This window comes from Sesamum indicum, linkage group LG13 (genome assembly GCF_026168435.1).
Source record: "Sesamum indicum cultivar Baizhima isolate 11 linkage group LG13, ASM2616843v1, whole genome shotgun sequence".
Classification (NCBI taxonomy): Eukaryota; Viridiplantae; Streptophyta; class Magnoliopsida; order Lamiales; family Pedaliaceae; genus Sesamum; species Sesamum indicum.
The window spans coordinates 8,682,566-8,793,609 of record NC_142669.1 but is presented as its reverse complement, the minus strand read 5'-3'; the positions used below and the strand labels follow the sequence as shown (position 1 = coordinate 8,793,609).

Below are 111,044 nucleotides of genomic sequence, written 5' to 3'. Positions count from 1 at the left end.
AGTATCGAATAATTTGACTTATGTTCCAATCCTGATTGTAACATGGGAATCATATTTAGGTTCTTTGAAATGATGAAAATTGTGTTAGGTATCATTTAAATAGTCAAATAACTTCAAGATCTGCTCCTAATAATCCTTTTGACAGTTATGATTGTTTGATCAAATCAAGGATTAACAGTTCATGACACATCTTGAAGAGAAGTTAGGTTTTTTTGGTTGTGTTCCATACCTGCTCCCTTCACTTTGTTTCGATCTTATTGATTTAGATATTGGCTACCGGATTTCTTTTCCTTGAGGTTTAGGATCGTCTCACTTGGGAATAACTATTTGGTGAAAAATAATTTGAATAAAACAAACTAAGCATATTTTATATTATATTAATTTGGTGAAAAAAAGATCAATAGTTTTATTTTTAGTATTTTCTTGCCTAAATACTGAATTTATTAGAGAACAAGAAAAATAAATAACCCATTTGGTTTTATTTTTAAATTTTATATTTTCATCTTTTACAATAAAATCGTGGGTTCTAATATTTTCAATATGCGGATTATTACTTTTTCTGATAAAAAATGTATGGTATCTAATTAATAATCAAAATTTATAATGTAACAAAACTTCCTCAAAAAAAGAAAAATATTACTAATTCTTTTCTCTTTTTTTCGCAAAAAAATCAAATAAAACATTAAATTCAACATAAAAAAAAATAAAAGAATACTATACGTTTAAGTAATGGTTAATTGCATGATACGTTTTAACGGTCTTATTTTGCTTTAAGCCAGCATAGTCGGCTTTTGGTTTTTAGCGCTTTTAATACGTTTTCACTTTTTGCAATCGTAGTCGACTTTTGGTTTGTAACGGTCTTATTTCGCTTTTAGCCAGCATAGTCAACTTTTGATTTTTAGTTGTCTTAATTTGCTTTTATTTTTTGCCATTATAGTCGACTTTTGGTTTTTAGCGCTTTTAATACGTTTTCACTTTTTGCAATCGCAGTCGACTTTTGGTTTTTAACGATCTTATTCCGCTTTTAGCCAGCATAGTCGACTTTTGGTTTTTAGCTGTCTTAATTTGCTTTTATTTTTTGTCATCATAGTCGACTTTTGGTTTTTAGCGCTTTTAATACATTTTCACTTTTTGCAATCGTAGTCGACTTTTAGTTTTTAACTGTCTTATTCTGCTTTTAGCCAACATAGTCGACTTTTGGTTTTTACCTATCTTAAATTGCTTTTACTTTTTGGCATCATAGTCGACTTTTGGTTTTTAGCGCTTTTAATACATTTTCACTTTTTGCAATCGTAATCGACTTTTGGTTTTTAACAGTCTTATTCCGCTTTTAGCCAGCATAGTCGATTTTTAGTTTTTACCTATCTTAATTTGCTTTTACTTTTTACGATCGTAGTCGATTTTTTGATTTTTTTATTGTCTTTATTCCCTTTTTAGCAACCGTAGTTTGTTTTTTGAATTTTTAGCAGTTTTAAGCCGTCTTTCCTTTTTGAGCTATCAAAGCCTGTTCTTGCCTTTTTAGGCTATTTCACGCCTCTGTGGTCGTATTGTTTTTCTTTCGCTTGTAGAATATGCACGTCGCTTTCTTTCTCTGTCGATGATATAAGATTACGCCTCTATTCATTTTCTAAGTAGAGAGATTGTTGAATGCCCAATTCTTGATCTCTACTATGTGATCAGCGTCACTTCCAGTTACAATGAGTGTCGTATTTAAGAGCCCATGGCCATGCGTCTCTTCATCATTCTTCGATTGAGTTCCCACAGACGGTCGTAATTATTTACATTCAAAGAAGAATTATTTCTAATAACATTGTACCTTGTACGTTTTTCTTTTACATTTCGTACTTTCTTCTCAGCACCTTGCAATATCACACTTCACATCTCGTACATTTCTCTCTTGATGTACCTCGTATTCGTATTATTAAGACACACCTCGAACTCATCCTCAGCTTCAGAGCTTGAACAATAAAGCTCGCAAATATTGGTTATAACTCTCGTATTGCTAATGTATTATTAGGGTCATAGGAAGAGTTACTTTCTCATCAATTAATAAGGTCGATGCCTCACAACTAAAATTTGGAAGATTAAGTCCATGTGTCAATTCTATAGCGTGGTTGAATTGAAAATATAATATATTAAATTAGATTTAAATTTAATTTATTAATGATGTAATAAAAACACAAAATATTAAGGGAAAAAGAGAAAATAGTTCTGGTGCATTCTGGTAAAAGCAGCACTCTTCTACTGAACTTGTAGGCCCCCCAATTGGAATCAAGAAGCAGAAGCTATTCTGGGGAAGCAGTAGAAGCCAAAAAATTGAACCGCCAAACACAGTTTTATTGCGCAATAAATACGACCAAAAATGGATGCCCATTTCCCCTTATCTGACTAATTTCCGAGTCAGCAGCCCACAGTTAAGTTGTTTCCAGCCCTCCGCACCTGGTTTTCTACCTTTTTTCCTCTTATATGTCACTTATATTTATCTGAGTTTGTGACGTCGAATCGATTTAAATACGAATTCATTTATAACAGTAGATGAATAACTTGATTATAAAAATCGAGTTTGATCCTTCACTCTAATGATGCTTTCGTAATAGATTCATCAGTTGGGTAGTAGTTGCCGCTCAAATCGAATATTTAATAATAGCGAGAGTTGTATAATAAGTGCTTGCAACAATATTTGTTTTTGTGGAAATATAAGTTGTACTGAAAGTGGTACGTTAAGCACTAAAAAAAGTTAGAGAAAAATGCAAGCAACCTCCTTGTAATGTCGCAAATGAGCAAATTACCCCCTTATGAAAAAATAAATAGCGATTTACCTTCCTGTATTTTTTAAAGTACAACAATTTACTCTCCTATGATTTTTAAAATGAAGCTATTTACCTCCCTGTACAAGGAGGTAAATTGCTCCATTTTAAAAAGACATGAGGATAAATTGCTATATCTTTTTCATAGGGAGGTAATGTGTTCATTTTTAATATCACATGCGGATAAATTGCTATTCACCCAAAAAAGTTATGCGTGAAAGAAGTTGAAGTTAAATTTTTTGAAAAACTTAATATTTATAATTCAATCAATAAATTGTAGAAATTCGTGAAAAAATTGCTTATTGGTTTTAACTTAATCAACTTAATTTAAGCAGTTTAATAGGAGAATATGTATAATAAATACAATACCATTTTCAGATATAAACACCCCCATAGGAGGACTGTTGTGCTAGTGATGCTGCTTAGTAAGTTTGTACTCACATAAACTGTGAGTCGTTAGCTCACAGATAATATCATCATCATATGTTAATCAAATGATGCATGCCCGTCGTATAAATGGTAAGAGTTCAATGCTCGTTAATGATAGAGCTACATTCGAGCTACCCTTTAGTTATAAAATTACCAAATTGCCCGTCTTCCGAAGTCCTCCCGTACTCATGAGTTCGAGTTTCATGAGTACTTGTATCACTTTATTAATTTATTATAATTTATTTTGTTATTCTTAATTATATTGTTGTATTGGTCGACAAATTACAAGATATTTGCATATAAGGGCCACCTAAGATCATCAACTGGGAACCAATAATATATTGTTGTAAACATCAAGAATCGTCGAACCCCTTAACCCTAAATTGGAATTTTTATTTCAAAACTTGTTATGACTTTTATTATAATTTAATATATATAGATAATGTGTATAAAGATTGTATAATTTACTTAATTTAATAAAAGAATTAGGGTAAATTGCATTTAGCTTTCATGAAATTTGTTATAATTATAAATATCTCCTCATTATTTGAAAAATAATCAATAATCCTATGGTTTCAACCGTTGTCTAACAATTAGCCCAACCTGTTAGTCTTAGTTAGGTTTTCATTCATTTTTTGTGGTGAATTAATCAAAATGTCTTTATGAACTATGAATTGTTGTAATTCTGTTTATTTTTTAAAAAAATTAAAAGTTTTTTATAGACTAAATGAATAATTTATTTTTTAAATACAGTAAATACAAAGATAATAATTTCAAACCCTCTATCCAAGAATTATATAATCTCTTCAAACGTTATTGAGTATTTATAATTTTTTAAAACAATAAAAAGATATTCATACTTACATCTTAAGAAAACTCATTACAATTTATCTAATATAGAGCAGAATTTGAAATAGAAAATTCAATTTGATCCAGACTTGTTGTGTTAGTAGCTAAAATTGGTATTTGTTTTGGGATAACATTCTAACTCGGACCCGACTCAACTGGACAACAAGCGTAGAATAGATGCATGCAACAGCACGTGTGTGGTAGCTCTTGACCTCCCACCCAACTTTAATGCTCCTCTCTTCCCATCTTCTCCCTCTTCCTATAAATGCTCCTCCTGCTACTCCATAGTTTCAAGCACTCCCTCTCATCAGAATATTTCACAATCACCATCACAACTCTGCGCACACAATCCCTGTGAAAATGTTGAACAGTTGCCAAGTAATGAAGAGGTGGTTCTACACCACTGTGCACTGTGTATGCAGACAACTGACCGGTTCTCAATCTGGGGTAGCCGTCTGGGTGCTGAAGAAATTTGCTGTGGCTCTTCTCACCTGCATTTTTGCTTTAGGTTTGTTTCTTTCTGGCCGTATTATATTCAGCGTGTTGCATTCCTTCTTCTTCTTTTCTGGGTTTTGGTTTTCTTCTCCGTGCACGTAGAGGAATATGTTCGTCGGTCGTTTCTTGGTGGGTAAGGCTCGGCATGCGTACCACCTGCTTGATGAAGTGCCAAGTCCCTGTTATCTATTCAATTTAGAGTCGGAATTTCACATCTTGATCAATCTTTTCTGATGCGAGAGAAGATCCATCTAATGTGCTAATTTGTTGCTTTGATTGGAAACTGTGTTGCGTTTTTTTTTAGTTATGTTTGTTGGGATTTCTTTTTATGTAGGTGGGGCTGCAATAGGCGCAGTTACTGGAGCAATCAAAGGGCAGACTACAGAGACTGGTTTTGTTCGTGGGTTCGGCGTTGGGGCAGTGGCTGGGGCCGTCACAGGCGTCCAATTGATGGAGCTCATGGCAAATGGGGAGCCATTTTCCAAGGTGATCACATGTGTGTGTGTGTGTGTGTGTTTGCATGCAATTAAACTAGCTAGCATCCCACATTAATACCATGCCTCTATAAGGATTGTTAACACCACCGTATTCTGCATTATGTCGATATTTATGTAGGTGCAGCATTCTATATCTTGCATTAATGTCCACCCCAGATGGAGACTAGAGATATGGAGAATCTAGACCCTTCAAGCTTGGATCTTTTTTTATTGAGATTGAAACCGAACACGAGTGAGCTCGAGTCGTTTGATATTCTTGATGCACACATTTGCCATCTTTTGACTAATAAATTGAGTTCGGACTGAAGTTCAGATCTTGTCAAATAAAAAAACATATCCCAGATTGATACATTACGATTGATAGATCAAGCTCAAAATATCAGCCTAATAAAGATTGTAGGGGCTCCACAAGGATATGCTGGCCATGAAAACCACTTATGAGTTACAAGCCATACTGGTCTTTGTTATTTGACATACTACACCATTTAATGCACTGAGGATGGAGGGTTTCACATTATTTCACATCCGAAAGAGGATTCATTCACTTGCATTGATTGCCTGTTTATATTTCCTTTTCAAAGCAACGCATAATCTCTTACACTGCATGAGAATGAGGTGCTTCATCCATTAGATGGATCGGCATTCTTGAAATAACTAGTAATGTGTACATTGGTGTTTCACTGAGAGAAAGATAAATCTATACATTCTACCCCGACATCTTTTATGGTCTGAAACAAGGGTTTCTTTTTTCAGGTAGCTTTGATATGTAGTCTGCTAAACGGGAAGATATTCATGGAATGGGTGAGTCCTGCGGTGCTAAAAGCTTATCAGTGGCAGGTATATATTTAAATGGTTATAAGTTCCTCTATCTTATTGAGCAGTTGAACTTTATGTATCTGAAATAATCAACACTTACAGGTTAGCACTACGGAGACGAGCTTGAGGGAAATGTCCGACATTTTTGAGGTCACTACAGTGAGGGGATTATCTCAAGATACAATTGAAGAGTTGCCGGTATATCAGTTCTGGAATGCTCAGAATAATGCATCATGCTCAGAAGCTACTTGCGCAATTTGCTTACAGGTAAGATCACACGAAGAACGAGTTTCAAGACATTTAAGTAAACTTGTCAGAAAAATTATCTATATGCCCCAAAATAAGTGCTGCGGTACATAGTTATTTACAAATTTTGTCTTTGTTTTTCTCTCATGCTAGGATTTGGAGGATGGGGAATCAGCAAGGTTGCTGCCAAGTTGTAAGCATTTCTTCCACCTTCATTGCATAGATCAATGGCTTACCAGACAAGGAAACTGCCCAATATGCAGAAAAGATGTCTGATAGGAGTTGGAGACGACTGATGAATTTGAACAAATCCCAGTCCTAAAAAGATATGAAGAGAGGAGAAATTAAGGAACCGAAAGAAAAGCAGAGGAAATGCCGCAACCGTCTCTGATATGGATTAAAAATATCTTTGTAATAGCCCCAAGTCTCAGTGCTATATATCTATATTGTACAGGTGAAACTTTGCAAAATCTACATGATGTCCATAGAGAAAGGGGACCTCTCTTCTGTAAGATGTCATCTGTATGCGTATAAAAATTTCCGTTTGAATTCGTGCGTGTTTTTGAGTGTCTTCAGTGTTCATGGCAAGATAGAGTTTGATTAGTTAGTTGAACAGACGATAATTGCGGGGAAAAAGTCAGAAATCTATGTCGAATTCATCACCCGGACAATGCACAGATAGAGAGGATAACCTTTGAAAAAGCATTTCAGTGGTGAGCATAGCACCGTACATGAAGCACCAAGCTCCAGTTCTGTTGGAAGCTCACAGTGTTCGTGTTCGTGTTCATGCTCATGACCATGAATACATTGCATGGACATTGTTTGTCGGAACTAGAATTGTCGGCACATTTATGCTCAAAATTCAAGAATACTACAGTTCCGGAAAAGCCCATTTGAAAATAAAACCAAACGGGGTAAACTTTCGTCTTTACTGTTCCAATGTCTTTGTCGGGTTTACAATCTTAACGAGAGGAGAGGAGAAGGGAAAACATTGTAGATCACACAACATTAACGACATATACAGTATCTCTTGCATCCTCAAAATATATTTGGACAAGGTCGATTTGCCAACCGACCAAAATGAAGAATACAATCATTAGATGAAGAAGCAAAGTTGTCCGAAATCGGAACCACCACCAAATATTACTAATATTCCATCAGCCAAGTAGTACCCTTCATCGATTCGGTAACCTAAACTACAGCAAGTGCCCACAAACAAGATGCACCCCACATATGTCCTAGCTCTTTGAGTGCCAAAAAAGACATAAAAAATACATTTTAAGTAGGACTGTCAATGAATAGAATCTTGTACTTTCCGAGTTAAAAGAAAAAAAACGACCCATGCACAAACCCAGGCTTAAACCCATTAGAAAATACAAATATCTGGTTGGATTTAGATTTGATTTCTACCGATTAATATCCATGGGGCATATGCACCCAATTTTGATCTAACGAAAATGCATCTACTTTTTCTCAAAATTTGATTGGATTATTATCAATCTATCTATTTAAATTTCCACGAATATGTTTAAAAAGCTGTAAGATTATTTATCATGTAATTTTTTGATGATGTATATATTTTAATCGATAAATAATTGAATTATATAAATATATTATTTATGTTAGCTATGTTTTTCAACATCCTGATAGTCAATAACATTTAGTTGAAATGATAAAATTCAAGCTAAAGTTAACATTCAATTCCCTTGTCAGTCAATATTTGGGTTTAATATTTCATATTATATTATCTTTTAAATAATACATAATATCGCATTGTATTTTTAAAAGTTAGCTAAATCACCGTCTCGTATTTTAAAAATAAACAAAAAAAATTCCCATCTGTTGTTTCTAACACACTTGCGCTTCGCTGTTAATTAAAACTAACGGCATTAGTTTTTCATCAAAAGTCCATCATGCCCTTGTCCATTGTATATTATTTTTTATTTTTATGATCGTTGATTTTTTTTTTATTGCATAACAATAGTAGAATTTAATTAATACATCTCAACCATTAAATTTAAATTATAATGGGTTAAGATTTAATCGATTTTGATTTGTATTATATCTGTAATTATAAAATATAAAATATTATGTACAAAAACTAGTAAAATTAATCCCACTCCCCTACCCACCACCCCAGCTACCAAACCCCTCTCCCTTCCACCGTCGCCCACCCCACGCCCCCCTCGCGCTTCCCACTGCGGAGGGGGGCAACGGTGGCGTCGGGCTCTAACCTGGGCAACCTATACATGGTGGTCGCCCGACCTAGGCGAGTCGCCGCAGGGGTCTCCCAAATTTGGGTGACCGTGGCAACAGTCGCCTAAGGGGGACTTTGGGAGACGACGATGCGACCGTTGCCATCGCCCAAATTATTTTTTTAATAAATTTTAAAATTAAGAAAAAGTAAAATTTTAAAATGACAAGAAAAATTGATTTAAAAATTTAAAAATAATAAAAAAGGTATTAAATAATTATTATAATTACATATAATAGCAATTTATAATTTAAATTAGTTATAATAAATAATTTATTAAAATATATTTAAATTAAATGTTTATTTAACTTAATTAATAAAGTATTATTGTTATTGTTCATTAATATTAACATTTGATATGATATTTAAAGTTTAAAAAATGAACTTAGTATACTATTTTTGCATTGTAATCTAAATTTGTTTTTTGGTTAAAATTATAAATTCATAAAAAATATATATTTTTGTATTTTAATATTTAAATAAATATATTTAAAAATAAAATTATTTACTTTTTAGGAGGAATGAAAATGCAAAAGAAAAATCAATTAAAATAAACACATTTGATTACGGTAATTTTAACATAATTTAGTCAATTTATAGCAAAAAAACTATCAAAATTTGCAAAAAAAAGTCATGCCCGTTTGACTCACCCACAAGTGCACTTCACCTTCCGTTAACTTCTTATGGAAGGGGGACTTTGCGTATAGAGGTTTTTTTGCCTATTTTTAAAATAAAGAAATTTTTAATTGACATTTAAAAATATAGGGAGTAATATGCAAACTATATTTATTGATAAAATTAAAAATTAAAAGATATAATTTGAAACGCAACTTTCTATTTTGATATTTTAAGTATAAAGAATATATCTATATTGCTTCACTTTAGTGATTTTACATAAACAATTTTGTCTTAAACATATTTTATAACTTGATTTTAATTTAGAATCTGTATAATCTTTCTTTAATTACATCATCATGAATAAAATATCAAATATTATCTAATCATACTAAAAATGATAAAAAAAAAAATAAAAACAAAAACAAAAAGAGTAACTCGATTCCAGCCCAACTCGACCCGAAAAAATAGGTCTAGAACAGTGGCCTTGGGTCCAGAGCCCTATTGGGTTATCATATGTGTTGAATACTCATCAGGTTTGAGTATCAATCACTTATTAGATCTCCTTTGAATTTGAATATGCTGATACAATTGAATTATTGACGGCCCTAATTTTGAGTGCCAACTTATGTTCTAACAAAACACATACATCAACAAAAAACATATATTAAGAACACTCAAAATATACATACATCTTCATTCTTTCCCTCCCTATCAGAATAGTAATTTTTCAAATCAAATAAGAGTCGATCTTCCTAACTGTGTATACACCATAATTTGAGATATATCTGAATCACAGCTCATTATAGGACTCTTAAATGATTTGAATTGAGTTACAGACTTCATGGTTCAAATTCAGCTTAAATTACTATAAAGCTTAAAATTCAAATATTGTTAGACTCGTTACTGATCTAATCGAGCATAAACTTCAATTGAATAAAATATGAATCGAGCTCTAATAATTTGTATGTTCAAATATATTTTATTATTTTTGCATTAATGAAATCGAGCTCGAATCGAACTTGAATACTTATTGTACAACAATTTTTGTTTTAAATTTAATAAATCAAATTCAAATAAATTTCTATGATTGATTGCAAATTAACTATCCAATAATTTGATCAAGTTTATTTCACTCACATACAAACATAACAGGAAATTCTCATAACAGACGACTACAATAGTCGCTGCACTGAGTTTGGGAACATTCGTACTTATCAAGAACAGGGAGCAGGAAACAACTATGCGATCATTGCAAGAGTTCAGGACAACATATAACAGAGACATTTGCTTAGCTAAATAGATATCAAACATATTATTGAAAGAAAAAGTACAACTGCAGTTCACCAAATACCCCATGAAATCATCAAGGGCCTGACTGAAAACTCAATCCCAGAAAGAAAAACACAAGACAAGAACCCTTCTTTTTCTTTTCCACAAGGATCACACACAGAGACAGTAGGCTTCTTCAGACACCACACTTATGTATCCAAAACAAAAAACCAAAACAACATCAACAATCTGTTTGCAGTCCTAGAAACCATGAATCTTGATCTGATCCTTCTTCACAATACCGGCACTGATGAGGAACTGAGAGACGTTCTTGCGCTGATCACCTTGCAGCTGAATGACCTTGCCGAGCTCTTTGTCCTGGACAACGGTGCCGTTGCAGCAGAACTCTTTCTTGAGATCTTTGAGAATCTTTTCGTAGCTGAATTCCTTCCTCAGCCCCTGGACAGTCGTTAAGCTCTTCTTCCCATTCCTCTGCTGTATGCGTATATGCACATATTCCTTAGCGCCAGGGGCGCCCGAGTCCTTGGCCTCAGCAAAGGGATCAAAAGCACTTGGAATTTGGAGGTCTACCTCAACCATCAAACTTGCTGGACAGGAACTCTGTCTCACACACAGATTCTAACACGCTTGTTATTTAGTCCCAACAGCTGCATCAAAAAAACATCGTAATTCTTAGGCCAGCATAAGACGGAACAAACATTGAAAACTTGACTACAAGAATGGAAGTTTGATTTCAGACAGCACTTTTGTCAGCTCGATTAACACGAAATACTATCAGAAAAGGAAAGTATTGATCAATATCCTGTACGGTCCGATCTCATAAAGAAACCACCTAATTAACCGAATCCCATCCCGAATTTCCTGTTGATAATCTGTGAAATTTTCAATTACCCACAATCAAGAACACGATGATCAAACACTTCACAACCACTATATCCAAGCAAGACTTTGAATCAAGAGCCCACCAACCCAAAATCAAAGCCTGATCTCAAACGAATCCAATACACAAAAACCCCAGATCAATAACTTCAACATCGCATCAAACTACCAACGGAACAGACTGACAACACAAATTCAGAAAAACAGAGGAAACAAGGAGGAGACATACCTGGCTGACAAACACTTTCAAGAAATCTGACTTGAGAAGGGACAGGTCCGGATGGGGTCAATTTATAGAGACAGAGAAGTTGGTTGTCTTGTTTTCTTAGCCACACAAATTATAGTTAAACAAAGGCTTAAGCTTTATCTTCTGTACGGTTAATTTAGGCCCTCCAATCTTAGCCGATAGTTAGGAGAATTACGGGAGTAGATCGTAAGGGGGATTGCATCCGTCCAGGGAGTTGATATCGTTCGCGTAGATTCAACGCACTGGGACTAAGAAGCTTAATCGGGCAAGGCAACATGTGTTTCGGTGGGTCCCAGTTTCCGAGGTGCCCAGAACAATCCAGACGGATCGGGACAGTCTTCTCTGCTTGAACAGGTGCGCGCATTCCGCGCTGACTCCTGAGATTGAAAGTCTTTCACGCGCTGTCCGGGTTACGCGTTATGTGATTGGATGATGTCCTGCGTGTGGGTGACAGAGCTATTGCAACCAGCATGGGCGGATTTGTTTTTCTTTCCTAACAGAAAACAAACTTACATATTAATATATTAGGGTTAATTACAACTATTATACTTTTTTTTAAACTATTGAAATTATATTTATATCTCTTCTAAAACAAAATTACGTGATGCCCTTTGTTAGCTTTTGAATAAAAAATATTGATGTTAATCTAAAAAAATTGTATGAATTTTTAATTTTATCTTTCATTCGGTATGAAATAGGTTGATTTATTGCTTTAGAGCTTGTCTATAAGACAAGACCACCGACCTGCCTATTCTAACCAGAGAAAGGAATAGAATAATATTATCATGTATATTTTTGTACTTAAAATATAATATTATGTAAGGACCGAGGTAGCATCATTATATATTCTTTTTGTACACGTACAAAATTATTACTAAAATATATAAAATAAAGAGAAAATTAAAATTTTATATAATTATTTTGCAATAGTTTGTGTATATCAAAATTCCTAGCAAATTCTATCATTCATCTAGTTCATGTTTGTGTATATGAAGTTCCCTAGCAAAATCTCCCACACTCTGCTACGCGAGAACAGGCCACCCGGGGTCACCTTTGCTTGCTTCAGCAGTAACCTACTAACCCTCCATGATACATCTTCCGGAAGAGTAGTACATTGGGAGCGGCATTCCCTTTAAAATATGGGAAAATTACTCTCATCAAAAGTGAAAATCATCCAACTTCAGTATTATTCTACATATGATTAGAAAATACATTCAACATTTTAAAACTTATTTCTATCTAACAAACAATCATTCCGTTGGTCAAAATTTATTAAATTTAATAATATTAACAATTACTTAAATAAAAATTAACTAACAAAATAACTTATTTGTTAACAAAAACAAATCTCTTTATATTAAATGCAATACCCAAACCACATAAAATCTACAAGCAACGACATGAACCCTTAGAAAAGAAAAATGTAATTATTCTTTAAAATAATTATCAAAGTCGTGTAATATTTCAAGAACTTACTGCTACGCCAAACACCATATCAAACATTCCCACCATTCGTTAACATTGATAACCCCGCATCGGCATACGCTATTTGACACCGTTGCTACACTAACAACATACATCTTTCCTCTTACGTGCGCGCCGGCAGAAATATGACGATAATCAAGTCTTGCCATCTCAATGCTCAGACAATAGCATGAATTATTCATAAAAAGGAGCACACAACGCCCAAGGGGATGGAGTTCTGGAGTACGTATATGAATATTCTGGTTCCACTTGACAAAAACTACAGTTACATTGAAACTTTCACTTACAATGGACAAACGTCCATAATAACAGAGAACTTTCATGGAGAAACATTGCACATTGCTACCTGTTCCACAATGAGAAGCTTCATTTTCCTGCATTACCCTACAAGGAAACATGTATCACCATATGGGAGATGTCTGCAAGATCACAAAGCAGAGTTCCACGAAAAGCCAATCATTCATTGCTAGATTCACTGTTTGGTTAAGTTCCGAATGACGTATTGAAGGATGCCTCCATGGTCGAAGTATGCCAGTTCAACCTGCATAAGCAGGTAAAAAGAAATTGTAAGCAATCATCCAACAGATTGTGAGATAGCCCAAATCACACCTTGTTCCGAGTTCCTCTTTGCATCCAGCTGGACATGACCACTCACCTAATGGAATATAATTAACTACACATTTGATTGGCGGTCATTAAATCTTACTCTCCACCTCTTACTGAAAACTTCAGGACACATACAAAGACAAGGGCTTATGCAGAGACAGGGTGACTAGTGCGTACCTCTGTGTCAAAACGCAGGGTACATGTAAAAGATTTGCCATTGTCTGTTGTCACGGTAATATCCTGGCCAGGCCTTATATCGCTTATTTTTGTTGGCAGGTCTATCGTGTAGCGCTCATGACCTGTCAGACCAAGTGTGTCTGCATCCTCACCAGGCTTGAAGCAAAGTGGAATAATACCCATTCCTACCAAGTTACTCCGGTGAATCCTCTCGAAACTTTTGGCAATCACTGCTTTTACACCCTGATGTGATAAAACAATAGATTGGGTAGAATATAGTTGACCTCTTGCCACTGATAACATAGTGAACTGGCCGTGCAACAGGTTGCAAAATACCACTAACCTGTAGCATTGGTCCCTTGGCAGCCCAATCTCGAGAACTACCACTTCCATATTCTGCTCCAGCCAGAACAATAGTATCCTGCCCAGCTGACTTGTATCTCTGAAAAACATTGGCCCAGTCATCAGATAGACGCTATTAGAGAATCATAAGCTACTCTACATCTGTTGTTTTCCTCTCTTCTTTTTCCTTTTATGTTTTAAAAAAAAAGTTTCCTGGTACAAGTAAACTCCAATTTCCAGCAAACTACACAGATAAATTATTGTTTGTTCCCAGTGTGTGCCTGTTGGCATGTTTGAGAATGAGAGTAAACTGGTAAATCACCAATGCTTACCATTGCAGCATCATACACATAAAGTTTCTCCCCTGTCGGAATGTGAATGGTCTTTGGGCCCACTTCTCCATTTAATAGTTTGTTAACTATTCGAATATTGGCAAAGGTTCCCCTAGCCATCACCTCATCATTGCCACGACGGCTGCCATAAGAATTAAAATCCTTCCTGTCAACCCCACGCTCCATCAAGTACTTTGCAGCAGGGCTATCCTTGTGGATGCTTCCAGCCGGAGAGATGTGATCTGTCGTGATGCTATCTCCAAACAAGAGCAAGCAATAAGCATCCTTCACACCACGGGGACCAGGTGGATCCATAGTCATGCCACTGAAATATGGAGGCTTGTGGATGTATGTCGACTTTGGGTCCCATGCATAAAGACTTGATGATGGTAGCGATAACTGATTCCAGAATGTATTGCCCTTTGTGATGGCTTCATAAGTGCTCTTAAACATTTCAGGAAGCACACTAGATTGAACAACCTATGCAAGCAATTTTTATATTTTAAAAAAAAAAAACAAGATGATAAAATCCATTTGTGCCATAAGAGGGAGTACCCACAGTTCATTGTTGTACAAATCAAGGAAACCAAAACTACCTCTGCAATCTCTTCACTGGTAGGCCAGATATCCTTGAAATAAACATGTTTTCCATCTTTCCCAGTGCCAAGGGGTTCTTTCTCAAAATCAATGTCAACCTGGAAAGTTTATACCACAGGAAGATTGCAATTACTACAGTACGCGGGAGCTTGAAATTATCAACTAACTAAAAGATTACTTTCAATACGAAATAAATCGCAAAATTCTGTGTTATAGAGTCAATTTCAGAAAATATAATTGCATCAACTATATCAGAATAGATGGCAACTGCGAGCTTAAAAAACCTCTGACCGTTAATCAACCTAGCCCCCTCACTCCTACGCTTCCCTCTCCACTAAAAAAGGCACATACCAACCCCCTTTACTGTAAATTGAGCTTGATACTAGACCAGCACATATGCTGCTGACTCATGAACCTTATGGAAAGACAGACCAGCAAAAATTTTCAGCACTCTCATCATTCAAATACAATAGTTATGACCACCACCAAAGAGTCAGTTAAAATAAGAGATACATAGAGCACTACAAAATCTAAGCCCTACCGTGCCAGCTAGTGCATATGCCACAACCAATGGAGGTGAAGCAAGATAGTTTGCTCTGGTCAGAGGATGAACACGTCCTTCAAAGTTCCTATTTCCAGAAAGTACAGCAGCAGCAATGAGGTCTGCAAAACAAAACCACAGTAATGACCAAGGAGCTATTAAAATTTTTGCTAAAATGACACCAATTCCAAAATAACCAAAATTTCTATGTACAAACGGAGTTCCAAAGCAATTTAAATACTATGCACATGAGAGGTATGGTTTAAGGTTTCACAAACTACGACTTGTAACATCGGATGCTTCTTTTTCGAGTACATGAGCCGGACTTCTGAACAATGAACATAATAACATTTCTCTTCAGCCAGCCAAAATGCCAACATTTACGGAACTCCTTCAAAGGCTGGCTTCGAATACAATAAAAACATTGGCATATGGTCATTTCCTACCAGAATTAATGCATATAAAACCGCAGGACAACTTACTCTCAGGAACTATGCCCAATACACCAACCTGAACATTGAGCTACCTACTTCCATATCAGACAGCAGAAAGCTTTATCCTGCTATACTACAAACCATCATCACAACTCCAAGTTCTTCAGAAGGATACAAAGTTCAACAGAATCCAGTTTACTTGGACTAATATGACGCAGGTAATGAGAAAGATAACCAAAGAGCAGACTAAAATATTCTAATAGACTACCTTCACACACCAAAATACATGAAGAACATACCATTGTCAGCTATAGCAGAAGCAACTGATTCTTCAAGATCTCCGGAATTACCAATACAAGTTGTGCAACCATAGCCAACAATATGAAAGCCTTGCTGGTTCAAGTACTTTTGCAGTCCACTGCAAGAGGTCATAAAACAACTTCACTGCCTGAACCATGGCAGTATCACCTCGGGGAAAGGGTTACATAAGGTCCTAAAATGAGATTCAAGGACCAAATTTATACAGTACCTCTGGAGCAAATATTTTGTTACAACACCAGAACCTGGGGCAAGACTAGTTTTTACCCAGGGTTTCACCTGCCCAATAATCATCATCAGACCACATGTGAAGAGCAACTAAGCTGTAAATGTGAATCTTATGGTAAGAGTGGAAATCAAAGTGGAAATACCACTTCCGAGCTGAGTGTAAAATTTTAAACAAATTTGGAAGAGAACCTACATATGACATGCAAACAGATCCTGAAAAAGCTAATACAAACCTCTAAACCCAACTCACACGCTTTCTTTGCAACAAGACCAGCTCCAAGCATCACACTTGGGTTTGATGTGTTTGTGCAACTTGTGATTGCTGCTATAACAACACTCCCGTGCTTAAGTTCTGCAGGCTGCCCATGGAATGAAAACTTCACAACTTTGTCCTGTTCTTCTTTTGGTACAGCAAAACCCTGCAAAAATTAAAACCAAGAGGTTCCAATTAATTCTAAAAAAGATTATGATCAAAAGTACAAAGACAGACATAAAACAATAGAAAAAAATCTTTTTATAGAACTTCAAAAATCAAGTAAAATATATATCAAATAAAGTTGCTTGTTGCAGTAAAAAATGTATCTTCGGATCAGGCATTTTATTTTTCCTCAGGCTCGAACTGACAGAAGTTCAGCTTGTTCAAGCGCACATCAAAAGAACTTTTCATCTTACCTTGAAGCCAACTTTACTGTCCAGAGAAGAATGCCAATCAGCCTTCATATCTCTCAGAGGAACCCGATCATGAGGCCTAATGTCACAAAGTAAGAACTCATTGATGCAAAAGAATACAATTATTATAAAAAGAAACTTGATGATTCATCTTTAAGATTGAATGATCCAGCACGCCACACATTTCAACAACAATACCTTTTAGGTCCTGAAACACAGGGTTCAACATCACCAAGATCCAGCTCCAAATAAGATGAATATACTCTCTCTTGTTGAGGCTGCACCACGACGTCATTTAAGCTGGCTCATATCTATGCCATTTAAGTTCATTTGTTGGTATCTAGAACAAAGTGATAAGTTGCAAGGATTTACCTCGTTGTAATCTACAAACATATTGTTTGCACGTAAATACGCCTCGATCATTGCTACCTAGCATATTGTGAAGCAACAAATTTGACACCTCATACAAATATCAGGTTACGCTCCTAACAGCAAATAATATACAAGAGAATGCAGCTAACCGTCTCGTCGCTTCTTCCAGTCAATTTCAGGTATTGTAGTGTGACATGATCCACGGGGAAGAACCCCATGGTTGCTCCATACTCAGGAGACATATTTGCAATAGTTGCTCTATCAGCCAATGATAGCTGACCCATGCCTTCACCTACATATATTAAGAATAGTATAGATATATCTGCTAAGGGCAACATAAGATAAACATAAATAACTCTTCAAACATAACGAGGAGTGAGGTACCATAAAACTCAACAAACTTTCCCACGACACCATGCTTTCTGAGCATTTGGGTCACAGTTAGTACCAAATCAGTTGCAGTGACTCCATCGCGTAATTTGCCAGACAACTTAAAACCAACAACACCAGGAAGAACCATGCTCATTGGCTGCAAATTTGCAGGAGAAAGAATTAATTGACATTGGAAAATATCGGTATAACTGACAACATAAATATAAACTCAACTCTCCAAATCCAGACTGCAGGACTAACCCTTAAATAGAAATAAACAAAAAAGACTACACAAGAGATGCCAACCCAAGTATATAAAGAGGCACAAGATGTCAGAACAGAAAGGCAGCTTAGATAACAACACACAAATAACCAAGCATAAAGGTGGCATGTGAAGGCATCCATTACAGATGACTAGCTTAATCTTTGTCAAGTCCTTTTTTGGAGACATAAAAACATTGTGCAAGACTGGGCAATAGAAAATTTAGAAAGCAAGAAGGGCACGAGTACCTGACCAAGCATTGCTGCCTCTGCTTCAATCCCTCCAACTCCCCATCCAGCAACACCCAATCCATCAATCATGGTTGTATGGGAGTCAGTTCCAACAACACTATCAGGGTACAAAATGCCCTCGGTATTGAAAACAACCCGTCCAAGATATTCCAGATTCACCTGGTATTAATGCATTTCATGGATGTCAAAATCTATTGGATAGATGCATCCGTGGAGTGTCTCACTATTCATGGATACATACCAAGAAATCAAGTTATTTACACCTTGCAAATCACATAGCTATAAAGGTTAAACTTATACCTGATGGACAATACCAGAACCAGGAGGAACGACAAGCATATTGCGGAAGGCCGTGGATCCCCATTTAAGAAAAGCAAACCTCTCCTTGTTTCTCTTGAATTCAAGGTCCATGTTAGCCTGCACGGCATTTTCTGATCTGGCCACGTCAACTTGTACAGAGTGGTCGATGACAAGGTCCACAGGAACCTAGATACAACATTATGATAACACAAGCAAAATCAACATTAGAATGCAACAAACATAAGGAACTGCATCAGCTTATGCCAGATATCTTTAACTAAAATAAAACTTTGAAGTAGATCACAATGTATCTTTACCAGACGCTTAACATAATCTGGCTTATGATTTCTAAAACTATGCAAAACTGTGCTCTAAACATAATCTGATAAAATGTTTGCTAGTGACTAATGAACAGAGGACAGCAGTAATACCAATGGATTAATCTTGTCTGGATCACTGTCAAGATCCTTAATTGCTTCCCGCATAGAAGCAAGGTCAACCACTGCTGGAACTCCAGTAAAATCCTACAAAGTTCAAATATAAAAACAAAAAGAAAGAAGTTTCTTTACAGGAGGCTGCTGTAAGAATATTAACAATATTCCTTATCCAGCACCTAGCTCATCCCTCTCACCTGTAACAGAACGCGAGCTGGCTTAAACGGTATCTCAACTTGCTTAGGAGCAGAATTTTCCCAGTCAATGATCTTTTCCACATCCTCTTTTGTGACCTGGAAATTATCACAGTTTCGTATAGCTGATTCTAGAAGTATCCTGATCGAATATGGAAGCTTGTCTGCAGCATGGAAATTAAATATAAGGAAAATGAAAAGTCCATGTAAGAGAGAAGTGATTAGTACAATAAAACAGTAATTATATTTCTCTCAAGCTTCAAATGCAAATGCTGCATTCAAACCAGAAAAAACTGCCAGAGAAAAGATAATTCATAAATTAAGTCCATACCAATTCTAGGATCATTCAGAGCAGGAAGGCTATAAAATTTTCCAAATTCACCTCCTCCAGGCTTGGAAAGACCAGTTAAAATTTCCTTGAAAGGATGCTCCGAGGCTGCAAAGTTTAAACTGTTCTTATATAATTATGGAAAAATGAATTACACAAGGAAGCAGGACATCATACTGTAAAATTCAACAGTGAGTGTTTGAACATAGAGTGCGGATAGACAAGACGTGATTATAACATAACTAGGAAAAATAAGTAATCGTCAATCCAACAATTTGATTTTAAAGCTTGCATGTCGATATCTGGACAAACAAAAGCAATGATAACTCACCCAGCAAATACGTTAGTATATTTCCTCAAATGATCATTTGCCAGATTCTCAAAAAAAAAAAAAAAACACCATCAAGACCAAATAAAAACGACGGCCAGGATAACAGTCACATCAAAATGACAAACCAAGAATCACATGTCCGCCATCTATGCAGAGCATAAATAACTCGTTGAGCAACTCCCGAAGAGTGCCAAAATCAAACTTCAAAGTACACTAAATGAACAAAGAATATTCACACTTTCCATCCAGAACATCAAAAAATCCACAACACAAACGATAATATCCGCCAAAAACAGAAAACACACTCGACGCCAAAACGACCAAACACGATCATACCCATAGTAGCAATCTTCCTCTCGAACCGTTCGAGAACAGGAGAAGCGCTCCTTATCTGAGCTCTAACCCTAACCGGCGATCGCCAGTCAACACCGTAACTCCACCGCGGAGCCGAACACCGAAACGCCGGGGAGAGGCACACCGATCGGCAGCTGCCGCTACACGTACGCGGAGACGCGCGACAGGGAGAGGAAAACGAACGGGTAACCGAAGAAGAGAGAGTGGAAGCGAAGCGCACTCTGCAAGCTCTGAGAACGGAGGACGAGGTCGACGATGAAGAGCAGCAGGAGGGAAAATACATGACGGTGTAGAGATAAACTTGAATGAATGTCGTCGGCAGAAACAAAACCCTAGGCCTCGTAGCTTCTATAGACGTGTATGCATAAATGGATGAGTACGAGCGTCACTGTGACCGACTGTTGAATGGGTTTTTGGCAGCTAGCTAGCTCGGCTGGTGAGGGGCTTCTTGTTGGAGCCTGGAGCCGGAGGTGATCAATCATGAACTCAGTCACCAAGACATCGTTAACAGAGTTGCTTATTCATAATTACATTATAATTCTGATTAGTCTCAATCCGCCAGATTAAGGCCCCATAATATCCTTTGGCAGCATCATCTTACAAGAATTTGGCAGAACCAATGTGGGCATGCTAGAAACCTCCACAACATCTTTTTAATAAAAAAATAGGAATGATTTCACTGATTCTACTCATATTTGATTTCTTTGTGTATTTATATTTACAAAATAGATTTATTCGTCAATTAAAATTTACGAAACTTAAAATATTGATAGTTAAATAAAAATTAATATTTATTCCGATTGAGTTGTCATTTTAAATAAATATTTTGTAATCAAATTATTTTTATAAGGTGAAGATGTAACTTAACGCATGCATTAACGCGCGTAAAGATGTATAAAAGTAAATTAATTAAAGAATATTTGTCTGACCTGCGATAAATCAGTAATAAGTCAATCGAAGGCAAAATATTGATTTTCATTCAGTATTTTTGGCTAACATCAGCAAATTTCATGCATTTTGATTTAACGAATAAATTTACTTGTTAGTCAGAAACAAATATAAAAAATATTAAATATAATTTCCTACACAGATGATTTACATATAATTACATTAAATATCGTAAAGAAAATGGTACAATAAACTCTAAAAAGATTAAATAGCTTTCGACTTCGACCATTATCATAAATTAAAAATTAGTTATTAATACAGTGGGACTCAAATTGGTAAAAGACGAAGTTGGCCAACTCACTTATTGTGTCATTTATTGACATGGACACAACTTCAGTTACTTAGAACGTCTCACCTCTATTTATGTTGTACATGGAAATGGTATCTTTTTATTCGAATAAAAAATCACAAGACAGTGTTTGGCTAAAGTTATAAGCTTTTCGAAATATTTTATAAGATATTTCAAAAATTTATGAATTTTATAAAATTATTTGATATTTCTTTTAAAGAATTTCTATAATTTCAAAATAAGATGTTTAGATTTCTATAAACTCTTTAAATAAAATTAAGAGGATGTTTGCTATAATTTATAAATTTTTCAAAACATCTTATAAATGTTTGAGAATTTATAATTTTTTTTAAATTGTTTGGAATTTTTTTCTTTTCTGAAAAGCTTATAAAATTCTAAAATAAGGTGATTTAGATATTATAAGCTCTTTAGTCTTAACATTCAATAGACGAAAATATACTAATAAGTTTATTAGTATTTCATTTACTCTTTATATAAATAACATTTTTTTCCCCTCGAAGCAAAATTATCTATTTATTGGATTTTAAATTATATTAATTTGATAATATTTTAATCATTATTACAGTATAAAAAACTTATTATGCCAAATATGAAAATATTTTATAAACTCTAACATCCTATTGCTCAAACACTTTAAAAGCTTATTTTGAAAATAAAATTCATTTAAACTCTTAAAACATTTTATAAAATATAAGTGTTTATAAAATGTTCTAAATAAGCTTAGTCAAACACCCTCTAAATTCAACCCATCTTTTCTCTACAATATTCTTTAAACTACAATAGACAAAAATACTTTTATAATTTTGTTAGTATTTCACTTTTTACTATTTATATAATTAAAGTAAATTACAACGACCTCGCCTAAAATTTAACATAATTATGAATATCCCCTCGTTATTTAAAAAATTACTAATACTCTCATAATTTTAACGATGGTCTAACAATTAGCTCAATCTGTTAGATTTCCATCAATTTTTTATGGTAAACTAGCTAAAATACCCTTATGGACTAAAAAATTATAATTTTATTTATTTTTTATTTTTTTCTTGAACTAAGTGAATAATTTTTTTATAAATTTTAAAATTTTTTCATTCACTCTGTTCAATTTCTTATAAGTTTTAAATATTTTTCTACAAAATAAAAAAATACAATAAAATATTTTTATTTTTTTAAATAATGAGAAGGTATTCGTAATATTGACAAAACCTCATGAAGGTTATTGTGGTTTACCCTATATAATTAATATTTTCGCACTGAAATTAAAATATATGTTCATATGATTTGAAACCTTTTCATAGTTTTCTCCTCCCATTATTACTATCAGTGCAGTACATACATTGCCTAAATAGATAAATAACACTCCAAAACTTTTCCTTTTGGTTATTACAAGTACTTGAGCCTCCCACAATATTTTAGTAGGTAACAGACTAGCATACAAGGATTGACGTATCCAATTTGCTGAATGTTCAGAAACAGAACAAAGTTCTTGAACACAGAAAATTTGGAAATGACTCTTGTTGCTGAAGGAATCGTTCGAGAAGGACGTAATGGTTGTGAAAATCAAGAGTTGCCAACAAATGGTGTCTGCGAGTATTTACTGCTGATCGTCGGTTATGTTGGTGGCTGCCATGTCCCAGGTCTGAAGGTTTCACCAGAACCAGTTGGCTCCGAAGACCTGAATAACAAAGTTGTACAATTAAGCACAACACAACTATCCATCAATTGTATTTTTGCATATGAAAACTAAAACTAAAAAACACTATTTATACACTTTCACTGGTTATGGATTGGGGCGATCAAGTCTTTAAACAATAGAATTTGTGTAAAGTTAGCAACCTATACACAAGTTCGAGATGAGGAAAACACAGAACTTACTCTGGCTGTTTTCTGATGTACTCCGGGACTTCTTTTGGTTTCTGGGATTCTTTGGAGTTCTTATCACTACATTTAAAATAGATAAATTGGTATCGTTATCAGTGCATGTATTCCAAGTTTTAGTTTAACTTAGGTAGCGTCATTAGGTAGGACATGCTAACCTTGGTACATCCTTTGAGTCAGTTGCTTCCTCAATTTTATTACCTACGGAAACAAAATAAGTAAAACCCCCATTGAACACAAGAAGTAAAAACCCCATTGAACACAAGAATGACAGTACACATGCTGCAGAAAATTACAGAATCACCCATTTTACACTTAAGAAACTGCATGATCATGTTGTTCCTGAGAAATTCATAAATCTCAAGTAAATACTGAAATACCTAATCATGATATCCATGAAAAAGTTCATGCTCAGTAAATTGGAGTATTAAGCTAAGACTGCAATCTAAGATAAAAACGGCCAAAGTAGCAGCTGTACACGTAACAATAAAAATTGGCACCATATTGTCTGAAATATCTGTAATTCTGAAAGAAAGAAAACAACCAACCAAATATAGAAACCATTTGGTACCTTCTGAATCAGTAGGAAACTGTCGAATGAAACTTTTCAAGTCAGGGCCAGCAGCTTTACCTATTAATATATCTCATTAATAGAAGTAGTTTTTCCGTATTTTTGTCAAAATAAACGCAGGAGGACCAACTCACCAATGCTTGTGGCTTTGCCTTCTTTGGCTTTCCGTTCTTCCTCTTCCTTCTTGAGCACTGGTACGATAAAAGAAATTGATTGAGAGCTTCTTTCCAAGAGCCAACAATTGATCAACAGCAATTAAATGAAGAGATATAATCACCACTGTCTTGCGGTAAATCCTCAGTAATAATGGTACTGGACTAACAACTCCATTCTAATGTGCCATTTCCAAGTAAAAAGAATAAATAATCTAAGATGATCAAAATTCAGAGTAGATAGCATGCAAATGTTGTGCAGTCCCATGACTTTACTATGATACAGAAAATAAAAGGACAAAGAAAAGAAGGTGCACTGTGCATTAAGGGCAAATTATCAAAAGGCACTGAAAGTGCAAGGAATGTCTATGAAGCATTCATAACCATTTGATGGTTCATCTTAAAAGCTTTTATACTACTAACTTCATTAACCTTCAAATACCAGATATAGTTCTTCATCAAGCATCCGATTAGGAAGCATTCAATCAAAAGAATAATAACCAAAGTCAAACACATGAATACTAGGTACTCACGAGCAACATTCAGTTTAACACGTTCTCTCCTTGCCTCTAGCTCAGCCATTTCCTGAAAAACAAATCAACAATATAAGATTTCTCTTTTCCAGAATCCATACTTGCAACAAGAAGAAAGTTTCAAGAACTCTATGTCCATATGTGCACGAGAAACACAGTAGAACTATTCCACTTATGATAATTTAATTAACAATATAACTTAAAAACAGCTTAAATTCTGCCCTCCTCTCTGTAAGTGTTAGAAAGAGGGCCAGCAGTTTCTTATCTTGTACTCCTGATTTTTCAATGTTTAATTCGCAAATTAAAGCCCATGGAGGAATTAATATAGAACATGAAAAGCATGGTAAAGAGTACAGACAAGTGAATGATCAAGGCACTTACAAAAAAAGCACCCTTTTCGATATGTAGGAAGTCGAGCAATTTACTAGGGAAGACCACAGACTTCTAGAAGAAATAAAGAGAGAAAGTCCGTATTACCTCTGGAGTCGGAGCTTTCTTGCGCTGTCCATTCAGCCAACATATCCATTCAACTACAACAAAACTATTGAAGCATAAATGATTTACTCATTACCAAGAACGGAATAAAGCCAATCTAAAAGGCCAATCTATCTTCATCAAATAAATTTATGCACAATGATGTCCTGTTTGGTAAATGGAAAACATGTTTGAACACATATGGAAGCTTAAAGCACCAATTCATTTGGTTCCCACAACTTAAACGAAATGATGGGGGGAAATGTAAGCATGCTGAAATACCAATAATTATATCAAACTAGAGTAGGGGAACTGCAGTAACAGGGAAACAGTAGACAGTCCGCTTACTCAAATGAGTAAAATTAGAGAATGTGGAACACACCAGGAACCGACGTGGGATCCTGCTCTCCTTTAAATACTACCCACCTCTTCTCCTTCACTGGTAAATAAACACACGAAACATATCACAAGCCCGATATGGAAAAGAAGACAACATCCAAGGAATGCACAGAATCCCAATTGATACGGGCAAAGAAACTACTGTAAAGAGCAAGAATGAGGAAAAGAATAAATAAAAAAAAAAACCAAAAAACTGAATTGCACCACAGCTGATTGCAAAATAACAAAAATCAACCCCCCCCCCCCCCCCGAGCTACTCGAGGCACAACGAACTCCCAAACTTCTTCGATATTTAACCAGTTACAAAGAAGAACAGTATCACTGAAAAAACCCACACGCATGCAGAACCTAAAAGCATCCAATTTCTTTTGTAAAAAAAATGCTAATATGTCGATATCAACTGAATATACACATATCTAGATCCAAAACACTGAGCAAAAAGCGAAAGAGAGGCCAGCACTCACTGACACCGTCGATTTCCTCAGTTCTTGCGAAGTACCGGTTGCCAGTTTTATCCATTCCAACCAACGTTCTACTGCTGAACAGCCCTGAGAACCTCGCCCACAGCCTCGACATTACACCTTTTCTCAGTTCTGAATCTTCGGCAGCTGAACAGATCAATGAATACCCAAAAGGGGTGTCGTTAATGATCAATTAATTCAAACAGAACAGCCAATGGAATTCGTATTTACTAATCAGCGTCCGTTGAGCTGATGATCGCCCGACAATCGGATTATCACTTCCTAGATAAAATGCGAAGTAATCAATCTTGATTGATACTAGGGCAATACGATTGTCCGAAGACTGAAGCTACTAAAAAAATTTCCTCCATTTTTCCGTTTGAGGGTTCAAGCATTGGAATTCCAGGGGCAAATTGGAGAACAAAAATGGCGACCGATATACGGGCCGGGTTCGGTGAAGCTATTTTTAGATATGAAGCCCATAAATTGAGCCCACAAATATATTGGGTAGTGGTGACAGGCCACTACCTCACCTCCCATTGGACCATTCCCATTTACATGGCCCAAATTCCATAGAGTAAAGGATCAAAAGTGCAAACTATCCATAAAATAAGAGATCAAAAGTACAATTTTTTTATCTTATGGACCAAAATGCAATTTCGACTAAATAAACATAGGTTGTTGAAGCCTCGGTTTTCTAGGCCGAGCACTCTTTTCTTTCAACCTCATGCGCGCTCCCACTCTCCGGCGACGGTACCGTCCATTTTCAAGCAGTGGGAGAGAAATATTGTCGCCGGAAGAAAAGCCCGAGGATTACGAAGTCACAGTTTGTTCTTGTTCTTCTTCAATGGCTTTTTCTTCACTTCACCGATCAAAACTCCCCTTAAACCCGCTGAGCCAAGAATTCTCGTTTTTTCCTTTTCCCTGATTTGAAACCCTTCTCGGCTTCGTCACTTGCAGACATTTAATAGAGCTGAAGAGAAGTTGGGGAAAGATATATATAGCATGTCTTGTTTCAATTTGCTGACAGGGATGATCTCAAAGCCTCCTGTAAACGACTTTGGTGCTATTTCTTTCCAATCTCAGCTAAACCCGTTTCCAATTCTTGATTCTTTACGCTCTTCGAGGTCTCGTCTTTCTAAGTTTTCAACACTCCCCTCGATCCGAAATGGGCTCCGGGAACTTCGGGGGAGAATTGAAACGGTGAGGAACACGCAAAAGATCACCGAGGCAATGAAACTAGTGGCAGCGGCTAAGGTGCGGAGAGCCCAGGAAGCAGTCATTAACGGCAGGCCCTTTGCTGAGACGCTTGTGGAAGTCTTGTTTGATATCAATGAACAGTGTCAATTGGAAGATGTGGAAGTTCCTTTAACAGCCATTAGGCCGGTCAAGAGAGTTGCTCTTGTGGTTATCACTGGTGACAGAGGGCTTTGTGGGGGATTCAACAATGCAATATTGAAGAAGGCCGAAGCCCGGATTGCGGCATTGAAGAGTCTTGGATTGGACTGTACTTTGATTAGCGTTGGAAAAAAGGGCAATGCGTATTTTCAGAGAAGGGCGAATGTGAATGTGGATAGGTTTGTAGAAGGGGATAGTTTTCCTACATCGAAAGAAGCTCAAGTGATTGCTGATGATGTGTTTTCACTGTTCTTGACTGAGGAGGTTGATAAGGTCGAGCTTTTGTATACCAAGTTTGTGTCTTTGATTAAGTCGGATCCCGTGATTCATACTTTGCTTCCATTATCTGCAAAAGGGGAAGCTTGCGATGTGAATGGGGAGAGTGTAGATGCTAGCGAAGATGAGTTCTTTAGATTGACTACTAAAGAAGGGAAGTTGACTGTTGAGAGGGATCATATAATGGGCAGGAAAAAGGCGAATTTGGTTCTTAATTATCAGTTTGAGCAGGACCCTGCACACATTCTTGATGCCTTGATGCCACTTTATTTGAATAGCCAGATTTTGAGGGCGTTGCAGGAGTCGTATGCGAGTGAACTAGCAGCTAGGATGAACGCAATGAGTAATGCGACAGAGAATGCGGTGGAGCTGAGTAGGTCGCTTTCAATTGCTTATAACCGTGAAAGGCAGGCAAAGATCACAGGTGAAATATTAGAGATTGTTGCAGGAGCAGAGGCCCTTAGGTAATATCGTTAATATTTTTCCTAATTCATTCAACAATCCCATTAGGAGAATTGTGCCAGTGAAGGGTTTTCGTTTAGATTCGTTTTGTATCTCCTCTATTCATGTGTCTTTTTATAATGCTCGACCATGTGGTAGTGCACTTTCTACTTTATTGATTGTTTCTGAAGCTGTAACTCTCCACTACTTATACCCAAGTATCTATGGCTGGTTTTGAATCTGATTTTGAAGAGAACTTGTTGTATTAACGACCAATTAACTGTCAGGGGGGGGGGGGGGGAAGATGTAGGTTGCCTTGCACCTGTTACAATACCTGATTACATTTTATTCCTCAAGTTTGTGAAGCAAGGAATGGAATGGCATACAACAATGTGATTCAGAACTAGATTCTCATGGTCGGTCCGCAACCCCTGGATGCCGAAAGCGCACTTGGGGTGATCTTGTAGTTCCTACGGGGTGGAGATGATGGGGTCGGTCCATGGATTTTCCTTCTTTTTCTTTTACCGCATTTCGCTCAGAGGATTGAAGGGAGATAGTGCATCAAGCTGTTCGCAAGGGCCAACTTGATCCTCTTCCCCAGGGATCTTAGATGAGAGATCCTGGGAGAGCCGCCGACTCCAACTACCGTCCATATATGATTCATATTAGATCTGATCAGCTGCTCATCCTACCTTCTTTACGTTCTTGACAGCTCATCTTTGTCTCAGTAGAGTTACCTTCTCTCACAGTGGATGCAACCAGATTCAATGAATGCCCTCCTACCACACCTGTATGATTTCATTTTTCCAGGATTTAATCACTAGTAAAATTCATTCATTTATCACAACCCATCACTACTTTTTTTCAGAAATTAACTTGAAATTCATCATAATTTTCCAAGAATTCAATCACAACTTTTTCCCACTCAAGAATTCAATAAAATCCCTCAAACGTGCCCACCATGATTTCATTAAATTATAGTCATTGCTCAAATCATTTGACGAATATTCTTCTATTGTCCTTAAAGTCCAAGAGTATGGATGCCCCCATAATTAAACAAATCAGTTTTATATATCCTAATAGCTTTTTTATTCATAAAAATCACATTCGTGGACTTTGGTGGGGCTGCATTATTCGCTTGATTGATAATGTAAGATCTGATTGTATTTTTTATTTAAATTCTTTTGCTGAGTAAATAGTTAGGAGATATTTGGCTAAATTTATTTAAAAGATATTATAACTCCATCTATCTTATAAGATGTTCTTAGAGTTTATAAGATGCTATATTTTATTTTAAAAATAAATTCATGAAGTGTTTTGACTAAATAAGATTATAGAGCCTATAAGATGTTAGTAGTGACAAATTTATAATTAATTTGAAAGAATTTATTAAGATTTTATAAATAAATTGACAACTTCTTACTTTTATTTAAAAAGTTTATAAGGACCTAAATTTTTCAACAATTTTCCCCCACGTGATATGATAAAAAGAAAAAAAAGGAAAGCTCCCCGCGACAAAAAAAAAAAAAGAATAGCAAAATACCCCGTATTTTAAAAAATGAAGCAAAACATTCCTTGTCTAAACTATTGATAGTGGGATAATTTGCTTTAATCTTCAGAACACATGAAGTAATTTGTTTTTTTTTTTCCACAGTATTTTCTTTTTTTACTTATTTATGATATCACAAAGAGGCAAATTGCATTTAACCCTTTTAGATCTTATAAGATATTTTTCTAATAAATTTATCAAATACTTTATAATATTTTATAAATTTATATAAAATATTTTAAAAAGCTTATAATCTCACCCAAACACCCTTATATTAGTGACGTAAAACAATCAACATCTTTAATATTTTTATTGGATAAATAAACAATGTCAAATTTGGTTGAAAAGAAAAAAACAAAATCAACACGTCGTCAAAAGTAAATAAAACCAAGAAAGCACACTGGCCCATCCCACCTTCATTTTAAATCCTATGTGTTTTATTCTCTTACCTTAAACCAAGAAACTGATTCTTTCATAACTGCATACTTTGCGGATATTCCTCAGAAGATCTGTCTGAAAAACACTCGAAAAAGGTGAATTCCTGTTTGTTTCTCTTTCATATTATGTATTATTCTGTCTGTAAAACGCATGATTAATTAGCGGAATCCATCAGTTTTCATATATCCTGACAGGGAACACGAACATGGAGAATAAATACAGTTTGTATAGACAGGGAAGCAGCGCCCGGACATCCATTATTGGAAACGAGGAAGAACTCCAGGAGGAAGATGTCTGGGGATCATCAGTTTCCAGGGAAACAAAGAATTCTGATTCCAGGCCCGTCAAGAGTTCATCGTTTAAGGAGCCCTTTTTGATTCCGAAACGCCTCCAGACAGTAGCCAGAATGATACCAAAATCCCACAGACACCATCCCAACTCCCAAGAACCTAAGATTGTTCATCACTCAGCCCCTCTGAACATACCTGACTGGTCAAAAATCTATGGAACAACCTCAAAAACCACTTCCAAGAACGATGACGGCTTTCCAGGGAGTGGCTGGGAAAGAGATGAGGATGACAAAGACGTAGATGGAGAAGACGGGAACGTGATTCCCCCGCACGAATGGATTGCCAGGAATCGGATTTCCTCGTTCTCTATGTGTGAGGGTGTTGGGAGGACACTGAAAGGAAGGGACTTAAGCCGGGTGAGAAACGCTGTCTTGACAAAAACAGGCTTTCTTGAATCAAATTCCAGCCATCAATAGCAGTTAGCAGTGAAAATAATGTCAGTTTGATTAATGCTTTTGTATATAGTCTGAAATATTGGGTGTCTCCGTGCAATTAGTCATGGTGATGATAACCTTTTTTGCTTGTAGAGCCTTTGTTCTCTATGGAATTGTTATTTATATTTTGAAGGAAATTTTCTTTCATTGACGTGTCAAATGACTCATCATGGTGGGTCCGTGTCTAATTGTCCTTACATGGCGTAGAACCCGCATCATCCATGTTGTCATATGTGTATGCGTAATGTGGCTAATGACACGTATTCGTACAAACATGGAAGATGATGCAAGCTAACTCATTGTTGCCGGTCTGACTTGGACCTCACTTATAATGGTGATTAATTTTTGGTCATGACTTGTCGGATCACTCCTTAGGATAAATTTGCATTTTGTGCTTGTGGGCCTGTTAATTTACCAAAACTTTCAACGTCATTTTTTGTAATTGACGTGTGTTCTGTACCAACAAACTCATCTATAAATATATGTGACAAATGACTGATCATAACGATAGTCCTACATGTTTCGTCGAGTGGATATTGGTTCATTTATCTATTGATGTACTCATCATGGTGATCCCACGTCTTGTGCTTGCACGGCCAACAACTCATCAACAAATAACATATCATTGCCCTTATGCGATGTGTTCTTTTATGTAGTTGCATACCCACTAATGTTGCAAATTACAAAGAAAATAGAATACATGTCTCTACCCATTTCCGTTGACTCATCAAATCAATATCACATGGCATGGCTTTTCTATTAATGCATCATTCTTACTGCGTAACGTATAACTCATTATGGTGACCCCATAATTTTTACTTGCAAAGTTGATGATTTATGTTTCTATTCGCTTTGTTCTTGTATATAACGTACTAACTTAACTCATCTCAATATATTTATAGTTAGTAAAATTATCCTACACTCCTCGTCAGTTTAGTTCCACGCTCCACACGTACATGGTCATATGTTGACTCATCATGTCGGCCCCATGTGACTTTTTCTCCAATCTTACATGTCCATCAATGTTGCAGCTGACTCATCATGCCAACCTACGCGTTACTTGGCTCATGCCATCCCATTTGTTCCTCCAGTGTTTCATCATGTAGTACTACTTGTGCTGACATTTAGTCAACACGGCGTACAACTCAGCGAGTGTCCTGCTTTAGCAATGCCGTGGACGAACTTGTGGTGTCTGACTCAGCTGTGATCCTTCTTGGCGTCTGATAAGGCTCTGATGAAGACCGTTACATCAGATCGACGGCGACGGATACTTGCAGTGGATTCGAGTCGATGACGAGTGATTTACTGATTAGCCCCTGTTTCCATCTTATATTCCACTCCAGAAAATATTAAACATTTAAAGATTAAAAAAAAAATATGAACAGAGAACTGAGTCTGTCTTCACACTTATGGAAGTCGCAATTGACTTCGGGAAACAAATCATTGAAGAAATTTCCTGTCTTTTTTTTGTTCTTTTCTGATCCCTCTACTTCAATCTTCTTGCTCACGGGAAAGAGAGAGAGAGAGAGAGGGGTGGTGCTGTGTGGACAAACACACATCTACCTGTTGCAGTATTGGGTTCCGTTGCGTTCTTGAATTTGGGTTGTTTTGCAATTCAAATTGGTGGTTGCCAAGTGAGACATTTAGAGCTGCTGACTCTTTTTCTTCATCTGATTAGCTGGGTTTTGGGTACTTGAGATGAACTTGTGTTTACATTGTATGTAATTAAGGGATTAGAGTGAAGAAGGTCAGAATGTCGTGGAAGAACAGAGGAACGGAGTCAACTTCGAGGCATTCTGTTTCAAGAAAACTCACCATTTTCCTCTGTGTTGGATGCTTTTTTGCTGGGATGCTGTTCACCGACAGGTTTTATTTTGATTTCTGTACTAATTTTACTTCTGTTTAATGCGACTTGATCGATTAAGCTGTGTTTGTTTATCAATACAGATTTTAGCTGTAGCTCTGTTCCGGGTTCAGTAGAACTGGTTATTCTTGATATTTCTGTCTATGATATTAACTTTATAGGGGCCGGTTAGGCGATGATGGCTTTCAGCTTTATTGGATTGATGTGGAATCCATTTATAGAGTACGAGATCACTTTAGAGTGTCAAATGAGCTGCGTGCTGCGTGTGATAACTCACCGTTTGCTAGGGGCAAAAACATGGGATTATGGTAATGCAATTGAAATTCATTGAGTAGTTCCATCCTCTCGGGGCTGTTTCGGGTGCAAATCCAAAATTATGGAAACAAACTTTCTTTTATCACTAACTTCGGACCAAATATTGATATAGTAGGACCGATTTCATAATGTACGGGTTGCCAAAGATTTCGGGATCCAAGTACCAATTATCATTGAGGTAATGAAATAGCTCTGTAATCTTAAACTTGGACCTCTGTGTGAAATCTTTAATTATGGTTGCTTGTAATCTCCAGAATGTGAGGAAAGCCAGCTGACACCCTAACTTTTACAGTTCAACTAGTTTTGGGCTCTTGTCAAGCTGTATATTGGATTGTCCATGTCCAGAAGTTAGAATTTTAAGTCAACTGTGGTATTTTGGCAACCCATTGGATGTGCATTTGTCACAGTTTTACTTATTGGACCAACTTTTAGTTAGAGTCCAAATGTGCAGGACAGAGGGGCTGCCTATCTGGCGACATTACACTCGCGTTTAGCTTATTTTGATCCCACTACTCACTTTTAAAAGAGCTAATAACAAGATTTTTTTTCTTGTTCATAACCCCACCAGAACATGGATAGAATGTTCTCCTCGCAAGTTTGCTCCACATGTTCCATCTGCATAATAAAGTTTACATGTGTGTTTCTCATAAATTTGAATTTATTGTTGACAGAATGTGGGCAGTGCCAGAAGCAAAAGACATATCACAGACGACAGGGGTGGCAAACGATAAGCTTAAGTTAGATTCAGATAATTGGGATCGAAAAGTTGTGAGTCTAGCATTATCACACTTAGTGTTATTCTAAGGGGAAGATATCACTTAAATGTTATTCTGTAAGCAGATGTATCGAGTATCTTTACTATATATGCAAAATACTTATTTATAGGTTAACAAAGTCAATTTTCATTTTCTCTGAAGGATGCACGAGGTCAGGCCAAGGATGTATTAGGGGAAGTTTCAAAGACACATCATGCTATACAGTAAGCGCTCCAAGTCCTAGGATGATAGTTTTTCTTATGTTCATTGTTGGCATAAGTTGCAAAAGTCATGGTCACGTGCAATGTACAGGACCCTGGATAAAACAATTTCGAACTTGGAGATGGAATTAGCTGCAGCAAGAGCAGTACAGGATTCCTTAGTTGGTGGTTCCCCCGTATCCCAAAACCTAAAGATGCCTGAATTGGCCAAGAAAAGGAAATACTTGATGGTAGTGGGCATTAACACTGCTTTTAGCAGTCGGAAGAGAAGAGACTCGGTGCGTGCTACTTGGATGTTACAAGGTGTTTAATAATTACATATTTTTCTTTATATTTCTTCTTTTTTCTGTGTGTGTCTCCCAGATCTATTTATTATTTTGAATTGATTAAGTTATTCCTATTCATTGGGCAACTCAGGTGATAAGCGCAAAAAGCTTGAGGAAGAAAAGGGCATCATAATCCGATTTGTCATTGGTCACAGGTGGGAAACAAATGTCTAGGACTGTTGCTGATGTCAGGGAGTGTTTAGTGACTGTCATCTTTTCCCAATGAAACAGATCTGTAATTGCCCCATTTGCACAAATAATTATTAGTGTTTCTTTATTTTCAGTAAGTATTTCGATGCAATTTATCCTTCATATAGTTATTAAAATGTCCTTAGTTTCTCATTTAGTTTAATAAGTGTTATTAAACTGCATGTATGCTTAATTTGGGGCAAAGTGATTGTTGAAGCATAGTTAAACCCTCAGACCTCATGAAAGAGCTTTTTAAGAAAGTCCAAACTTTAGACTCAACAGTTTATGCTTGCCATTAAAACTTACTTAGCAGTCATTCTCACTCAACAGTCTAATATGTTGCTTTCCTTTTTATTTGATCCTCTGATCACCAGTACGACATCAGGTGGTATTCTTGATAGAGCCATCGAAGCAGAAGATAAGAAACATGGAGACTTTTTGAGACTGGTAAGCCTTCTAATTCTCTTAGTTTCAATTTCTTCAAGTTTCATAAAAAAAACAGCTCATATCAGACCCACTATCTCATATATGAAACTTACACACATGACAAACAGCAATTTAAGGTACAAAGCCATTATCCTTGCTTACTAGTCCATTGTGTTCAGGAACATGTCGAGGGTTACCTTGAACTATCTGCCAAGACAAAGACCTTTTTTATCACTGCTGTTACACTCTGGGATGCTGATTTCTATGTGAAAGTTGATGATGATGTACACGTAAACATAGGTAAACAGCAGATGTAATTCTCTGCTAACTTTGACCGATTATATGCGTACATTCTTGCATGTGTTCCACTTGGGTAGCCATTGGGCTGTGATCTGGTCAGGCCTGTCATGTCCATCAGGAAGGTATAGGGTATTCTGCGTGTATGGGTATTATAACCCGTTAGTAGGCCTAGTTCAGGATATTTATGATGATTGTCTGTCAATACATAGAATGATGGATATAGGAGAAACATCAAACGTCAAAGACAAACCAATAAGTTATGACACAGAAAAACATTTCTTATTCTGTTGTTGCGTTATTGGAGAGTGTATGTATTTCCGGTAATGGAAAACACCCGTTTGGATCATTTTCCCCCATGTTTGATGACTTTCCATTTTATTGCTTGAAGAACATACTTATATAATCAGATGGAAGAACCTGCTTTTTCTTTTATTCCTTAAGAATCCTTGTGTACTGAACTAGCTCCCATCCTGCTGTAAAATTTACAAGGTTGGAGTGGGGTTTGAAGACTTCAGAACTACAAAGCCCCTGGTCAAGTTAAATCAGAGATGATTTTATATGCTTGTTATTTCTTCTTATTATTCTTCCGATAACAACGAGGAAAGGAGGGGTGGCGGGGTGAGGATAAAACTGATACTAACTGCTTGTAAAGTTGTAGTGTAATACATTCTAATCAGTGTTGTCACCTTATGATGTTTTGAGCACAATTTGCAGCGACACTGGGAGGGACTCTAGCTAGGCATCGGTTGAAACCAAGGGTGTATATTGGATGCATGAAATCTGGTCCTGTCCTGGCTCAAAAGTAAGCAAGAGCCTGGGGAAGCTTGTCTTGGTGCATTTTGGGATAAGGCATCTATACCTTCTGTTTCTCTATAAGTTCCTATTATATCATCTGGCATTTTACTGACAGGGGAGTGAGATATCATGAGCCTGAGTATTGGAAATTTGGTGAGCAAGGAAACAAGTATTTCCGGCATGCTACAGGGCAAATATATGCTATCTCTAAGGACTTGGCTACTTATATATCAATAAACCAGTGAGTAATTTCCTTAGCTTGATTCTTGTTCCCTTCACAGGGTTCAACCAATCAGAATTGTAACATAAATTTCATTTTGGCAGGCACATACTGCACAAGTATGCTAATGAGGATGTCTCGCTGGGATCTTGGTTCATTGGATTGGATGTAGAGCACATAGATGACAGAAGACTATGTTGTGGAACAACTGGTAAGATTTTAGAAACTGCACCCATCTGTTTGCAAAGTCCCACCCGAACCCTGGTCTAGGTAACCTGGTAACCTCCCTCCCTCACTGAAAATAAATAACAAGTAACGGAAGCTTTTCAGGTTAGGGCTTTATGAGATATGGGAGTCGAAAACATGATTTAAGTAGAGTAACAAGAATAGTGAAGTAGAATCGGTCTTAGAAACATTTTTTCTGCCAGCAAAAATATTTTGAAGGCTGAAAGATGTACAAGTTAGCAGGTTGACCCCCATGATCAAATTTTCTGACTCGTGACAGGTCAACTTTTAAGTATTTTCTTGTTTCGAGCTCTAGGAAAGTAACCCTGACTGCAGCTGTTTACCATAACGGAAAAATGTTTGTGAAGACTGCAGAAAATAACGTATAAGTTTCTTAATTATGTTTGATGCAATCGCAGATTGTGAGTGGAAGGCTCAGGCGGGCAACATGTGCGTTGCGTCCTTTGACTGGAGCTGCAGTGGAATTTGTAATTCTGCAGATAGGATAAAGGAGGTGCACCGACGATGTGGGGAAGGTGAGGATTCTCTGTGGGCTGCCGATTTCTGACCATGCTCTAAAATCAGCGGAGCTACACCTACAAAGGTAAATGTCAAAATCCTCCACGGATACCTGCTCTCTAAACACGGCATTATCGTATTTGTCCTATCTCAGGACAATGTTTGTTAGTATATAAGTTACGAAACTATGTTCTTATATAGTATATGTACAATATATACATATATATATATACACACCTGTATTATATAGAGATGAGAGAGAGAGAGGCTGCAAGAGAAATCTCCGAGGGGATAGATGACTCTAGCAACTTTAGTTCAGAATTACCAATTAGGAACAAATGTAACAAGTGTTGCTGGATCATTAAACAGACTTAGTAGAACTGGTAATAAGTGTTATATTATTCAGCAAGTATTTCCTGCCTTTTCGCTTTTCAACGTGAAGTAGTATTTTGCCTGCAGCACTTTTAGCTCATATACTAGTAATCCGCTGCACACTCTATAAGTATATACATTTTTAAAATATCAAATCAATTAAGAAAGACATCAAAGAAGTGCTCTCCCTTAAAAAATAATATAAATACAATTGATAATAAGGGCACACTTAATGTATGTATAAAAATTAAATACGTATTTCGTAAAAAATAATTTAAAATACATAATCGAAGATCGAATTCCTTCTTGCGAACAACTTTTTCTCAAACTCGTGCTAACTCCCAACAGCTAACTAATAGATGTGTCCAACGGCAACCATAGCCGCCCAGGACGGGCATCGAGGACAAGAAGACGTGCATGGGAATCGAGTTTATGTCCTGCAAAATTGTAGTTGATAAAGGTTTTCAACAATATTTGTTTCCTATTATCTAAAGTGTTTTGAACTTGGAAAAGAGTCCAACTTTTCCTTCATAAAATGTTTTTCAACTTTGTCTAGAGACGGTGCTGAGGGCTTTAAGCATTTTGGTCCTCCCCAACCCCACACTCCCCTTTTTGGTTTTAATGATTTTTCACCAACCCTATTGCATAATTACTTATCCAAAATTCACTCATTTCAGTGAGTTATGTGGCAGCTGTTCATCAAAATTCAAACCCTTGTTTTGGTTTTCCTCCCACAAAAAGTTGAAAAACCAGTACTTATCAGAAACCCCACTATCACAATTCACCAATTATCCCAATCCCAACCACTTCTTCCACTACATTTTAACCTATTTTGCTCCATTTTATATACAACTTTCCTGTTCCTCCCACCTCCACCAATTCCTTCTTCTTCTTCGGATTTCGTCATACCCGCGAGATGGGATTCCTCGATGCTGATGTTCCCCGCCTCAAAATTTTGGATTTCTCCATCAGATTGCTTCTCGTTCCTTTCAATCTTGTTGCCATATGGATTGCTGTCAACAACCGCGAGAATAACATTGATTATGGCGAGTTGGAGTTTGCCGATTTCATAGGTCTCAAGTAAGCAACAGTTACTATTTCTTTTTCTTTTTTTTTTCTTTGGAGTTAGAATTAGTCTGAATTTTTTAATTATGAAGTGGTTTTTCATTTTTCACTGTATGATATATATTTTAAGAATTAGAAATAGTATGAATTTTATACATGTGATGCGTAATATCACTTTACAACGAAAAATTTGAAATATACTCGAATTGTTTTATATATATTACATGATGACTGTTTGTCAGGTACATGGTTTGCATCAGTGCCGTATCCGCAGGATATGCTCTGTTTGCTGCTGTGAGTTCATGGATCAGATGCTTAGTGACTAGAGCATGGATTTTCTTCGTCGCTGATCAGGTTTGATTTTGTTTTCCCTTTGATATAAGTAAGGAAAATCACGGATTCATTACCCACATGGGAAACAAAATTTGAAAAATAAAAAGAGGGAAAAACTTGAAATTATATGATTTTTTTTTTTTTTAATTTTGGTACGACCTAAATGCAGCATAATTTATGAGGGCTGTTTGGTTGAAGCAATTATTCTCTGAACCAAGACCAATGGAAGACTTGTTGAATTTATGGTTGGCGGGTCATTAAACCCAAGAAGCTCCCTGTTTGTTGGAAGCATTTAATATCTTTGCAGTGCAATCGGATGGATGGGGGGAGGAAAATGAGAAATAACTTGAAATATGCGTTTGGAAATTAGACTATGTTTACTTGGCCTTAGAGTTTAAGATTAGAAACATGGATAATAATTGCAATAATTTCTCTCTCTCTCTCTCTCTCTCTATATATATATATATATATATTACATGAAATATTTTCTTGCATATATAGGCGGCGAGTCGGCGACGTTGATTTTGTATCAAGTAAATACATGATGAAATAAATACAAAATTGCAAGAACTTATATGTCCCTTAAGCAACAATTGCTCTTCCATTGTTATCCTCTGATAACTAGAATGAATTAGCTCTTGAACCAGGTACTGGCATACTTAATGGTGACATCAGTAGCTACACTAGTGGAGTTTCTTTACTTGGCCTACAATGGGGACCAAGTGGTTTCATGGAGCCAAGCTTGTGCTTCTTATGGGAAGTTCTGCAGTAGACTGAAAATAGCTGTGTCTCTGCATGTAATTGGAGTTTGTTGTTTCTTGGTATTGGCTGTAATATCTGCTTTCAGGGTGTTTAGGAGGTATGACCCTCCTTTTGTTTCTTCTAAAGAGGGTGAACAAGCTGCTGCAACCTGAGTTTTCATGCCCTTTTTTAATTGGGATCACATGCTGTTTGTTTCTTCATTCTTGAATCTTACACCATCATCTACTTTCTTTTTTTCTTTGAAAAATTTTGTATAAAGGAACCCTTACCTAGACTAAGAGGATGTTTGGATCTTATAAGATATTTCAAAGTTTATAAGGTGTTGCAATTTGTTTGGTAAAAGAAGGTTAAAAATTAGGTAAGTTACAACGAGTTCTCTTGAAGTTTTGTATAATTAAGAATGCCCTTTTTTTATTTGAAAAATTACAAGTACTTTTCCATGCTTGATGAAATTATGTAATTTTTGGATGGAGGTTTGGAATTGTCAACTTGGTCCTTACTTTTTTTTAAACAAAATTAAAAAATAAAAATATTGTAAAAATATTTCACTTAGTCTATAAAAAAAATCATAAAATTTTAGAAAATAAATAAATTTATAATTCTTAGTTCACAAGAGCATTTTTATTAGTTTGCTATATAAAATAGATGGAAATTTAATGGAGATCAATATATTGAGCATTTTTATTGGTAATGTTTACAAACAATGATGGAATATTTATAATTAGGGTTGAAGGCAATTTTCATCTCCTGACTATAGGCCATTTTCGTTTTAATCCCGTAAGTTTCTAGAGTTTCAATTTGGTCCCGTAAAATCGAAAAATTCTCAATTTCAGTCCAAATTTGGTTGGAAAAATGCGTGGGTCGCTGGAAAAAGTCACATGCGATGCATGTGATTTTTTAAATTGGGGGCTCGATCGTGATTGACTGGAGAAGTTGATGTGGCGCCCAAATGAAAATTAAAAAAAAAAAAAAACTGAGTGACATGGATTTTAATTCCACATCAGCTGCTGACTTGGTGGTTCTCCGCCTGAAATCCGCTGTCATACGGCGGAGAATCGAGCGCGCGATAGTCGGCAAAGGCGGAGGACGACTTTTGTCGAATCTTTTCACAGAGGTGACCAAAATCGATGGGACTGGTCTCAAAAGATTCGCCAGAACGAGAGGCGTTCAACGGTAGTCTTCCGAGCCGGTGGTTCGTTCAGACGAAGGAGAAAACGCCAGCGGAAGGTGCAGTCGCGGCGGACGACGACCGAGATCTTCAAAACGATGGATCTTTGCACCTAGTTGATGAAAATGGATGAGACTAGTCCCATTAGAACCGCAGTGAGGAGACGAATCCAATGGTACCAATCTGCGATCGTGGGTCGTCCTGTCGCCGGCAAATCGACGGGAATTGTCTTCGGCGGTCAATTTCAAAGCCCAGTCGCTGTCGTGGTCGGATCTCAAAATTGGTTGAGGGATTTTGTTCTCCTTGCTATGGGGAATCGAATGGTATATATGGTGGCCAGAAATTCCAAGTAACGGCATCGAAATTGAAGAGAGAAGGTGGCGGCGACTGGCGGGCGATTTTGCGACTTTGATTTCCCGTCTGTTTGTGCTTCTTTTCTTTTTAAATTCAAGTCAGCAGCTGACGTGGATTAAAAATCCACGTCAGTCAGTTTTTTTTTAATTTCCATTTGGGCGCCACGCATGCGCCACATCTGCGCCACATCAACTTCTCCAGCCAATCACGATTGAGCCCCTAATTTAAAAAGTCACATGCATCGCATGAGACTTTTTCCGGCGACCCACGCATTTTTCCGATCAAATTTGGATTGAAATTGAGAATTTTTCAGTTTTACGGGACCAAATTGAAACCCTAGAAACTTACGGGATTAAAACGAAAATGGCCTATAGTTAGGGGACGAAAATTGCCTTTAACCCTTATAATTATACAAAACATCATGATAGCTCGTTGTAATTTATTTTGAAAAATAAGACATTCAAAACTCATAAGATCCTTTTAAAAAAGTACAAACTTTTTAATTTATTTTGAGAATCTTACCAAATTTATTTTATCTAAATAATTTAATATTCTTTTTAAAAAAAATAAATTTAACATCTTATAAAATTTATAAATTAGTTTAACCAATACCCGCAGAGTCGATCCGAAGGTGGTAAGCTTTATTTGAGACTTGAAGTTAGATATGAAATTAAATTCAAGTGAACCCTGATGGACTGGTAGGAGTTGGGCTCCGATTGAATCTCATGTATTTTACGTTTAATTATATTTAAATCTCATGTGAGATTATATATATTTTTTTAAAAAAAATTAAAATTATCCTTACATTCTTTTTAAAAATTCATAATTCAAAAATAATCCCCATTTATTAGAATTTGGATGAAAAATGCTAAAGTCAGCCAAAAAAATGCATAAATTTTTAGTTTTATCGCTTATCTAACATTTTCAATTTTTCATGAAATAATTTTGTATCTATGTACGAAAAATGTAATGATGTCAACCTCACTTCATGTGTAAGTATATATATTATATTTATCTTTTTGTAAATATAAAAATATATATAAGAGTGTTAAATCAGGAGCAAAATTAAAAAATCTATGTAATTTTTTTTTTCTTTATGTCTGTATTTTCGTTCAAATCCTGATGTAAACACTTTTAATATTACATTAATATCCCTCAAAGGTTATTTATAGTTTTACTAAAAAATGAAGGAACGTATCTATCGTATTAGGGATATTTATAATGCCTTATTATGAGATTTGATGTAATTACACGTAAACTCCTATGTGGACTGGGGACTTTCACCTAATACCACTGACCTTTATTTCTGTCTAACAAAAAAATTCATATATTAGTTAAAATTTATCAAATTTATTTATATTAGTAAAAGAAAATACATGTCTATCGTTATATATATTCACTCTTATAAGGGTAGTATGATAAACAAAAAAAAAAAAAAATTATTTGACATGCAATAAATTAATAATAAACCAATTGAAAGTAAATATAAATTTTTATTAATTTTTTTGTTAATATAATCAAATGCATATATATTTGTTAGATAGAATTAGAAATATCAAATGTAATTATTTAAATTATAAAACATTTACCTATAATTACAATAGTTTTAAAAAAATTAGATGAAATTATGAAAGAATTTGATAAAGAATTAGGAATATTTATATAATTAGATATGACTGGGCATGGGGGGGGGGGGGGGTGAAGAGTTGCTTATTCCTTAGTGAAAGGATAATATAGAAAAGAGAGAAGCACAAAGTTCCATTACAGCTCTACATTTCAACCTCTTTCAGCTAGCCGCAAGGGTTCCACTCTCCTCTTTTCCGCTTGTTGTTTTCGGGTTTCATCCAAATCCCCCTGATTAGAGCAGTAATATCTCGTTTCTGAGGCAACAAACCGAACCTAATTGTTGATCTTTTCCTTCCCCCCCACCCCTTAATCTCGCAGGTAGGCAAATCGATCACTCGGCCGGACACCATGGCAAAAAGCTCCTTCAAGTTGGAACATCCCCTAGGTATAATCCGTTGTCCGATCGCTTGTCGACCCTAATTCTCCTACCCAGTTTTGGTGGCGTTGAGTTGATTGGCTGAATTTATGTTATGGATTTTAAATTTTGCTGTATCTTCTATGTAGTATGATTGCTCAGTTTCTTGTCTGTCTGGACTTGCGTGATCCGGGTTCAGAAGATCTTTTTCTTTTTCTCGTGCGTATGTGATTGATCGGATCTGATAGTTGATTGGTAACCGAAATTGGATTATGTGTTGAAGTAACGAGAATCGACTCTCACTTGGTCTGTTGTTTTGCCTGTCATGTTTTGTAAAGGAATAGAAATTACCTCTCGGTAATCTGTTCTTTTCACCGTATGTATAGTTATATTGCTGAATGTACACAAGGTTTTATTGTGGTTAAGTTATAATGTTTGCTTACTTCTCTGCTGTTACGTTTGTTGCTTGTGAACTGTTCAAATTAGGCCTTAAAAATTAGAATTTATTTGCTGTTATGGGAGGGGGGGCAGGGATTTAGTTCAAGTCATGTGTATTTTAATTCACTGCTTTCGGTATTGATTGAGTTTGCACCTAATAAATGCTGGAACTGTTTGGTTATCTGTTATGCTTGTTAGTACTTGCAAGAAAGATTGTTGTTGATTGTTGATGAATTCGTCAAGAATTAATGATAAAGAAGTTTGTGCTCTTGAAATTGATGTTGCTTTTTTCTCTAAGGTTGTTCTGTTTCAAGGTCATATAAGTTGCAATTCTTTCATGTTTTGGGTAACGTTATGTACTATTTTAAACATGTTGCAGAGAGGCGACAGGCTGAAGCTGCTCGTATAAGGGAGAAATATCCTGACAGAATTCCGGTATTTAAGAACTCGATTTGCATTTATATGAACTTCTACGTTTTGAATTCTTGATTCTGCACCTTTTCACAAATTTTAGCAATATATACTTCTCCTGCAATGTAGGTTATTGTGGAGAAGGCTGAAAGAAGTGACATCCCTGACATTGACAAGAAAAAGTTAGTTGCTCTTTATCATCTTCCTACACATGGTCTTTCATACGGTCTAGTTGGACTTGTATACTTTGTGTAGTTTTAGGTTTGCCTGAGAAAATATTTAAGCTTTGCATTGGTTTTAGTTTAAGCACATTGACCACATGCATATTCAAAATTTTCCACTACATGTTGAAATTTTGCATACTAAAAACCCTGAAGTGGTGCTAGCAACAGGAGATAGTTGCAGCAAAGTGTTCAATTGCATAAACATTATTTGTGTCCCACCTTCACTAGGGGAGGAAAGGAAACAATCTTTTGTTTCTGGTGACAAAAACAGAATCAGCTTTTATTGCTAATTGATTACAGCCTAATTGATGCTTGAATTTTAAAAATGCAGATATCTAGTTCCTGCTGATTTGACTGTTGGGCAATTTGTTTATGTTGTCCGAAAAAGAATTAAACTCAGTGCAGAGAAAGCCATATTTATCTTTGTCAAGAACATTCTCCCCCCCACTGGTAAGAAGAAAGTTTTAAGGTGTTGATAGGGTATGGACACACGTTCTTAAATTTGTCGTTCATTTGTTTAACTGTCTCTTATGTATTACTCCAGCTGCAATGATGTCTGCTATCTATGATGAAAACAAAGATGAGGACGGCTTCCTATACATGACATACAGTGGCGAGAATACTTTTGGATCATTCTGAAATGGGGTCCAGCCGAGCTATGTATATAGTCTAAGAACTTGTAAATTCTATTTCATTATCATCTCGAGTTATCTTTCCGAAAAGATTGTATATCCCAGATTGTATTAACTTCTTCAGAATTGGTATATTTTAATACCATGGTGCCTTGTAAGTAAATCTTCTCCAATTTCCTTTGATGAGTTCCATAAAGTAGTTACCTCGCTAGTTGAAAAAGTGTCAATTGGCTATAATTTGTTGCATTTCTACACATCTTCTAGATTAACTCTGTTATTTCTCATATGGAGATAAGGAGAAGTGTGAGACCCAAAAAATTCAGCAAACAGTGGTTAAGTGATCGGGAAGTGCACAATCCCGATCTGAACCATCTTAACAAAAACCATCGCCTACAGCGATGCGGTTATAAAGTAACTAGAATCACAGTACCAGTAAACGAGGCAAAAAGGTGGATGGAGGATATAGAAATACTTGTTCACATCTTCAGATCTTCTGTAATCTTTGGTGTTGAAGATACTTTCTAGATGTTCATGAATCAATTTGTTACCTACTGATGATGAAGCACTTGCTAGTTGTGAAGCACAATACTCAACATTTATATGCCGCAAAGAGAATGATTTGTGACAAGTTGAAAATTATCAACAGTAGATTTGGTATAGACCAAATGCAATACAATACAATGTAAATTAAGAACAACAAGAAATAAGAACGATCGGCCTCTGCTATTTCTCCCTTTCTTAACTTCAGGAGCTATATTTCATATTTTAGTAGTATTACCAAAAATTTCTAATTGTACATAACTCCAGGTGGAAATACGATCTTTACCACCAATGCTACAATACAGTAACTTATAGTAGACTCTCATTTGTAAAAATGCTGCTTTTGTTGAATCATAGGTGGGCGCAAGTCAAGCTGTTCAGGGAGGTTCAGTTAAAGTCTGCAATAGTCATTAGTGATTGTGATGTTGATGACATGTGGAGACCTAGGCCCATGTCGTACTCGTTAGAAGCTTCTACGTCATGGATTGCATTGCAATTGTTGTACCATTCTAGTGTATGGATGGTGGTAGGGAAGAACTCAAGCAGACTGGATAACTCGTCAGGCATGTTCATGTGGTCTTGCTCGTGCTCTTGTTTTAGCACTTCACCTAAATAGTTTAACATTGTAGTATGTTATTGATGAGGCGTTATTCATGTCCGACAATGACATCAAGAACTTACAAAAAGAGCATGGACTTTTTCAGAGGACTAACCTGTATGGCTGCAGCCTGATTCACCGTTCCAATTCTTGGATTCTGTTAAGTGAGTCTTTGTGCTTGGCTCAACAACTGAGTCAACTCTGTTTGTTGATAGAGTCTGATCATGTGAATGTCCTCCTGGCCATAGGTTCTCTACCAACAAGCTGTCTAACAAGCTATGTTCTCGAGAAGGCTGTTGCTCCCAGGTTTCACCTGATTTGTGTTCCATCTTCATGTCACCTTCATAAAATCCACCAGCGGAAGAAGTTTGGACAGAGTATTGTCCGCTCGGGAGACATTCATGTTGAAAACCAACCGTAAACCTGGAATCTACCAGGTTGGCTGCACAGTGTTGATGCAGTAACAAAGTTGATTCAGAAAGCTTTGATGTTCCTCCCAAATTTCCACCCCCAGAGGTTTGGAGAGAGAATTGTCCACCCCCTGGAGATTCTTGTTCCACCAGATAGCTGGAATCTAGCAGATTGGCTGCTTGGTGTTGATGCAGTAGCAGACTTGATCCACAAAGTCTCAATGATTCGGCTGAATTTCCTTTGCTTGAGGCTTGGAGAGAGAATTGTTCACCTCCCAGAGATTCTTGTTCCATCATTGACTTACTATCCAGATAGCTGGAATCTTGCACATTGGCTGTAGGGTATTGATGCATCAATAAGTTTGACTGACAAAGCATCGATGTTGCTGGCAAATTACCGCCCATCAAACCGGCTTCCGTAAATTTTTTCCCCAGGCCATCAGAAAATTCTCGTCCTAAGCTATCAGAAAAGCATCCACCTTCTTCGTGGTGCAGATAGCTTCTGCTGTCATTACCAGGTTCTACTAGAGTAGTTGCAGTACTTTGGCTATAAACTGGAGTAAATGCATCTATGAGATGCACATGTACTCCCTTCAAGAAACTATCCGGTGAAACAGTTGAGCTTTGACTGAATAAGCCTTCTGTGATAGAGCATTCTTCCAAACGTTGACCAGCAGGGAGTTGAAAATGACATGGTTTATTACACCACGAATCTGAATTTGGAGCACTGACAGCGTTTTGGTTATTAGGATGATCAAAAAAGGCTATTGAGTGCCTTTGCTCCTGGGAAGTTGCGGAGCTTTCTCTCTTGAAGATTTCACTGAGTAAGTCTTCTCTCTGCAACCTTTCGTCCATCAAAATTTTTGTTTCTGCATTTTCACTTTGTGTTACTTGTTCCAGGTCTGTGCTTTCTTGTGTACGTTTTCCACTCTCCGAATTACCCGTTTTTTGGAGTTTGCACAATCTGTTTTCTTCCATGTCGCTGGTAATCTGTAAAGTTGCCGTTTCTGAGACGCCAATCATGTCGCAGCTTCTGGTTCTTTTCAGTGTCTCGTTTGTCCTCGAGTTGTTGGTTGGTTCACTCACCCTCAATATTTCTTCAATGAAACTTTGTGTTTTTGAACTTGTTCGTGATAAGCAATCTTTTATCGTTCTCTGGCTTGAATTTCCGTCTAGGAGAACTGCTTTCATTCCTCTGCCATATAAATCAGTTGTTTCTTGGTCTTCACCGAAGAACTGTTCTTTTCTTGAACTCTCCTTGATCAAAGTTGTCTTGTTTGGATTTGTTCTTTCCTTCAACTTATTTTTCAGGAACCTTACCCTTGCTTCAGCCTCCCTGAGTTCATCCATGATCTCCAAATGGCTATCAGATTCCACTTCATGTGTGGAACTATTCATTTCTGGCATTGCTGGTTGATAAAATTGGATCGAAGGGGGCATATTTGTGACATCAAGAGATGAATTCAGAGGAATGGAACGATTGGCATCAAGTGACATTGGTTGAATTGTAGGCAAATCCTGGCTGCAAGATGATGGCTTCAATTGTGGGGCTGAAACTGGAGCTGTCGAATCTGGGATTGATGAGTGCAACTGGAAACCAGATTCTGAATGTATGGGGATCGACAAACGCAGTTTGAGTGGCGAAAGAGGAGGCGTAGGCGGTTTCAACTGGAATGCAGACAATGAAGCCACCGGGGCATCAGTTGTTTGCGTGCTCATATGCACGGAGTACGATGCTGGACCTCCAGCCGACAATTTCAGCTTCAGGAGCGACCTTGGAGACTCCGCAGGCGATGACCATGGGATTTGCAGAGACGGATCTGAAGGTAGAAATGGTGATGCATTCACAACTGAGTGTGTTGAACCAGATACATTATCCGTTGGAGGCAACTGATTCGTGGCTCTTGAGAACCGCCTCAGGCAGCTATCTGGGGAGGAAAGAATCGGAGGTTTCCTAAGCGGTGTGAATGTATTGGAACTGCTACCATCTTGCCACAACAAAGGGCCTTGAACATGAGGCGCCGTATCAGTCAGCTGACTATGTTGTTGCGGAGAAATGAGCAAGTTCTGAGTTTGAGAAGTTGGAGTATTAGGCAGCAGAGGTGTCTGATCAGTCAACTGACTCGCAGGACTCTGTTTGTGGGGCGACGCGAGGCTACCGGGTGGGACGAATTGGGGTAATTGTGGTGTGGGGTTGAGACTCTGAGGTGAATGGACGATGGAGGATGAATTAGTTGGATGAGATGAAGTGTTGAGTAGATTAGGCTGAAATTCAGGGGAGTGAATATTGGAGGTGGAGGGGAGTGTATGGTTGGGATAATTTGTGGGAATATTGGGGAAATAATCTTCGTTGGCGTTGGCGTTGGCGTTGGCGTTGGCTTGGTCGGCGTTGAGGTTTTTGTTGGAGACATGTGTATGGCTTTGCTGCTGCTGCTGTTGTTCTTCTTGCGCAGTTGGGTAGATTGGAAGGTGGTGTTTCTGGCATTTCTTGGCTCTCTTGTGCCAGAAATTCTTGATCTCATTGTCTGATCTCCCAGGTAGCTGCATTAACATGTTAACACCAAATTCAGACATTCTTGCCAACATATACATGACAATATTACACAAAACTTTTGGATTGGAATAAAATTTATTTTATCACTACTATTTTTACAAGTAATTATAACACTTAGGCACGTTCTAAATCAAAAGGGTAGACGTATATATAATTTATACATGCACACTAATACTACAACATACTGTGTGTGCATACACAATATAAATCATTAACAAGATCATCAAATCCTTTGTCAACTACTACATACGAGGATGTTTTATTACTTCTGTTTACTCTTGTCAAAAGAATTAATCTTTACTGTATTCATTATACACAAATTCACCCTTCCAAACAGCGACGGACAAAGAACAATCCGTCGCAAGAACCCATGAAATGCATAGATACCTTGGAGGCAATGCGAGACCAGCTGTTGCCATATTTGGAATGCAAATCAAGAATCAAGTTCTCCTCCTCCAGCGTGAAAGGGTATTTCTTCAGGTTCGGTCTCAAATAGTTCAACCACCGTAGCCTGCAATTCTTGGCGGGCCTAGCCAGGCCCGAAAACTTCTCGATCGCCACCCAATTCCTGACCCCATACTCATCCACCGCCCGTTTAAGTTTCTCGTCCTCCTCCTTGCTCCACGCCCCTTTCTTGTACACCACCGGCCCCGCCTCCATCTCCACCTCCGCCTTCTCGCTGCCGGTTGTTGTTGGTGGTTCTATCGACTCTACCCTATGGGCATGATCTCCCCCTTCCCGGCTCTCCATCCCAGACGTGCATGGCGTCAGGGGATGACAATCTACTGCCATTCAATCCAATCTCTCTATGGAAAACGATGGAATTGAATGGAATAAGAATTCAAAAGCCGGTTTTACTACATATCTACGCACGTACTACCCCTTCTTCTCTGTGTTTTTTCCTTTCTCCTGTACTCAGATATACAAACAATCTGTCCGAAGCTAATGAATGTGTTTCAAATGATGTTATTACAAAACCTGCCCTAATTTCCCAGAAGTTTGTCCAATTCGAACAAAAACCCAAGAAACTGATCATAAATTCCTTGGCGGGCGAACAGGCGATTGTTTGATGAATGAATACAACCATCAAAATTTTAACCTGGGATTCCAATTACCTGCAGAGAGAGCGGTAGAAAAAAGGCTTTCAAGGTCAAAAATTGGTTGAGAGGGGAGAGAGGAAAGAGAAGTGGGGTAGAAGAGAAAGGTGTAGAACGTGGGGTTTATATTGTGGTCAAACAACACAGTTTTCGGCAGGTTCAGGTTACAAAAAAATTTGATAAAATCAGTGCTTCTGATTGAGCTTTGGGGGGGTTTAATGATTATAAACAAATATGTGTTAATTGAATTAAGTTCTATGTTATGGTACAGCTGGTGATGAACGCGTACGTACGTATGCGTGCATGGAATGATTCCAAAATGGACGTTGGAGAAATGACATAGTTTCACCACTGTTAGGGGTGGCACTGATGATTCCCCATGCAAAATGGGTGGGCGCACCACATGATTTCTTGTGTTTTTTTGTAGGGTCTACTGCTTTTCACCAACATTCTTTTTTATTCATTTATTAATTAGGTTGAATGGTCAGATACTTTTCAAGAATTTTATATTTGTTTTTACTTTATTTGAATTCTTTAGTAGCATTGAGAATAAGTATTTTTCTAATCAATGAAGGGGGGAAGTATGTAAAAGATAAATTGGCGAAAAATAATATTTGTCTTAATTTGTAATAATCTTAGATCATATTGACATGGAATGCAGTAGATTGGTGTCTCGTGACGTAAGATATTATTTACCTTAACTTCAAGAGTCTCATAGTTTTGCCTTAAAATAGTATCTGGCTACGGATCGAAAACCTCAGGATTTGTAAGTCATTCAAATTTTTTGTCTGCAATTGACGTGGAATATGATATCGCTTTCCGCCTTTTCCAAAAGCCCATTGCTCCAAGAAGACTGTAAGCCAGGGAATCCCAATGGCTGGAGGCCTACTCTCATGCTTCAGCCTAGCTCCCTCCATCCTACCTGAAAGCTTGATTCTGAGTTCTCTAGTTGAAGGCCTTGCAAGCCTGCCTGAAAGTCCAAGTAGATACCATATGCCGAAAGGCCTTTACGGCACAAGTGAGGTTATTAAGCCCAATTGAGAGGGCAGTTGAAATTACTAGCCTGAAGGCCCACCCGAAAGCCTGTTAGGTCCACCCAGAGCCAGCAACAGTTACCTACATGGAGGCCCATCAAACCTAATTTGAAAGCCCATCTGAAAGTTGATAGATGATACTAACCTTGAAACTCCAAAGCTTTATCCACATCAAACAACCAACCATTTCGGAGAAGATCCAAAGAGATTAGTTCCTAAAAATCAACAAGTGCTTATGGAAAATCTAGAGATAAGGTTCAAAGAATCTCAATTGTATCAGCTAGCTCAATCACCTAACATAAAATTGTGGAATTTGGAGATACCATCATATCCCAACCTCCTTTATAAATAGGCAATGCATTCATTCCTAAGCATCACTACGCTTTCTTTTCTTTTCCTTTTTTTTTTTTTTTTACAGACGAACATAAAACAGTTGATTATATGCACCTTACTACATTCAAGTTCATTGTTTTCTAGACACTTCATAAGTTTACTTCTTACATAATTGTTGTGCTTTCATTCAGATTCTCAAACTGATTCAAATATCAAATTGCTAATCCTTGTCTGCAGATACTCCCCCATTCATTCTAACATCAGTATTTTTTATCCAAAAAATCATAACAAAAGAAGGAAGGGGATGAACAGTGAATTTTCGAAGGGAGTGTAAGCGTAATTTTAAAATTTCTTTGATGTTCTTTGAAGGAAAGCAAACTTTTGTAATTTCAGAGGGGGTCAGAATATAATTACCTTAATTTTTATGACCTGGAGAGTGTTTAGATTAACTTATGAAGTTTTTTAAGCATCTTACAATATTTAATAATCTTGTAAAATAAATGCTTATAAACTCAGTAAAAAATAAAATAAGAGTCGCTAACTTATCTTTTCCCGGAATTTTAATAAATTAATTCAGGACTAATAATAAAATTCTAATATCACATAAGTTCTAAAAAGAATATTAAAAATTTTAAATCTAAAATTTGAGTTTTAATATCTAATAAAATTTTGTGAAACAATGTGAATTGCAAACTTTGTGTCGCTCTCTCATTTTAGGGACAACATTGTAAAATAACAAGCATGGCTAAATTTTGGGGTCGAAGGGATGAAAGTTTATCAGACCTCATAGACGGAGCCGGATGTTGTTATCCAGCATTTTAAGAGGGCATACCCGGTCGAAGGGGGCCTCAATCCATTAAAATAAGTACGAATTATTGGTGGACTTTAGACCGTTGTCCACAAAGCATCTTCCTCCGTACAATACTTGTAAACAGGTAGGAGACTGTAACTCACACAGCTACAGCAAGTACCTAAGGCTGAAAATCATTTTCCTTTCTTGAACATCACATACATGGAACCTGACAGAATCAGTATGTTCAAAATGGAAAAATCATGAAGAGGAGGAGTTCTCCAAGAGATCCAACTACAGAAAAACTAAGCTAATGACCCTCATTCAACTCTCACTGATTTACATGTAAATCAAATTAATACCTTATATGTGAACCACCGAATCAGAGGCTGCAAACACTAGATTATTCTGATAACATTACTCATCCTTCTGCTTAACGCCGCACCACCCTTCCACTAAGAATTCATGTCTCAGATATCAATTCGAAGACAAAACGAAGCACTGCTAAAAACCTACTCCCGAGCACGAAGCAACTCCACCATTCTATCTTCTGCCTACTCTAAACCTATACCCACTGACAACGGGTGCAAGTCGAGCTACAGCTCATGACAAATTTCGCTTTCTCATCTGGTCAGTCAAGAAACTGGGTAAGTTTCCCTTAAGTTGGTGCCAACTGCACTCACTGGACAAGAGTAGGATACACATGTTCCGTATCCACTAAAGAAATGATCCTGAACGCAATTTATGGAAGCAGATTTTGGGTAGGCAACGTATTTTCTAAAATATTATACCCAAGATGAACACAGCTTCGTCCTTTTTTTTCTAACTATACCATCTCAGAGTTGTAGAGCCAAATCAGGCTGCTGAGAATCAACCAGGACACCCGTAGAGGGCCTTCCAGGAGACCCTGATGACTGGAAACCAATATTTAGGTCGGGAGGAAGAGATTCCGGTTTTGGCCTCGAATGGATTTGTGGACTGATATTCTGCCAAGTAGACTGCAGCTGGAACCTAGACAAGTCAGCAGTCGTAAACTGTGGAAAAACCATTCGCTGGTTTTGGAACTGCATTTCACTGCCTACTATCATAGGTATTGGGCCTTGTGGTACAAAAGCATGACGTGGAGAACCATTCTTTTCAGGCTGAACATGTACTCCAGAAGCAGGATACTCCCCACGAAACCGTGATACTTGCGACTGGATATCACGAGTAGAATTGTATAGTGAATCAGCATATATCTGGTTCTTGTTTACATAAGCATTTTCAGAAACTGGTCTAAACCCTCCTGCACCTACAGACATCCATGCACGTGCAGCAGCTACAGCAGCATTGTTCGAATCATTGCTGCTCAAGGATGGAGCTGAAGGCAAGACTTGAGCAGGCAATCCTTGAGCAGCATCAGCTGATGACTGATTTATCAAGGGTATTTGTTGAGTATGAGCCTTTTCTGCCAACATTCTCATCAACTGGACTGGGTCACTAAGACCTTGACCCTGTTCATGGGGATAACAGCTAACTGGTTTCGCCAGATCAGATGCCGAACCGGCTATTGTATCACTATCCACTCTATTTCCGATGACTTTTCCATCAGGCAATCCTCCTAAAGCAACTCCATTATTCTCGGGCTGTTTAAAAGATCCAGGTGGTAAAAAGTTTGCGTTCGTTGAAGAGAACTCCATACATCTGGAAGCTTCAATTTGCGTACTCTTAGAAATCTGCCTGTTGCCAACAAAATCAGCTGCATTTTTATTTAAGACAGGCGGACCATTCAATTCAACCTGCTTCAGAACCTTTTTATCGGATTCGATAGAAGCCCTAGACGGTAGATTTTGATGCTGGTAACTAAGATTTGGAGTCCCACTAGGTTTGATCCCAGGAGATAAAAAGAAAGATGGTGGCATAGCTGAACTGTTCCCTCTGATTTGCTGGGCAGAGATGGAAGAAGCAGAAGGCGGTCTCATTCCCGTAGGACCAAGAAATGGCAACTTCTGCTCTAAGAAAGGTACACTACCTGAGCTTTCCTTGGAAGAAACTGAGACCATAGGTATCTTCTCAAACTTCCTAGGATCAGCAGCAGGCTTCACTTTTGCAAAAAACGGTGGTTCCTTCACAGTGTAATTTTCCAGCATTAAGACAGGAGTTGGAAGTGGCTCATACTCACCAACCCACCCTCGACCAAACTTGAAACCTTGAGGTAGTGCTTGTTCGATTCTCTTGGAAGCAACTTTCCAGGCAACAGATCCAAGAGTTGCAGCAAAACGAGCCAGACTCCTAGCATATGAATGATCTGAATAAAGCCCTACCTGGTTGAGGGAAATTGAAACTAAGTGAGAAAACAAAATGTTCAATAATGAATAGCAAGATATAATGCCCAGAGATACGCACAGGAACCAGCTGCTTGGTTTCTCCTTCAAAAGTCGAGAATATAGATTCTGAGCTAGCCACAGGATGAGATAACGATATGCTATATGTCGCTCGACGGTTTTCGTCATGCATGAACGATCTCTTACCATATCGAGACAGCAGACCCTTTCCTACAAAGAGAAGACCAGTTGGTGGTAAAAGCCAGCATCAGCTGAAATAGTAATATCATACAATAAAGCAGTCCATTTTGTTTTCCCGGTTGTACCAACAACTGCAAATGTGGAATACATATGGTAATATGCAAGATGCTCACATATGAAGAAGAGACCAATAAAGAACTCCAACAGTTACTACTCATGAAGTGAGACGTTTAAACTATTGAGATTATAAAGCAGATGAACCATCAGATATCATCATAATTACTTAGGAGGACGAGGTTCACCTGGCACTGATTCTTCTGCCTTGTCTAAATTGCTATCATTCATGAAAGAATTTCCCTCAACAGGCCCATCAATACTACCAGGTTTCTCAGATCCAACTGATTGGAGCGTATTTGTAACATTCTGTATATCTCCGACAGTTGCAAGGGTGGCTCCAGATGAGAAATCAGAGCAGACAGGTTCTTGCACTGTCCGGCTCAAAGGTCTTTTAGTTTGCTTCTTCAAAACAGAACCAGACCTCAATTTCTGCTCAGGTTTGATCTCTTTCTCTAGGCGTTCAGCATTCAACCTTATCTTGTGGAACTTCTTTTTGGCCAACTCTTGTATGGAACGTGCCTTCGCAAATGAATAGACACATATTAACATTGACCAAAAAGAGTTAATACAAAGAAAACAACCAAAGCGCAAGCCATTACCTGTTTATAATATATGGTATCTGGTGCATTGTATTGCATTGCATTCAAGCAAATGAGATAGACATCACTCTGTATAAGAGAAAACAAAATTCAGGAAAAAAAAGAAAAGGAGAATAGAAGAACTCTAACTCTGGTAACGAATTACTATTAACATAAATTTAAAAAGGAAACAAAACAATGATCATCTGACAAGTAATAATCGTGGGGTGACAGGCATGCAGGCAATACAATCTCCATCAAGCCGAGGATGGAGAAGAATGATAAAGAAATAAAGCAGAGTTCCTCATTTTTCTGGAGGCAGCAAAAGCATGTTCTATGACAAGATATATCATACAACGAGCAAAATAAGGTAGGTGGCAACTACTACCACCCTTTCAGATATATTAAATTCACAGGCAAATCACTGAGCACACTTCCTTAACATAACAGTTCATAAACACAAAACTGCAAGACAAGAAAACTGCCAAGCAATTAGCACTTGAACCTATAGAAATTAGTGCAATTGATGACATTAGATCAAACCCAATAAAGGCAGAAAAGAGAAAATTCCCAACGAAATGAAGGTGCCAAATTTATATTATGATAATTGCATAATTATTCTTTTAGCCAAAAGAAACATGCAATACTAGCTAAATGTTGTCGGTTCAAGCCAGCCATGAAGTCATCATATGGCCATGACCGGAAAGTTGATCATAGAAGTACACTTAGAAGACAAAGTAACACTATCTATTTTACCAGACAACTGAATCAGGTTCTGCAGGCTGAGAAGCATACATAGAGGAAAAACTAACACGTTATAAGAATCAAATGACACCTTCATCACAAATTTGAAGTTCCTAAATAACACAATTTGAATAAAGAATTTAGTGTCCGGCAGCATATTATACCTAAAGAAAATAAAAGAACTTAAGAACAAGGCAGATACTTAAAAACAAAAATCGGAACTTGCAAAGACATCTCTGTCCTATTTCCTCCCTTCAGAGGCAACAAAAGAGTTTGCACTTGAATTGATAATCACCTGAAAATTTGAAACGAAATAGTAATACACTTTATAAAGAGTTCAGAAATTATTCCACAAAATGAAGCTTCCCTCACAAAAGACAAAACAAGAATTTTAGCAGCAAAGGCACCCTACAAATAAGTGGGTAACCTCAAGATTTTCAGCTGCCAATATCATCAAAAACTTCATAGTTACGGCATTATCATAATCACCAACTGTACTATGACTAAATAACCCCCACCTACAGTGTGAGACTATATGTCAGCAAGTGAGTACAACAAAGAAGTGCTTAGAGCTGAGGAATCAATAAACTGATAAATAAGACAAATCGATAAACTGATAAATAAGACAAATCGACATAAAATTGGGTTGATCAAGAAACCAAAGAGGGAGAAAAAATTTGGATGGACACGAAAAACACAACAGAAGGATAGTCAGCAGTTTTTAAATGCTAGCCCTGTTCTTCACACCGACAATCCCATGCCTCCACCCTCAACCCCCAAACCAGAAAAGGTTAGAATCGAGGATTAAAGAAATTAGTGAAAATGAAAACGAATAAAAAACATGACTTCGTAAGAGGTCCTTCTTGGACATCAAAGAATACATAAGAAAAAGGAATGCAAAAGGCGGCACACAGCAGTTACCTCAAATTGTTCGAAGGTTGCATATGATCCATTTCCCAGCTTGTTCCTCACAGTGGCAAAGTCCATTGGATGCTCTATCACATCATGGTAATCCGGTAGCTACACCAACAATAATCAAATGATCAGAACTTCCACCTAAGATAAGCCTAATACAACCCATAACCCCTCAAAGAACTGTGCATGTACCTCTTCAGGATCAACGGGTTCCGCATAAACGCCATAAATATCCTTCCTGCTCAAAATGGAAATAGAGCACTTCAGCATTAAAGACAGTCCTTTTCATGCAACCCCATAAATGTATACATTCTTACAGTACAAATCACATACTTCTGAAGTTTGTCCAAAATTAAGTCCAAAGTTCTCTTATCAGGCAGCGGTAGTCCAGATGGAGCCTCTGCTGGAGTCCCTATATCATAAAAAGTCACACAACAAAATCCATCATAATTCCATAAAATCAAGAACTACAACTCATACCTAAGCCATAAAAAACGAAAAGCACACCTGGAGGTGAGTCTTCAGCTTTGGGTTCTGACTTTCTTTCTCTAATCTGTCAAAATCAGCAGAATCGTTAAACTTCCAGAAAAAGCCACCGGGTGATAAAACTTGAAGTCATAAATTAATAAATACTACTCTCTCCTCATGCAGCTTCGGAGGACAAAAGTCGGCGTGGCAATCAGACAGAGACAGAAAACGAAGGCAGACAACATGCGTGGGTGAGTGGGAACGTGAGTGTGCGTACAATACAATACATATCTGTCTGTGACACTCAGTTTTAGAGAGAGAGAGAGAAAGGTGGGAGCGTGATCAGATTCTGTGGGGGTTAGTTTTTTGACAGTTGACCCGACCGTTACATATGCATACATCGACACAAACACACTCCACCCGACACCCTCTTCACTCACCTATACATTCACAATCTACGGAATAGAAGCCTGGACCAATTAGAAAAACCTGAGCTCAACTCCAGCTGAGGTGGACTTCTTTTTCACTCCCTTTATTACATACTAGTATAATATAAGTAAACACATGGTTTAATTAAAGGACTCCACTCCAAGATAGCTTCATTTGAACCCGAGTTATTTCTCTACTTAAAATTCCCATTTTCGTCAGTTTCCACTTCCATATCGAAACAACTATAAACTGATAATCACCTCCTCGTCGTCCTCATCATTACAATTATCTTGGTCATTGGCATCATCATTTTCGTCATCCATATCCTCGTCGTCCATATCTTCATCGATTTTCCGCTTTTTCGACGGCTTGTCACCGTCATCGGAGGACGAAGGCGATGCCAAGGGCGCGTGTTCCACACGCCGAGTCCTGCTCGCCTGTGGTTCACTTGACTGGGTCTCGCCACCGCTCTGGAGCTTGAGTAGAAGCTTCAACTTCTTCTCTCTTCTTCGCCGGTCCTCGTCGTCCGCGAAGAGCTCGTCCTCGTCGAAGTAATCGTCGAGGTCGAAGACGTACTTCACATTCCGGCGTCGAAGACTCCGTCGAAGGTCCCTCTCCGGTTCCGGCAGCTCTCTAGCGCCGGGATCTGTCTTCGCTGGCCTCCCTTTCTTCTTCCTCTTCACGATCTGCCCCATCCTTCTCGAGATTCTTCAACCTCTAGCTCTTTCTCTTTCCACAATTTTTCTCTCTCTAGCCAAAAATAAAAAACCCTCACTCTCTCTCTCTCTCTCTATTTCTAAAAATTTTTCGCTGCTGCCTTTCTCTCTCCTCCTTTATTCCATCATTATTATTTGGGGGGAGAGTGGTGTGGTTTGCTTCGGGCCGTCTGCTTTTTCCTCCTTTTCCAATTCCTGGTGGCCCGAGCCTGGGTCCGAAGCAGACCGGTTCGGAGGGAGCTAGCGATAAAACGTAGAATGATTATGGGTATTGGCCTATTGGGCAGCAACAGAAACGGCGTTAAGTGGTTGAGAATGACGGCGTTTTGGTGCTGCCCGTTGCCCGCAGTGGTTTTCTGCCCGTGATTACGTTAATCTCTCTGACTTCTCTCAATCGCTATATACCCGCAGAGGAGTTTTTGTCAAGTACTCGCAGCGCGTGTCTACTCGCCATTTGTCCCCATTGTGTGGGGACCACTCATTGATTTCTCAAACCAGTGTCTGCTTCCCTGCTGCTGCTGTTCACATTTGAATTTGTAGGGCTTACCATAAATAGTTCATATCATATTATTTATTTAGATCAAGTTTTTTAAATTAAATTCAAAATCATATATTATTAGCGTATTTGTAATAATTTTTATTTTTACAATAAAAATGAATTATATATAATATTATGAGTTAAGCAGTAGTAAAAGATTAGCGTACTTGAAAATTAAAAAAATAATTATTTATTTTAATGTACACACACAAATTCAAACACAAGATCTCATGAGAAATTTGGAATTCAAACCATAGACTGTCACTCAGGAGACTAAGAAACTCAAGTTTGCGTATTTGGAAAAGAGCTAAATTTTTTGTAATATTATCAATAAATTACAAAAATTGATAAATTTTTTAATTTTTTTAAATTAAATCAACTAAATTTAAATAGTTAAAAAGCATAAGTTGTAAAATAAAAATAATTTTTCAACTTATTTTTCGATAATAAACTGATAAATGCTAATTTTAAACCATTGCAAATACCCCCTCTATATAATTTCCTACTTTAGCACATACTTTTTGTTTTTATTTAACAGTGGTACCAGGTGAAGCTATTAGAGCCAGAAAACTGATTAAAAATTACACAATATTTGATTTGAGATCGTCCGATAAAAGTTCTTTCGATAAATCAAATTTCAGCAAATTTTTACAATTGGCAAGTGTTTAATTCCGATTTTAACTTGATTCGCTCATCGAAGAAAATAATAAAATATGTGTAAATAAGCAGGTCAATCATCAATAAAATTTATTCGAATTCGATTTAATTATTAATCAAATCACACTCAAATAAAATATTGAATTGCTTTTGACTATTCCACAACCCTAGTTGACTTGAAATAAACTACCCCATGCCCAATTGTACCTAAATTGGAGTTAAGTCCTCTTGCCCAAAATTGTGTTTCAACCCATAGGGCTAACTTCTAGTCAATGGCATCACAGGTATAAATTCTCCCAAGGGCATGTGGAGATGTCCCACATCCTTAACATAGGGTATGTTGAGCACCCTATTTGTTGTGTATCCGATTAAGATAAGTTTGTTTAGGGTTTAATCTTTTGATACAACACTCTAAATATATTTAGATATAATTTGTTTTCTGCACCAACCAAACACGTGAGAACACCACCAAGAAGCCTCTAGTTATGGTTGTAAACGACATAAAAAAGATTGGTATTTATGAGTATTTATGAGTTACATGATTTTACGAAAATCCTTCATTCATATAATAATTGCTCAACCTTCGCGAGTTTATACATATCTAAATTCAAATCAGGTCGGAGTCGAGTTCGTACGAACTAAATAAAATAGGGCATTTATATGCATTTCCACTTCCATTATATATAGGGATAATTATGCTCCCTTCTTCTTGAGGTTTGGTTTAATTATACGTAAATATTATATCGTTTTCAAAATTACATTTAATACCCCTAATATTTGTTTTTGTCTAACAAATAAATCCCGCCAAAATTCATCGAATTTGATGATATTAACAAAAAAAAAATTCCAAATAAAAATCCATACTTAGTCCCAATTGACTTATCAGGTTAAATAAATCTTTTTACGGTCAAATTACCCTTATACATTAATGAATGCGAGTGAGTTCACTATTATAATGATAATATAGTTATTAGAAAAAAAAAATTATTTGACCTGTAATAAGTTAATCGAAGTAAATATCGATTTTCATTATTATTTTTTTTTGTTAATATCAGCAAATTCGATGAATTTTGACTAACATAATAACTTATTTGTTAAATGAAAATAAACTCCAATGATACTAAATATAATTCTTTAAATTATAAAATAATATCCATATAATTACATCAGATATCATGAAAAATGCCTTATATATGGCTGCCGCATCACTGTTATTACGTCCAAAAATCAATATATTTTGAATATGGGGGTGTGATGTGCAATGCGTTCCGTCTGTCAACATCAATAATTAGATGCGGCTCTCCCATAATGAGACGTCTAATAAAACAACCCAAGACAGATGCTATGCTAGAAAGCACCTGGTCCTGATAATGCCGGAAACCCAAAGACCTCCGCTAATCTTGTAATTAATATACCTTTTTGCCTAATATCATATCAGTCTCAAATCAAAAGATTTTATTCTCTACAAATCAACAATTCGGATTTTTAAAGCCTTTGTCCATATAATTTTACTGTGATTATAATTGGGTTTAATGCCGACTACCCCACTGTGATATAGAAATGAATAAATTACTTATTTATGTAAAAAAATGGTAATTTATTTTTTTATATTTTTTAAAATAAAGTAATTTTATTTTCCGTATGGGAGGTAAAAAGAAGTTCTTCCTCTTCTTCTTTTTCTTTTTTATGAAGATTTATTGGATTAACATTAGGATTGTCCATCGAAGGGGGTTTAGAGTTTTAAATTTCATTTTTAAAAATATAGGAAGATAAATTATTGTATTTTAAAAAATACATAAGGTAAATTATTATGTTTTAAATAAATGGATAATTTACTCATTTGTAATATTAGATGGAGTTGTTTCCATTTTTTAAAAATATTAATATGTCTTTTAGGGCATTTTTTTTCTATTCTTATGAGAGTTTTGTGATACCTGAATTCTAATAATGTATTACATTATTTATCACTATTATCTTTTATTTTTTCTATCTACATTTTATTTATAACTATATAGGCTTAAATGCAATTTACCTTTGTAATATTAGTTACAGTAAAACCTCTATAAATTAATAAACTCTCTAAAATAATAAAATTTTTCGGTCCCGACTTGGGCCTTTGTAAAAAATCATCAAATTCGATAAGATAATAAAATAATAATTTTTTGAAAAATTCCTTTATAAATATTAGGTCCCATTAAAACTCTAAATTAATAATTCATAATTATTACAATTATAAATATTATGGTAATTTACTAAAATATGAAGTCTGTAATGCTTTACCCGTTTGATTATTCATGGATGATTTTGCGATGCCTTTTAGATGAGAAGACATGGTTGGGTGTTATAAATTATTTTATTATCATATTGAGATTTATGTAATATATGTTTCATTCATCATGCATGAATATATTTAATTGGTTATAATAGTTATTTAAGTGTAACGAATTAATGTAAACATGTATATTTAAGTAATTCCAATGAATTGATACATATGTCTATGAATATAATAGTTAATTGTATACAATGAATTGATATTATACATGAATATATTTAATTAGTTATAAAAAATTGATTGATGCATGAATATAATCAATAAAACATATATGAATTCATTTATTTTCAATACATGTGTACTAAATTTGCTGAATTTAAAAAGTCTCTATTTTAATTAATAAAATATTAATTTATCGATAAATTAATATCTCTCTAAATTAATAACATTTCATGGTCCCAAGGTTATTAATTTATAGAGGTTTTACTGTATAATGTATTACATTATTTATCACTATGCACCAGGTGGGGTTGGAGAGTGGGGACGGTGACGGGGGTTGGGGGATGTGGGGACAGTGGCGGGGGTATAACGATCATTTTGTAAAAAAGTAAACGTCGTTAGTTATATTCAATGGAGATGTGTGATTGAACTGCATTTAAGAAATTAAAGAGGGATTATTAGTCTGCTTTTTAAAATACATGGGAATTTTATGCATTTTAACCTAAATACAATTTCTACCTTCTGTATTAATAGAAAGTGTAAAAAAAAGTCAATGTGAAAAAATAAAGTAGAATTTTACCCCAAAGGGGGGTAAGTTGCATTATTTTTTAAATCACAATGGTGTAAATTACACTTTATTTTTTTACAATATTTTTTTTGCACTTTTTCGTTAACATAGGGGGTAAATTGTATTTAACCCCCTAAAATTTGATATAATTTCATATAACCCCGCCTTGATTTGAAAAATTATATTTGCAGTCTTGAATTTTTGCTTCCGTCTAACAAATAAATATTTTTGTTCGTCAAAATTCACCGAATTCGTTGATATTAACAACATAATTGGATAAAAATTTATATCAACAAAACAGAATAAAAAATTATGTTTACCCCCAATTGACTTATTACTGACTAATTGCAGATTAAAAATATTTTTTTTATAACTAAATTATCCTTATACATCTCACATGTTAATGTATGATGAGATATATTATAAACGTAGTTTAGTAAAAATAAAATTTATTTAATTTACAATAAGTGAATAAAAACAAAAATCAATTTTCATTCAAAAATTTTATTAAGATCAATAAATTCAATAGACTTTGATTAATAAAAAGACCTATTTATTAAAAAAATAATTTTTAAAAATATTAAATATTATTGTTCAAATAACATAAAATTCATATATAATTCAAATCTCCTAATAAGCGTAATTATCCATGAAAAAAACGTGTTTACCTGAATATTCTCATCAGACTTATGTAAACATTGTAAAGGTACTTTCAAAAGAGAAGCTGTTGGTAGAATGGAGAAAGTGAGAAGAGCGGTGAAGCAAATAGCCTGCACTCCAGCCTCTCAGAGGCTCTTCACTCTCTCTGCTTTCCAGCTTTCTCTCGTCCCGCTCCTATCCATCGCCTCCTCTCTCTACTCCGTCGCTCTCCGCCTCCGCCGCCATCTCTATCGCTTCAACCTCCTTGAGAAACACAGGTAATTTATAGAAATCCAGTGTATGTCCGGTTGTTTACTGTTTATGTGCAATTTGGAAACCAATGGAAGGTTTTTTATACGGTGTTCCTTGAGTATACTTGCCTGTTATTTTTTTTCTGTCAGGAGTCCTTTTTTTTCTAGGTTGTTGAATTCTGTGGTTGAATATATGCTTTTAACGATGGTGAAGGTTGCCGGTGCCGGTGATCAGTGTTGGGAATTTAACGTGGGGAGGCAATGGGAAAACTCCAATGGTCCAGTTTCTGGCGCGCTGTTTTGCTGATGATGGAATTTCACCTCTCATTCTCACTAGGGTATTTTGTTGTGCCTTTTGGATTAAAAATGTTAAGTATGAGTGAGATGCAATGATTTGCGCTTATCTTTATGCTTTATTTTATGGTGAATGGGTCGGAGCATACTTGAAGTTGATTGAGTTTATGTCATCTTAATACAGCCTTGCAAAAAGCTATAACCAAAGTGATACAATTTTCTTCAATAGGAAAATTTAGAACCATGTTCTTACTTTCAGGGATACGGTGGTGCAGATGAAGCCAAAATGCTTCAGAGGCAACTCCGGGGAATATCTGTGAAAATTGGTGTAGGCGCAAATCGAGTAGCCATTGCTGCTAGACTTCTGGAACAATATGGCTATGTAACTTCCCCTGGTGGTTCGCAGAAACAACTATCTGAAGAAAAAACAGAAATTCTATCTAAAGCGGATATGATTGGGGTTGCTATCCTAGATGATGGGATGCAGGTAATACTTTATTTTTCTCAGATGCTTGTAGCTTGATTAACCTAAATCTTACATGTCCATAAGTAGTCAGCATAAGAATCTTACATGTTCATGAATAGAGTCAACATTCTTATATAATAACTGCTTCTTAATGTTGAACTATATAACTTTCTACACTTTTGCTCATCAGAGCCCTATCTGACAAAATTTTCTGTTTCACTATTTTGTTATTTCTGAAGATTCATATGAACGTCTAGTGAACCTCTATTGTCATGTCTGCATATTCTCTAACTTGGTCTTTATAGGAATTTCATTCATGCAAGTTAATTGAAGTATGGTTGGATTTGCACTCATTTATGTGAACTTTAAACATTTCGAAGGCAGCATCTCAGTGTGTGGCGTGATGTAGAGATTGTGATGGTGAATGCGCTGATGCCATGGGGAAATCATCAGTTACTCCCACTTGGACCATTAAGGGAACCTTTGACTGCACTCAGACGAGCTGATATTCTAGTCATCCATCACGCAGATTTGGTATCAATAGATTTAACTCTCTTACTTTGTGCCTTTACTCCTTAATTTCACAATTCCTAAGGTACATATGCCTTACAGATACAGGTAAACGATACAGATGCCTTAGAATCAATGATTCGAAAAGTCAAAGTATCACTTCCAATTTTCTTCACTAAAATGGCTCCAATGCACTTCCTCCCATGTCGAGATGTTTCTTGCAAACTGTCACTGAAGGCTGTAGATAATATGACTGTACTCTGCCTTTCAGGCATTGGCTTTGCTGATTCCTTTATTCAGACAATTGAAAGGGTACCCCTATTTTATTTTAGTGAAGTTTAATTGTGCAGTCTTTTGGCTGTCTCAGGTGGAGAAGTTTTGCCACATCTTAATCATTGTCATGTAGTGTATGTTTTTGTTTCTCAAGGAGGTGTCAACTCTTTGCAGATGGGAGCCGCATATGTGGATCACCTAGATTTCAGTGACCACCATTTATTTCAATTGAAGGTATACATGTCTTCTTTTAGGCTTCTCTCTATCATCATTCCTCCTGTCTATCATGGTTTAGTCTTTCTAAACATGTCTTAATGACTCTCATACCTCTGCGTCTCCATCAAGTTGGTGCAGTTGTCAACTTTTTACATGCCATGATACCTAAAATGTGAAAAATCTGCATCGGTTGCTAGTACCTCTTATATATGAGATGCCATTGCCACGCAGAAGGATGCTTTTAACATTTTTTGTTAAAATTTTCAATTTAGCTTCGCATCACATAAATCTACATTTTTTTTCCAGAATGCTTCGCCGGTGCATGTTGTTTGTAAAGAATATAGATTGACTTTGATGTTTTCTATGAACCTAGGATATTGAAGTGGTACGAACAAGACTTCAAGAACTTGAATCCGAGTATGGTGCTAAGCCAATTGTTGTTGTAACTGAAAAGGTTAGCAGATTCTTGAATAATCAGTACAGGGAGAAGCATATGACCATATTACATTTCCCTTTCTCTCCTGAAATTCCTTTCATATATTGATTTTTACTTAACACCATATTAAGAAGGCACCAACTCAACTTTTCCTCTAGAGGTATAATTTTCTACAAATGAAGTGATCCCACTGATGAATAGTTCCAACTTTTTATTTGATCAGGATTATGACAGAGCTCCAGAGGTACTTGAACATTTGAAACCTTACGAAGTTTTAGTACTTTGTAGTCACTTGCAATTTCTGGCGCACAAGGGAAGCACAGAAGATAGCTTCAAAAAGATTATGTGGGAGCGTTTAAGACAAAGGTCGGGAGTAACTATGTCTTTAGGATAAGGGGTTGGATCTTGTCCATGACAAATGGATACAGAGTTTTTTTGGCTTTCTGGAAACTCTTCCTTGTTCTTGGTTCTCCTTTTACCTGTATTTTGTGATACAGCTGCAGTTATTATTCTATGCTGAACATAGTTCTATATAGTTTGAACTTTTCTCACATCTAGATTTGGAGAAAGGTAAAGTTAGATTAGACTGGAGCTTAGACGAATCTTATCGAGCCAAGTATATTATATCTTAAGTTTATTTGATTTGTTATCGAACATTGGGAAATATGTGCTAATTAATCAAATCAAGCTTTAATCGAGTAACACAACAAGCTTGATTTATTGTGTATAAAATTTTTAGTCATTGATCTGGAGTAGAGTATCTGGTAGTTTGATTTGCTTTTTTCAGGCTTATAGGTAAAATGCATGTATAATTTGAAAGTATAAAAGATTATCAACTTAATGTAGCAAAATCTGAGTTAGGTTCACAAGGAAAATGGGATTGGGTGTGGGACAGTGCGTACTGTGAAGCTGGAATTCCTTTTCTTGGCGGACCAGGAATAGATACTGACAGTGGACCTCATTGACGCGACTTTATGGGAGGAAAAAAACAAAAGAAACACGACGCTTCCTTTATTTCAAATTCTTTGCGACATTTGCTACTATAATATAATTAAAACAAAGTTGAACTCTTCTTTTTCAATAAACAAACTTATCAGACAGAGTCTTTTTCTGAGAACATCAAATTATTAAGACGTTGACTTTTATTTATTTTTTATAATAACATATTTGATTAAATAGGAAAATATTCCCGTTCTTCGTTGTTGCACTTTGGCCCATTCTCATTACTTGGAAGCCCGACAAGGAAGCGTGTGATTATCATCTCTGTTCTCCAACCAAAAACAAGAATAAAAAAATTAAAATATTAAATTGGAAAAAAGGGATGATGCGGTGAGCGTGGATCGAACACGCGACCTTCAGATCTTCAGTCTGACGCTCTCCCAACTGAGCTATCCCCGCGAGATGCCCTTATTGTTATAAATGTTTTATATATACGAGTCTCTTGAAATTTATTATACTTACAAATTTTACTCATTATTTTAAAAAATTACAAATAATGTATTAAATGGCTGTTACCCCAATGGGTATTTGTAATTTTTCAAACAATAAGAAATATTTGTAATTATAATAAATTTTAGAAAAATCTATTGGAGTTTACCTTATAGTTTATGCATGCTATACAACACGTTGAGGGAGTTAATTAAATATCATTTTACTTAAATTTAAATGTAGAAAGAATGCCCATATCCAATTATTTTGAAGAATTGGTACAAGAGAGACAATAGTATATGTGTGATATCATAAACAGGCACATTTATAGTGGATTTGGACACCCATATTGGCCAATCAATGAATTCAATGTTCATAAGGCGTACGATATATATCCCACAAGTGTACAACGAAGCAATTATACAATGCATAATAAAATAATAGGAGCTCAAATGATATTACTTGCGTTGACTAAATGCAAGTAAACAAAAAATTGAAACACCGCAAGATATTTAGCTCAATTTCTACAAATAAATAAGACCTTAACGTATAGCAATTGAGCATTCACACCTCATATACGGAAGAGTATTTTTTTAAGAACGTTATTTGTATAGATGCCGTACTCATATTTTACCTTATAATATATTTATAGGGTCTTATTCAAATTATCCTCAAAAAAATTGGGTAGAGTTTGGGTCTTATCCATTTGAAGCCCATTTAATTTTATCTCTTTCACAATATATTTAAGTTTGCAGTCAAGCCAAATAATTGTGTTACTAAATTAACTTATTAGTGGATTTTTATGACCCGTTGGTCGATAAAGTAAATTAATTACTTAAAATTTCAATAGATGCAATTGATTATTGTTGAAATTTAAATAATGAACTTGATTTTGTCCAAATGATAGACTAATATTTATTTTAAATAAGAATCTTAAACTTGTCCAATAATCAACCGATAATATTAATTGATTGTGAAATCGAGACAAGTTCAAATAAGAATGAAGACATAAAATTACATTTCGTCCATTTTTTTTATCTATTACATGTCAAGTTAAATTTTGCTTAATTTGACCATAAAATTATAAATTTGAGTGATTATGAAAGCAATATGAAAAGCTCTAACATATTTGGTCAAAATTTTAATAAATAATCAATATAAATAAAATTTATAATGAAATAATATATACTATTTATTTTTTAAATATTAAATAAATTTAGTTAAGTGATTTTATAAATGAATATTTTTGGGCAGTAGACCATATTAATACACATGGATATTTTAGGGTATTAAGCCATTACCATACTCATAGATATTTTAATGTATTAGATTCTATTCATATCAATTCATTTAATTTCATGAGTTTAGGATAAAATAGGATCTCTTACCTATTAAACAGGGTATGCATATGAATATGAATATTATTTTTTAAATATGAATGGGTAATATCCTACCCGTTAACAAACATATTATGCTGTGTGCATGTGCATTTATATGGTGATGTAGGGCAAAGACATAAGTTGGTAAATCAAATTATTATTATTATTTATGTTGTATTTATGATAATTAATATTTATTTTTCTTCCCTAATAATTTGGGTTTATACTCTGGAAGAGTGGTGCACTAAGGTCAGCACATAATCCAGTCCTTGCTTCATTCATTTCTTCATTCCTTCTCATCTATGGTCCCGCACTCCGTGAACATGGCGTCAGTCTACTGATACAACGTAGTACCATCCGCTTTGCTTAAAGTACGCATCGCGCGGAGTACGAATGGAGGCGTCCTTCGTATCTAGAGCTAGGACAGCAATCAATTCTGCCGCAGCTAAAGCGGAGAAAGTATTCACAGACATCAAAAAATCTGATTCCAACGCCCACCGAGGTACGCGCGCTCTCTTTCTCGGACACATGTCTATTTATATGCGATGTTTGAAATTAAATTCGATCACCTAGTTTCATATACTATTTTTAGCTTCATCGTAATTGTCCGTCTATTTTGTTGGTGTTTTTTTTTTTTTTTTTGGTTTTAAATTTGAATTCTATTGGAATTTGAAGATTTGGATAAACAATCGCCGAGCGCATCAACGCCGGAGTCCTCAGAGGGAGCAGATGAATCGAAGGTAATAACGCATCCTGTTGGATTCGTTTTTGAATTCTATGTTTCGATTGCGGAAAACGTCTGACCGAGCCGTGGAGATCTTAAAAGGTTGTTTGTTTTTTTTTTCTTTTTGATGGTGACTAAGCCTCCTTTTTAGATGAATGGAGAAACGAGGAGAAGAATGGGATTGGGAATCGACTCTGACGTCAATTCAAAATTTTTGCCGGCTTCCTTGATTTACGTATTTGATGTGGGAACAATAAGCATTAATGAGACTTTGATGTGGCTTTATTGTTATTAAGATTTTGAAGTGGTTTTATCCTTGGATTTTTATTTTCCTTTAACTTTTTGTTCTTTGTTTGTTATGAAAAAATGTGGATTTCTCATATCAAACCTTGTGAACATATGCAAGACTGCCTATAGAAATATTGAATTGTGAAAATCTTCACTGCTGACACAGTTGGGTATAGACTATGTATATGTCAATGTGGTTGTTCAGTTGTCCTGATGTAGCAATTGCTTTACAGATGGTTGCAGATTAGTTGATAAATTATGCAGACGAAATTCATTTATGTTTGGAATGCAGGATTACCATGAAGCAAAGAGTAAGGGAGTAAGGCCAAGGCCAAAGCCAATAAAGACCAAGCAAGACTGGCATGAGAGATTCAGGTACATAAGAATAGGCAAAAGGGGGCCCGAGGATTCCAGGAAGCCTGATAATTCAACAATGGCATATGCAATTTTTGATGATAATTTGTACTTGAAGGATAACAAAGAAGTCTCTGATAAAAATGTAAGTCCGTTTTTATGCATTTACTTGGGTAATTGTCTGGTAGTTTGTTGTTATGCAAAACAATGCTTTTTTAACATTTGATCCGTATGCATATTGGTGTGATTTTTTTTTTTTTTATACAAATTGGATAGTTTATTTGTCCATTTCACTTTAGTTTCTATCCTTCGGTATTTACATGTATATGATTTTTGTTATAATAAATTAGAAAAGTTTATTGGTCCGTTATACTTAAGCTGAAATGTTGAGTTTTTCTTATTGTGTTATTGAAAGTGTTTGGTATGCTTCAGGATTCAGAAGACCAAGTCACAACGGAAAGTTCAAAGGCTATGAACATAGATATCATTCCATCATCAGCTATCGTGAAACAGTTGGCTGTAGCAATCGAGTAAGAATTCTACTTAGCACTTGCACTTTCTTTTGTTGACTTGTGTATATTTGCAGAATGCATTTAGCACTAGAGCTGCAGCCAACTCAAGTGACTATTTGGTGTGCTTTTGGAATGCTGTATTCAATATAAAATCTACATGAAATCACCACTATGGTTATTTATAGTTTCATTAATTTACTTGATTTATTTAGATGCCATTCTGTGTTCTTGCGGTGTCCATGGAATACCAGTTGATATTTGCTATGATCCTTTGTCTATTTGATCCTTTCTTAGGGCTTCAGTAAACTACAACTCCATGAAGGATCTCCTTGTGTCATCTAGAGGCTCTTCACCCATCAGAGAGAAGGCTAGCTTAGGTATCTCAGCGATGAAGTCACTAGTGCTACGTGAAAAGGAAGATAAATTGGCCAGTGAGTTTGGCGGCGACGAAAAAGTTCTGTCTGTAATGAATACATTGCTAAATGCAGGTAGATAATTTGGTAACCCTGCAAAAGCATCTGTTCCTTTTGCTTTTTGCATGCCTGGGGTGTAGGGTTGGCAGATTTTGAGTGACCATTTTATAATTCCAGTGTTTTATGTTGATTTTCACTTCTGGTATAATATTCTGCAAGGTACTCGCAGAAGGATGTTTTACAGGGAGGACTCTCTCAGGTTTGGAAGCACAGATAAATGCCACATCTTTACTTAAGGATATTCATGGTGCTCCTATTGAGAGTTTTGTAGTTAGCCTCTCTGAAGCGGTTGGTTGCTTAAAAACCTTGCGGAAAATGGCATCATTTTGGTCCAGAGTTGTTGCAGAAGTGAGTGAGTCCACATAATATATGCTAATGTAGGAATGTTTGACCTATTTTTATTTGTTTCCATGAACAATTGCTGCAGCTATATTTCTGCAAGGTTTTTATTGCTTTGCATATATGATACTTCCAAGTTATAGGCTCCTGGGACTTCTCTTCAATTTCAAGGGAATGATAAGTCACTACACAAACTAAATTTTGCATGTGTTGTTTCTTTGTGCCTTGAGAAAATGATGCGCAACAGGGTGATGCCATTTTCCCATTCAACTATTCATATTTTGGTGGTTCCTTCAAGTAGCAAATTGGGAATATATTAAAAAATCAAATTTGTTTTCTGTTCAGGTTTATGGTAGATCTAAAATACAATATAAGGATTACAATAGCCTGGAGCACAAATAGGTTTTCTTGCATTTAATGCATGTGCGAACGACTGTAAGACTTGAGGATGTAATTGGGTTGACCATAACTTACACATGTGGACCAAATTGTCGAAGTAGAAAATTTCTGAAGAGGCAACATTACTATCTCAGTTGGACCATTGACGCGGTTGGTGGTTCCACTGCAATGAAACTACCTTTTGAACCAGAAGTAATATAAAAGGTTCAGAAACATACCGTTAATCGTTTCTGCAAATATTTTAATGCCAGCACTGACTTTGTTTCATATGAGGCTTTTTATTGAGGGAGCCACGAGGTGTTTTTGTCTCTTGGTTTTCTATTTGATTCTCTTGGACTACTATTTTTGTTTCTAGAAAGTTTTTGCTTGTCCTAACTTTTAAGTACTGAAGTTTCTTAGTTCCAAATGTGCCCCTGAAAATGGGTGAAGTTTAATTATACACATTCCTACCAGTTTTGACATGACTAGCTCCACTAAGAGGGTTTTGTTTTCCAAAAAGATGCAAACAGAGTAAGACGAAGGTCAGCTCATTTTCTTTTCATAATACTCCTCTAAGCAGCAAGAGAAGAAGTGAGATTGAGGAAGTATGAGATCAATGAAGGAAGTGAAAGAAAACTAACAAATTCTCCTACTACTTGAATGCATGTAATTAGTTAAAAAAGTTAAAAGTGCTTATTTGTGGGCCTTAACTAATTCGTCAGTCATCTTTTTGATATGGTAAATCAGATGCTTTACTGCTGGCTTCTTTAGTATATCAGCTCATGAGGTATTTGCTCAACCATTTCTCGTGCAGCTGAGAAGACTCTGGTATGAAGGGCTATATATTCCCGGGATTCCGACAGATGATATCCCAGACCTGAATTCATGTTTGTTATATCAGCAGTTACAGGTCATCAACTGTTGCATTTCCAGAAAAAGGCGCCATACTGCTGCCATTGAATCACTAGAGTCAATAGAGTCTGTTACATTTCAAGCTACTCCAAATGCCGAGGACTCTTCAGCTTCTGATGGCACGCTTCCTGAAGGTCGTTGTTTTTATGCTAGAACTAAGTCTGGAGAAATTGTGCTTCGATTAGGAGCTGATAGAGAATGTGAAAACCTAACAATGCTTGAAACTGGTGAACCTATATATTCGCCTGTGTTGCAGGTTGGGCAAACATAAATCTCAAGATATAGAACTATGTTTTGAACATTCTACACATGCTTAGTTTATGATCTCATATTTATAGGAACCTCCTTTGCTAACTGAAGATCTTATCAAAGAGACAGAGGAGTTTGTGCTAAGAACGGGAAGGTCAGTGAAAATACATCTATGTTTGAGCTAATTTCTTTTACTGGGTACCTTTGTGTTATATGTGCAGTTGCCTTTAATCCTAAAACACAATCATCATACTTTCAGTAGATCTCTGTTAGCATGTGTTGTTTCTCAGAATAACTCGAAGTTGAGATTATTACTTGCTCATTGCTTTTTCGATATTGGATTTGACATTGTTCTGTGGTAATCTTGAATGATGAATGCCATTGTCTCAGATGCTCCATCTAAATAAGTTAGTTTCTGTGAGTTGATGATTATTACTATTTTTATCTAACTTCACTTGTTTCCGAACCCTTTGAATAAGCTAGTGTCTCCATCTAGGTCTCAATTCTAGCCACAGAAGTCTCAGTCACCTGGTTTTTGTGCATCATTTTGAGTAGCAAATTTTCTTTGCTGCAGCTGGAACCAAATCCTAGATGGAAAACATATTTATCAGCAATGAGTGTTATGGTGGAGCATAATCTGTGGGGTTCACTACTTTCTGCACTATTTGAAATCTTTGACTGCATCAAAAGGACCTAAGAGTTTAGATTCAATTGATGTTAGCTAGGCATTGCCATTAAACGTGTAAAGTGCTGTATGCTAATACTGGATGGGCAGATTATTTGAAACTAAATGATTTTCTCAAGTGTTCAGAGAGATTAGAGGATGACTAGATACAATTTCTTTTTTTGGAAATAAAAATATGAAAGTTCATGTATTTGTTCTCTACGTGGCAAAAACAGTTGATGCAGCAAACATACATTAGATGTTTGTTTAATGATCTTTTTTATGATTGTTGGTTTTTCTGCTCTTTGATGCGACTTCTTTTGTTTAGGCTTTTAGGTTCAGCAACATTACCTGAACTTCCAGTGTTTATTTGTGCTTTTTGTTGCCTGATTATTGTCTATGCAAGTGTAATTTTATACACAGTGGCCCACACCTAGGTGCAGGTGGTTTTAACTTGAAGTAAAAGTCTTGTCTCTCCTGTGTTTCTGAAGGAAGTTTCTGACATAAGTTGCATGTTTTGTTTGTTCAGTGTTGGAGCAGGATGCTCCCAACTGCTTTCAGACATGCAGGCCTTCAAGGTGAAGTCTAATATGAGATGCTTGCTTTTTCTGGTGAAGGCCTTTCTGGTATGTGATATGACAAAAGCTTCAGGACACTGATCCTGCCTAGTTTGCCTTGTTATTCTTGTCAGGCAGCAAATCCAGGTTGCATACTGGAAGATTTTGTAAGATGGCACTCTCCTCCTGATTGGCTGGAAAATGACACTAGCAGTGATTTGGACAATGCCTCTGATGGTGGTGATGTGTCCGTCAAAGGTCAACTTAGTACACGAATGCAGAAAGAAGGTAATGCTGTTAGTATGCTCAGCATAAAATATTATCTGCATGGAGCAACATTTTAGTAAATTTATTAAGAGGGTCAAAAGTTCTCGCTTCTCACTTGTCATTATCAACAAATACTTGAGATTGAATGCATTAGAGGAAAATGACTTTTTGAGCTTGCTGCAGTGGACAAGTATTATCCTTGGTATTTTTCCTCTCATTATGTAGGGGAAGGAGATGTGTTAGTGTTTCCTTTGGAGACGTGCTCACGATTATTTAAGATGCTATAAACTACAAAATGAGTGCTACAAGCAAGTAGAGAAGATGCTGCGAAAGGCTTATATATGAGCCGTGATGAAATTTAATGAACTTTGAGTAGCCCATTTCCTCCTAGTAATTGATGGCAACACCTAGTCCTGTCTCAAAATATAGAATACCTAAATCTATCAACTAAAGAGGACTGAGTCTTGCCTTTTGAGATAGGACAGCTCCACCGACTTGAGAATGCTTACTGAAAGATGACAAGCTACTTTTCCTTTGTTCTCTCAAGGTGAAGCAATTGCAAAGGCAAGAGAAAACCATTCGTCTCAAGCATGCAAAGCGTATTAGAATATTCTCCAGGGTAGGCAGTGAGAGTGTCCAGCATTGAAACCCTAGTTGGCATCGTCTTTCCCACGCTCTAATAATTTTGTTAAACATTTACAGAAGATTGTGGTGTGGATGGGACGAAATTTATGTCAATGGTGTTTTTTTCCTGTGATTCTGACTTGCTACTAATGCCAGAAAAGAAGGGCAGAGGTTTTGAATGGAGCAGGATGAAATGGACACAATTTATTGACTTTCACTACCATGAGATAGGAACCCGTTAATGCAACTTTCAAGTTCTCAATAACTATATCAGAAAACATTTGTCTTTTATCATCTCTTGCATGACTTTTTTCAGATTTTAGTGATATATTATCATAGTAAAGAGTTAGTTTATCTACTATCTTTTCCATCTTTTGAATAATTGAGGGACTTTCTTCTCCTAATGCAAACAAATTGTGCTGATAAATGAGTTGTTTCTGATGGCTAGGCAATTTATGGCGTGAACTATGGGAAACATCAAAACCAGTACCAGCTGTCAGACAAGCTCCTCTTTATGACGAGGACCTGGCTGTGTAAGCTTATTCAGTCAGAGAGATGAAAGTTTGAATTTCTTCATTTTAACTTAAACAAGCAATAATGTAACGCCTTTGTGTAGGGAAGGTATTTTGGATGCTCTGGAGGAAATCTCACCTCCCGAGCTCTTCAAGCAGCTTTTCATTGCTGTTGTAAGTGATCTGTTACTATGGCGCATATCCTTTTGGTACACATTCTAATATGTTTTTTCACATTCAAGTGTTCAACCTGAACAAGCTAGTAAATATACTTCCAAATTCAATATATAAAGGTGTTGCAGCTTCCAACAGTTTTTTGGTTTGTTTACATACCAATTATGTACTCTTGAAACAAAAAGTAAATAATAAAACAAAAGTATATAAATACTAAGAGAATATATCTGGTTTATATTTCACCTGGTCAATCTCGTGTGAGCACTGAATCTGTTCTTTCTGCCATTGATATCTCTTTTCTGAAATTTCAGTTGGGTTCAGGGCTATTAATTGCTGAGGCCACCCTATCCACACATTCAAGTTTGTCAAGCTTTTATAACAAATGCAAGAACTATATTGCTGTCACTTGTCAGGGCAACATTTGGGCTGAGAAACTTGATGATATATGCCAGGTACGCTTTATGCAGTTGAGACTTGTGATCGTATTACATGGGAATAGGGATTATCGGATGCAGTTAATAATTTGGAGTTACATACCATACAAAATATAATGACCTTGAGCTAAAACATTTGAAATGTCCTCAAATGGCGTCTCCAATCTGCAAAAATCTTTCCCCAAATAACATGTGGGCAAACCTAATCAATTATACAAGTATCGCATGTATTTTGTGATGGGTCGCTGTAAAACATTCATCTGTGAAATGTATTGCTCTCACCATGAAATTGATCTTTGTTTGGCGAAACTCGCTTCATGCTATAATTTCCCATTTTATGATGTTGTTGAATTTCTTCTCTTACAGTGATGACTTGTAAGTCTTTACAGGTTTATGAAACAGTAGAGACAATGCTACTAAATCAAGATGAAGCACTGAAGGAGACTGCCCAGCCCGAGGAAACCGCAGGTACAAGTGATATGAAAAACCGTCTCAAGAAACTCAGCTTAATCTTCAGCGGCAAAAATAAATCCTCATCCAAAGCTCCCTCTAAAGACTCAAAGAACAACGAGGAGAAGCCCTTCTCAATATTTGCAAAGAAACCTCCAAAGGCCGCCGCCTCTCCAGCTGATAAGCCTTCTGGTTCAGTTGAAAACGACTGGACAATTGTGTAAGCATGTAATAGTATGTTGCTTTCAAGAACAGCTAAAAGAACAATGCATAACAAGTCATCTGTTTCCTAGCATTTCCCAACGAGAAGGTTGAAATCAAGACTGTTTTTCATGGTACACTGCAAATTAACCACGTTCCAGAAGACTGAGTTGTGACAGGGTGAAGATCTGTTGCCGATCGTAAACACCAAAAGTCAAGGTTTATGTTGGTGCACATTACAATTGGCCGACGAGGACGGGGGAGTTATCAACCCTGGTTGTAAGGAGACTCTAGTTTCGGCTGTCTCATTTTTATTTAATTCTCATATGCAATTAGTTCCGGTCTACAGCAACTACTCCCTACTCTTTGGTTTTACCTTTTACACTTTACTGCAATTAATTGTGGTGGTAGCAATGAGATCCTTTTAACATTGTCTACAGTCCAAAAGGATTAAAAATTTGTTCCAAAAGCTATTTTTTGCTACGAATTAGTAGCAAGACGATGTTTTAATTTTTTGTTACGATGCTATTTTGTATTCAACAATCATATTGCACAAGAAAAGAAAGTACACTAAAATGATAATATTTTAAAATTTTTGTAACAATTATTTGTTGAATGTAGAAAAAGAATTTTGTCTCTAAAATAAAAAAAATTCCCTTCAAATTGTTAATTGCTAAATAATTTTTTTAAAAAAGAAAGACAAATCCTAAATCACGTTCAAGAATCCGTAATAGACAAAAAAGATTGAGCTTGAACTCAGCCAACCATCCAGCTGCTGAAAATCGCATTCTCCCTATTCACTTGGTTTCTAACAGCCACACACACACACACACACTGGCCAAAAATGTGTTGAGGTATTGAGCTGGGAAAAGAGGCAATTTATTGAACAAGAATCCCATTATCATAGTGAAAGAAAGGTTTTTTCATATCAGTAGTAGCAATGTATGGCTCCCTTTAAATACAAAAAGAAGGGAATGAACAGAAAAATAACAGACTCTGACTAATGGAACTAATTAGTAATACACGTCATCAGCAACTTAACTAATTAAAGACGTAATCAAAAAAGAAGAAAAACGCATTATGAGAAAACGCCTTTTCTGGTTCTATACAGAGGCAACACAAACAGCAGCAACAGAGTGTTCATCCTTCACCCTCTTTAGCTTGCTGTAGTCCAGATTTTCAGTATCATTTCCAACACCCCCTGACAAGTTGGACTTGGTTCAACGGCAAACAAGCCCAACTTACCCAACAAACCAGTAAACAAATGACTAGAGAGGGGTTTTGTAAACAAATCAGCCACCTGATCACGGCTTCGAACAAAGACGAGCAGCAAAAAACCATCCTTATAGCAATTGCGCACAATATGACAATCAATATCAAAGTGTTTCATGCGTTCATGAAACACGGGATTAACCATAATATGAATAGCTGCCTGGTTATCACAATGAAACGGAATTGGCAGTGAAACAGTAATACCAAAATCTCGCAGTAGATATAAAATCCATTTGAGTTCACAAGCAGTTGCCACCATACTTCGATACTCAGCTTCAGCTGAGGATCGAGAAACGGTGCACTGTTTCTTCGTTTTCATGATATAAGCGCAGAATCAAGATAGATAGCAAAACCTGTAAGTGAACAACGTGAGTCGAGGCAAGCACCCCAGTCCGCATCACAGAAAGCCTGGAGCTGGAGTGAATTGGATGCAGGAAAGAAAAGGCCCAAGTCAAAACAACCTCTCAAATAACGAACAAGATGCAAAGCGGCATGCCAATGAGATTGATAAGGTTGCTGCATAAACTGGTTGAGCTGTTGCACGGCATGAGATAAGTCTGGCCGTGTAAAACAGAGATAGAGTAATCTCCCAATCAAGCGACGGTATATCTCAGGTTTAACAAGAGGATCATCTGAGATAGCTTGCAATTTAATGCCAGGGGGCAGGGGAGTGGCAACTGGTTTGGAAGAATGAAGACCACAATCACCAATAATGTCCAAAATATACTTTGTCTGTGAAAGAGAAATCCCAGCCTCTGATCGGGCAATTTGAAGGCCAAGGAAGTATCTGGCACTGCCCAAGTCTTTGATGGTAAAAAGGCCATCAAGATATCTCTTAACCTGCGAAATAAGATCAAGAGAAGGTGCCATTAGAAACACATCATCTACGTAAACCAGTAAGCCAATGAAACCGGAGGATAGAGCCTTGAAGAAAAGACAATGATCGTGCCCAGACTGTTGAAAACCGAAGCGCTCAAGGCTACGTGTAAATTCAGCATTCCATTGTCTCGATGCCTGTTTGAGGCCATATAGAGAGCGCTTGAGGAGACAAGCGTGCCCAGGTGCAACGGGATAACCTTCAGGCGCAACCATATATATTTCCTCCTCAAGATGCCCATGGAGAAAGGCATTATTGATGTCAATTTGATGTAAGGGCTAATTGAAAGCTGAAGCCAGTGCTAGAAACAAACGGACAGTAACACATTTGGCCACGGGAGAAAAACGCTCCGTGTAGTCGACACCTTCAACCTGCGTGTATCGCTTAGCCACAAGTCTGGCTTTGTGGCGTTCCACTGAACCATCCTCATGTAGCTTGGTCTTAAATATCCATTTACAACCAATGGGTGTTTTGTCTGTCGGCAAAGGGACCACCTTCCATGTCCCATTACGTTCTAAAGCCTCCAGCTCTAGTTTCATTGCTTCAATCCAATGTGGAATAGTAGCTGCCTCTTTATAATTTCTTGGCTCCTGCAAAACAGACAATGAAGCCACAAATCCCAAGTATGCAGAGGAGTATTTAGTGATGATAGGAGTGGAGGTGGAAGAAAACAGATGGCACACAAAATCATTGAGCCAAGCTGGTTTTTGGTGAGTACGTGTGGACCTACGAACTGCAGGAATGGAGACCGAAGAATCTTGTATAGGAGAGTCTGAAGAGATAGGATTATCATTGAGCGGAGGAGATGAAATGAGTGCATCATCAACATCATCAGTCAAAGGAATATTAGGCAGAGGGACAGACACAGGTGGAGTTTTGACAGAGGAAAAAGAGAATTGATTTTCATGGAAGATAACATTTCTGGAGATGAATATAGAGTTAGTCTCAAGATCATATACTTTGTATGCTTTCTGCCCAAGGGGATAGCCTATGAACACACATCTAGAAGCTCGTCTATCAAATTTAGAGAGGTGAGGTTCTGGCTTAATAGCAAAACATAGGCAACCTATTGTGCGTAAATGTGAATAAAAGGGTGGTTTATTATGGAGCACCTCATAAGGACTCTTCCATCCTAAAACGGCTGTAGGATATCTATTTATCAAGTAAGTAGCTCCCAAGACAGCATCACCCCAAAACTTTCGAGGAAAAGAGGCTTGAATCATAATCGAACGACGATTTCAAGAAGGGATCGATGCTTACGCTCCACAACCCCATTTTGCTGTGGAGTGTAAGCACAACTTCGTTGATGGATTATTCCAGAATTTTGAAGGAAGTGCTGGAAGGAGGAGCTAAGAAACTCACTCCCATTGTCTGTACGAATTGTTTTTATCACTTTACTATATTGAGTGGACACAATTTTGCAGAAATTTTAGAACATTTCTAATGCTTGGTTTTTGTATTTCATGAAGAAAGTCCAGGTGGTTCTAGTAAAGTCGTCTACAATAGTCAGAAAATAATGACATCCATTCATAGTTGCTTCCCTATAGGGTCCCCAGATATCAAGATGAACAAGGGAAAAAGCAGAGGTAGTTCGCGTTTTACTGGAATCAAAAGGCAACTTATACATCTTGGCAAGTGGACAAATTTCACATGGTTTTAAAGCACAATCCAACTGAGATAATTTTGTAATGTGTTTCATTGAATTATTGGACAAATGTCCAAGACGTTGATGCCAGAGAGTAAATTGATTCAGATTGACAGTACAAGAGAATGAGCTATAATTTGATCTCAAAGACATAATGCTACATTCAAGTATGTAAAGGTTGCGTTTCAAATGAGCTATAGCAAGAATATTTCTAGTCTCCAAGTCCTGCATAATGCAAGTAGAGGTTAGAAAGTTGAACTGAATAGATGAGGAAGCACAAAGCTGTCTAACAGACAGTAAATTAACTGAAAACGCAGGTATGTGAACAACATGAGTGAGTTTGATGTTAGGAGTGAGCTGTATGGAGCCTATGTGAGTGACTGTTTGAGAGTGACCATTAGGTAGATGAATGACTATGGTGTCAGAGTGTTTGGTATAGGAACAAAATAAACGAGCATCTGCACAAATGTTATTAGTGGCTCCACTATCTATAATCCAAGTGCAAGAAATCAAAGAGGTGGAATTGTCACAACTACCTGCAAAGTTGTCGAGTTGTGCAAAATTGACTTGAAGAAGATCTGTTGGTGTTTCCTCAAGCATGAATTTCTTCATCTCCTGCTTTATCAGTTCAGTAATATTCGAGTGATTTCCTTCAACTGACCTCCTACTTGAATCTTCAGATGTCATGGCATTGTACCCTCTTCCTTTTCCCATAACTTTCCTCCTCTGTTCTCCCATTTCTTTATACCAATCTGGTATACCATGCAATTTGAAGCAGGAATCCTTCGTATGCCCTGGTTTTTGACAATGATCGCAGATCATATGTCGCTTATCAGTTACTGGTTTCTTCTTATAACTCTGTCCCTTAACTTGGAAAGCAGCACCACCATTATTTTCCATACTACCCAAGTTCATTTGTTTTTCCATCCTAATGAGCATGGAGTAGGCTTTTGTAACCGTAGGTAAGGGTTCCAGCAGTAGTATCTGGCTGCGTGCTTGATCATACACGGAGTTAAGACCAACCAAAAATTGAATCAATTGATTCGAAGCTACCATATCAGCCATAGATTTGTTTACTTCACAGGTACAGTTAGTGCAAACACACTTTGGCATAGGCGCCAAACACATAAGTTCATCCCATAAACGTTTCAACTTTGTGTAATATTCGGTAACAGACATATTACCTTGTGTTACCTCCCCGATTTCTCTCTGCAACTGGTAGATTAGAGGACTGTTGCTCTCTCCATAACGAGCCTCTAACTCGACCCACAGTTCTCTGGCTGAACCAACATACATAAACGATTCCGCCAAATCCTTCGTCATGCAGTTAAGTATCCAGGTGGTGACCATCGAATCAATACGATTCAACCGTTTAAATTCATCTGTATTGACTGGAGGACGAATAGCCGATCCGTCAATAAAATCGATCTTCATCTTAGCAGTAAGAGCTCTTTTAACTGCTCTGCTCCAGGCAAAATAATTACTGCCAGTGAGCAAAGCAGACACCATCACCATGCCAGGGTGATCTAATGACTGTAATTGCATAAATTCTGGATCAGGAATGCCACGGGATGTGGCACCATTTTCGGGAGAGTTGTTGTACTCTGCCGTCGCCATGGTAGAAATAGAGATGAGCAGTGTTTACAAAAGATATCAAGAGACCTTCACATGGAAGGCTCTGATACCATGTTGAGGTATTGAGCTGGGAAAAGAGCCAATTTATTGAACAAGAATCCCATTATCATAGTGAAAGAAAGGTTTTTTCATATCAGTAGTAGCAATGTATGGCTCCCTTTAAATACAAAAAGAAGGGAATGAACAGAAAAATAACAGACTCTGACTAATGGAACTAATCAGTAATACACGTCATCAACACCTTAACTAATTAAAGACGTAATAAAAAAAGAAGAAAAACGCATTATGAGAAACACGCCTTTTCTGGTTCTGTACAGAGGCAACACAAACAGCAGCAACAGAGTGTTCATCCTTCACCCTCTTTAGCTTGCTGTAGTCCAGATTTTCAGCATCATTTCCAACAAAATGGTTGGATTTTTTGTTCTAAAATTGATTAAAAGCTGAAATCAAACCCCTTTCTTTTTCAGCTTTAATGGTATTTTTTGTGAGTGAATTTTATATTACTCTTGTGATATTTAAAATGTTCAAATAAATTTTCATAAGAAAACACACCATATAATCCCTACGTTTTTTATATATGTGCACGCTGTCTGCTAATGCTTTTGAATATGGGTCTAATTATGTTTATAGAAAATAAAAATATATTATTTAATATTTAAGCAATTATATATTTTTTAAATATATAGATATGTATATATATTAGTACCCATATGTATATATTTAGATTTACTGTTTTTTCTCCTTCCATATTTCTGCCGTCTGACCACCTTCAGTACGAGCCTACCACAGTTGAAAAGCCTGTCCAACTGCGAGCATTTTGATACTCTACCAATTGAAAATCTTCAATTTATTGGCGACTTATCTCATTTTTTTTTTTTTGCTCAAAAAACCTTTATCCCACGGACCCCATTTTCTATCGTTTTTTTCTCCGTCGTCCGACCACCTCTCAACGCGAGTCTACCATTATAGGAAAGTCTGACTGACGTTGAGCATTTTGACATACTATCCATCGCCAATCTTTCATCGATCAGGGAGTTATCTCTATTTTTTCATTTTATAATTTGTACCTTTTTAAAAAATATAAAGACTATGTGGTATGTTTCTTATGGGGATTTATTTGAATATTTAGATATAGATGGAGGTAATATAGAATTTACCCTTATTTTTTTAGTCTAAAAATTCGTACACAGGCACAGACGCTGTGTTCACTTGGTTTCTTCAAGTAATGTAAGCTGGTCAAAATGGGTTGGGGGGGCTTTGGGTCTGAAATACCTGAATCTGGTATCTAAGGTATGGATGTAAGAATTATATTCATCCTGCTTTGATGTTTTTGTCAGCATTTTTGTTGGTGAAGGTTCGTAACTTGGATATCATACGTTTCTTTAATGCGCAGGCAGCTTCGTTTTCCATGGTCAAATATGAAACAATGATGTTATCTTAGCCCCCCATCCCGCCGTAATGCCCAACTTACCAACGACAACCTCCAAACTCACTAAACCCATTTCCACCGCCTACTCGCTGCCACCGCCGCCCCTACACCCCGCCGCGATCACCAATCAGATACTCAAATCAGACAACCCACAATCCCTAACCCAAACCCTTCACACCCTCTCTGGATGGACCCCGAATTTAGTCCAAACAATACTCAAACGCCTGTGGAACCACGGCCCCAAAGCCCTCCAATTCTTCAACCTCCTCGATAACCACCCTTCCTACTGCCACTCCGCCGCTGCTTTTGACCATGCTATTGATATTGCTGCACGGCTGCGCGATTACAAGACGATTTGGGCCCTCGTGTGTAGGATGAGATCCAGGAAGCTGGGCCCCACTCCGAAAACTTTCGCGATTATTGCTGAACGGTATGTATCTGCCGGTAAAGCTGATAAGGCTGTTAAGGTGTTTTTATCTATGCATGAACATGGGTGCCAACAGGACTTGAATTCGTTTAATGCGTTTCTTGATGTTTTGTGTAAGTCGAAGCGGGCAGAGATGGCGTATAGGCTGTTTAAGATCTTTAGGGGGAGGTTTAGGGCTGATGTAATTAGTTACAACATTATTGCAAATGGGTTTTGTTTGAAGAAGCAAATACCACGGGCGTTGGAAGTGATGAAGGAGATGGTTGAGAGGGGTTTGGAGCCGACATTGACCACGTATAATACATTGCTTAAGGGGTATTTTAGAGCTGGACAAGTTACGGAAGGGTGGGTATTTTTCTTGGAAATGAAGAAGCGAAATATTGATATTGATGCTGTGACCTATACAACGGTAGTTCATGGATTTGGTGTTGCAGGGGAGGTTGAGAAGGCGAGAAAAGTGTTTGATGAGATGATTGGGGCTGGGGTACTTCCTTCAGTTGCAACCTATAATGCTCTGATACAAGTTCTATGCAAAAAGGATTGTGTTGAAAATGCCGTGTTAATGTTTGAGGATATGTTGAGGAAGGGTTATGTTCCGAATGCAACGACTTACAATGTTCTTATTAGAGGGCTGTGTCATGCAGGGAAAATGGATATGGCTATTGAATATATGGATAAAATGAAAGATGATTGTGACCCAACTATTCAAACATATAATGTAGTCATTAGATATTATTGTGATGATGGAGAAATTGAGAAGGCCCTGGTGGTGTTTGAGAAGATGAGTGGTGGGACTTGTTTGCCTAATTTGGATACTTACAACATTTTGATCAGTGCAATGTTTGTGAGGAAGAAGTCGGATGACTTGCTGATTGCTGGGAAATTGTTGACAGAAATGGTTGATCGAGGATTCTTGCCTCGGAAATTTACCTTCAATCGTGTTCTAAATGGACTTATGCTGACTGGTAACCAAGGATTTGCTCAAGAGATTTTGCGGCTGCAGAGTAAATGTGGCCGTCTTCCTCGTCATTTTAGATTGTGAAATGCCACCACATTGTTTCCAGGAACCTCATGAATACTTTGAGTAATCATCTTGGTAACGTTTGGTTCTTTCAATCTATGGTGATAAAAATGCTTGAATTATGCAACCCAACATTTTGAGAATGAGGATGGCATTTACAACATAAGCTCGAATGACCTTTTGTCTTGGCCTGGTGATCCGAAGGCATAGATATGAAAATCATCCGCAGTTTAGAATGGTATCATTTGCTATCAAGATGAGGAATTCAAAGAGGCAGCTCTTAGCTGATGAAACCAACTGCACCACCAATCATGATTTACTGTTCCAATTGTCCAATCAGGGACTGGGGATTTGCAGGTATGTTGTTGCTGGAGTTATATATCTGGTTTATATTTCACTTGGTGAATCTCATTTGAGCACTGAAGCTGTTCTTTCTGCCATTGGTATCTCTTTTCTGAAATTTCAGTTGGGTACGGGGCTGGTAATTGCTGAGGCCACCGTAGCCACACATTCAGGTTTGTCAAGTTTTTTTAATGAATGCAAGAATTACATTGTTGTCACTTGTCACGGCAACATCTGAGCTGAGAAACTTGATGATATATGCCAGATTCGCTATTATGTGAGAATAGGGATTATGAGATGTAGTTAAATTTGCAGTTATGTTACCTACCATACCCAATATATGAACCTCTGCTAAATATGTCCTCAAATAGCGTCTCCAATCTGCAAAAATCTTTCCCCAAATTATTTGTAGGCAAACCTAATCAATTATACAAGTTTGATCTCACTTATTACATCCTAGGTTGTTATAAAACATTCATACGTGAAATGTAATGCGCTCACCAAGAAATTGATGTTTGTTTGGAAAAACTTGGTTCATGCTATAATTTCCCATTTTATGATGTTGAATTTCTTCTCTTGTAATGACGACATGTAACTCTGTACAGGTTTATAAAACAGTAGAGACAATGCCGCTAATCAAAACGAAGGACTGAGGATCACTGTCCAGCCTGGGGAACCTCAGCTGCAAGTGATATGAGAAACCGTCTCAAGAAAATCAGCTTAATCTTCAGTAGCAAACACAAATCCTCATCCAAAGCTCCCTCTAAAGACTCGAAGAACAACCCCTATGTGCCAGGCATTCTCCTCATATTTTCAAAGAAGGCTCTAAAGGTTGCCGCCTCTCCATCAGATAAGCCTTCTAGTTCAGTTGAAAACGACTGGACAATTGTTAAGCATTTGATGAACACATCGCTTTCAAGAACAGCTATAAGAAATGTGCATAACGAGTCACCCGTTTCTGGAGTATCAGAAATGGAAAAGTCCTTTGATCCATCAACATTGTTGTGAGACCACTGTCGTTTTACCGCATAACTTGTCCAGAGACAAGAGGGTTGAATTCGAGACTGTTTTTCTTGGTACACTGCAAGTTAACCACATCCCAGAAACCTGAGTTGTTACAGGGTGAAGATTTGTTTTGTTCTTCGTAAAGACGAAAAGTTAAGGTTTATCTTGGTGAACATTGAGGAAGATGGGAGAGTTAGTTGTCTATAGCTCCAATGGATTGAAAAAGACAGTTCAAACAATCTATGTATAACCTTGTCATCTTTCTTACTTATTTCCAAAGACATCAATCTAATTTTTCCCAAAAGAATTCAGTTTTACGTGCTTGATTTTGAAATCAATCGAACAATTTTCCCTTAACATTAATTTTCTAGCTGATATCCAATCTAAAGCAGTAACGTTTTTCTTCCATTTTGTCTGCCAAATCTTAATTACAGCCATGGCGTGGTGCATCAACTCGAATAAATTTGTGCTTATCGTCAACCATTCAAGTTTTGAGATAAGAACTCATTCAATATAGGGTTTATAAATTCCGAGTGTGGGGTCCAAACTCCATTGCTTTTAGTTGTAGTTCCCTTCTTTGACTTACCATTCGTCTTGTAATAAATTGAACTTTGTCAAACTTGATTCTGTTTCAGATTTGATTGTACCTAAAATCTCTCTCTCTTTTACTCATTAATTACAAAGCATAATTAGTTCAAGTTTGGTAGAATCCAACCTGCCTAAAAATTACCTCTACCAAAAGAGACACGTGGAAACTCGAATTATTGGTTCTAAAATTAGAGTTTTTTTCAATATAGTTTCATTAATTAATGAAAAATATACGAAAAATACTAACTGTTCCATCAATTATTGGTTAGAAGATCCACATATGAAAAAAAAAAAAAAATCTTTCCACGACGCATGCATGCATGAATCCAAGAATTCACGTAGCCATTTAATTGAGACTTTCTTTTGAAGAGCAACGATTGAGTATTTAATCGTATTTATTAATCAACTATCCCAACTAGATGAGGAGAAGAAGAGCCATTCTCCTTATCTCTATATAATCCCTTTTCTCCACTCCTCAAACTCCACCTTATTCCTCATTTCCATCAATGGCTTCAAAGTATCTTCTCCTTCTTCTTTTCTCCTCTCTTGTTTGCACCACCCCTGCAAGGAAGCTTGCTGCCTCAAAGGGCTCTTTCATCGATGAAAAGACATTCTTTCCTATTCCAGGATTTGGTGGTGGTGCCGGCTATGGTGGAGGCGGTGGGTTTGGAGGCGGCAATGGAGGACTTGGTGGTGGTTCTGGATTTGGAGGAGGAGCTGGTGGTGGGTTTGGAGGTGGGTCCGGCGGAGGAGGGGGTTTTGGAGGTGGCGGCGGCAGTGGTGGTGGGTTGGGTGGAGGGTTTGGCGGGGGAGCTGGTGGGGGAATAGGAGGTGGATTTCCTTAAAGAGAGAAGCTGTATTCAGGCTTCCACTTCGGCGTTTCATTTGAATTTGAATTTATTGGTGAAGATTAGACAAATAGATCTTCAAAGGTCTTGAGTTTGTTGTTAACTTATATGATATGCTATCCATGGAATAAGTTTATTTACTTAGTGTCTACTAGCTCTAACCTCTTGATTTGAGGGACATGCATTCATTATACATTTTCAAGTCTCATTCCTTTACTCAAATAACTTCTAATCAAATTAATTCAAATACCTGGAGAAAAAGATTAATAGATGAGAAGTTCCAAGTGGTCGCGCAATGCTTCAACTCTAGAAGTATTGTTTGCCTGGATTCGTCGTTGGGGGGTGAGTTTAAACCTTGATTGGTGAAATTAATATCATCAATTTAGAACAATATAATATATATTTTAAAAAGAACCACCAATGAGAAACTTTTCAAGTCCAATTAAGTCGATAAAGTATCATCTATAAAATGACACCAACACCAAGAATTCTTGTTATTTCTTAGTATAATATTTTGGAGTATAACAAAACAGAAATCCATTTAAAGCACTCCATAAAGTTCAAAGCCTCAACTACTGTAAACTAAGTTAGCAAGTGAAAATTATGACATCGATGCCAATACTAATAATACGTCCCTCCCCGTACGGAGTTGTACTAAATTGTTGCCTTTCTAGGCTCTAGCTATACGGTAGAGGGTCCAGAGTAAGCGGTACACATACCTTATTTTTTTGTTTTTTAGTACAGTAGGGGTGGAAGTTTGGGGACAACTTGAGTTTGAACCCAAGTCCCTCTCCTTTAAAGAGGGTAAGTTCCTAAGTTAATATTGGATATAGTTATAATTTACGCACAAGTACATCTAGTCCCGTTATGTGCAAGAAGAACAAGAAATGTAATATGAATAAAATAGCAAAATGCCTCTAAAACCCCATCAATAAACTCTATCTATTTCTTACATTTTAAACTTATATCCTTCTCTTTATTGTTGGATCAATTCAGCCAGAAAAACTCTGGATGACGCTCCAAAGGACTTGTTCATGTTGAAGGTTTGATTAAAACCCTATATTACATAGCTCCTATTGATAATTCATCCCAACTTCAATTTTCACCATGTGAAAACTCACTCGTAGTTTAGCATTGTTACCTTGTGGAATACCACGAAGCTTTTGCGTGAGGGTAAGGGACAAAAGGTCTGTAGACATACTAAAGCATTACGTAATCCTACCCTGATACATGGTGTTAGGACTCCTTTAGCCTCCTTAATGGTTATCATCCTCCTGTAAAAGTTTCCTTGAGTTCTATTATTCTCGCTATTGAAAAACGAGCAGCATTTATGGGCCTCCGTATGAACTCAGGTATAATAATAATTGCTATACAAGTTACCATTGTATGAAGTAAATATAATACTCGTATGAATTAAAAGCATAATACATACGGAAAACCAATCTTATAAAAGTAGAAATAATGTGCACAATACGATCAGCTAAGCCTTATTTGGCCACTCCAGGAGCAACTGTTCATGGCCATTATGGGGAAATCCTGTACGAAGGAGATACTTTAATTACATTTATATATGAAAAATCGAGATCTGGTGATATAACACAGGGGCTTCCAAAAGTGGAACAGGTGTTAGAAGTGCGTTCGATTGATTCAATATCGATGAATCTAGAAAAGAGGGTTGAGGGTTGGAACGAACGTATAACAAGAATTCTTGGAATGCCGTGGGCATTCTTGATTGGTGCTGAGCTATTCATATTTCATCTATATGTATGGTGTTCGAACAGCATTTCAACAAATGACAGTGGAGTTGGCAAACACACATGCGAATCTACAAGCAAAAGAGTAATGTTGCTTGATTATTGCAGGTATGGTTGCGCAAAACATCCATTATTGCAGTTGAAATTGGTTTGATTGGATAAATGAAATGAAAACCCGGACTGAAGTTATATGTAACAAAATGCCCAGAACAAGGTTTAAGCCCGATATTAATAAACTGGAAATTGAGGTCCACCGAAATAAACATGATACCTCAAGTTGACAAGTCTCCAGAAGGGAAAGCAACAAACTGTCACATTCTAACTTCTATTCCTTCCTGCAGCAAGTGCTCTTTCACAGATTGTATAGGCACCTGCAAGTCATGAAGCAATGGATGTAAGAGAGACAACAGGTAAGCCAAATATTGAAGTGGTCGAGGAGCATTTAGGATCAATTTGGTTTGGTTTTTCTGAACTGAAACCATTTCTAGAAAACATATTTTACTTTTCTTGCATAGTTATATTTCTAGAAAACAAATTGGTTTGATTGGATTACCGAGAAAATGAATCAAAGAGGAACAAGAGGCACATATGTCAACAGAAAAAAGGAAACAAGATGGTTCCTAGAAATCTATGAACAACAATGTGATAAGAAGGGTCCTTGTTTTTCTAAATTTACCTCCTTCCGGTGGAAAATACCAGCAGCAAGGGCAGCAGATGCATTTGTTTTGGAGAAAACTTCTGAGAAGTGTTCAACCGCTCCAGCACCACTACTTGCTATTACAGGAATACTTACAGCATCTGAGATAAGCTTTATCAGATCTATATCATATCCTTTTCCTTGACCTGGAAAGACAAACCAAATATTAGTACTATCTTCGAGGGAATAACAGCATGAATCCAGCACAAAGTGCAAATCATTTAAAGAGTTTTCTCTAGAGAGAACTGCCCATGTACCAGTACAACATTCATAAATGAGAGAATCCAACAATGAAGACTTAAAGCAAGAGTAGGAGAGGAGAAAGATTTAACAATGTTTTGATTCTTCAAAATTCAACAATAAGAAAATCAACAAATGTGAAACATAGAATAAATTCGAACGTTAAGGAAGTACACAGAAGCTCCACAAGTTATTACTGCTGCATATCATAGAACTGATCCAGCATACCATCACAGTCGATGCAGTTTAGGAGTATTTCTCCAGCTCCCAGTTCTTCAACAGCTTTTGCAAGCTCATATGCTCCAATTGGTCGACCTTCTCGTCCACCATTCACCTTGCAGACAGACAGTACAAAGAAATTTCAGACACTCAAAACATGGTTACAAGGTCTACTCTGCTATAATCTCAATACAGAAAGAAAGAAAAAGAACTAAATGCTTGGGATACCAGAATGCTAGGATGAATCTATGAGTGCTTTGACGTAGTGCTTATAACATCAGAATTTGGGAAAACCAACTCAAAAGATACAGCGAAACATAATGCTATCACATGAGAATTGGAGCGTTCAGTGTAAAACAATCAAAGATACCAACATGGTTCTACAACTACTCTTGCAAATTCACTAAGTATTAATTAGATTGCAGTGAACTTATGCAAACCAGAAATTGGCTTCTGGTTAAGAAAGTTTAACATCAACTTGGTGCAATAGACCAAGAAAGTAAGGAAGTACGAATTTGACTGAAAGAAAGCAAGGAAGACATACCGTGCATTGGTACCAAGCATATTGCTCCCCATTTGGACCTGAAAAACCAACGTAAGAGCAACATTATCTCTTTCGTTGTCTTTACTATAAGTCCACCAGGCAGGGTGGTTACCGCCGCATTCTTCTTAGCTACTAAACAACACATGAATAACACATTTCCAACTCTAAACAGTAGTCACAAGCAACATCAACAGTTTTGGGCCTGCAACTGGAAAGGCTCCAAAGCAAAGCAGTAAACACTGAGAACTCACACCTCGTCCAATTACCTGGGTTTGTTACTCTTGTGGACTTGAACTCTACATCCTTGGGATCTTTCAAGTACACTCTACGAGGATCAATGCTTACAACCACAGCCTAAGACGCAAAAGATAAAAACAAAGAAATATAAAATGAAGAAGAATCAAAGTGAGGCTTGTCTTACAGGAAAAGGAAATAAGAAATTACAGATTTGAACTGCATAAATACATGTTTGGCGGCAAACTCACTTGATTTCCATACACTCTAGAGATCTGCTCTAGGCTGCTCTTTCCAGATTTTACCTTGAAGCAAAACCGGCCAACATAAATTTTCAGAACAACGCAAAACTAAGCAGAAACATTAAGAGAAGCAAGGAGAGTACTTTTGTTTTTAGGTATTCTTCTGCAGCATAAACTGCATCACTTCCAATAGAAATCTTATCGGCACCTGACCGGAAGTACTCTGCAGCAACCTCCAAACTCGAGTAGTACCTGGGAAATGTTTTAGAATTAAAACTAAAAGCAAAATGAGTGAATCCCAAACTAAAGAAATTCTATTGTAGAACAGATTCAGTACACGTACAAGTTTCTCCACCATAATCACAAGAAAGATAAAAGAAATCTTTTGCACAGATCTTAAACAAGAACGAGAAATACACCTGCCATTTGCATCAGTAAAATCTCGAATGCCACCTCCAACTGTTAATGGGACAAAAACATTCTCCGATGCGTGCCTTAATACCTATGATGAAAGACAGATGTAGGCAACTGTCAACTCTCCTGATAATGCAATTTATTTCAAATTTGAAATTTACAAGTTCATGAAAGTTCTAAAGGTTCTCTAAATGTGGGAGGGAAAAAGGAAATGCACATAACATTTTGTACTTACGTGACTTGAGAAGCTTAATTACAGTAAATGGAAACAAGATTGCGGGGCAGAACAATACAACTGTAAAGGAAACAAACCTGCAACATGGGTAAATCGCCAAGAGGAAAGTCGCGGAAGCCAGTAATATTCAGAAAACTAACCTGAAATAGAATGTAAGATCAACATCTGAGTTTTGTTTCTTGTGTTTGTCCAGGCATCTTACTTTTTCTTTTTCTTTTCTTTTTATTACCGGGTGATGTTGTTGTTTGTGGCATGCATTTTGGGACGATTTATGTTCATAATCTGCACTAGAAAACTGCAAAAAGCATAGTCTTCAATGTACATTATACAAGAGCAATTTATACCTCATCAGCCCCATCCTTGTAGTATTGTCCAGCAAGATCCACTGGCTTGCCGAGGTTTCTCACCTTTAAGAAGAACAATCAAAGAAAAGCAAGGGTTACAGATTCACTCACTCATCTTGCTTCATCGTTGCACAACATAATAACAGTAACCATTTTAACATGAGTAAAAGTTGAGAACATCCTCCACCTTTGCTGTGTTGACATTTTCTCATCACAGCAACAGGCTTAATTGAAACAATAAACTGTATTATAAGACACAGTAGCACAGTGCAACATCTTAGAATAAGAATGATTTAAGGATAATGTTGTAACGTGCAGTCAAAAGATTAGGCATCAAGCTCAAGTATTTCTTTGAAGATTGAACTACATGCAAAGAGAAGTGACTTTAAGAAATAAAGAAAATTCGAATTACACTTATATTACCCCGTATTTAGCACTTTACTCAGTTTTCATTTAATGGAGAGTAGAGATATTCAATTTATTAGAATCTCACAGAGCCTTGCACTGGTTTATCAAATATGACTCTCTTGGTCACTCAAACACCCAGTGAAATTTTCTACATCAATAGGTAAACAATAAACCAGTAATTTTTCAATTCAAACACCCGAAGACATGACTTTAACAGTCCAACCATTCAAAAATTCATCAAGCCTTACCTCATTTTCTTTGGTGTGCTCTCTCACATCATATTGGTCTCCCTTAGTTACAACAAGATCACCTTTGTCATTTGTTCTCACATCAAGACAAGCAATGACCTGACCATTATGAAATAGAAAATAGCACAAATGCTCAGAGTGTTTCTTGCCTGCATCTAAACATGAATCAAATTGAAAAAGATTGGGATTGCTTTATTCACAAAATTCAATAGATGAAAATAAATAAGAAAGATGTCTTTGGTTCTATAACTGGGAGAAGCTTCGCCATAAATACTGGTTATACAAATGGTTAATAGGTTGGGATATCATGGGAAAAGGATTTGCATTCTACCTTCATATGTCAGGTTTCCATTGATAATTTTGTATTAACTTTATTTGGAGAAATAATACAGAAACCTTGAACTTCCAAATACTTAAGGAATATAGAATGTAACTAGCACTGGAAAATAAGACTCATGCACCAACTTTACATATCCAGAAAGCAAATCGACTCATTGCACCAAATAGTTAATTTCTATTGCAGCAGCACTCACCCTCTTTGCAAGTTTAGACGCCTTCCCTTGGGCTGGCTTCTGTCTTCACGTGAAGATTTTAGTTCATTAGATCTTTCATCAGATACATAGATTTACATACAGAATACTTGGGAGAGTGGTACCTTTGTCATTTCAGACTTGGGATTCAGAAACCTTCGAAGAACAGAGAGGCCAACATCTGAAACTCAAATCAAATGTAAGCTTCAAATGTTCAGTTCCAGAAATTACATAAAGCAGAATAAGATATGATGTCCCATCTACCCATTGTGATCCCCAAAAGGCTGAGATATGTACTTCCTTTTACCCATCTTTGAATTCACACAAAGTAAAATATTCTAACCTCCACTCTTCTCTGGGTGAAATTGCACTGCATGGACATTTCCCCTTCTTATAGAAGCTATGAAGTTGTCACCATAGTTGCACGTAGAAGATACCCATTCTGTGTTATCATCAGACTGCAGAATATGGAAAGAAATTGGCCACTTGAGATGTGATGGAAAGTGAAAGGGAAATTGAAAGAAGATCTTGCAAAGCAGCAAGGAGAAAAGATGAAGTAAATTACTGGCATTGCGCGGTATGAATGAACAAAATAGACATGACGGCTCCCAATATCATCCAAAATCTGAGATTCTCTTGTTATGTGGATAGCATTCCAACCAATATGAGGTACCCTGACACCATTTGATGAGTCAAAACGACCAACTACCCCAGGAATCAAACCAAGCCCTTTCACTGAGAAAAGAAAACTGTCAACTTGGGTTTAAACCAGATCTCAAAACAAACCAAGACCACCCCAGTCATTACTTCGGCATGTTACTTCTCGGTCACGAAGACCCCGAGAATGTATAAGATAGGCAGTAATTACATGTTTACATTATGTGATGATTTCTAGATTCATTAGCACAATTTATAACCAAAACAAAAGTAGTAGAAATAGAAATTTCTCGTGGATTTATCTAATCACAACAAAAAAAGCACACGTGTTTGTGTTGAAAAATAATTCCAGATGGCAAATGAAAGTGTTGTTCTAACAATATTAGATAAAATGACAATGAAGAAGCACGAACATGGCAGTGCGAGCTTAAAATAAAGGAGTCAGAAAAATTTTACCTGGTCCATTTTCCTCACTTGACTCAAACAGTAGTTGCAATCCAAGACAAATGCCTAGAAATGGACGATCTTGCTCAATGTAGGAACAGAGTGCTTCTCCCATTCTACAAAGATTAAGAAAGTTGATGAGTAACTAGAACACTAATGGTAGAAAAGAATATTCTTACATCAGTAAAACATTTAATCAAATAATAGCAAGCAACCATATCCTCACACAATTTCCTAGCAACGAACAATCAAAAATTACAACACATTGACCTGGTAAAGTCTAATATTAACTGTTAATTTACTCACCCAAAACTTTCAACTCATACAGAAATTTGAATGGTTGAACCCAACAAAGAATGTAAAAGATGCTCTCATACAAAATCAAATCATATTCAGAAACACAGCAGCAAATTATAAAGCATAGTAAAGAAGCTTACCCTGTCTTGTTTAGCACATCCATGGCAGGCGCAAATGCACCTACACCTGGAAAAATAAGACGTTTGGCATTCAAAATGTCCTCCGGCTTTTGCACCTAGAAGCAATTAGAAAATGCATCATAGGAAAACAGAGAAACAATATCTACCGTGAACTTTAATTTACATGCTAATGCTTTACATCATTTTCCCTATTAAAGTAACAAGATCAAAATGACAGCGAGGTTAACAAAAATTGAAAGTTTAACAAATAAAACTCACATCTTTTATATTAAAGCCAAGAAAGCGAATTGCATTTCTGAGACTCCGCACATTTCCAGCTCCGTAATCAAGCAATGTCACCACTGTTAGAAATTTACCACCAGATTAGAGGAAAATTTAAATTCAAAAATCCTTAATCACAAGTCATTAATCAGCACAGATACATTACTATTCACAGCTCAAACATCCAATCATTAATACACATACAAAAAGCCAGTACCGGAGTCATCGGCAGCAGAAACAGAGGCGCGAATTGCGAGAGTTCTCGCGTGTTTGAATTTGAGAGGGTTGAACTGAAGCGACTGTAGAGAATGAGAACCGCCGGAGTAAGCTGAAGAGAAGGAGGAATAAGAGGATGCCTTGGGGAACTGCGGAGCAGAAGTGATTCCCGCCGCCACCTCCATTTGGTTTGCCGCAGCTCGTGCTACGCTCGTCTCGACAGCGGTCATCACTCATTATACAAGTCAAGACTACTGACTGGGCTTCAAACTTGGAGAATTCGGCCGTTAGCCCATTCATTTTGGGAAGCGATAAGTCATATGTTGGGCCAACTAGGGGTTATAAGCTCGTATATCTTATTAGATACTTAATTTTATTTTAAAAATAAGATTTTAAATTATTTTAATAAATAAGATGTTAGAGTATTTGATATACTAAACTCTTTATATAATAATAATAAAAAAAATTATTATATTATTAGAATTTAAATTTATGTAAATTAGAAAATTTTGCTTTAGGGGAGAAACGTCAATTATATGAATGGCAAAGTGAAATACTAAAAAAATCTTATAAGATGTTTTAAGAAACGTAAGGTGAAATTCACTTTTTTTTGGTGAAGAGCTTATAATTGACGTTTTTTCCTTTCAAAAATTAAAATATATATTTAATGATTTTGAATTTTATCAGTTTGTTGACCTTTTTTGAGCATTATTACAATAACAAAAGACTTACTATGCCAACCATTCAAAACACTTTAAAATAAAAATATAAAACATCTTATAATTTAGATCGACTCGTCAATCACCATTGGGTCTAGAAAATGGGTCATGGGCTTTAATTGAAACGCAATACTCCATGGCAGTTAAAAAAAATACTTAAATTTAATTTTCAAGAATTAAAATATTCATAATAAATTCGTGAATAATTACTTTTTATTAATAATATTTAGAGAGGTATAATTGGAAGAGATGGATGTAATTTGAACTGAGGGGTGATGGTGGGTGTAGGATTTTGGACAGGGTACATCCCTTGTCATAAAAACTGTGATGGGTCAGTTGCAAACCCAATCCCAAACCCTACCAATTGCTATCCTAATCATTGTCACATCTCCTACCCCGAATTTTTTTTTTCTTTAATTTCTCTATTTAATTTGGGAGGTGATATATTACACTTGTGTAAATATCAACTGATTTGGGAATGTTTCTGGTAATGTATTGAAAAATTTCAAAAGTATAATGTTGAATGATATGACTTTTTTTTGTCTTTAAAAACCCTGATATATAAAACTACGATGACTATTAGATTATTCTAACATCAACGACATACATAAAATCGTACAATTAGGTTTTTTCTATAAATACCCTCCCTCTTGTTATCAGGTCTAGTTTCTATCGCGCATTTATTCTGTATTCTTTTCAGTATCCATTTCTGATAACTAACTTTAGCATCGGGGGTCATTGTTAGGATCATTCCCAGCATGGTTCTAAACCGTGTTTGCGTTTTGCGGGCATATAATTGGATTATGAAGAATACCCATTATTTTTAGAATAGCAACCACATCTTAAACCACTAAAAGTACCGTGTTTTGTTTTTTCTAAAAAAAAAAAAAACACTTACAAATATAGATTTTCATATATTTGAGACTGATTAAATTGTATTATAGGCCAATTCACTTAAAAAATAATGAGATTTTCGTAATTATAAATGTTAGGAGGTCCGCCCAATTATGAATTATCAAATTCACGTATTGTATGGACATTTTTTACTTTAAACAAAATCCCACAACATATATTAATAATACAATCAAAATGGATTTTGACATGGTGTGGATGATTGAACGTGAAGAGCAAATTTGTCCGGACAAGAAAATGTTGTTCTTGCAGAGTGGATGATGTTTTGATGGTGCTAAAGAGTACAACCTTTATTCGAGGGAGGATGTGTTGGGTTTTTTGGGAGGAAACGTGACAGACAAGTAGCAGGACGGAAACTTTGTGGTTTCCTACCTGTGCTACATATCGGAAATTCATGTCTTTCTAGATCATTACAGTCTTTTCCTATGTCCTATGTCTTTATGGCCTAATAACCTTGAATTTGAACATGACTTGTTTTTTAACCCCTCTCAACTATTTTCTCGTATGAACTACCTTTGTTCAAAACTTTATTATTTCGCTATGTTTTAAGTTGATTTTTTTTGTCAAGAAAAAAAAAATATTTAGACGAGTTCTTGAATTCTTTTAAAGTTGTCTCAAACTCTCATGTTTGGTGTAACATGATGGCCTAGTGATCAAGCATTCAATTTTTCATTTAAATGCTTCGAACTTTACTATTGACACTTTAACGTTGAGCTCGTCATTTTATATGGGTGTATTATGAAATGACGGTAATCAATCGATAATACTTGGTTCAACAAGTATTGGGCTTGACTTATTTATATATATGGTGGGCTACGATGACCAAGTCAAGCAATGTCTCAAATTTCGATAAAAGAAACAATACGTAATAATTAAATTCCTTTAATCGAAAACTATGCATACTTAATAAACAACACCGTAACATGTCAGTCCAAAAATGGACCAACATACTTAGTGCCTAAGAGATACAACCACAAGAATCCAAATACAGACATGTACAAGAACGTTTGTATGCCTCATTAACCGCAGGCATTTGGCAGTGGCACCAAAGACTTCAGCGTGGCGCCAAATTAGACTAGGTTCCTGGAAAAGGGCGACACTGCCCCAACAACTGCAGTATTTCCTCTCAGGCAGTGTCGTGGAAAATGGCATAGCCTCCGGTTTCAGCAATAATTGCTAAGCCTGAGAATCCGAATTTAGTGTTAATGCGCTTTCGGCAAAGAATATATTTCCTCATCGGTACGTAGTTTGAGTGGATTTGGATTGTGTTGACAGGGAAATGGAGACAAAGCATGCTGGTCATGCAAGTGGGCCGCCTATGTAGCCCCTTTGATGGATGCGGTTAAGGGCAGTAGAATTTGAAACGGGTCGTAAACAGCTAAAGAATTATGGTTTAATTGGCGAAGTTATGGGTTGATAATCAAAAGAGTTATGGATTTCGTTTTCGTCAATGTGTGTTTTTGTATACTTGAAAAATTCGAGTGCTCGAAAGAAAGATACAGTATTATATAAAACAGAAAACGCTACTGTAATCAATAGGGAATGAGGAGGCGATGCGGGCAGTGGGCTCATCAACAACAGGAGAAACGCGACAAAAGATTCACATAGGGGCGCACCGAGGGGTGTGGTGGTGGTGGACAGTCATTGATGATGTAATTGAAGTGGAATTCCTACAGCGATGTTTGTGCTTTGAGTGAAAAGGCACTGCTGCATAGGATTCCCTAACACAAAACCCCCTTCAAACTCCATGCTCCACTCATATTGTTGTTCTCGCATTACTAAAGTTGCCTTTTGGAGAGAACGCTTACTGCCTTCTGCCCCTCAAATGTGCTTAAATAGTTGGCCAATCATAAGGCGCGCTTCTTGGGACTTGGCCTAGTACTAAAGTGTCTCAATCACTCATGATGTTTTAGCTACACATTTAACGGTTAAGATCGAGATTTTATTAAATGTTTTTTTTTTAAATTTTGTATGAGTTTGTTTATTTATTATTTTTAATTGCATAATGTATTGAGTGGATTGATGTACTTTTTAATTTATTAAGATATTATATAATCATGTAATTACCTTTTTTTAAAAAAAAAGACATTAGTGTTTGACAATCGTGATATTTGGTAATATATTATTTTTAAAAGGGAGAGTTATCAAATAATAAAAATTGACGGAATTAAAAACACATTTTTATTTACTGCACCACTTGTTAGCTGATACGGCTTACATATATAAATAACTAAAAAAAAAAAATCATCAAGATACCTCTATCCTATACATGTTTTTCACATCGTTTTCAAATTATCCTCCACCTTCCACACCAAAGCATATATTTTCATATTTGCCCATTTACCTAATTCTTGTTTCTTTTTTAATATATAAACTATTGACGAGTTATTTAGAGTAATTTATAATGAACTCCCATGAGATTTATCATAATTATAATTATCTCATCGTTGTTTGAAAAATTACAAATACATCCATGTAATTAACAATCCTCTAACAAATATTCTTTCGTGACAACACATTGTAGGGGGTATTTGTTAGACGGTCGTTAATTTCAATGAAATATTGATAATTTTTTAAATAACGAAAAAATATTCGTAATCATGATAAATTTAAAAAAAAAAAAAAAGAAAGAAAGAAAACTCTATTGTAATTTGCCCATTTATTTATTTAAAAAGAAAAGAAAAGAGTAAAGTATGGATAAAGTTGGTGAAGTCTAACCATCAAAGGACCATTTCCTTTGAAATAATCAAAGTGTGTGTATGTGTGTATTGGGGTGGGGTTGACCTGTGAGTTTGAGGTTGCGTTATTGACTTAACTTTTAATTTATTGAATTAAAAAATGGTTGACTTATTGAATTGGTTTTTGTCGGATGCTTCAAGTCTTGTGCGTTCACACCTACTCCTGTTGTGTCTGAACACGCAGTGGGGTTGACTTCGATGATATAGCTGACCTGAGGGACACTGACGGGAGAAGTAAGGAAATTGCATCATCGCCGGTTGTCCTAATTACTCAGTCCAACTCCAAATTGGATTGGGACCATTTCTAGAAGCCGGTAGTTTCCGGTGATCCATACAATTGGTTGCGAGGGATTTGATATATTCAGTTGTGTGAACCACTCAAAATGGGTTTCGACTGTTAAAATCTGGTATATTAACAAATATTTCATTGTTATTTAGTAAATTATAAATACTCCCCTTATTTTAACAGCTGTTTAATATTCATTCCATCAGTTTTTTAAAGGCTACCATCCGATTTATAGTGAACTGACAAAATGCCCTTTTCTATTGTGAATTGTAATTTTATATATTTTTAAAAATATTTTTATGGATTAATATTTATATCATATGAATTATTTACTTTCACTTTTCAGATTTTTTTTTGCATTTTTCAAATATTTTTAAAAATATATGACTTTTTTTAAATAATAAAAATCTAGAAAAAAAGAAAGGGTATTGCAGAAAATTATTGTTCAAACACGATTAGGGGAATGGATTTCAATTTACATTAATTATTATGTAATTAGTTGGCATAAAAAAATAAATAAATGATGAAATCTGATGTATAGATTATTTAGGACAATTTCGAGTATGGCATTTGCACCTTTTGGCAGAACTCAGGCAATATTAATCCCAACATGAAACCTTATAGATACGTCACATTCACAAAGTCCTGTAATACTAAAATAATGGTTGACCAGAGATTTTTCTTTTTTTTTTTTAAAGTTTTGTGTATTATTAGACGTTGAGAAATTAAGGTCAAATCCACTGCACTTTATTTTTTTTATATAAAAAAAACATATTCAAATGTTAATCTTTTCTGTGTTGTAAACTTTCAAATTCGGCAGCCCCTTTTAGCCATCTTACATCTATTTTAAGGAAATTCCGATTAAAATCAGAATTACATTTGTAATATTTTTGTTATGACGTACAATTCGAAAAGAGTGGCAATTTATATGGCAATTGTAGTATGCAATATTTCTGAACTCGAATTGGAGATCAAACCGGTTAAGTTATTAGGTCATTGATTTGATCGAATTAGAAAAAAAAAAACGATTGATTTTGATCCTATTATATATATATATATACATACACGCATAATATATCAATTGATAAACCTAGAATAAATATAAAAATTCAACACAACTAGTGCATAATCTCAACATAAATATTGATTGAATGGACAAATAATTAAATAAAAGTAGTTATTTATAAAATTCTTATACCTTTTGCCTTTTTGCCTTTTGGAGTTAGAGATTTGAAATGGAGAACTTGAATTGAGTTGAGGGCTGAGGCAAATCCAAATTGTATAGTCAAGAAAACCATATTCTTTCCCCCTTCACTTTAGAATTTCTGTTTTTTTTTTTTAATGTCAAACCCATATTTGATAGATTACAAACGAATCGATTTTGGATCGCACGAATTCTTACGCCAATAATTCTATGCCTATAAATCGGCCTGAACACATGGCCAGTTCTGTAAAAATTGATAGTACTTGATTTGAGTTCGACCAAATTTGATTTGGAAATTTGGAAGAGTAGGGAGCCAAAGAAGCCAGTTCTTGAGCACTGAACAATACTTCCAAGTAAAAAAAAGAAGAGGATCAAAGGTTGTAGGAAAAGTGGATCTTGACGAAGAAATGTTTCCATTAACATATTTATCACAGTTCATGTGTTTGAATACAGAAAAATCCTCAACACTCTCAGTATCTCCATTAACACACTCCAACAAAGAATTCTCTGCTAAAATTAAGGTTTGAATCTCTTCTTCGTCAACACTGGAAATTGCAGTAAACTCGTCGTCCATCAGTTCTTCAAGATCTTGATTCGTATCCTCGTCACTCTGCTCCCCAGCTTCTGAACATTCTTCAATTTCATTGCCCCTCACCGTCAACCAGTCTTCCTCCTCCGTCCAACCCGTCGAATTCACGTTCGACGGAGAAGGATCTCCGATCAAAGCCCTGATCCTACCCGCCGGAGAATCCGAGGGGGAAGCAATATCGGTCGGATTTCGCGAAGAGCGCGTCAGAATCTCCAAAGCATCCCAGAAACCTTGGTCCATTACGCTAGTCGGAGATTTCCTGGTGAACTCTACACAAATCTCCTCCGCAGAACTGAAAAATGGGTGCTGCAGAAGTTCAGTCGCCGTCCACCGTTCTTTTGGGTCTCGCTTCAAACACTTGGCGAGCAAATCCTTGGCATTATCGGAAAACCAGCTGGGGAACTCCGGGACATCGCCGGAAAACGCGATTCTGTAGAGGGCTGATGCAGGGTCCTTCATCTCCTGCCAGGGATTAGATCCCGTCGCCATTTCAATAATCGTACAACCCAGCGCCCATATATCAGCGGGAAAACTCTGCTCCTCGCCACGAGCCACCTCCGGCGCCATGTACGCCGGCGTCCCTGAAAACACCGGTTTACCAGAACCATCCGATTCTCCCCATTTTGCGCACCCAAAATCCGCTATCTTCAACCCATCACTACCAATCAGAACATTCTGACCTTTGATATCACAGTGCACCAATCCCATCAAGTGAAGATAACTCAACCCCAGCAGCATTTCACGCGCATAGAACCGAATCACGCTTTCACCCAAGGAACCACCCTGTTTCCCGATTTGATCAGAAAGCGTCCCGCCGGGAACATACTCCAAAAACAGATTGTAAACGTGTTTGTTCTCCTCCCACGTTATCTCAGACCCGAAACACTTGACTACATAAGGAGAGCAAAGCTGAGAAACCAAGCGTTCCTCTCTCTGCAACAAGGTAGAAGAAGAAAGATCAGTAGACTTAACGGCGAATACGTCGCCGGAGGCGGTGGTGGCTATGAACACCACGGCGGAGGAGCCCCGGCCTATCATGGGACCCCGTGTCCACTCCATCGAAGAGAGAAGAAAGATGAAGATTCAAGGTTTAAGTTTCTTGGTTTTGAACTCTAACGGAAATGGGTGATTTGGAGTTGGAAGCGTATTTATAAGCAGAAAGGTGAATTAAAAAAAGAGACAGAGTTAGCTGTATTAACAGTTATTCCTTTGTATTTATTGGATGTGTTTCTTTCTTGTCTTTGTGCGAAGAATCTTTCTTCAGAATTCCTCTTCCATACGAGTCGCAGCCGTCTACTTTACATTTGGTCCGAAATTCTAATACAATTCAAGTTTCATCGAATTTCAAATAATTTTATAGTAACTGTAATATATTTAAAAATTGTGTCACGTAAATTTTTTGTGATTTGAAAAATTATATTTAGCATCCTTGATATTTACGTTTGTCTAACAAATACGTCTTTATGTTGGTTAAAATTTATCAAATTTGCTGATATTAACAAAAAATCAAAAAAACTTCTATATTTTTCTTCAATTGACGTATTACCGATTCGTTGCAGGTTAAATAATTTATTTTATGATCAAATTACCATCATATGTTTTCACGCGTTAATGCATGTAAAAATGAATATTTCTTTCACCGTGATAATGGTAATTTAGTTAGAAAATAATATTTGACGTACAATTGACGGTAAATATTTTCGTTCAAATTCTTTGATTAATATCAATAGATTCAGTTAATTTTAACTGATAGAGGAACTTACTTATTAGACAGAAGCAAACCTCAGGGATGCGAGGTGTAATTTTTCAAATCATAGAAGGTCTACATGTAGTTACACCAAACATCAGGGGAGTGTAATTATCCCATATACTTATTGTGTGATTGGTGTATATTTTAAAAAAAGAATTGCCAATCGCTTAGCAAGTATATTACGCTTGCTTTGTGATTAATTTGGTTCGCCGAACCTAATTCGAATAATATCTTCTTCTTCTTTTTTTTTTTTTTGCGTATCAACAAGTTATGTTTTCTTTAAATAATTTAACTTTAATTTCAGTACAAATATCTTTCTTCTTTTTTCTTAATGAACTGTTACATTTAAATAACATTTCAGTTCCTTCATTGCCCTAAAGAATGAAGTTGGTTTAAAATTTTAATTACAATTTGCATTTGTATAAATCAATTATGAAATGACTATTCTAAATGCCATAATATTTTTTAAAATAAGAGCGACGAACTATTATTAATTGAAACAAATTGATTACAGTCAATCGTATCCAATATCAAAATCTAGTAAATATCATTACAAAAATACAATCATATTCTGATAATAATATCAACACTTACTATTCAATAGAAACACAAATCTACTATTCAATAGACTCAACATTCTATACGACCTTTAAGGTCGGGCCTCAACTTCATCAATGAAATTGAGTACGAAATAATTTAAAATCCGTAATTTATATACCCCACTGAAATTCAAATAATCCATCGAAACTAATTATAACTACCCATTATCATGACTCTTATAATGACAATGAAAATTATAAAAAGCAAAACAAAACATTTTTTAATATAAAATGATCTATTTGTGCTAATTAAATTAATAACAAAATTAATATAAAAAATAAAGTTATTTCTCACTGACAAATAGCAATTTGTGTGATCCGCGTCATTTTCTAACCTCTAATATGCCATCGTATTTATTATCTACTTTTACTTATATTTATTAGGGATAATTACACTCCTCTTTTCTGAGGGTTAAAAAACTAAATTTAGAACTGTTGATGTTTGCTTCCATTTAAAAAATAAGTTCATTTATTAGTCAAAATACACTGAATTTGCTAACATGCACAGATTGAGTAAGAATTGATATTTATCAGTAATTGACTGATGACTAATTCATTACAAGTCAAACAATTTTTTCAAACTAAATTACCTTTATAATAGTGAAGATATATTTATTAACGCGTGAAAACATATGAGAATATTTGGTTACAAAAAGATTTATTTGACCCGCAATAAGTCAGTAATAAGTCAATCGGAGGATAATTATTTGTTAGAGATAAATAAACTTCAGAGTGTTGGATATAATTTTCCAAACTATAAGAGATTTACGTGTAACTATACCAAACATCAGGGGAGGATTATTTGCTCCTATTCATTACTTGGTCTGTTTTAATTATATACTAGTTTTTTATTTTAAAATATGTATATATTTATCAAATTATATAGGCACAAATATTATATTTACGGTGGCTCATATACTAAAAAAGAAAAAAAAAAAAAAGGGAAAATATATATACTGTTGTAGTTCTTTGTATTTGACCATTCCTTTCCGTTTTCCAGTGTTGTTAATTAAGAGAGAAATAGTTGGGCTGTGAGGGAACCACGTGGCGGGAGGAGAGAGGGGGTGGGAGCTTCGGCCGACTCTGGGCGGCGCGTTGCTCTTTGTATGAATGAATGAATAAAGCCGATCCACATCAGGACACGTGAGCACGTGCCACTGACTGCCGCTATCATCGCTAATCACGCTATCACCAACCTCATTCAAATTCCAATCCGCCCAAACGCGCCTACCGCATCATATGAGTTGCGCTTTTAACTCACATTTGCGGCGCGCGTTTGGCTGAGGTTCGATTATCAGTGGCTGAAGGTCAACCATAGATCATTGGATTATTAAAAAAATGTGCAACAAAAATTATTTGAATTATTTTCATCATATTAAATTAAAGAATAATTATACTGTTCTTTTAATGAAATTTAATATAATTATACATAAATTTTATATAATTTAAAAAATTATATCTAGTATTTCTAATGCTTATTTTCGTCTAATAAACAGATCAAAATGTTAGTGAAAATTTACATAATTTGCTGATATTAGTAAAATAATAAAAAAAATAACAAAATCATATTTACACTCGATTGACTTAATTATTCCTTGAATTAATTACATTATATATATATTTCACCATCATGCTCACCATATTTCTTAAGAAAGCATTTGGCTAAACATGTTTTGAAATACCTTGCGGATTTATACATCTTATTATGTAATTAAATCTATATATGTTAAATTTTATATTAAAAGTAAGCACGCGAAGTATTTAGATAAAATAATATTATGTGGCATATAAAATATCAAAAATGATAATTTTATAAATAATACGCTCAAAATTAAAAGTGCTTGTTAATATCATTGTTTTTGAACTGTCTATATTAAGTCGTTTTAAACCAAAAGTTATAAGCATCTTCGTACCAACTTTTACAACTTACCAGTAAGATAGTAAACATTAATTTGCTTTCTAAACATCCGAACTCCAAATTTAACTACTGCTTAATTAATTTTGCGATATTTTCTACAGCTTATTTCCACCACAAAAATAGAAGCGATTGTGAACAACCTTTTAAGTCGATTACATCAGAACATGTAGGAGAAAGTGCAAGCAACCCCTTGTGATATTGCAAATGAGCAAATTACCCCCTTATGAAAAAACAAATAGCGATTTACCTTCCTATATTTTTTAAAATACAACAATTTACCCCCCTATGATTTTTAAAATGAAGCAATTTACCTCCCTGTAAATTGCTATATATTTTTCATAAGGGAGTACTGTGCTCATTTTCAATATCACAGAGAGATAAATTGCTATATTTTTTTCATAAAAGAGTAATGTGTTCATTTTCAATATCACAGGAAGATAAATTGCTATTCACCCAAACGGGTAGTCATTAACTGGAAGGAAATGGGAAATTGTAGAGGTGTGGTGGAGGCTCTTCACATGCTCACAGTGTGAACAAAGAAGTAAAGTGTGGATTCACATGTATTTTGACGAGGGAAGGAAACACAGCGGATGAGTTTGGCTTAGCTGGAAGGTAAACAAGAGGCAAAGGGGCGGGACGGATGCATTGAATTGTCTCTCATGGTTTGCCGGCTAAACAATGTTCGCCTGCTCAATGAGCTGGAACTGCCCACCACCGCCACAATGCACTTGACGCTATTAGCAATTCTCATCACATACATGTCACCAACTACAAAACTTTCAGCTTTATTTACGCCCCTAATTTATGGTTTATTTATATAAATTAAGAATAATTGCTCATAATTTATAATTTATTTACATAAATTAGCGATAATTACACTGTTCTTTTTTAAAATTTTATGTAATTACACATAGACTCCCTGTAGTTTTAAAAATTACATCTAACACCACTAAGATTTGCTTTCGTCTAACAAATAAATCCATTCATTACTTAAAACTCATCAAATTTACTGATATTAATGAATATTTACCATCAATTGACTCATCAAACGTTGATGCAATAAGTCAGTAACAAGCCAATCAAGGATATATATTACTTTTTCATTCAATTTTTTTATTAATATCAACAAATTCAGTTAATTTTGACTAACAGATGGACTTATTTCTTAAACAGAAGCAAATATCGGAGGTACTAGATGTAATTTCTCAAACCACAAAAAATTTATATAAAATTACACCAAATTTCAAGAGAATAAAGTTTAATTATCCCTTATATTATTGTAATTTTTTTCAAGATACTCACATTAATGTATCACTTTCATAGCAACGAATAAAGAAAATATATACTTAAAAAGTTGCTGTAGCACTAACACCTATCTAGTGAGTAGCATGTCACAAGCCTAATATCTCAACTGTTTACACCTACTCATAGCCCCAAAGGTTGGACTAGTATATATTTTTTTAAGGAAAAATTATAACCTATCGTACATAAGATTTGATATAATTAGAAATATTTTTTTATTATTTAAAAAATTATAAATACTCTTATAATATTTGATGAAATTATATAATTTTTAAAAAGAGGTATGAAATTATCAATTTTGTATTTACTGTTTGTTTTTAAAAAAAATAAAAAAATTGTAAAAAGATCGAAGATGGTTGGTATGAAAACATTTTAAAAATTATAAAAAAAATTCCACCTAGCCCGTAAAAAATTTACATTTTTTTTAATAATGAATAAATATATAGTTCTTAGTCCACAAGGGATTCTGGTCAATTCACCTCAAAAAAATTGATGGAAACCTAATGAAAACTAATGAATTCGGCTTATTTGTAATTGTACCAAACCTCAGGGAAATACGTTGCAATTACCATGTTTTTTTTAATAAATAATAGTTTATTTTTTCATAATTATTTTGTAGGAATAATCATACTGCAATCTCCCGAACTTTGTTACAATTACCACATAAATTCTTTGTGATTTGAAAAATTATATCTGTTACCTCTAGTATTTGTTTCTGTCTAATAAATGAGTTATCCCGTTAGTTAAAATTCATTGAATTTGCTGATATGGAAAAAAAAAAACTAATGAAAATCGATATTTACCCTTGATTGACTTATTATTAACTTATTGTAGGTTAAACAAATATTTTTCTGACTACACTTTCCTTATAAGGTTGAAGATATACATTCTCACATATATTAACATGTGAAGATGTATAAGAATAGTTTAGTCATAAAAATATTTATTAGAACTGCAATAAGTCAATCAGGGGTAAATAAGAATTTTCATCGAATTTTTTTTATTAATATCAACATATTTGATGAATTTGAACTAACTGATTTGTTAGATAGAAGCAAACATCAGAAGTACTACGTGTAATTTTTTAAAATACAGAGGATTTACGTATACACAAATATCAGGAAAGAACAATACAATTATCCATTTTTTATATCTTATTAAAAATTTATGTATATTAATATTTTTTTTCCACACACTTTATTTATTTTTAATTTTATTTTTGTTTTCAAACACCGTCAATTTTTATATCAATAATGTGAGTAACACTTTAATGATCCATAAATAGAACGGTCGTAGGGTAAGACCGAAGCATATGGAGAGGCCTAACAACTAAGCAAAGTGCATCTGAAATCAAACTTCCGAGTGATTAATGAGCCAATCTACATTTAAATATTCCGACCACCTTTTTCTGGGTTTCATAAATTCACCTAACTCGAATAATCACAACTAATTAAGAGGATATTCGGACAATTTCATAAACTTTTTAAATATGTTATAAGATGTTCGAAAGATTATAAAATATTTAGTAAAAATGGGATAATTATATTTGCATCCGTGATATATAATTTGTTTATACAAACCATCCCTACTTTTTGCATAATTACAGAAATCACTTATATCAGTCAAAAAAATATGGACAGATCGTGTAATGATGTTGACATTTTTAGGGGCGGTATGTGTAATTTTTCAGAAAATAGGTGTACTTTTGCATAAATGATGTCGACATTTCTGATAGGTGTGTGTGTAATTTTTCAAATATCATAAGTTGTTTGTGTAAATAGATTATAGGTTAAGGAGTATAAATATAATTATCCCTAAAATTTACAGAGAAAGAGCTTGTAAAATCCAAAAACAAGAGGTTGAAAATTTACAGTCATTTAAAAAGAGTAAGGAAGCCCAGCTTACTTTTCAGATTTGAACAAACTTCTTGAATTTTGATCATAATTAATTACAAAATCGACATTATTACCATAAAATACTATTACATTTTGTACTCCATTCAACCAAGTAACTCAACCAGTAGGAAAAATTCTTTCACAGACCAGGTTTAGTCAAACCAAACCAATCACAAAGCAAAGAGCGATATACTTCAATAATACAACCAATCACAGTACAAAAGTATTGCACTTGTCATATAATTGATCCAAATCCAGTTTGAGCTAGAATTTCCCGAACCAGCAGTGGCACTAACATGGAAATGGAATGTGTGAAAAGGTCAAAATGTGAAAGGAAGAAAAGGAAAGAGGAAGAGGTGCAACATCCATTGGCATTGAGGAAAGCAAAGCAGATTCCCAAGTGCAAAAAAGGGAACCGCCCAACTATTCTAAGGGAAAAGAGAGAATATATAGTATAAGTAGAGAGTAGAATGATGGGATTGCCCACCACCCTTGTGCTTAAAGTAACGGTAGATTCAGGCCCTTTGAATGTGTGTGTCCTCTAAGCAAAGCCATCATCAAAACTCCAATTTTTCACACACCACATCATCATCATCCAATGCCATCACTCCTTCCCTTCCCTTCCCATGAATAGAAGGTTTCAGGTCATGTACGCATAATTCCCCTTTGGATACCAAAAAGTGATATAATGACATTGGGCATCACAATAGGGATCCATATACAAACCTTAAATGCTTTCTTTTCTTTTCGGATCAATTATACTGTATCAAACTCTAAAGTTAGGTTCAAATACATAAATACACACTCATCTTTGCAAAATTACAAACACACTCATTGAGTTTGCGGTTGTAATTGCAACTACACACTCTATTTTAGAGCCCAAAGCTAATACGATCACTTCTGGAATACATTACAAGAACACCCGTTGGGGAGAGTATTGGATTTTCTATTGCAAATCCTATTCCATCTTCTA

General features: G+C 36.2%; 18 protein-coding genes and 1 non-coding gene across 33 annotated transcripts; 10 read left to right on the top strand and 9 right to left on the bottom strand.

The window, feature by feature from the left end:
- The first annotated feature begins 4,280 nt into the window (after positions 1 to 4,280).
- Positions 4,281 to 6,690, top strand: LOC105176691 (NEP1-interacting protein 1). The gene is made up of 5 exons (XM_011099578.2): positions 4,281 to 4,593; positions 4,915 to 5,066; positions 5,831 to 5,914; positions 5,996 to 6,160; positions 6,293 to 6,690. Exons 1-5 carry the CDS (start codon positions 4,446 to 4,448, stop codon positions 6,413 to 6,415), a joined length of 672 nt encoding a protein of 223 aa, XP_011097880.1. The 5' UTR covers positions 4,281 to 4,445; the 3' UTR covers positions 6,416 to 6,690.
- A 3,604-nt stretch (positions 6,691 to 10,294) lies between these two features.
- On the bottom strand, positions 10,295 to 11,620 carry LOC105176690 (Translation initiation factor SUI1 family protein). The gene is made up of 2 exons (XM_011099577.3): positions 11,410 to 11,620; positions 10,295 to 10,948 (listed from the first exon to the last, which is right to left on the bottom strand). The coding sequence occupies exon 2, from the start codon at positions 10,878 to 10,880 to the stop codon at positions 10,542 to 10,544; it is 339 nt and encodes a 112-aa protein (XP_011097879.1). The 5' UTR covers positions 10,881 to 10,948; positions 11,410 to 11,620; the 3' UTR covers positions 10,295 to 10,541.
- A 1,446-nt stretch (positions 11,621 to 13,066) lies between these two features.
- On the bottom strand, positions 13,067 to 20,896 carry LOC105176689 (aconitate hydratase, cytoplasmic). The gene is made up of 20 exons (XM_011099576.3): positions 20,337 to 20,896; positions 19,673 to 19,777; positions 19,345 to 19,505; positions 19,145 to 19,237; positions 18,714 to 18,899; positions 18,411 to 18,572; positions 17,913 to 18,057; positions 17,678 to 17,820; positions 17,529 to 17,585; positions 17,355 to 17,434; positions 17,160 to 17,235; positions 16,721 to 16,906; positions 16,471 to 16,538; positions 16,241 to 16,359; positions 15,508 to 15,629; positions 14,966 to 15,064; positions 14,370 to 14,849; positions 14,039 to 14,137; positions 13,696 to 13,938; positions 13,067 to 13,453 (listed from the first exon to the last, which is right to left on the bottom strand). The coding sequence occupies exons 1-20, from the start codon at positions 20,635 to 20,637 to the stop codon at positions 13,385 to 13,387; spliced, it is 2,994 nt and encodes a 997-aa protein (XP_011097878.3). The 5' UTR covers positions 20,638 to 20,896; the 3' UTR covers positions 13,067 to 13,384.
- Positions 20,897 to 22,889: 1,993 nt separating this feature from the next.
- Positions 22,890 to 26,496, bottom strand: LOC105176687 (NADH:ubiquinone oxidoreductase, 17.2kDa subunit). Of its 2 annotated transcripts, XM_011099574.3 has the most exons (9): positions 26,084 to 26,490; positions 25,603 to 25,659; positions 25,224 to 25,276; positions 24,747 to 24,798; positions 24,196 to 24,252; positions 24,062 to 24,121; positions 23,649 to 23,691; positions 23,488 to 23,553; positions 22,890 to 23,287 (listed from the first exon to the last, which is right to left on the bottom strand). In XM_011099574.3, exons 1-9 carry the CDS (start codon positions 26,193 to 26,195, stop codon positions 23,224 to 23,226), a joined length of 564 nt encoding a protein of 187 aa, XP_011097876.1. In that variant the 5' UTR covers positions 26,196 to 26,490; the 3' UTR covers positions 22,890 to 23,223. The 2 variants fall into 2 exon arrangements, with proteins under 2 accessions (XP_011097876.1, XP_011097877.1); XM_011099575.2 differs by lacking the exon at positions 25,603 to 25,659 and having other exon boundaries at positions 26,084 to 26,496.
- Positions 26,497 to 26,761: 265 nt separating this feature from the next.
- LOC105176686 (ATP synthase gamma chain, chloroplastic) lies at positions 26,762 to 28,982 on the top strand. Of its 2 annotated transcripts, XM_011099573.3 has the most exons (2): positions 26,762 to 28,218; positions 28,553 to 28,982. In XM_011099573.3, exons 1-2 carry the CDS (start codon positions 27,086 to 27,088, stop codon positions 28,557 to 28,559), a joined length of 1,140 nt encoding a protein of 379 aa, XP_011097875.1. In that variant the 5' UTR covers positions 26,762 to 27,085; the 3' UTR covers positions 28,560 to 28,982. The 2 variants fall into 2 exon arrangements, with proteins under 2 accessions (XP_011097875.1, XP_088733461.1); XM_088877335.1 differs by lacking the exon at positions 28,553 to 28,982 and having other exon boundaries at positions 26,762 to 28,439.
- Positions 28,983 to 30,387: 1,405 nt separating this feature from the next.
- LOC105176685 (uncharacterized) lies at positions 30,388 to 30,948 on the top strand. Its single transcript, XM_011099572.3, has one exon. The coding sequence runs from the start codon at positions 30,388 to 30,390 to the stop codon at positions 30,946 to 30,948; it is 561 nt and encodes a 186-aa protein (XP_011097874.1).
- A 1,286-nt stretch (positions 30,949 to 32,234) lies between these two features.
- Positions 32,235 to 38,317, top strand: LOC105176683 (putative beta-1,3-galactosyltransferase 4). Of its 7 annotated transcripts, none has more exons than XM_088877333.1 (14): positions 32,235 to 32,832; positions 32,992 to 33,138; positions 33,258 to 33,323; positions 33,817 to 33,913; positions 34,063 to 34,124; positions 34,213 to 34,424; positions 34,539 to 34,602; positions 35,011 to 35,083; positions 35,242 to 35,362; positions 36,077 to 36,164; positions 36,273 to 36,398; positions 36,482 to 36,588; positions 37,022 to 37,206; positions 38,186 to 38,317. In XM_088877333.1, the coding sequence occupies exons 1-13, from the start codon at positions 32,720 to 32,722 to the stop codon at positions 37,168 to 37,170; spliced, it is 1,425 nt and encodes a 474-aa protein (XP_088733459.1). In that variant the 5' UTR covers positions 32,235 to 32,719; the 3' UTR covers positions 37,171 to 37,206; positions 38,186 to 38,317. The 7 variants fall into 7 exon arrangements, with proteins under 7 accessions (XP_088733459.1, XP_011097869.1, XP_088733460.1 ...); XM_011099567.3 differs by having other exon boundaries at positions 38,171 to 38,309; XM_088877334.1 differs by lacking the exon at positions 38,186 to 38,317 and adding an exon at positions 37,853 to 37,942.
- Positions 38,318 to 38,409: 92 nt separating this feature from the next.
- Positions 38,410 to 39,853, top strand: LOC105176684 (CASP-like protein 2D1). 2 transcript variants are annotated; one of them, XM_011099570.3, is made up of 3 exons: positions 38,410 to 38,573; positions 38,801 to 38,912; positions 39,539 to 39,853. In XM_011099570.3, exons 1-3 carry the CDS (start codon positions 38,410 to 38,412, stop codon positions 39,803 to 39,805), a joined length of 543 nt encoding a protein of 180 aa, XP_011097872.1. In that variant the 3' UTR covers positions 39,806 to 39,853. The 2 variants fall into 2 exon arrangements, with proteins under 2 accessions (XP_011097872.1, XP_011097871.1); XM_011099569.3 differs by having other exon boundaries at positions 39,527 to 39,853.
- Positions 39,854 to 42,853: 3,000 nt separating this feature from the next.
- On the top strand, positions 42,854 to 45,024 carry LOC105176682 (autophagy-related protein 8C-like). Of its 3 annotated transcripts, none has more exons than XM_088877166.1 (6): positions 42,854 to 42,977; positions 43,120 to 43,186; positions 43,974 to 44,029; positions 44,135 to 44,187; positions 44,561 to 44,679; positions 44,774 to 45,024. In XM_088877166.1, exons 2-6 carry the CDS (start codon positions 43,150 to 43,152, stop codon positions 44,866 to 44,868), a joined length of 360 nt encoding a protein of 119 aa, XP_088733292.1. In that variant the 5' UTR covers positions 42,854 to 42,977; positions 43,120 to 43,149; the 3' UTR covers positions 44,869 to 45,024. The 3 variants fall into 3 exon arrangements, with proteins under 3 accessions (XP_088733292.1, XP_088733291.1, XP_088733290.1); XM_088877165.1 differs by having other exon boundaries at positions 42,859 to 43,012; XM_088877164.1 differs by having other exon boundaries at positions 42,869 to 43,186.
- A 6-nt stretch (positions 45,025 to 45,030) lies between these two features.
- Positions 45,031 to 50,223, bottom strand: LOC105176765 (uncharacterized). The gene is made up of 3 exons (XM_011099668.3): positions 49,351 to 50,223; positions 46,115 to 48,950; positions 45,031 to 46,009 (listed from the first exon to the last, which is right to left on the bottom strand). The coding sequence occupies exons 1-3, from the start codon at positions 49,753 to 49,755 to the stop codon at positions 45,789 to 45,791; spliced, it is 3,462 nt and encodes a 1,153-aa protein (XP_011097970.1). The 5' UTR covers positions 49,756 to 50,223; the 3' UTR covers positions 45,031 to 45,788.
- A 2,172-nt stretch (positions 50,224 to 52,395) lies between these two features.
- LOC105176680 (DNA-binding bromodomain-containing protein) lies at positions 52,396 to 58,863 on the bottom strand. The gene is made up of 9 exons (XM_011099562.3): positions 58,233 to 58,863; positions 57,583 to 57,628; positions 57,409 to 57,487; positions 57,268 to 57,313; positions 57,082 to 57,180; positions 55,438 to 55,506; positions 55,024 to 55,357; positions 54,603 to 54,751; positions 52,396 to 54,520 (listed from the first exon to the last, which is right to left on the bottom strand). Exons 1-9 carry the CDS (start codon positions 58,665 to 58,667, stop codon positions 53,054 to 53,056), a joined length of 2,724 nt encoding a protein of 907 aa, XP_011097864.1. The 5' UTR covers positions 58,668 to 58,863; the 3' UTR covers positions 52,396 to 53,053.
- Positions 58,864 to 63,645: 4,782 nt separating this feature from the next.
- On the top strand, positions 63,646 to 66,578 carry LPXK (tetraacyldisaccharide 4'-kinase family protein). Its single transcript, XM_011099560.3, has 8 exons — positions 63,646 to 63,859; positions 64,047 to 64,170; positions 64,386 to 64,613; positions 64,977 to 65,126; positions 65,205 to 65,414; positions 65,550 to 65,609; positions 65,965 to 66,045; positions 66,251 to 66,578. The coding sequence occupies exons 1-8, from the start codon at positions 63,678 to 63,680 to the stop codon at positions 66,419 to 66,421; spliced, it is 1,206 nt and encodes a 401-aa protein (XP_011097862.2). The 5' UTR covers positions 63,646 to 63,677; the 3' UTR covers positions 66,422 to 66,578.
- Positions 66,579 to 67,352: 774 nt separating this feature from the next.
- TRNAF-GAA (transfer RNA phenylalanine (anticodon GAA)) lies at positions 67,353 to 67,425 on the bottom strand. Its single transcript has one exon. It is a non-coding gene; the product is annotated as a tRNA-Phe (tRNA).
- Positions 67,426 to 69,073: 1,648 nt separating this feature from the next.
- Positions 69,074 to 77,466, top strand: LOC105176764 (Rab3 GTPase-activating protein catalytic subunit). The gene is made up of 14 exons (XM_088877229.1): positions 69,074 to 69,336; positions 69,510 to 69,574; positions 70,139 to 70,345; positions 70,633 to 70,730; positions 71,007 to 71,200; positions 71,355 to 71,533; positions 72,717 to 73,070; positions 73,153 to 73,217; positions 74,257 to 74,305; positions 74,419 to 74,572; positions 75,624 to 75,708; positions 75,792 to 75,861; positions 76,173 to 76,313; positions 76,685 to 77,466. The coding sequence occupies exons 1-14, from the start codon at positions 69,228 to 69,230 to the stop codon at positions 76,967 to 76,969; spliced, it is 2,055 nt and encodes a 684-aa protein (XP_088733355.1). The 5' UTR covers positions 69,074 to 69,227; the 3' UTR covers positions 76,970 to 77,466.
- Positions 77,467 to 79,373: 1,907 nt separating this feature from the next.
- LOC148784478 (uncharacterized) lies at positions 79,374 to 82,357 on the bottom strand. The gene is made up of 2 exons (XM_088876851.1): positions 81,277 to 82,357; positions 79,374 to 80,083 (listed from the first exon to the last, which is right to left on the bottom strand). The coding sequence occupies exons 1-2, from the start codon at positions 82,355 to 82,357 to the stop codon at positions 79,374 to 79,376; spliced, it is 1,791 nt and encodes a 596-aa protein (XP_088732977.1).
- A 1,172-nt stretch (positions 82,358 to 83,529) lies between these two features.
- On the top strand, positions 83,530 to 86,906 carry OTP43 (Pentatricopeptide repeat (PPR) superfamily protein). Of its 2 annotated transcripts, XM_011099559.3 has the most exons (4): positions 83,530 to 83,665; positions 83,769 to 85,609; positions 85,719 to 85,767; positions 86,200 to 86,906. In XM_011099559.3, exon 2 carries the CDS (start codon positions 83,834 to 83,836, stop codon positions 85,271 to 85,273), a length of 1,440 nt encoding a protein of 479 aa, XP_011097861.1. In that variant the 5' UTR covers positions 83,530 to 83,665; positions 83,769 to 83,833; the 3' UTR covers positions 85,274 to 85,609; positions 85,719 to 85,767; positions 86,200 to 86,906. The 2 variants fall into 2 exon arrangements, with proteins under 2 accessions (XP_011097861.1, XP_020554492.1); XM_020698833.2 differs by lacking the exon at positions 83,530 to 83,665 and having other exon boundaries at positions 83,672 to 85,609.
- A 696-nt stretch (positions 86,907 to 87,602) lies between these two features.
- Positions 87,603 to 88,175, top strand: LOC105176763 (uncharacterized). The gene has a single exon (XM_011099666.2). The coding sequence runs from the start codon at positions 87,694 to 87,696 to the stop codon at positions 88,030 to 88,032; it is 339 nt and encodes a 112-aa protein (XP_011097968.1). The 5' UTR covers positions 87,603 to 87,693; the 3' UTR covers positions 88,033 to 88,175.
- Positions 88,176 to 89,376: 1,201 nt separating this feature from the next.
- Positions 89,377 to 96,406, bottom strand: AT-HF (HIS HF). 3 transcript variants are annotated; one of them, XM_011099557.3, is made up of 20 exons: positions 96,161 to 96,406; positions 95,941 to 96,023; positions 95,683 to 95,777; positions 95,258 to 95,361; positions 94,710 to 94,879; positions 94,488 to 94,602; positions 94,270 to 94,325; positions 94,148 to 94,186; positions 93,615 to 93,713; positions 92,959 to 93,021; positions 92,692 to 92,754; positions 92,385 to 92,467; positions 92,109 to 92,217; positions 91,975 to 92,028; positions 91,756 to 91,843; positions 91,490 to 91,527; positions 90,955 to 91,060; positions 90,466 to 90,632; positions 90,061 to 90,160; positions 89,377 to 89,571 (listed from the first exon to the last, which is right to left on the bottom strand). In XM_011099557.3, the coding sequence occupies exons 1-19, from the start codon at positions 96,387 to 96,389 to the stop codon at positions 90,101 to 90,103; spliced, it is 1,821 nt and encodes a 606-aa protein (XP_011097859.1). In that variant the 5' UTR covers positions 96,390 to 96,406; the 3' UTR covers positions 89,377 to 89,571; positions 90,061 to 90,100. The 3 variants fall into 3 exon arrangements, with proteins under 3 accessions (XP_011097859.1, XP_011097858.1, XP_011097857.1); XM_011099556.3 differs by lacking the exon at positions 89,377 to 89,571 and adding an exon at positions 89,626 to 89,860; XM_011099555.3 differs by lacking the exon at positions 89,377 to 89,571 and having other exon boundaries at positions 89,904 to 90,160.
- Positions 96,407 to 102,217: 5,811 nt separating this feature from the next.
- On the bottom strand, positions 102,218 to 104,026 carry LOC105176762 (mitogen-activated protein kinase kinase kinase 18). The gene has a single exon (XM_011099665.3). The coding sequence runs from the start codon at positions 103,664 to 103,666 to the stop codon at positions 102,233 to 102,235; it is 1,434 nt and encodes a 477-aa protein (XP_011097967.1). The 5' UTR covers positions 103,667 to 104,026; the 3' UTR covers positions 102,218 to 102,232.
- Between the last annotated feature and the right edge of the window lie 7,018 nt (positions 104,027 to 111,044).

Coding starts and splice junctions, on each gene's coding strand:
- LOC105176691 (XM_011099578.2), top strand. CDS start 4,446: ATGTTGAACAGTTGCCAAGTAATGAAGAGGTGGTTCTACACCACTGTG. Junction 4,594..4,914: donor CACCTGCATTTTTGCTTTAG/GTTTGTTTCTTT, acceptor CTTTTTATGTAG/GTGGGGCTGCAATAGGCGCA. Junction 6,161..6,292: donor CTTGCGCAATTTGCTTACAG/GTAAGATCACAC, acceptor CTCTCATGCTAG/GATTTGGAGGATGGGGAATC.
- LOC105176690 (XM_011099577.3), bottom strand. CDS start 10,880: ATGGTTGAGGTAGACCTCCAAATTCCAAGTGCTTTTGATCCCTTTGCT.
- LOC105176689 (XM_011099576.3), bottom strand. CDS start 20,637: ATGTATTTTCCCTCCTGCTGCTCTTCATCGTCGACCTCGTCCTCCGTT. Junction 17,821..17,912: donor AAAGTTTGTTGAGTTTTATG/GTACCTCACTCC, acceptor TAATATATGTAG/GTGAAGGCATGGGTCAGCTA. Junction 16,360..16,470: donor ACAAAATATTTGCTCCAGAG/GTACTGTATAAA, acceptor GACCTCTTGCAG/TGGACTGCAAAAGTACTTGA.
- LOC105176687 (XM_011099574.3), bottom strand. CDS start 26,195: ATGTCGAGGCTGTGGGCGAGGTTCTCAGGGCTGTTCAGCAGTAGAACG. Junction 25,277..25,602: donor GGATCCCACGTCGGTTCCTG/GTGTGTTCCACA, acceptor GTTTTGTTGTAG/TTGAATGGATATGTTGGCTG. Junction 23,692..24,061: donor GTTTCCTACTGATTCAGAAG/GTACCAAATGGT, acceptor TTGTTTCCGTAG/GTAATAAAATTGAGGAAGCA.
- LOC105176686 (XM_011099573.3), top strand. CDS start 27,086: ATGTCTTGTTTCAATTTGCTGACAGGGATGATCTCAAAGCCTCCTGTA.
- LOC105176685 (XM_011099572.3), top strand. CDS start 30,388: ATGGAGAATAAATACAGTTTGTATAGACAGGGAAGCAGCGCCCGGACA.
- LOC105176683 (XM_088877333.1), top strand. CDS start 32,720: ATGTCGTGGAAGAACAGAGGAACGGAGTCAACTTCGAGGCATTCTGTT. Junction 33,139..33,257: donor GGCAAAAACATGGGATTATG/GTAATGCAATTG, acceptor ATATTGATATAG/TAGGACCGATTTCATAATGT. Junction 33,324..33,816: donor AAGTACCAATTATCATTGAG/GTAATGAAATAG, acceptor TATTGTTGACAG/AATGTGGGCAGTGCCAGAAG.
- LOC105176684 (XM_011099569.3), top strand. CDS start 38,410: ATGGGATTCCTCGATGCTGATGTTCCCCGCCTCAAAATTTTGGATTTC. Junction 38,574..38,800: donor GCCGATTTCATAGGTCTCAA/GTAAGCAACAGT, acceptor ACTGTTTGTCAG/GTACATGGTTTGCATCAGTG. Junction 38,913..39,526: donor TTTTCTTCGTCGCTGATCAG/GTTTGATTTTGT, acceptor AGAATGAATTAG/CTCTTGAACCAGGTACTGGC.
- LOC105176682 (XM_088877166.1), top strand. CDS start 43,150: ATGGCAAAAAGCTCCTTCAAGTTGGAACATCCCCTAG. Junction 44,030..44,134: donor AATATCCTGACAGAATTCCG/GTATTTAAGAAC, acceptor CCTGCAATGTAG/GTTATTGTGGAGAAGGCTGA. Junction 44,188..44,560: donor CCTGACATTGACAAGAAAAA/GTTAGTTGCTCT, acceptor TTAAAAATGCAG/ATATCTAGTTCCTGCTGATT.
- LOC105176765 (XM_011099668.3), bottom strand. CDS start 49,755: ATGGCAGTAGATTGTCATCCCCTGACGCCATGCACGTCTGGGATGGAG. Junction 48,951..49,350: donor GGTCTCGCATTGCCTCCAAG/GTATCTATGCAT, acceptor ATGTTAATGCAG/CTACCTGGGAGATCAGACAA. Junction 46,010..46,114: donor ATCAGGCTGCAGCCATACAG/GTTAGTCCTCTG, acceptor TAAACTATTTAG/GTGAAGTGCTAAAACAAGAG.
- LOC105176680 (XM_011099562.3), bottom strand. CDS start 58,667: ATGGGGCAGATCGTGAAGAGGAAGAAGAAAGGGAGGCCAGCGAAGACA. Junction 57,629..58,232: donor ATGATGAGGACGACGAGGAG/GTGATTATCAGT, acceptor TGATTTTGACAG/ATTAGAGAAAGAAAGTCAGA. Junction 55,507..57,081: donor CAACCTTCGAACAATTTGAG/GTAACTGCTGTG, acceptor TCTCTTATACAG/AGTGATGTCTATCTCATTTG.
- LPXK (XM_011099560.3), top strand. CDS start 63,678: ATGGAGAAAGTGAGAAGAGCGGTGAAGCAAATAGCCTGCACTCCAGCC. Junction 64,614..64,976: donor TCCTAGATGATGGGATGCAG/GTAATACTTTAT, acceptor TTTCGAAGGCAG/CATCTCAGTGTGTGGCGTGA. Junction 65,610..65,964: donor ACCATTTATTTCAATTGAAG/GTATACATGTCT, acceptor CTATGAACCTAG/GATATTGAAGTGGTACGAAC.
- LOC105176764 (XM_088877229.1), top strand. CDS start 69,228: ATGGAGGCGTCCTTCGTATCTAGAGCTAGGACAGCAATCAATTCTGCC. Junction 73,071..73,152: donor TATATTCGCCTGTGTTGCAG/GTTGGGCAAACA, acceptor TCATATTTATAG/GAACCTCCTTTGCTAACTGA. Junction 75,709..75,791: donor TATGACGAGGACCTGGCTGT/GTAAGCTTATTC, acceptor GCCTTTGTGTAG/GGAAGGTATTTTGGATGCTC.
- LOC148784478 (XM_088876851.1), bottom strand. CDS start 82,357: ATGGCGACGGCAGAGTACAACAACTCTCCCGAAAATGGTGCCACATCC. Junction 80,084..81,276: donor ACAACTCGACAACTTTGCAG/GTAGTTGTGACA, acceptor GTGTGTTCATAG/GCTATCCCCTTGGGCAGAAA.
- OTP43 (XM_011099559.3), top strand. CDS start 83,834: ATGCCCAACTTACCAACGACAACCTCCAAACTCACTAAACCCATTTCC.
- LOC105176763 (XM_011099666.2), top strand. CDS start 87,694: ATGGCTTCAAAGTATCTTCTCCTTCTTCTTTTCTCCTCTCTTGTTTGC.
- AT-HF (XM_011099557.3), bottom strand. CDS start 96,389: ATGACCGCTGTCGAGACGAGCGTAGCACGAGCTGCGGCAAACCAAATG. Junction 92,218..92,384: donor TTTACTGATGCAAATGGCAG/GTGTATTTCTCG, acceptor AACATTTCCCAG/GTACTACTCGAGTTTGGAGG. Junction 91,061..91,489: donor ATGCTTGGTACCAATGCACG/GTATGTCTTCCT, acceptor TCTGTCTGCAAG/GTGAATGGTGGACGAGAAGG.
- LOC105176762 (XM_011099665.3), bottom strand. CDS start 103,666: ATGGAGTGGACACGGGGTCCCATGATAGGCCGGGGCTCCTCCGCCGTG.